The sequence below is a fragment of the Pinus tabuliformis genome, chromosome 7 (assembly GCF_031772625.1).
Source record: "Pinus tabuliformis cultivar Carrire ecotype Pingquan chromosome 7, CPIR1, whole genome shotgun sequence".
NCBI classification, from domain to species: Eukaryota; Viridiplantae; Streptophyta; class Pinopsida; order Pinales; family Pinaceae; genus Pinus; species Pinus tabuliformis.
In genome coordinates this window covers 838,874,047-839,018,225 of record NC_142293.1, presented here as the reverse complement: position 1 = coordinate 839,018,225, position 144,179 = coordinate 838,874,047, and the positions used below count along the sequence as shown (strand labels likewise).

Sequence of the window (144,179 nt, the reverse complement as noted above, 5' to 3'; positions counted from 1 at the left end):
GAGCCTCCCCTATGATAAGCACAGCTACAAATGGGCTCTCCACATCTCAATTGGCCACAACCCTTTTTAGGTGGGCTTGGGATTCCAGCCACTATGTCCCATTGATGTGGCCATGCCATTTGCAGTGACTCAGGTAGATTCGGCTCATGTCCAGTCTGAAGCCGACAAGGCAAATAGCTGCATTAAGCACATTCAACACATCTTCCAACGGGTATATGACATATTGGACAAATCCAATGCTAAGTACAAGCAGCAGCATGATCAGCATTGGGTGCCACACAAGTTCCAGGTGGGCGACAAAGTTTGGCTACATTTGCAGAAGGAGTGCCTCGTTGGGCCCCATAGAAAGATTTGCCCGCTTCGATATGGGTCATACACCATCACCAAGGTTGTGGGAGATAATGATTTTGAGCTCAGCATTCCCCCATTCCTTGGCCTACACCTAGTGTTCAATGTGGATCGCCTTTGGCCATACTTTCCACCATTACTAGACACATCCGACATTGTAGAACAACTCACACCAATAGAGTTAAATCCAGACTGCATGGAACAAGTTGCAACTGATCGGATCATGGACACACATATCAAGAACACTCACCAGTAGAAGATCCAACTGTATCGAGTTGTCAAATCCATCCAACTCCTGCACCAAGGAAAATGGCTCACTAGGGACCAAGTTCAACAGAAGTTTCCTCATCTCATGTAGGAACTCAACGCAATGGATACCATTGCTTCCTAAGGGGGAGGAATGATCCAAGTGGATATTGGTGGCCACCCACATATTCCACTTAGAACCCCACCATTCTTTTTTTCATTTTTTCAGTTTCCTTAATTGTAGCACAATTTACTATTTTTGGCAGTTTTTCGGGTCCTGAACTTCTGGAGCTATTTTGAGGCCCTAAACGATGTTTTTTTGGCAATATTCCTCTAGGAAATTTCATTGAAATCACATTTTTATTTGTATTCCTTGAAGATATATTTCCAATGAGGTATCATGCACGTCAAACGGAGATAATATGACCAAGTTATGACCCCAGGAAGTTGGTTGCCCACCTAACCCCAATGGAGCCCATAAATTCTTGGTGTTACATCTCCTCGGGTTAGGGTTTTGGTTTTTTAAGGCTTTCTTTTATTGTTCAATAATAAAAAGTCCCTTGACCCTCATTTTAACACAGTTGAGAGGCATGTAGCTGCCACATCTCTTCTCATAGATAAGCTACCATCGCCCGAGCTAGTCTCATTTCCATTATGTTTTTAAGCTCATTTCATTATTTGATATTAATGAAAGTGTTGGGAGCGGGATCCCCCAAGGGAAGTTTCAGGGCTAAAAGCCCAGGTTTAAGTCAATTTTTGTAATATTATTATAAAGACTCCGCAATTTGTGGTCGCAGAGCGCAAAGGTGTTATGTGTCATAAAGGGTAGTCCACCCTTAGTTTTGTAAAGTAAAATCGGCTATAAGAGAACTATCGATGGTCCGTGGACCATGGGATTGTATTAAAAGAGCTAAGCTCTAAGTAATTGGAAGAGATAGACAATGATGGATGATGTAATAGAATCATAGCTTTAGAGAAAGAAGTCTAAGTCTTGCATTGTAGTGTAGGTAAAGGCTCTGTAGCTGAGTGCACGGAGGCCTAGGGTAGAAGTCCGTAGCTGAGTGCGCGAACGCCTGTAGCTGTGTGCTCAGGGCAGATAGAGTTTGTAACCACTTGGAAGATATTAATAAAGAGAGATATTCTACAATTTCTGTGTCTTTGTTATGTTGATGCATCTTGATATGTTATGTATGAATTTTCTTTATTATGCTTATATGGTGCGCAAATGAATGCAATTACATTGAATAACTGAATGCATATATGAATATCTATTTACGTGGGGATAACTATAATTGTTTGATAAGATAAGAAAGGAACTTATATTAATTGGGGAATTTGTACGACACGCTACCATAGCAGCACGAAAGTACCTGAGCAGCAAGCTCGAGCTGTGCGAAGAACGATCGTATCCTTTCACGGAGGTATTGAAGAACAGAACACAGAGTTTGTCTTACAAGCCCTAGAGTGAAGTAACCTATGCGAAGGAAGAGATATAAGAAATCAAATGACACACAACCATATCAAGGTGTAGAAACTTGGTTCCAGCATCCCCCCATACTACTTTGGGTGAGACTTCGGTCCGCGCTTCGTGGGTTGGTGCCGAAAGGGCCAGTAGTGCAAGGATTCGTTTGGCTAATTAATGTTGAACCTGGGTCATGCCCCGTCAAGCCAACAAATGGTTCCATTGCTGGGACTGGAATCTGCATAAGAGATGTGTGATGTCGTATCATTGGAATCCAACTATGAAGGAGATTGGAGACGGGTTGGATAGAAAGATCCACGAATTCGCGGCACAAGAGAATAGAAATCCATGACTGACAAAGGATTAGTGATTGGACAAATACCTATATATAGAGATCCACGAGATCTTTTTCTGCTCCTTCCCTATCGAGCTATACAAGTGGATCACGAAGCTAGCAGATAGCCAAGGAAGGTGGAAACTTGACGGTCCTATTGTGTGGACCTCGGAGCTTGTGCGAAGGTTGGAAGCATCGAAGGATAAGATCGCTTGCACTGTTGATCATTGGCTCGATCGCATCATAGGAGGATTTTTTACTAAATTCGCGATCGACACCTCAGTTAGCTATAGCAAGGCGGAGTGACACATTCTCAAAGGACCGCGAGGTAAGTACGTAAAATATTTGAATACTTGGATTTAAATGTGTTGTGCAAAAAACGGGTTATGCAGCTACCTTGATGTTTGGAACTATGCGAAGTGGAAAAACTTACAAGAATTAAGGGAAAAAGGGTCTGGAGTATAGCCCTTTGATTTCACCTCCACAAAGTAATGAATAAGGAATAGCGAAGATTTCTCCATGAAGTGCTATTTAGTTAATAAGACAAGGATTCCCGCGAATACCACCTCCACCCACACTACCTCCAACTTCACCACCCTCACCTCCAACTTCACCCGTACCACCTCCACCTCCACCGTGGTTCAGTATGGCGAATATAGTGAAGTTTCCTTTGTTCAAAGGCTTGGGAAATGAGGACCCAGACAATTTTTGGTTTGTTTTTAGGGTTGTATGGGAATCTCAAGGTGTTATAGATAATCATATAAAGAAGGCGACACTAGTTAGTGCTCTGCAAGATTGTGTGCTAACATAGTATATTAAGTGCTCTAACGATAACCCGAATGTTGGAGTAGCAGACATCCAGGCAGCACTACATAGGGAATTTAGTAGACCTAAATCTGAGGCACAGTCGATTGTGGGATTCAAAGAGATCGCGATGCAACCAGGCGAGACACCTTGGGATCTAGATCAGAGACTGAAATTCACAATCCGTGAAGCCAACATGAATTTGACCGATGGACAGCATCACGAGTGGTTTGTGGCTTCACTACTACCACACTTAAGGAGTGCGTTGTCGCAGTAGAAGATAACAACTCAGGCAAAGACCTTGGATGTGGCCATGAGACTACATGAAACTCCGATGCAAGATCCTAATCTAGGAGTTCAGCAGATCCATGCACAGCTAAGGAATCTATGCCTTGAGATGCGAAGTCTGAAGCAGGACAGGACGATTCGACCAGAGGTACACAAGGAGGTATGGTGCTTGAAATGCAAGAATCAGGGTCATGACAAAGACCATTGCCCATTCCTTGCAAACTACATTACAGGAGGAGGACCGATGCCTTTATGGCTAGAATCTCAAGCAGGACCTAGCGTGGGACCTGTATTATGGTGCGCTATCTGTCAGGTAGCTGGAAAACATGCTACAGATAACTATCACTTGCTACAGAAGTATGTACAAGCACCACAACAGCTGTTCTAAAACTTTTGTAGGTCGGTAATACATGATGAGAGTACCTACAGGAGCTATGAATTGATGATTGATAGAACTCCTGCCTATAGGGTTCGGGCCAAAACATGGCCCCTTGAGCAGAATGTAGGGATGGCACGGATAAGATTTCAAGGGCGCGAACGAGACCGAGGTGGAGGAGGACCTGGTAGAGGTCGAGGACAATTGATTTGCTACAATTACAGAGGACCGGGACACTATGCCCGCGATTGCACTAATTCAACACGTCCATCGTGCAAGAATTGCATGTTGTTTGATCATGAAATAGAAGATTGTCCTATGCTAATAGTGAGGATATGTGACAAAGGGGCGCTACCACCTCCGTCAACTCAGTTCCTGTAGATGATCAGGTCTATGCCATGCAAGGAAGATCCAAATGTAAATATAATGCTTAGAATTGGAATCGTGACAGGAGATGACAAGGGGAAACAGCCAGAAGACAGTACATGGGTTCACAAAGCCCTGGCAAAAGAGGTTAAGTTCGATTTGGAGCGCGCTTGTGAAGCCTTCATGGAAGCTAAGAATAACTTTGTTGAGGCCTCCACCTCAGGAAGCAAGGATAAACCTGAGCCAGAGATGGACCCCTCTATGCTCACAACTTTCCTCGATACTTGTATGATGTTATTGTGCAAGAGTAAGGCTCTGAAAGGGTTACAAGAACTCATCAATAGATGCACTGGAACTGCACCAGGTGATCCGTGCATAGTACAAAAGATTGGCAAGCATAAAACAAGGACGGGACGGGAGATGAGACTAACCACATAGATAGGAGAGTATGAAATGGATCAGGTCATTTTGGACCTGGGGTTAGATGCGAATGTCCTACCAAAATAGACTTGGGATTGAATGGGGAGACCTGCACTGCAATGGTCTCCGATTCAGCTAAGGATGGTGAATCAGCAGAAAATCATCCCCATGGGGCAGCTGCAAGGAGTGACCGTGGATATTGAGGGAGCGAGTGCATTGGCTGACTTTGAAGTAATAGAGATAGTGGATGATAGCAATCCCTATCCTGCGCTCCTGGAAATTGACTGGGCTACTGATATGAATGGGGTAATCAATCTGAAGAAGCGAAAGATGATCTTTGAGAAGAAATCGCTACGCATAATAATACCCCTCGATCCTACTGAAGGATTGCGTTATACTGAACCTGTCCATGATTATGAGAGTGATGACAACCTGGACTCTATATATAAGATAACAGTGCAAGACCAATATTGGGTGAATCCCACTGCGGATGGACGGATTACATGGGATCACAATAGTTCTTGCAATTTGGACTCTGACGAAGAAATAGAACACTCGCAGATTCGGTTACAAGAAGTAACTACGCTGAATTGAAACATGATGACCCAGTCGCTGCACTGTGTGTCGTTAGAGGTAATAAATCTGCCTATTTATGATGGTCTAAATGAGGTGGATATCTTTTTGGATGCATTTTAAAGGGAGGTACCAGAAAAACAGCGCTTCCAGGCCTTGGACTAGGCACTGAGCGCTACGTCCGCAAGATGGTGGGGTACACACAAGGGAATCTTTGATGATTGGTGTGAATGTAGGAGGATGATGAGAACATAATTTGGGAAGCCTAAGATGCGACTGACATACAAGTATGATGGGCAGAATGATCCAAGTGCACTTGTTCTGTCATACACTGGATGTTATCCCAATGAATGTGTATATAGAAACAAAGCTCCGTCATGGGACAGGCGAATGGGATATCCTATGTGAAGGATTCATGATGACATTCAGTTTTGAGGACGGGTTTGACAGTATTGATGAAGCACTACAAGAGATGAAAGCAGCTATCTTTAGGATACCACGGGATCCTTTAGACCCGATTCAGCCTAAATGGGCTACTCAGCTGAGTTGTGTGCTCAAATGTTATAATGTAATTGTTGAAGAAGAGGACGAGGATCCGGGGAAGATTAACATTCCAGAAACAGAAGGCCACTGCGAGGTTCAAGGACCACAGATTGAGAACCCTTATATAACTGCATTGTTGAGAATGAAACAAGTGAACATTGGTATGGAGGTAGAACCCAAATTTACGAAGATTGGAGACTACTGGGATGACACGACGGTGGATAAGGTCATTGAATTACCCCGCAAATACCAGGACTTATTCCCTACCAAGTTTACAGATCTGAAAGGAATAATCGGGGACCTAGGAATGATGAAGATCACATTAAAGCTTGATGCGAAGCCAGTTAAGCAAATACCTTACCGTCTCAATTTGAAATATAAGGAGAAGGTCTACTTAAAGCTAGACAAGATGCTCATGGCAGGCATCATTAAGCCTATGGAAGAATCCAATTAGGTAAGCCCAATGGTGGTGCAAGAGAATAAGCAGAAGGATGAGATAAGGATATGTGTGGATCCTAGAAAACTGAATGACACTTGTGTGCATGATCCTTTCCCAACTCCATTCAGGGATGAAGTGTTGGACAATGTAGGTGGCCAGGAAGAATATTCCTTCACTGATGGATTCTCTGGGTACCACCAAATCAAAATCACGCTGGAGGATAGGACCAAGACAACATTCGCAACTGAGTGGGGTTGTTTTCAGTACACTGTAATGCCGTTTGGATTGAAAAATGTGCCTATAATATTTTCGCGTGTGGTTTTTTCGGCATTCAAGGAATTTATTCATAGGTTCTTGGAGGTATATTTTGATGACTAGGTTGTATTTGGGCTGGTTAAGTGCCATGTAGAAAGCTTTCACTTCATGTTGGATACCTATCAAAGATACCAGATCATGCTCAATATCAAAAATTTTATGTTTTGCGTTCCTTTTGGAAACTTATTGGGGCACGTGGTTTGCAGACAAGGACTGATGGTCGACCCCGCAAAGATCGCAGTGATACTGAACTTGGAAGAACCAAGGAGTGTGAAACAGTTGTGCGGTACTCTGGCACATGCGGGATATTATACCAAGTTTATCAAAAGCTATGCCCAGATCACTGCGCCTATGGAGAAATTGTTGAAGAACGATGTCACATTTTTCTGGAACGATGACTGTAAGAAGAGCTTGGACATATTGAAAGAAAAGATGGTTACCGCACCGATTCTAGTCTTCCCGGAATGGAAGAAAGAGTTTCATGTACATGTCGACGTGTCATGTATAGCACTGGGAGTAGTACTAACATAGGCTGGTGGAGAAGGCTTGGACCATCCTATCGCGTTCACAAGCTGCAGGTTATCCAAAGCGAGAAGGACTATTCCACCACTAAGCGCAAAGGGCTAGATATGGTGTATGTGCTCTAAAAGTATCGGCACTACTTGCTAGGAGGACATTTTAAGATATATACGGATCACTCTGCGTTGAAGTACCTGGTCAATAAGCCTATGTTGGGGGGCGAACCTGTAGATGGCTCTTATTATTCGAGGAGTATGATTTTGAAGTTGTTGTGAAGCTTGGACGATTGAACGCGGGACCAGACCATTTGTCATGCATCGAGATAGGGGAGGAACCTACTAACTTGGAAGAAGGATTTCCTAACGAGTAGCTATTTACAGTGCGTGTTGCGGATGGTCACTTTGAGCATATAATACACTTCCTAACAATAGGAACTGCACCGGAAGGATACACTATCCAGCAAAAGAAGGAATTAGTGGTGCGGGCGGCAGATTTCTCTGTCATTGTTGGGAATTTGTAAAAAATGGGGACTGATGAGATATTGCAATGATATGTACCTAAGTTCGAAAGAAGAAACATCCTCATGGACACTCATGGGGTGTCGGGGGAGGACATTATGCAAGGAGAGCAACCGCACAAAAGATTCTATGCTCAAGGTTGTGGTGGCCAACCCTTCATCGGGATTCTAAAGCATATTTCAAGGCGTGTGATGTATGTCAAAGAATGGTCAAGCCATCGCGGAGGGATGAAATGCCTTTGAATAAACAAATAACATTGCAACCCTTCTGAGAAGTGGGCAATTGATTTTGTAGGACCCATTCAGCCACAAGGAAAGACATAAGCAAGATACATTATCACTACGACGGAGTATTTGACTCGTTAGGTAGAAGGGCAGCCGGTGAAGGATTGAATATGCGCGACTGCTGTGAAGTTCCTATTTGAGCATGTACTAATGTGATTTGGATGCCTGAAGATCTTGATGAGTGATCACGGTATGCACTTCCTGAATGTGACGATCAGTGCACTGACAGATGAATTTAAGGTATATCACCAGAAGAGCACACCTTATCACCCACGGGTTAACAGAACAGTGGAGGCGTTCAAAAAAGTGCTTGAAAATGCATTGACCAAGGTTTACAATGCTCAGCGAAGTGATTGGGATCTACGCATACCTGTAGTATTGTGGGCTTATCGAACAACATGCAAGAAATTAAAGGGACAAAACCCTTTTAGGCTTGTCTATTGTGTGGAAGTCGTAACGCCTATGGAATACATCATACCTAGTCTGCACATAGCAACGCTCACAGGTATGATGGATCGTGGAGCCCTGGAGGATAGGTTCGTGCAGTTGGATGAGCTCGAAGAAGAAAGATGTTTGGCTGGATTTCACCAGCATGTCCAAAAGCAGCGCGAAAATGCATGGCATGATCAACACATCAAGTTGCGTATATTTAAGGTAAATGACCTGGTTTTGTTATATGATAGTAAGTTTGATAAATTTCTAGGGAAATTTAAGATACACTGGTTAGTTCCTTATGTTATTAGGGAGATTATTGATGGAGGAGCGATACAGCTAGTCAAGTTAAATGGAGAACCCTTCCCAGGAAAGGTGAATAGCAGCCGCTTGAAGCCATACACCGGCAATCCAGCCATGTGACTAAATTAAAGTAGCACAATCTTAGCACTCCAGGTAGCTGAAAGGAGGCGCGGGACTATAAAATACACTGCCCCAAGTTAGGGAGCTGCGAGATTGGACGATGGCGCGAAGCAAGGATGTGCCACTGGGTCTGTGGCAACGTAGAGGGAACTGTGCTACCCAGGGAGAAATTGCGCAAGTCAGCGAGAAAGTGACCATTAAAGTCACTGTTCATGAAAAGAAGGCAGAAGTGAGGCTAAATGGAGCGGGGCAGCCGACATTTAAGATGAAATTTATGGCTTAGATCCTTTAAAATCTACTGCCAATCCAGCATTAGTGAACCGATTTTGAGGGGAACGGTCAGATTTGAATTCAAAATGCCCTATAAATTACAAGTGGTTGTCTAGCGAAAAACACTTAGCATTTTGAGAATTAAGTTGTTGCGCTCTCAGGTGCACATGAACTGTGAATTCTTTCAAGACCTAGTAGCAACTTCGGCGTTTGAACAATTGTCAAAGGAGACGCAAGCACTAGTGAATAGCATCATGTCGACCCGCGCAGGAGCTATGGACTCCGAAGGAGTGGCTGCTGAGGAGAATGTGCAAGAGATATATATGGGGGCCGGAGTAGATGCCCCAGAAGTGGCCGCAGTACTGGCGAAGGTCTCTAAATCTCTGAGAACACCGAGACCGAAGCCAACCCCAACCAAGGAGACCATGAAAGACAAAAAGGGCAAGCAGCCTGCCATACTGGTGCACGCGTCGCCAAGACGAAACCCACCAAAGCCCACTGCCTAGGAGAAAGGAAAGGCTATAAACCTAGAAGAAGAATAAGAGGATATTGAGGACATCACTATGGATGATAAGGATGTGGGAGTGGAAATAGAGGAGGTTGAAGACTAGGGTGTGTGGTGAAGTAAGTGCGGACACAAACGAATTCCTCTAGCCCGATAATGGGTCTAACCACAACAGATACATTCTATGGAAGATTTCCTTAGATTAGAATCAATCAAGAGGGCCTACCTCTTGGTCGCTTATCCTACTTGATGATGTCCTCGCTTGATCGCTCCAACAATCTCTCGCTTCCTTCTTCAAGCTCCTAAAACAAGTAAACATTAACAGCACACAAACATAATAATAGACAAATTGCAATTCAACCTACTTAATGAGTCAAGAAGCATTAAGACACAAATATGTAATATTACAAAACATGTAGGAAATCAATCGATAGTTGCATGTATTAATATCAAAGAGAGATTACAACCATTCGTCTTGACGTCACAGTCTTCCTCTGACAAGATCGGGTTCCCACACACTTCTGCTAGCACTCCATGATACCTTCAAACAACAATATTTTAAGGCTCTTCCCTTTATAATTCACTCCAACCCCAAACACACTTCTCCCTCACACAACTAGGTGGCTACAACTAGTACTAGGTTGCTTGTCTAATCAAAATAGTATACTCACACTCATCCAACACTCTCACTAGCTTGTGCTTGGGAAGAAGGGAGGTTTATATAGGAAATATGGATGGGAGATGGATCCTCTTCTCATGGGAGAAGGACTTATCCCTTGAGGTAGTTCCATCATTATAGGGGAAAGGAGCCCAAACTGTCGTCCTCAACCCCATATGGCCAAACCATTTACGAGACTTCTGTTACAAAGCTTCTAGAGCTGGAAGCTTCACCTCCAAATTTAAAAAAAATTCCATAACAGGACCAGCGCGACTAGAACACAGCTCAGTCACACCGATCAGCACGGGGAATAATGCTAATCTCTGCACATCGGCACGAGAGAGACAAAGGTTATTAGCATCGGCCTTGTAAACTGGGAAAAACAGAAGTTTCATGGGAAATGGTGCAAAAGGGAAATGCTCTGCTCATGAGGAGGGACATAATGTGAGTTTCTTCATGAGGGCACAGCATGCAGGGTTCACTGTAGAGGTCCTCCAAGATCAAGGAACGTGGAGTACAGGGATAGTAACAAAATGTTGTTTAACAGGGTGCAGACCCTATTACACAGTTGCTGGAGTATGTCCCTCTGCGTAAGCCTAAGTCCAAGGTCCCAAAGGACATTGATGAAAGTAAGACTCCCCTACAAACCCCTCTACTACCGAATGAAATCACTTTTGACAGTTTGTGTTTGGCACGGGTGCCCATATTGAAGCTCGAAGACTGGAACTTGGCGGACCACGATAATTTCCTGCACCTGGTGACCGAATAGTTGATGTGCTGCATCATAGACACAAATACGGGGATGACTTCACTGGAGCCACAGAAGTGGCTCAGAGGAGTAGAGAAGGTAGGATTACTCAACTTGCTCTGGGCGTCGCACTATAACCGCACCCCCATGACAGTTTTAGTCATCAAGCAACTGTTGTGCTTGGTGCATGATGGGGGTTTGTGGCTAGAGGAGCTGATACCCATCACCTATATGTTGATTCACCGCATAACGCACCTACCATATACAAGGGAAAATCCAGCTATGATCTTTGGGGGCAAGGGTGGCGAGCTGGCGCATGCAGAATCAATGAAATAAAAGTTCAAGCTGATGAAGAAGTTACGCAGGTACGCTATCTCTAGCATCTGCAAACCCGCTGTGAAGGTGGCAACACATATCCTTGCAGGGAAGTTGATACGGAAGTGTCACGCTGATGAGGTGTTGGCGACTATCGTCGCGCTTGGCGCAGAAGGATTCCAGCTTAACTGGTCAAACTACCTTCACGGAGAGTTCCTGGCGAATTGTCGTGAAGCGCAAGAGCAAAGAAATATGTTCCACTATGCATGGCTCTTGCTTTCGATTGTGCTCATAGTGTGGGAGCTACCATAGGAGAGCCAATTCCCCTCATTCACGCCATACTTTCCTGAAGTAGCGAAGTACGCTTCGCTGTGGGCAACCAAGGATGCGAAGCGCGTTTGAGACAGCAAGATCTTACGGATCTTAATGGAAATGAATATTAGGATGGCTATCAATTGCAAGCCACGATTGTCACTCACGGTGTATGCTAACCTACACAGTTATGTCGCGTTTAAGGTTGATTTCCATCGGATTTCGATGAGGGCGCGGAATGGCCTTGCATAGAAGTGGCATGATTTTTCGTACCTAGCCATAGATGATGCCATTGATGCAGTGTTGGATAAATGACTAGCGGAGTGGCACACCACAATGAACTTGGCAGTGGGTTGAAGCAAGTCTGCCGCACAAAAGAAGAAGGAAGAGGCCAAGTTGAAGATGGCGCAGCTGGTCGAAAAGAGGAAAAAGGAGGACGCTAAGAAGGCCCAAGCGGAACAGCCAAGAAAGGAGGTAGGAAAACAAACAGGTGGCGCAGAGCAGGGCTCTGTCATTGGCATGCAGTCGCCTTCACCTAAAACTGAAGAGGAGGACACAGAGCAGCATGGCGCGGACCCTCAAGAGATGTCCGGATACATTAAGCGCCCGAGAGAGTTGGAGAAGGGATGGTCAAGAAAGAAATCCAAGGCAACCAAGACCTGGTTGGACACTATCACACTAACAAAGGATGACTTATATGGCATCGGTGACACAGTCTAAGTTATCACCGCAGGGGCCCTGCAGCAATTCGAAAAACACTCCACCTCTTGCAGGATGGAGTCATTGCAAAGCTGAGGGGCCATGAGAAACACACCCTCCAGGTGATCAGTGAACAGAAAATAAGAAATGAGTAGATGGCCTTACAAAGGAATTCTACCATCGCCACTGAGTCCAAGGCGACCAGCTAGAGAAAGAAGATCATACAGGTTATAGAGGAGGCCTGCAGAATGGCCCCAGAATTGGCCATTCCGAAGGAGGATCCAGTCGAGGTCCGCATCCATAAATTGGGCACAGGGGTGCGCAACACTCAGACAAAGATGGCGCGGGTTTAGTTGGAGCTGAACTTGCAGATTATAGAGCTCCAATTGAGGGTTCAGCCTTCAACACCACTAGAGGTGTGCATTCTGCTACTGCACTCTCTAGTTGTGGCAGTGGAGAGTGTAGTAGAAGACTGCACATAGTTGTTCGAACAATTGTTTGAGGTCCTAACCAGCTCGCAGGAGGACCCAAACATCTAGAGGCTAGAGAAGTAAGCGCGTGAACTACAACAGTGCTATGATGAAGTTAAGGGCACAGCGTGAACCGTTGCACTAACACAAAGGTTAGCCAAGCTACAGGAAGCCAAGAAACTGAAGGAATAGGTGGACACGGCATTGCACAAGGAAACAGTGTTAAAGGCATGACTAAATCCCTGGCTAGAGGAAGATTACACAGTCACAGGAAACATTGAAGGTGATCTTATGACTCTGCAAGCGATGCAAAAACAAATTCAGGCTCACAGTGCAGGGGCAGTAACCAAGAAAACAATCGAAGATGCGAAGCAGGTAGCAGTTCAATGCACAGCCGAAGTTGCGCTCATCAGGGTCGAGCTGGACGGGCTTCATGCAAAGATCTTTGCACCTACTGAGTGACTCGAGGACGAGTCACGATGTTTTTGTTAGGGGCCTGTTGGGAGCGGGATCCCCCAAGGGTAGTTTTTGGGCTAAAAGCCCATGTTTAAGCCAATTTTTGTAATATTATTGTAAAGACTCCGCAATTTGTAGTCGCGGAGCACGAAGGAGATATGTGTCATAAAGGGTAGTCTGCCCTTAGTTTTGTAAAAGTAAATTCGGCTATAAGAGAACTACCCATGGTTTGCAGACCATGGGATTGTATAAAAAGAGCTAAGCTCTAAGTAGTTGGAAGAGATAGACAATGATGGATTGTAGCATAGGTAAAGGCCCTGCAGTTGAGTGCGCAGAGGCCTAGGGTAGAAGTCCACAGCTGAGTGCACAGATCCTTGCATCTGTGTGCACAAGACGGACAAAGTTTGTGTTGGGTTGTGTTATATTCTTTCCACGACTAGCCACATAGTTAACCAAGGGGTTAGAAGGGGGGCGGAGCTCCCCCTTCGTTGCGCCAATTGTGTAGCGGGGGGTCACAAGGGGTTAGAGGGGGGGCGGAGCTCCCCCTTCGTTGCGCCAATTGCGTAGCGGGGGGTCACAGGGGGTTTGAGGGGTGTAGGTAACCCTCTATGGGGTCCAGGGCAGCGCCCCGGAAAATTTTGGTTTTGGACCCTATATTAGGTTGGGTGGACCTACCTATGGTTTTTTGCATGTTTTTCACACATGGTTTTGGACGCGATGGTTTTCGGTCCATGGTATTGGATGCTTCGGCATGTATAAATATGTATTGTAACAATGAAAGGAATATAATGAAAAATCAAGCTGGTAGTCCCAGTTTTGAGATCTAGGGGAAAATCTCTGTGCATGTGTTTTATGTGTTATGCTCTCGCATTGTTTATTTTCTGTGTTTTAGAATTCGTATGCAGGTAATTTCTATATAGGGTTAAAACCTATAGTTTGTAACCACTTGGAAGATATTAATAAAGAGAGATATTCTGCAATTTTTATGTCTTTGTTCTGTTGATGCATCTTGATATGTTATGTATGAATTTTCTTTATTATGTTTATATGGTGCGTGAATGAATGGAATTACATTGAATAATTGAATACATATATGAATATTTGTTTATGCAGGGATAACTATAATTGTTTGATAAGATAAGCACGGCACTTAGATTAATTGGGGAATTTGTATGGCACGTTGCCATAGGAGTGCGAAAATACCTGAGCAATAGGCTTGGGTTGCACGAAGGACGATTGTAACCTTTCGCGGAGGTATTGAAGAATGGAAGGCAGGGTTTGTCTTGCAAGCCCTAGAGCGAAGCAACATGCGCGAAGGAAGGGATAGAAGAAATCAAACGACATCACAACCATCTCAGGGTGCGGAAACTTGGTTCCAAAATCCCCCCATACTGCTTCGAGTGAGACTTCAGTCCGTGCTCTGCAGGCTGATGTTGAAAGGGCCAGCAGTGTTATTTCTGCTGCAACTTTGTATTTATGGTTATATCTGTAATTTGTTACGTTCCTGTTTAAATTCGGATCCTTGGCATATAGTTGCATTAGGGTATTACTAACAAGAGTCTATTCACACCACTCAAGTTCCATGCCATTTCCCTTGTGAGTATATAACAACCACTTAAAATTAACGCATTAATAAAATTCACTAGACTCATATTTTATTTTTGTTGGTAGTACACCAACATTAGCTTAGGCTAGGGTTTTGGAGCTAGGTGTGTGAGTAAACTGCTCCAAGACTATAAAACAAACTTATGATCTTGTGATAGGGAGATTAAAACTCCTCCAATATTCCATGATTAAAACAAAAGTGCGTTAGAAACCTGTGTAAGAGGGGGTTAGGCTTAGGTCACAGTGCGAGCATTTCTCCTTGTGGATACCCAACACATGGTAGGGAATACATGCCGATGGCTGACTACCTAGAAGCCCAAGATTTGTGTGCCCACATGGGGCAAAGGTACCTTAGTGACTATTCCTAGGAATACACCCTATAGGTGGCGTTTGTGGGAAACAACCATCCCTTTACCCTACCTTCCCCTCAACCATTCTACTTGCGTAGTTGAGATCCCGCAAGTAATAATTTGTTTGGAATGTCATCTAAAACATAGTGCTAGGATTGGTTTGTCTGTGACTACCTTTAATGGATATTCTAGCGGTGATGTTTGGTCTAAGTCTTAGTTTGGACATAGGGATGACTTACTAACTTGGTTAATAAATCTATATTCATTGTGGCTAAACGAAGCAACCTTCATTCTCATAGACTAGTAGGCCTTTCTACTGAAGAGGAAGGTCCACCAACATGCTCTAGTTTTAACCTTTCTCGTGCACTCTTGTCTTAACCGTGGGATTGTAGAGGATTTTTAATCTCCCTATCATAGAATGCTAAGTTTTTTTTATAGTCTTGGAGTAGTTTACTCACACACTTAGCTCCAAAACCCTAGCCTAAGCTAATATTTGTGTACAACCATAAAATTAAAAGACGAGTCTAGTGAATTTTATTAAAGTGGTTAAAACCTTGGTCCTAATCCTCTAGCCTTTCATTACGAGATGGGAGGTCCTTATGGTCTTCCTGGGGGTTATGACTCTTATGATCCATATGGTCAACTACAAATTCCTTTTTCTCACTCATCTTGATTTACCTGATCTAGATAAATTGACCGATGATCCCATCCGTCATGATCGTAGGTGCCCAACTATGTCTTCCAAGCTACCATCTAATATTACTAAGTTTGAATGGAAACCTAAGGAAAATACTTTGACACATATCACCACTTTTCATATATTGTGTTAATTCAATTCTTTGGTGGATTATTTTGTGTTGAGACTTTTCCAACATACCCTGATAGGGGATGCTTCAAAATGGTACATTGAACTCGATCGCGCATCGTATAGTAACTTTGCTTCCTTGGTTAAGGCTTTCTTGAATCATTTTATCCCTATATGACAGGATCTCGAAACTGACCTTTTGCCCAACTTTAGACAAGATCATTCCACCCACATTTTTTATCATATTCATGAGTGGTGAAGGTGCAAGAGGTTAGTAAGAACCAAACTCCCTAATGAAGCTCTTAGAGATTGGTTCACTTGATCCCTTCAACCCCAGATTTCCTAGGATGTCGCTATGATTAAGGTAGTTATAAATGAGCAAGCCATTTTACATGATCAGCACCTTGATTTGAATTATTCTCAAGGAGACATATTATATAAAATTCTTCCCAATGATCCTTTAGCTTCAATGGACCTACAACAACCCAAACCTAGACCACACTCTCATGGAGTGATTGGTTTTCTTTCTTTTGATACCTGAGCTAGTTAGCTACTCATCTAGGGAAGATGATGGTAATTTCTAAGGCCCCAACAATTTTTTTTGGCTCTCAAAAAACACTCACTTATTTTGAGCTATCCACCAATGATATGACAAGATGCATAATGAACATCTCATTTACTATTATTATCTTAGAAAAGGCCTTCTTGGTCCTAAGCTTCATTATTCCCATGCTGAGAAGTTAGCTTTGGAAGCCATTATCATTGTCTAATGATTGATACACCACATAATATTGAGAATTACAATGGTAATAGTTGATTCCAAACCAATATTGAGAATTACAATGGTAATAGTTGATTCCAAACCAATGAAACACATCCTTAGTCATAAAATCATTCGGAGAAAATATTCTAAATGGATTTCTATACTTCAATAGTTTGATTTGGAATTTCTAGTTACTAAGTCCAAGAAATCCATGGCATTCATAGAGTTACTTGTTGAGTCACCCCGAACTGATGAAGAAATTTTGTTTGAGGGACCACTTCCTAATGAGTCCTTATTTCTCATTATTTCTTACGATCCTTGGTAGGGGGATGTCTTGTTATATCTCCAAACTCAATGTTTTCAGCCCAAGTTGTCCCGTAATGATCATCGACGTGTCCACCACCAATCTTGACATTATGTTATCATTGCCAATACCCTTTATTGATTTTGTGTAGATTCTATTTTACGTCAATGTCTCACTCATGGTGAAGTTGAATGAGTTCTTAATGATTGTCATGCTGGGGCATACGGTGGTCATTTATCTAGGTTTGCCACCACTCATAAAATCGTGTGCATTGGGTACTTTTTGTCCCTTGATATTTAGAGATTGTATCATTGTTTTCCAAAAATGTCATCCTTGTCAGATATTTTCTTCGAAGATGCACGTACACCTTGCTCCTTTACACCCTGTGGTAGTTGTTGGTCATTTTTCACACTGGGGCATTGCTTTTATGCAATGCAACCCACGCTATGCCCTTGTACATCATTTAGACATCATTGTTGTTATTAACTACTTAAATAATTGGGTTGAGGCTTTACCTGCATATTCTAATGATGGTCAAACAACTTCCTTATTCTTATTCAACCATGTCATTTCCAATGTTGGTGCACCCAAAATAATTGTCACTGATCACGGTGGCCATTTTCAGAACCTTATTATGCAGGAATTGCCTACCAATTTGGGTTTTCACCATGATTATTCCACCCCCTATTATCCCCAAGATAATAGATAAGTAGAGGACATCAAACATGCCTTAAAATATATGTTACAACAAATGGTAGGGAAACAAAATCCAAACTGGAACCTTATGCTCCTTTTTTCTCTTTGGGAATATCATACCTTGGTCAAGTCTACTACGGGTTTCACTCCTTTCCAACTCGTTTATGGAGTGGAGGTTGTTCTTCCTATTGAGTGTGAAATTCCCTCTTTACAACTAGCTGACACACTACTCCTTGACACTTCTACTAAGGAATAATGTTTTTTTTCACCTTTCCCATCGTAATGAACAATTCCTTTACACTTTGATTTCTAGTGAAACTCATAAGAAATGGGTAAAGGCCCATTGTGATAATTTTGTTTAGCCTTGTGTCTTTTCAGAAGGTGATTTGGTTTTGGTTTATGATAAATACAATGACAAGTTAGGAGCAGATAAACTCGAACTTGTTTGCACTCTGTGAATCCCTTAAGGTTGAGGAAAGGGATCCCAAACATAACCATAAACCACTTGTAGATTAAGACATAGTCCTCCTAACCTTGGAGAGGGATCTCTCGTTGGATCAACTATCAATCCAAGAAAACTGATAGGGTTTTCATTTTAGACTGGTTATTAACCTCAAACGTAGATGATATAGGATTTGATGGAAATGTTGGAAGTGAGGGCCACTAAAGTATAGAATTATAGCACATCAAGGCATGCATGATCCATCTAGATAGCAGAGGCAAGGTAGGCACATATCTCAATTCATTTGTCGGTTTTAGTATAGCAAAGAATAGGGGAAACACATAAATATTTAGTTAAATGTAACAGAGCATATGATTATGAATTTTGCTACACAACTTCTAACAAAATATTTAGAAGAAACATGACAGAGCAATAAAGAATTCTATCATGTATTAGATCCACAATAATCATGAGCATACAAAGATGAATTCAAGACAACAGTTTCAGAAATGGATATTAATTAAACACAAGGAAAACATAGAATTAAGACCACACACCATAGGAATCTCTGAAACTAATAGCAAAGTCTGCTTTGAGATTTATTAAAAATATTTACATATAGTTCCTCTTCCTCTCAACAATTCTCTCCCCTTGTTACATTGAATATTTAGCCTTTAAATACTATTTCGGCCAAAGGCTAGATACATTTCATTTCATCTAGCTAAGTGGATCAAAGGTGTGTTTGATCATTTCTAATAGAAACAGTAAGATTTTGGTTAATTGCAGAGACATAATTAACTTAGAAAAATCATCTTCATTCTCATCCGCCCGTAGTCCTCTGGAAAATCCCGCACTACCTATTGTGATGCCAAAAATTCTACTAAAAATCCTCCAAATTCCTTGGTTCATTCCCCTTTTTCTTATTGGGGCACTTCCAATTAGTTAAAACCATAAAACATGGCGGAACATGGAATCTATGGAAAAGATCTTAATTTGTAAAACCAATGAGCAGTAACTATAAGCTTATGTCTTTCGGGGTTAAGCCCTTTAGCTTGGGACAGGGAGCCGATTCTTTGTAGTATTATGATATAACAATGATTCCACCACATATGACATGGGACCACATGTATATACACATGGGCCCTTTATACTATTGGAGCATCACACTCAGTGATTTCACAATGACGCACTTGGTTGTGCCTTTTAAAAATTATGATTGACGAATACCAATCACCCTTTATTTTTGGCCCTTGGTCCCTTTGAACTCTTTGTGACCATGGTTAGCCTCTTTATTGAAGACCCTTTCCTGGTGATTTCAATCAGTGGTTTCATTCGGTGCACACATTACATTTCATCGATTGCGATCATCGATCACCTTTTACGTGTGACCATTGGTCCTGTGACTCTTCATGTGCCCACATTCAACCCTCTTAAAGAGCCCCTCTCCCATCATTTTCAATCACAGGTTTCACTTTGATAGACAACACACATTCATCGATCAACGAATGTCAATATGTCACAAACCTACATCCCACAACTCTTAATATGTAGCCACCTTGTCATCCCTTGTAAACACCGATTATCAATCTCTGATATGCCTACCCCTCCGAACCTCTGACTTGCAGGATCCAGGATCACCACTTAAGAATTTTTCCTTTGTTTAATGGTTTTGAAAGGGGAACGTCAAACTACTATAACTTTTGATTCCAAGGTCCTTTTTGGGAGTTATATATACCATTGAAAAGTTAATGCTTCAGAGAACTTTCCAATGGAAAGGGTCTGATGAAGCTCTAAGTCCTTCTGATATTTGAAAAATGACCTCAAACTTCCCTGTCTAGACCACAAGACCTCAAGGACTAAATGATCCCTTGAACAAGAAAACCTTTAGGCTATGACACCTAGTGATTCATAGGCTAAATTGACCACAATGAATAGTGAGAGGCTAACACCATTAATTCCTATTATAGGACTCTAACATCGTCTCCAATGGGGATGGAATCCTCCCCGTGAGGTGCCAAGAACAAAAATCATACTAGTAGCCTAACCATTGGGCAATGGAGTCAAAACTACAAACTGACTAACTACAAATTGACAGAGAAAATTACATAACTGTAAAATTTAAAAGAAATAAGAAAATTTGATAGCACATTACTGAAGTCTTAGGTCCTTCTCCTTGGGCTTCAAACCTCAATGAGAGTTGTCTGCTGCTATTGAGAATATATACAATAGGTGATCTCCTCCTCCCAATGTAACCAGTCAAGAAAATGGCTACTTGACTGAGTTCTACTCACAGTTCCCATGAGCAGGCAGAAGAAGGAAAAGAGTGGCAACCCAAAATTCAACTGATCTTGAAAACCAACATTATTAAAGAGTGAAAGATTCTATAACTTCTGCAACATACTATCCATGGGAAAATAAAACCCTTCTTTTGTAGGCTTTAAGAGACCAGCAAAAGAATCCTTAAAAACATAAATAGTTACCTCAACTTGAGCACATTGTTCTTTAATTGAGGCAACTAGATCCACATCAGTAATATGCACATCTATAGGATCCAGGACAACTTGATCTTCTTCAGTAGATTCTTCAATTTTTGAACCTGGAGGTAGATCTTCAAGTGCAAGAGGCTCTAAAAAAACCCCTTCTCTTTCATTGTTCTCCTCTTCTTGATCTAGCTCAGTCTATTGAATTTCTTCATTAATCTTTGTCTGATCAGTTTCATCTTCAACTGCAAAAATTGTTACCTGTTGGGAATCTTCAAGAATATCTGGGTAACAGACCTCTTATATTTCTTCCTGAGGAAAAGACAACTCAAGCAAGGCTTCTTCAATTTCATCTATCATTACATCTTGATCATATATGTCAATTCCCATGAATTGAAATAGATCATCTAATTTTCCACAAAATATTTCTATCAACACTATAGAAGGATAAGTCTATTTAAAATTTGTACAAAATGTTGAATATAAATCCATCAGAGAACATATACTTGCAATTGGCAAACTTTCATACCATGATTTGAATTTATCCTCTAAGGTTGTTTTCATCAATGAATCCTCATCAAAATGAACTTCAAGTCTATGTACATGCATGTGGAATTTAGTTAAATGCAGAGAAGCATCTTCCCCCTTTCCATATATGAATATTGGGAGATAGGCTGACCAATTAATAAGAAGAATAGGATTTGGAAAAACAGGAATACAAGATCTATCCATAGGAGAATACCTATTATTCGTTCTTGCAGAACCCATTTTGAAAACAATCACCAGTAATTCTACAAATTACTAACCTTTAACCAATGAATAAATTGTGAACATTTGATCTTCTGGATCCTTTGAAAACGGAGTCGCTAGGTGAATGGTTCATCCTTTCTGTGTCTAACTATTGTCCACCATAAATAATCAAATCTGCAACTTTGATAATATTTACTGGGGAAGATTAAAAATTTCGTTCAATCCCTGGAAATGGCGCTAGAATGTTAGCACTCTATAAATCCCTATGGCTGATGAAAGGGATCCCATAGGTAACCACAAACCACTTGTATTTTAAGGTCCAGTCCCCCTAACCTTGGAGTGGATTCTCTTACTGGATCAACTATCAATCTAAGAATACTGATAGGATTTTCATTTTAGACTGGTTACAAAGCTCAAAGGTAGATGATATAGGATTTGATGGAAATTTTGGAAGTGAGGGCCACTGAGGTATAGGATTATAGCACATCAAGGCATGCATGATCCATCTAGATAACAAAGGCAAGGTAGGCACATATCTCAAGTCATTTGTTGGTTGTAGTATAGAAAAGAATAGGGGAAACACATAAATATTTAGTTAAATGTAACATAGCATATGATTATGAATTCTGCTACACAACTTCTAACCAAATATTCAGAAGAAACATGATAGAGAAATAAAGAATTCTATCATGTATTAGATCCATAGTTATCCTGAGCATACAAATATGAATTCAAGACAACAGTTTCAGAAATGGATATTAATTAAACACAAGGAAAACACAAACTTAAGACCACACACCACAGGAATCTTTGAAACTAATAGCAAAGTCTTCTCTGAGATTTATTAAAAATATTTACATACAATGCCTCTTCCTCTCAACAATTCTCCCTCCTTGTTACATTGAATATTTAGCCTTTAAATACTATTTCGGCCAAAGGCCAGATACATTGCATTTCATCCAGCTAAGTGGATCAAAGGTGTGTTTGATCATTTCTAATAGAAACAACAAGATTCGGGTTAATTACAGAGACAAAATTAACTTAGAAAAATCATCTTCATTCTCATATGCCCGTAGTCCTCTGGAAAATCCCGCACTGTCTGCTGTGATGCCAAAAATCATACTATAAATACTTCTGATGCCCTAGTTCATTCCCCTACTGCTTATTGGGGCACTTCCTGTTATTTAAAACCATAAAACATGGCGGAACATAGAATCAAGACTATGGAAAGGATCTTAAGTTTTAAAACCAGTGAGTAGTAACCATAGGCTTATGTCTTTCGAGGTTAAGCCCTTTAGCTTGGGAGAGGGGGGCGATTATTTGTAGTATTATGATATAACAATGGTTCCACCACACATGACATGGGACCACATCTATATATGCATGGGCCCTTTATACTATTGGAGCATCACAATCAAAAATTTCAGAGTGACGCACTTGGTTGTACCTTTTAAAACTTGCGATCATTGAAAGTCGATCACCCTTTTTTTTGGCCCTTGGTCCCTTTGAACTCTTTGTGACTGTGGTTAGCCCCCTTATCGGAGCCTCTTTCTCATTGATTTCAATTGGTGGTTTAATTTGGTGCACACATTACCTTTCGCCGATTTTGATCACCGATCACCTTTTGTGTGTGACCCTTGGTCCTGTGACTCTTCATGTGCCCACGTTCATCCCTCTTATCGGAGCCCCTATCCCGGCATTTTCAATCAGAGGTTTCACTTTGATAAACAACACACATCCACCGATCGCTGAATGTTGATACATCGCAATCCTGCATCCTGCAACTCTTAATATGCATCCACCTTGTCATCCCTTGTAAACGTCGATTGTTGATCTCCAATATCCCTGCCCCTCTGAACCTTCGACTTGTGGGATCCAGGATCACCACTTAAGAATTTTTCCTTTGTTTTCTAGTTTTGAAAGGGGAACTTCAAACTACTATAACTTTTGATTCTTGGGGCCTTTTGGGGAGTTCTATATATCGTTTGAAACTTACTGCTTCATAGCACTTTCCAATGGAAAGGGTCAAATGAAGCTCTAATTCCTTCCAATATTTGAAAAATGACCTCAAACTTCCCTGTCTATACCACAAGACCTCAAGGACTAAATGACCCCTTGGATAAGCAAACCTTTAGGCTATGAGACCTAGTGATTCATAAGCTAAATTAACCACAATGAATAGTCAGAGGCTATCACCACTGAGTCCTATTGTAGGACTCTAACAAATCAAATAAAATCAATCAAAGCAATCAATCCTATACACAGATATCATCATTTTGCATATGCAATCCATGTCGATGACCATTCACCACTCAACTTTCCAATGGAATGTTATACATTTAATCTATAATTCATGGAAGCACCATTGTGGCAACTCAGTTTACAATACTTCTCTCTAGATCACTGTCAGAATTTCATACAATGTATCTTTATTCTTGGGACTCATCAATCAAGATTTCCAATGGAGCATTATAAATCTAAACCATCATTAATGGAAGCACCATTTCTTCAACTCAGTTTACAATATTGCTCTATAGGTCACTGCAAACATTTCTCTCACCACGAATCTTTAGTTAGGGATCAACACTATTTCATAAACTCTCTCCTTTTAAAGTTTTGTTTCTTGTCACCTATGTTTACCTTAAAGTTTTTCGTTTCCTTGTTGCTATGCACTACATCAACCTCTATTATTCTACAATATTTGTTTGTTTAATGTTTTTCTGTCATGCACGAGGAAATAGTGTTGCTCTTGTGAGGGTAAGAATGCAAGTGACAAGGGTTGATCATCTACAAAACTCTTCCTCAAATGAGGAGTTAAATCCGGTAGGTTTTGAAGAGCATAATGATATAAAAGTTGAAGAGCATATGATGTAGATGTTGAAGGTGGTGCTTCTGCATGAATTATAGTGCAAGGTGCAAGTTTAACCAAGAATATTAGTGTTAACAGAGGTCGAACTAAAGAGGATATGTTGAAGGAAATTGATGATGTTGACTTCAATGGATGCTTAATAAGAGTTGCAGTGAGAAAATATGGAACTCACCAGCATCAATACATTATTGGCTAAATACCTCATGCAAGGAAGAAGAAGAAAGGGGTTATTACAGTGTTAATTGAACAAAAGGAGGAAATAGTTTATTGGTGTAAGGAGATACTTGAAATTGGCAATGACCTAGAGTTGATACAACTTAAGGCTAATGTTGTTCCACTTTGAGTCAATTCAGAGATGGATTTTTGGGAAATCAGGGTGCACAGGAGTTAAGAAAATATATCAAGAGCTGGCATTATGAACAATTGAAATCCTAAATAGAGACAAAGCTATGGATTTACACCCTACAATTCTGACCAAGTTCTATTACACTCTATCCAAGGCATACAAAGATCATTCATATAGTTTACAAAATATATATGCAATTGTGACAAGTTTCCTTTCCAAGTTGGAAGGAATTGTGGCATGTGGATAAATGCCAAGAGAATGAGTGAAAATGTGCCAAAGTGTTTCCTAACAACAACGTGGATAACTATATTTTGTTGTGCAATTACAATTGGTTTATCAAGTCTAGGCTATATTTGTTTTAGGGAAATAAAAATATGAAGAACCATGTCAAGAATTGTGAGCAAGGAATATCCGTGGTTGCACATCCTAATGCATGGATGACTAAATAATTGTTTATGATTTGGCTATACCATTTTGTCACTTTTTACCTAGAGGCGTCTATCTTACAAACATATACTTGTTAATTTTTTATGGCCATCACAACAACATAGTTTTACAAACCACATAGGCAAACACGATAGACATACATAGTGTTGGAACTGCTTAGACATTACTCATAAGTTGCAACCCCTATAAGTGTGTTTGAGCCTTTTAAGAATTATTTAAGGTTTGAGAGAAAAAATTGGATGGCAAAGAAGCCACGGAGAGAGGTAAAAAGGTTTGAAACGAATGAAATTGCTAGCATATCTATTGAAGGGACCTTGACACCCTCTAATATTAATGTGGAATGTAGGTGCAATGGAATTTGGCTAGTCAATTATGATGCTCTTACCAATGATGAGGCTTGTAGCCAAGTTTTTGAAATACCTGGTGATAAAGATGCAAAAGTTGTTATAAACATGTTGAGTCTACCTCAAGGATGTTATCATCTATTAGGTGATGATGATGAACATGGCAATGCTACTTAAGAATATGATGGATCAATTCAAGAAAAAATAGTAGTTGTTGATGACAAAAGCCACATAAAAATTTTACAAATGCTAATCAAAATGAAATTGTTGTAATGAATATGATTGAAGGTGTTTGAGTGATGGGAAGAATTATTGAGGAATTTCCATTGCCAAGCCAAGTTACCCTACATGAGTTGTTAGTGGAAGCCATGATGAATATGAATTGAAATGATCTTTATGAAAACTAATGAAGAAACCATTAACATGCCTTCATTTGTGCTGGGCCATAAGTTGTTCAGGTGGTGGGGACCAAAGTTACATAAATCTTTTATTTTTGGTATATTAAACTCCATCATTCAAGGTAGGAACCATTTGTTGGTTGGGTAAGATATAACCATTCAGGTAAGAGAAAGGAAAGTCGATAAGTAAGGGGGACCTGTTTCATTTTCCTACTTGCATAAAGCCTGCTTGAAGGAGAGGGACTTTAACACAATGACTCAAAGCAGAAGATTGCATCGTAAGACCACAGGTAAGGTTCATGGGTATGGGATTCCCTTGATTCAACACTTCATGAAATGGTATAATTACTTTCATAACTTATATATTTCTTGAAGAACGGAGTGTAATGACCAAATATCATATGGAAGGATGAACTACCTGAAGGTCGATGGCTTAAAAACTACCCAGAGAGCGAATGAAAGTGTTTAGAAATTTCCCTTGCAAATATAAGAACTTCTCCATACAATGAGGCTGCAAATTTGTAGAAGCAAGAAAGTCCTTTGTCACAGTTAGGTTGGAATTTTAGAAATTGGTTTGATATGGAATCAACAAGGTAGTGATAGAAACACTCAAGGAAACAAAATTTGGGAGAAAAGTAAAACAAAATTTGTAAAAACATTAATCTCTCATAGATTGACAAAAGTGGTAGAGAAAAGATTAATCTCTCCTACCTTGACAGAACTGGTGGTCAAAATCAACACATACAAGAACTTTGTTGTGGAATATTATCAAAACCAATAGAAGGATATGAAAGAGTGTACAGTAAGAACCTTAACAAACACAGCCACTGAAACTTTCAACATTGTTTGTAGGAAGAGAAAATTATCTTTCTTTTTTCCAAAAATGTATGTTAGTATATTATAGTTTAATGAATATGTTTTCCTATTATCATATATGGTTTCATACTTTACCAAAACATTCGCCAAGACTTCACAATGTTTTATTATTCAGTGAAAGATTTGCCAAGATCTTAAAATATTTTATAATTCGGTGAAAGATTCGCCATGACTTTACAAGATAATATAATCTGGTGAGAGATTCACCAAATATATATATATATATATATATATATATATATATATATATATATATATATATATTATTGATAAAATCACCTCCCATTTTTCATTTGTATCATGGGGATTCGCCCATTTATTATGCATATAAATTTATGGTGGTTCTCAAAATTTTCCTTGTTTACATATATCCCTTCTAGAGCATTGTTCTCCCATTCAATGAGAAACTCATGGAAGTCATGGCCTTCCACAAGTCATGATCAAGGTCCGGAGTAGAGTCCCTTTTCTTGTGTAAAGCTCGTTAAAAAATGAAACAAGGTCTTCGGAGCATATTTATTTTTCTTTTGTCAATCTCTGTAAAAAATGAAACAAGGTCCCTCAAGCATAGTTCTTTTCTTATGTCAAGCTCATTAAAAAATGAAACAAATCCCCTTCCAATTAGATTCTTTGACTAGATCTTGTAAATTACCAGTCGAGTCTTTCACTTGATCTCGTAATTGAACCTTGATTCCATCCACTTGTGTTAATAACCAGTATTCTACTTAGGTAAACGAAATGAAGGTTGGGAGGCATGTACCTCGAATTGAGTCATTATGTTGGGGGCATGCAAACTTATTTCAAGCATAGTTTTTCTCTGTTTCAAGCTTGTTTAAAAATGAAACCAATTTCAATCATAGTTTCCTATGTTTCAAGCTTGTGTAAAAATGAAACCATTCTCATTTTTATCCTATTCTTGTGATTGTCATTTTTTTCAGCCTATTTTTGTCAAATGAGCCTTTGTTTTCTCATTCCATCATCACCATTTGTTTGGAAATCACAAGAATAGGATATAAATGAGAATGGTTTCTATTTGTTTGATCATATGCTTTCACTTGGTTGTTTTACCATTTCATAAGGAAACGTTGCGATGAGTGGTCTTATTAGCCAACCTCTTGACCTTTATGTGTTTTGAATAGTTCCATCATGACCGAAACCAGTTTCTATTCTTTATACCACTCGTTCCTCTAAGAGGAGTCCTCTTTCAGCTCTTTTTAGACTCCCTAAACATGAAAAGATTGTCAATCACTTATCTTTTTGAAGTCGTTAAAGTAAATGAAAATACATCTATTGAGTACAAGTTTAACCCTTTTCCAGACTAAGATAGACTAGATATGAAAAAGGAATACCATAGTCGAACATGGCCAAGAGGTTTTCATGAATATTGTTTTTTGCCTTTTTGGACTTGAGAGACTGTCTAAGAAAAAGAACCTTTTGAGCTTTCTTTGTCGCCTCTTTTTCAAACTCTCTAAACATGAAAAATATGTTGATCTACACCTTCGTTGGACTCGTTAAAACATCAAATGGTGATGGACTCATCGATCATGACGGGACCGAACCATTGCTTCTCAGGTTTTGTTAAATATACTCGGAGGGATTTATCTGAAGAATGAACTTAAAAATCAAGCATATGTTATCCTCCTCAAGCTTGTTAAAAAATAAAGAGGTATTGACCAACAATGGTTGGGGAAATTGGGAAAATAGGGTACTCCACTTATTAATGGTAGTGAGTCACTCTTGAACATGACACTCTTCCACTTCATCTTCGTGGTTGTTGGGTTGGGAAATTTGCTTGTCTTTTGGTTCAGCATACCTTTTCAAAGCCTCCATTTTTAGATTTGGGTGAATGTTTCCAACTCCATTTAGTGTCGTTGATGCATTCAAGAGAAGTCATTCAATTAATATATGCTACAATACTCTTAAGCCTTCATTCCATGTTTTTCATTCCTAAACCAGTTCCATATCAAAGTTAATATGTCTTGAATCATGATTCTCATTTCGTTTTGTTGATGGGGGATACATCAAGGCCCTCCTGCAATGAGTCGCTTCCTATCAACATCAAATCATTATCAAGGAAGTTGACTTAGGAACAACCCTTCAGTACCTTGGTGCTTGCATACATCAATGGAAAGTCTCCTTGCTCTCGGGGATAGGTTTACATCATTGACCTTCGACCGACATATTTTATGTGGCGTTCAACTTCAACTCATTCATTCACACTATATGGATTGTACTGCAGTACCTTGAGAGCCATTAACATCATAAATGGTTTCTCTCCCCTCTGTTAATGGCTTACATCATTGGTTAGTAATCAGGTGATTTCTACCATGTTCGACTCCATCTCATTGATTCACATGGTTAGACTCAAACATTGGATGATCATGTGAACGAGATAGAAGACACTGAATCTAGTTCCATTCATCCGAGCTACGATTTCAGGATTAATACAAGATCATAGTATATGATGGCTATGATCATATAGACATTCATTCAATCATGGGTCCACCTTTTGATATCATTGTACATTTAATGCTAGCTTATGTGTTGAGCATGGGTATGCCTCCCTCAGCAAATATGTCATGATGTAAATGTATTGTAATGGATAATGATCTCACCGGTTGTTATTGATCCCAACTTGTCACAAGGAAAAGCACTTCAGTCATCAAATGCCATTTCTAACTTTGCGCTTTAGGGGGAAATCTAATATCAGCCATTTTGTCACATATGGTCAATAGGATTGCTAACTGGATCAAACAACATATGTTTACCCCTTTTTATCACCTTTGCACAAATCCCTAACCATGAGTGTCCCTAATCCCATAGTTTTTTTCCTTTAACTTCTTCATTTAAATTATTTTAAGGCCCAATGCACCCTGGCCCTTTAGGAGACTACGTTCACTAGCAAGTTGACCTTCTATGGACCTGTGTTGATCACCAGCAAGTTTTCCTGTTATGGGGGTGAATTGATTCTAGAAATTTGGGAAAAATAAAAAGAATCTTGGAGCTTCCTCTTCCAGAAGCTTCCAGGAGTTGTTACAACCATTTACCTTGGATGAAAGTCTCAAATCCTATCATATCCTACCTTGACGATTTCACCTCTTATCCCTTGAGCTCATCCTCCCATCAAGAGTGGATCTCAAGCCTAGATTGGTAAATGGATAAGAATTCCTAACCTACCATCCTCTTCTATATATTTACTTCCATCCACAAGCTATGGGTTGGCTTTGGAGATAGATTCTACCATCATGTTGTTGTTGTGACAGTCATTATTCCATGCATTAGGGTGACATAAAGATACACTTTATTACAAGTACAAGTCAACTTGGAGGAGCTCTTATAAGATCAACTCTATATTTGGTTGTAACTCTCTCCATTTCTATTAATACAAAGATTTCATTGTTTTCCTATATGTGATGTTATGATCTCGTGTATTTCAATACCATGTTGATCTATTGAATAAAGTGATTGATGATACTATATAGATGTCATAGATCTTTAGCTTATTTTGTCTAAATGTGAAGGTTCTAATTATAGAGATCGAAGCTAGGATTGGAGGATACAAGCTAAGATAGGAATGAGGCTTATGACGGATTCTAAGTAGGCTTCATCCCGTCATCCATTTACTTTAAGGAAAACATTGGTTTCTTTGCTTTCTGTTGTTTTAGACTAGGCCACCCATTCTAAGGAAGATAGTTTTATCCGTAGTCGTAGATTTTGTATACCACACAACATTTCATTTCGCATTATTAATTAGTTCCCATCAAACTCAATCCTATGAGTTCTCATCTCCTTTTACATTACAGGTTGTTGGTTCAAGTTCCTGGAGTTTGAATGGGATTTTCTTCCTCACTAGCCTTATAAGGTTTCTTTTAGGCCTTGCTAGCATCGCATTCTTCTATATCGGCAACCCCCATAATCCATAGTCTACATTTTCCCAAGGCTTACCTACATGGGGTAGTTATTAGATTCTTATGGTTAGTACCCACTTGGCATGCTCTAATGACATGTTCATGGAGACTTATGGCCATTAAAAATATGCATGCTCCATTACACTATTCATGAACCCTTACAATCAAGGTCCCAGTTATGGCTTGCTCCCATGAGATAAATAAGGTGCCATATGTTGTAATTCCATCACACAATTCTTCATCTTGAGCTCCCAACTCCATTATTTCCCCTTTGTCACAACATTTAATTTATTCATCTGATATACTCAAAGTTTTCAAAATATAAATTTGAATTAACCAACTTTGCTTCATTCAGAAGCCTAATCTCATAGATATGATCTTAATTTGTCATTGTGGCTTTGATCTTCCACCCTGTTCGACACTCTACTTGCAATCTAATCTTTCAAATAGCCAACACTTGTCAACACTTATATGTACAATCTTTTCATTGCAAAAGAAATCCACAATAACCTAAAGTGGCCTTAGAATTATTATACTCGTAATAATTCTTTCACACCAACTAGATTCAAATAAATTTAAATGGCATTGTCATTGTATTGTACATATGCATCACATCTATTCAAAAGATTTATTAATTCAGTTAAACACTTGTTCCAATATACCATTGAGTCTAAAATTAGAAGTGTATATGTCTAATTACATTTGCAGTAAATGGCCCACTTGTTAACAAATAATTTTTTTTATAAAATTAATCTAAATATTATAAAAAATAAATTATCATGTTTCATTTATACACAACATTGTATAGCTAAATAAATATATTCCAATGACATCTTAACTACGGATCTACCAAGTGCTAAGAGGGATCAAATCTCATTTCACTCTAAAATAGGTTCACATCTCAAGGGATTTGATCCTTCTAGGTGTTTGGTAGATCTAGAGTTAAGATGGATCTAGACTGGTTTAATTATTAATCATAATTATAATTACTAATTTGTGTTTTTTTATTTATTTTATTTATTTTATTTTATATTGATTGAATCAATATGTTTAATAGGACATTGCATTAAAAAATATCTACCATACTGGGATAGAGAGAACCTCCCAATATAAATATTAAATAATATTAAATAATTATCATCCATGTACATTAGCAATGCTATCTAATATAATGATTATTATTTATACCAAAACTATTATTATCAAGCAAAGCCTTTCGGTAGAAATCACATAAGAGAATTTTTTGGCTGACGCGTTTCAAACCAACAAGCGTGGTTCATCATCACGGCAAGATGAAGAGGCAGAGCATGGCAAAGGCTTAAATAGAGAGCAACGTAGAGACATAATTTCAAGCAACAGCTATATTTGAGCAATAATATTTAAATTATAATATTAATTTATTAATATATTAAAAACAAATATTATTAAGTAACGGCTATATAAAAGAGCTAGTTTTTGAAAAAAAATATCTAAATAATGATACTATTTCATTAATTTATTAAAAATATTAATAGTTAACGGCTATATTAAACAATAATGATACTATTTCATTAATTTATTAAAAATATTATTAGATGATACTATTTCATTAATTTATTATTAAAAATATTAATAGATGATAAATTAATGAAATAGTATCATCTATTAATATTTTTAATAAATTAATGAAATAGTATCATCTAATAATATTTTTAATAAACTAATGAAATAGTATCATTATTGTTTAATATAGCCGTTACCTATTAATATTTTTAATAAATTAATGAAATAGTATCATTATTTAGATATTTTTTTTCAAAAACTAGTTGTTTTATATAGCTGTTACTTAATAATATTTGTTTTCAATATATTAATAAAATAATATTATAATTTAAATATTATTGCTCAAATATAGTCGTTGCTTGAAATTATGTCTTTGCGTTGCTCTCTATTTAAGCCTTTTCCATGGTGTGCCTCTTCATCTGGTCCTGATGATGAAACACACTTGTTGGTTCAAAACGCATCAGCCAATAAATTCTCTTATGTGATTTCTACCGAAAGACTTCGCTTAATTCATTATGGATCATAGAAGCTTGAATATAGAAACTATAATTATCAATAAAATATTAAATATATATTTTTTTTATATTTAAGAATGAACATAAATAATTTTGTTTTATTGATACATTAGCCTTAATAATGATGTAAACCACTTTAATTTTACTTATATTCAATGATATTGGAATTTTTGTGCACCTTCTCCATAAACATCCTCCTACGTGAGTTTTCAAGTTTCAACTCATGAATTATCCTATATTCATTGAATAATGTTAGCATTTAATTTTAAACTTATTATGATAAATAATATACATTATTGTATTAAAACTACTTTAGATTCATCTTAATTCCAAATCTACCAAGTGTAGAGAGGGATCAAATCTCTTTTTACTCTAAAATAGGTTTGTAGGTGAGAGTTGATAACTTTGGACACTTAGTAGATTCGAATTTAAGATGGATCCAAACTAGTTTAATCATTAATTATAATTATAATTGTAATTATTAATATTTTCTTTTTTAATTTTAATTTTATTTTTATGTAATTTGACTCAAAATGTTTTAATTAATAATTGTAGTTATTGATTTTACTATTTTATTTTATTTTATTTTTATTTTTTGGTGCAAACAAGTCGAGTTGCCCCAGCTGCCCATGACGTATGATACTTTAACATAAGCACCCATAACTTTATATTTAAACACATTCTTGATTTTCAGCAACTTATTTAAAATATGCAGTCAAATAGAGAATATGGAGATTTATTTTACCAAATTACATGAGAGATCTCTCTCAAGCCTTCCAACCCTTTTCCTAACCTTACCTAATTGACATGGGATTCACTTATCCAATGGTGCAATGGGTAGGCCAAAACATGATTTCAAAATTTCATATGCAACCCTGAAACTATTTGTTGTAGGCGCTGTAAAATATTTTTGTAGCGCCATCAAAATCTTGTAGGTACTGCCGAAAATTTTTTCGTGACACCCAAAAACTCTGTCTTTTCATATTCAGGGAAACTAAAACGACTTGGATTTTTCTAGAATTGATTCTCCATTGCCTTGAGTGGATCCTTGACACAATAAATGACTTCACTCGCCTTTCTTCACCGGGATTTAAAAGTTAACGCATATGCCAATCAAAACCAGACACAAAAAGGGGTTTGACAACATTCACACAACAAGGTACTTTGGTATTCCTCCATATGCAATAATTCTACAACTACAACGACTCGACAAACAACGTTGGCACAACTATAAGCTACAGGTGGTTTTTCTCCATTCCCAAGCATATTATTTCTAACCATAGGGGAATACATAACCATACAAACACATTGTATTCCAGTCAACAGGGCATGACTGCATCCAAAAAATGGTGCTTTATTTTTACTGATGAGTTTCACAACACAATACCCATGCACTTGCTAATCTCTAGAACACATAGACACTTTCTTTCTCATCTTTCAGCTGACACAACAAGAATCATCACACCAAGGGACACCACACCATGATGGAGGCTTCAACGAGCAGATTCTTAATACAACTCAATGGAGTAAGAACACACTTTCAAAGGTAAGAGATACACAAATATCAAACCAAAATGGAACATAGTCTATAAGCATATAGTGATGGTAATAATGCTTCCTCACATGACCTCTAACCCATACGCACAAGTAAATATATTCAGCCCCAAATTCCATTTAATCTTTAAGCATTGATTTGACATAAAGGCTTACAACAATGACACATTCAGATTCGTACTGTAATTTGACTCAACAAGTGCAACCCTAAACAAATCAAGTTAACATTATATAGACAGAGAAATAAAATAGGTATAAAGATATATCTGGGTTTCTTTGTTGTTATAACAGAGTTGTAGATCTATAAATCTAATCTGTTCATTTCCGCTGCAATCATATGTATTTGGCTCATTGACAGTGACAACAGTTCTCAACAGTATTTTTCACAGTGGCAGTAGTATACAGTAGTTGACATCAATTTGTAGTCGTATATTACAGCCATCAGTATGAGGGTTTTGATTCCTAACATGATAAGATATGTTTCATAGATATCATTATTGTTTTGATACATAGACAAAGTTATGGATCATTGTACTCTCTTTTGCTGCATCATTTGATGGTGATCTAAGAAGAAAAAGATTTGCAATGGTTTTCCCCATAGTGGGTTTTTCCCTGGTCTCGGACCAATCCCGGTGTCCCTATGTGTATGCATGCTTCCTTCTACTATTCCTTTTATATTCTTCTACATTGATGATGATGGTGATGTTGTTTCTTTTTATGTAATTGCATATGCTAATATATAATGGTGTAGATCTGAATAATGTAATGATGATATGGAATGAACTTAATGTATTTATGATGAAATGTAACTATCATAGAAAAGAACAATGTCGCCTTAAGAAAATTTAATATGGTATCGGAGTTGGGCTGAAGAAAATCCATGGAGATCACCCTGATGATGACACCATTGATGGAAGCAAGAAGAGGATGGTGGAGACCTAAAAGAATTCTAGGGTTTGAAGAAAACCCTAGGCATCTTGATGATTAGGGTTTGATGGATTCTATGAAGTTGGGGTTGGAGAGAAAACCCTGGTTTATGGAAACCATATGAGATATGGAACCTAGTTGGTCAATGTGAAGATGCTCAAGCCCTAGATGGGATAATCCCTAGTAGATCTGGTTGGATACTTGAAGACAACATTGGTATATGGACCATGGACATTGATGGCTCTTGAAGATTGGTTCAAGAGGGAGAGGATCACCTCCCATTGAAGATAAGTATTTCTTAACTTATGATGCTTCTTACCTAGTAGACTTATGGATATAATGATTATGCTTATTGCTTGTACTTCCTGCATATGTATTTGAGTATATGTGTGTTTCTAACCTCCTTGATGAAATGTGATGAGTAGATCCTTCTTGAGGATAATTTTGAGATGCAGATCTGGAAAGAGATAAAGAGGTACTTGATAAAAAGGTAATAAAGTGCTTCAAGTGGCCTATATCTAAGGAGTAGGTGCTCAGGTATTTGAGATATGCATGATATGTTTTGTTTCAGCTATTGGCTCGGTAAGCCCTAAGGTATAATGAGAATGCCTCTTTCTTTAATTGCTCATACATGCATATGAAAGTGACTTAGATCTATGTTTCCTATGATGAAAAGACACACCTGGTGTTGAAAATTTTTAATCTTATTGAATTTTATGAGGCTATCTAATATTGATACATTGATACACTTGATCTTTGCCTAAAATATATGATCTATCTATTGGATATATTCATCATATAAAGAAGGCTAGCACCTTGGCTCTAGAAAATGATACTCTTGATACTTGTCATGATGGATTTCATATAGAAGTATAGTTAATTGACTGCTATACATGACTCTGCTAGTAATGCTTGTGAAAAGCATGATGAAAGCATATGGAAAGAGTGATTGACATTCTTGTTGTTTTGATAAAGCTTTATTGAATGACCTAATATGATCTCATTGGTCATGAAGTGCATGGAAAACTTGATGTGGGAGGTATAAGTATAAGATTGATATTATAGATCTCTTACTGCCTATGGTATTGTCTTGATGGCATGTGGTTAAAAGGGATGCAGTAACTTGATGGAGTGACTTGACAGAAAATGCTATTGTGTTCATAATCTTTGAGATATGATGTTGCATCTATCTGCTGCTTTGAGTCTAACCTTTGATGAAAGATTGATGTCATGATGTTGATAGCCATATGTTTATGATCTAACAAGTATGTTGGTGCATGACTCAAGTCGAGATAGGTTGCTTACATGAATGAAGATGAATGATGTAGATCCTCAGTCAAAGAGAGAATCATTTCTCAAGATTCTTACCCTTATTACTATTTGTATTCTAGTTCGCTGAAGTATGATATATGTGCATCTGACAGTATTGGTCTGTAGCAGAGTCTTAGATCTAAATCCCATTCATAAGTTAGGGTTTCTGCTCTGGTCGTAGTCATAGATCTAGGAGATTTCATCCCTGGTCGCACACATGCTAAGGCATAGACAGTGTCCCAACAGCTAAAATCGCTCCCATGCTAACTTAAAGAGAGTGACCAGAGGTTTGACTATTGTTGACCATCATCTGAAGCCTTATGAAGTTCTTTGAATTCTAAATCAAGATATTTCTGACATATTCTTCCACTTTAATTTTATTTCTAAAGTTTTAGGGTTAAATTGTTGGTCACATAATGAAATATTATGCATGAAACGGGATAGTCACCTGGAAGATGTCAGCTCGATGGATGTGTTGCAAATTACTAGATCTACTAGTAGGAATGTTTTCCATAACATGAACATGCAGATTGAACATGTGTTTGAAGGTGACTGGGACATACATATAGATATGTCACTATGTTTGTGCTATAAGAGGTTGGCATGATTTGGCATTACTGGTATATATGAAAAATGTTTTTTCATGATGCTTGACAATAACTTTGAATTGATGATTCATATGTGCTTTGAATATAGATCCCTCTACGATAGAAATTTGGACTTGACCTGATGTCTAGTGATTTGATTTGACAATTGCTGATTTTCCCTGATATCGATACTATGTGGGCATGATGACTTATGTGGGTATTTGAATATTGACCTCCTTGTTCTTAGCACAATGGTTGAAATAATGATAGGTGTGATTCAGCATGAAAGTGGAACTTGCATGACTAATCCTTGGTGTATGCATTTGCACCCACTGAAAGAAATGATAGGTTTTATGATTATGAGAATAACTTAATCAAGTTTGGATTGATAATGCATGGTTGATGAAAACTTTTTTGAGTCATGATTTTATATGAGCTCCACCTGTCTCCTGGTTGAAAGAATTGATATTGTGATATTGATGACTTTGATAATGATCGTGATATGGCTTCTAAACTCTGATGAGTTTTTGTTGTTGATGGTACAACAATGAGTTATGTAAGGATGATTATGTTGGATTAGTAAGGCATCGTGCTTAGAGCATTGCGATCCAGATATGCCTATATTTGACAGTCATCTGATGAATTTGGGATGATGAGTACCAAGGTATGGCTTTGATATTTATTATGGTTTTGGTTTTATATCCTGATGATCTACTTGTGACAGGTGATGAGCCTATGATGATCTACATCAGAGGGAGATGGATTATGAAGCCCGAAATTATGTATCGTGGCATGATGAATCGATTTTGGAATTTGGGAAAGAAATTCCATATTACAAATCTATTGGAAAATGTTTTTGAATAATGAAAATGAAAATCCTTGGATACTCTGATTTGAAGTTCAAGATGTTGTTCAAATTGTCATGACATTTGACGGTTGAAGCATTGATTTTCCAGAACATCCATCTATATATGTATGATGTGCATAGAACCTTAATGAATTCATAAGTGATTTTATTCACTCACATAGTGTTACCACCGAGCATGCTTTGAAATATTTGCATGAGGTATTCTATTTTGAGAATGAGATATTTCTCCTATTATATGTATCTGCATAGATGTATATCTGATATTTGAGATTATTGTTGATAATAACATTTGGATGTTGTTTTATTATGCGATATGCCATGATATCTTGGATTAGAGGTCCATAGCATGACTAAGGTTGATCATGATGTTGCTAGCATGACTAGTTGTGAGGCAAGATACATAAGCTCCTTAGAGAGTTGTTTGAGCATGATATGAATATGACATGGATACATTGTGATGATCTGATTAGCATTATGTCCCATATTTATAGTTGGGACCAAGATACTCTCATAGATTGAGACAATGCAGTTGTTTAAAACAAGCTCAAGCTTGTGGTTGGCACCTCCTCCAGAGGGAGGATTATTATGGTATGCTTTTGTGAATTATGTGATTGCATATGATCTAAAATGATATTTGATTTAATGTTCTGTATGAATAGGAAACATTTGTTATTAAGACAAGCAGATGGAAGATATTCTCTCAAAGGCGTCTTGGTTTTCAGAGAGCATCCCCTCAAGATGAGGGGCAGCGCTAATCGAGGACATTGAGCCAACTCTTCCTACCCTGTTTGAGCTCCCAAGGTGAGGAATCGAGATGCATTGCTCATGGGATTGAGGGAAATATGGACAATAGGGTGTTATCCTATCTCTATAGGGAGTTACCCATATCTATTACCCATAGGGTTGGAGTTGTAGCTCACCCTATCTTGGTCTTAGCAGAGTATACTCCAGTTAGCATCATACCCACATGTCGGGCTTGTTGAGAATATTACTCCTTGTCTAGCCAACGAGTTGAGGGTATGCTTGGGGGTGTACAACCCAAGGTGATTACGATGAAGGTGTTCTACTACATTACTATTTTGGGTCATCGATGGGAAGATCAGTAGGCAATAGGATGGCTTGAGATGACCCGATATGATTTTGGGTTGAGGTTATAACTCCTCGATGAAGTTCCAGGGTCGGGCATTTACTCCCCTATGTGATGAGGTATCTTATTTCTCGGTATGGGTGGAAGCTATTGCTCCCCGATGTGATTCCAGGTTGATATTCTCTCCCTGATGATATGCTTTCCGATGAAAACATTTCAGATAGTAGCCTGTTAACAGAGATTCCATATAGCATCCTGATGGATAGATGGTGGTAGCTTGAGCTCCCCTCCGGTAATAATTCTTCTTCTTCTAGATCCGAGAATGTCCAGCATACGAGCAGGAACAATCAAGAGATAAGAAGGAATACGCAAAGGATAGATCAAGATGTACAATTATTATCTGTGATGATGAGACACTTAAGATGGACATGACAGGATGACTACATAACAGATATGATCTGTGATGATACGTGATTCTAAAATGGCATATTGATCGACAGACAAATATTGGCAGGTGGAATTCTCCCTAGTTGAGAGGGAGCGTTAATTTTTGTAACTGCAGTAAAATTCCACCTTGGATAGCTCAAATGACTGATAAAATAATTGCATTATATTCTTCTTTTCGAGAGGACCAAAATTGACCTAAATATCACCCAATTTGGTTAAGCAGAAGTTGAGTTATGAATTATTTTATTCACACATGTATTATGGAATGGGTTGGCCCTAACCACATGAGTAACTGCTTGGGTTAGTCTTAACCCCAAGTGACCCCTCAGGAAATCCTATAAATAGAAGAGACCTCAATATCATTTGGACACATCTTCTCTTCTCTTTTGTCTTGGTTCGCACAGGTTCAATGGAAGGAGTTCGCTCAAGGGTTTAAAATTACAGGCGAAAGGTTCACTCTAGGTTAGGGTCTTCTGGATCTCGGTCACTGGCATAGAACAGGGCATTTTGGTCCCTGGTGATTGGCAGACAAGCCTATAAGATCAACTATAGACCCTTGGACATTGGCATAGAGGCTTATGGAAGCGAATTTGGGTTTAGAGGAAGATTAGAAGGTTCTGGTCCCCAGTCGCTTGCACAGAGTATTCCTAAGAACGACTAGGACATCAGGGTCACTCGCACAGCTTGGCAAGAGAGTGACTTTGGGTCTTTGCAGTTCAGTGCCAAAGTCACATGCATAGATACCTCCTGGGAGTGAATCTTCAATCACAGTCGCTCACATCATTGAGAGAGACCCAGAATTTTCATTCGCTCGCAGTTAGTGTTGATAAATGTAGTGTTGAGAGAGACCCAGTTCAAATCTAGGGTTTTGACATCTTGGCTTCAGTCAAATTCAGTGATCTGGTAGATCTGGGTTTCTCTATTGTTATAACATATCTATAGATCTGTAGATCTGATTCGTTCATTTCCATTGCAATCATATGTATTTGACTCATTGATAGTGACAATAGTTCTCAATAGTATTCAGGACAGTGACAGCAGTATACAACAGTTGACATCAGTTTGTGACAATACATTATAGCCATCAATATTATGGTTTTGATTCCTAGCATGATTAGATTTGTTTCATAGATATCATTATTTTTTTGCTACATAGACAAAATTATGGATCATTATAGTCCCTTTTGCTACATCATTTGATGGTGATCTAAGAAGAAGAATATTTGCAAGGGTTTTCCCTGTAGTGGGTTTTTCCCTGGTCTCAGACCAATCCTGGTGTCCCTATGTGTGTGCATTCTTTCTCCTATTATTCCTTTTATATTCTGTTGCATTGATGATGATGGTGATGTTGTTTCTTTCTATGTAATTGCATATGCTTATACATAATGGTGTAGATCTTAATAATGTAATGATGATATGGTGTGAACTTAATATATTTATGATGAAATGCAACTACCATAGCAAAGAACAATGTCACCCTAAGAAAAATTAACACTTATGAGAACTTTGTTGTTTTTCCTCACTTTATATTACAAGGTTCCTTGCCATCATCCTCATAATAAATACTCAATCCACAATTAACTGAAAAAATTTCATTACCTCCCTATTCAATCTTCTCTTGATCACACAAATGTTGTTGCAAAATTCCTCTTAATGTTGTCATCTCTTTATTGTTTCAGACCTTCTTGTTCAACACCATTCTTCCTACTCATAACTCTGGTCATATTGACTTTCTTGTAGCAACTATTTCACATGATTGAGTTATGTCCTCAACCCAACCATCTCCTTCTCAAATCCTTCATCACTCACTGCTTTGGAACTTTTCTTCTTCTCCTTGTGACTTTCCTTTGAACCCTTATTATGAAGGATGATAGTCATCTTCATCTCTTCCTCTTGTGAACTCTCCTTGTTTACTAGTGATTTGAAACTATCCTTTCTTTTCTCTATTACAAGTCTGCTACTTGTCACACATACCAAGTCATCCTCCTGGTATCCTATCTTCTATATATTCTTTGCAGTAGAACCTCTTCTTGGGCACACTTGCTCCTCATCTTTCAAAGTTGTTGGATGTTTCATCTACAACCGCTCACTCTTCTTAGTTTTGTTGTTGGGTTCTATCACCAATTTTCATCTAAGATCCTTCTCTACTCCTTCTCCTTTGACATAGCTTAATTTCTATGTAAGATGCTACCAATTCAGTAATGAAAACACAATTATTTTAATGGCCAAAACATCATATTAAATTTTATAATATCTACAACAAGGTCTCATATTCCACTACTTCCTAAACCAATTCCTCTCCAACCAATTCACTTTTTATTTCTCAAGGGCATATCAACTCTTCACTCCTCTGCAATCACCTCACTTCCTACTACAAGGCTCCTTTTCTCGTCAACCTCTTTTCACTGTCAAGTTGTCCTCAAGCATGCAAGAATCTCCACCATCACTTCGTTTCACTTCCAACTATAATAGAAAACCTATAGGCGCTGCAAAATATTTTCGTAACGCCCCAAAACTTTGTCTTTTCGTATTCTAGGAAACTAAAACGACTCTTATTTTTCTAGAATCGATTATCCACGGCCTTGGGTGGATCTTTGACACAGTAAATGACTTCACTCACCTTTATTCACCAGGATTGCAAATTTAACACATATGCCAATCAAAACCAATCACAAAAAGGGGTTTGACAACATTCACATAACAGGGTGCTCTGGTTTTCCTCCATACGCGGGAACTCTACAACTACAACGACTTGACAAACAACATTCGCACAACTATAAGCTACAGTCGAGTTTTCTCCATTCCCAAGTGCATTATTTCTAACCTTAGAGTAATACATAACCAAGACTCCAAACAAACACATCGTATTCTGGTCAACATAGTTTGACTGCATCCGAACAATGGTTTTATGTTTTTACTGATGGATTTCACAACACAAAACCCATGTAGCCACTAATCTCCAAAACGCATAGGCACTTTCTTTCTCAGCTTTCAGTTGGCACAACAAGAATCAATACACCAAGGGACACCACACCACGATAGAGACTTCAACACACATATTCTTAATACAACTCAATGGAGTAAGAACACACTTTCAAAGATAAGCAATACACAAATAAAAAAGCAAAATGGAACATAGTCTATAAGCAGACAATGATGGAAACAGTGCTTCCTCTCACGACCTCTGACCCATATGCATAGATAAATATATTCAACCCCAAATTCCATTTAATCTCTAAGCATCGATTTAACAAAAAGGCTTACAACGATGACACATTCTAATTCTTATTGTAAATTGATTCAAAAAGTGCAACCCTCAACAAATCAAGTTAACATTATATAGACATGGAAATAAAATAGGTATAGAGGCATTTAAACAAGTTGTTCATTAATCTAATCCAAACATACATTAAACTGGCCAAATTTACAATGTGGGAATGTGCAACCCATGCCTCTCATCCTCTACCTCTTCTCCTAGTGTTGGAGCTTCTCCTCTCTTCTTCCACTGCACTTCTCCTTTGTTTCACACACTCTTCTTCTCAAGCGCTCATTTCTTTATAAATAAAGCTAACATGGGTAACCAAGAGTCATAAGTGATGATTCGTTTCCCTTTCTCACAAAATAGGGGAAACTGAAATTACATTTACAATAGGAAATATTTCCTCCAACTTATTCTAACAAAATTCACATCCTAATACAAACATCTACAAAACACTTCTCCCAACATCATCATGTGACCATCGCATCACATTAACAAGCTCTTGGTCCAGTCTTCATCGAAATTTGTGCCCCATCTATGCACCTGCATCATTTGACCAAGTCAAAATGTTTACATAACACCACAATATATAGGACAAGACAACATCTTTCCATACTGGGGAGAGATCCTAGAGAGATCAATCTCATTTTACTCTAAAATAGGTTTACTCACATTTTATGGTGCATTAATTATTAATTATAATTATAATTATTAATTATAATTATAATTATTAATTATTTTATTTTATTTTATTTTATTAGTTGTATTGTAATTTTTATCTTATATTTATGTATTTAAAGAGTAAGAATGTTTTAATTAATAATTATAATTAATAATTTTGTTGCTTTGTTTTATGTTTATGAGTAGTCTTTAAGTGAGACTTTTTGGACTTTTTTGCGGATTTCCAAGAAAAAAAATATGGTCAAATCTTGATTTGTGTTTTGTTTTTTTACTACCTATATGGATTCAAAAACATCAAAAACCACTACCTCTCAAACTTGTCATTTCAATGAATCTTTGCAAAATTCTAAACAAATTAAATAAACTCAAAAACTTAAAAACTACTCCTTGATTTTATTTTATGTTATTTGATGAAATCAAAATATTTACACAATAAACAACATCTCTTTCATATTTATTAAGTTGTAAAAAAAAAAAATATAAATAGGAAATGAATTTAGCCATATGTCATTATGAACGATGGTAAGCAATAAATAGATCTAATGATCACGAATCTAACTATATAGATTATAAGTATGGTCAACTAGAGCGATTAAATATTATATAACTTTTTTAATTATGAAATATAATAATATGATATAGTTTTCATAAAATGCTAAGTAATAGTAATTAAATATAATATAATTATTTTTAATTATAAAACATTTATAAATTTATTTATTGAAAAAAAAATTAGAATAATCATATAACAGTTATTTGGGGTCATGGTTTGGAACTCATTATTGGGGTTCATCCAGATAAATATGGAAGAACTGGTTTAACAAGGAAAATAAATAGTGTAGAGATGTTCCACAGAGTTTCAAAATAATAATAAGTTAAATGGTCAATTCAATAAAAAGGCAAAAAGAAAAAATATAACTCCTATAATGGTCAAAATTAATCTAAACATTAAAAAGAAAAAATAAAAAGAAAAAGAATAATGTTAGAAACTACTATTAAAATTTTATAATAAAAAGAATCAATGTAAAATTAACCTAAAGAACTATTATTAAAAAAACTAAACTAAAAATAGTCAAAAATAATAATAATAATAAAACATTAAATTTTTAATTCATAACAAAAGAATTACTAATAATAAAAAAATAGAAAACAAATAATAAATAAATAATTGATTATTCCACCAATTTACCAAAACATAAAATAAAATAAAATAATAAATAGAGTCAAAATAATAAATTTAAAAAAAAATTATGTATAAAAAAAAAAAAAAAACTAAAAATACCAAAAAATTATAATAATAAAACAAACAAAATCATGTTAATATAATATAATTTCCAAAAAATAGAAAAATAAAACCCAACAAACTATCTACTAGAAAATAAATTAACAAAAGATTAAAAATATCACAAGAATTAAATAAATAAATAAGAGAGGATAAGGAAGGAAGAAAAATGAATACAAGATAAAGAAGGAAGAACGCCAAGAAAAAGGAAAAGACACTAGGAAGGAAAGGCGGGAATCTAATTAATGTTTATTTCAACGTTAAAAAAAATGAAAGGACACTAGGAAGGAAGGGCGGGAATCTAACTCATGTTTATCTTCCACCCCTCATCCGTGTTCAGATTCCTAGCATGCTTCTCAATTTCTATAGCCTCCCTTAACTTCCTAAGGTGGAAGTGATCAATCTTTGCAATGACCTGGGATTCTTCAATACAAATGTGATGACAAGTCTTTTCCGCATGTTCCGCTAAGGTCGACGAGCGAGATCAATTATGCTTGATGTTTGTTGCGTGCTCTTGAATCATTTGCTTGATCGATCAGCCTGTTTATCCTATGTAGGGTGTTCCACAAGAGCAAGGGATTAAGTAAACACCCTTAGAATCCTTAGGGTCCACAAGGTCTTTGACTGACCTCAGGGAATTATGGATGGTGCTAAGAGTTGTAAAGGTGGTATGAACCTTATTTTTCTTAAGAATATGAGAAATCTTATCAGTGGAACCTGTTGAAGAATCAGGTGTAGTGTTATTCTTCTTGACTTGATAACAATTTGTGAAGTCTTTTTACAATTTGTCTTGTTAGCTTAATCTTCTTCTTATTATTATTAATGCATGTGTATGTACTTCATCAAACTGCTACCAAAAACATAAGAACAAGAACACAAGATGTTGGCTCTCAACCAGGGCCAAAACCTCTCTTCTCTTGAGAGGAAAACCCTTCACTAATTTCTTCTTATTGAAGCTTCTTATTGATCAATTCCAAACCCTAGACCCTTGACAAGAATATCCTCTAAGCACAAGTCAAGCCCTTTCAAGATTACTTCCTCTTGCAATACTTCGTCCTCCTCCTTCCAGCACTTTGTCTTTCTTCCTTCGGCACTTCTTCCAACAACTGTAGAGACCTTAGATTGTATGCTCTAGAATGATCCTTGACCTTTTCTTCCTTCGATTGAGATGGAGCCTTTCTAACTTAAGAATATGACCTTGTTACCTCCCAATCGGGCCTTCTTCTCTTTTGCAAAGATTACAGACTTAGAGTAGTAGTAATGCAGTCCTAGTTCTTTGCACGTATGAAGAAATACCCTCACAAGAGATATGTTAGAATTATCCTTCTTCCTTCACTTGTATAGCCTTCTTCCTCACTTGAATGAGAGGCCTTATAGGCCTATTTATTTAGCCCAACCAACAATATTATATGACTGTGATAGTAGTGTTGTAATGACCATAGGAAGAGGCTCCTTTCTTCGCTACCCTCAAAGAGTCTTCTTTCGTCCTTCAATTTCCTTTGTTGCCCTTTATCTTGCCGTCTACCTTTGCTGATTTCAAAGATGAGCAATACTTGACGTTGGAGGAGTGGACAGCCTCTATATATAGAGGTTTGTCCCTCCTTTAGGCTGACTTGAAGGCCAACTTGAATACTGCAGGCCAAATTTCTCTATTTATTTAAGATTTCTTCTTTTGATGGTGCCATTTCTTGGAGGAGACTTGACTTCGCTTGGAGGTATATTCTTTGACTCTAATACATAAGTATACTTAGTGTAACATGCCCTTAAGGTCTTCCATAATTTCTTTTGACTCACCTATAGCACTTTAACATGTGCTAGACCTATTTCAATGAGCAAGAAACTCATTAAAAAAAATAATAAAAATAATATTTTTTTTCTTTAATAAATACAAATATCAAAATTACATTTATGAAGGTCGATCCTAGTTACATTTCCTTCAATGCTCCCTCTTAACTAGGGAGGTATTCATACAACATTACAAAATGTTTGGCTATTTTTCAATCTTGAAGAATTCACATAAGAGAAACTGAATTGGCAATCCATATGTTATAGCATCATAGTAACCAACATTGTTTCCACAACAAGGCCTTGACTGAGAGCTCTATCTCTCAATAGATGAGAGCACAATGTTGGAGATACCAATGACTTATAGACACCTTAGTCATTGTCTCTCAAGGTACATACCCACCCGAGTGTTCACTGAATATGACCTTCTAGGAATGTTCTTATATTAGGTTCCTGGCCGTCAAAAAATATTGGTCCTCTTGCCTACTCTTGTCTTGGATGCCCTACACATCCTCAAAGAGTATTAGATGCCATATGATTACCCAATCCTCCCATTCTTTCTTCCCAAGTGAAGACAATAATGTTGTGTCTATCTCTTCCTCTCAATTGAGGAAGACATGCCCAAGTATCCTTTGACAAGATACTTGTCCAAGTTCCTTTTTAATGGGGAACTTGTTATAACTCCCTCTTAGCTAGGGACTTGTGCATTCATCAACAACTTCTTCTTTGTGGGTCCTCCAGCTGCTTGATCTCCTTCTTTCCTTTGAAGTCATTAAGTCATTGTTTGAACTTCTTCTTAGTATGGCACCATCCATCGATCACTTTACTTCTTGGTTTGTCATGTCATTGCTTCCTTTGTGGAAAGTGGCCTTATTTCATATATCGGGTTCTCTTGTCATCTAGCTACTCCTTTGTCATCTTTTCTATGCTTCGGAATACTTTTTCATATGGATTCTTCGTTGTACTTGCTTGTTTCCATACTTCGATCTAGTAGCCCTTCATGACTTCATCCTGATATTGCTTCAACATTAAATGGTACTTTTGTTGGATGGATTCTTCATCATGACATATTTGTAGAGTAGAATCAGTTATATGCACCTTTCATATCTCCAAGGCCTTCATAGGTTTCAAGGGTCTTTTTATTTTTTCCTTCCTTTGTCAGAGTTATCTTGCCTTCTTTCGGGAGTTGTCTTCAATGGATCTTTGTCATATAGTGATTCTTTGTAACTACAGTGTTCTTCTCATGCTTGATCTCTTTCTTCATTTTCTTATTCTTGGATAGATTGGTCAACCACCTATACTCCTTGTGGGAGCACTTCTTCATTACCTGCTTCTTAGACTAGTCAGTGTTTCTTCTTGCTTATTAGTTAGCGATATTATACTCCTTATGTGAGCATTTCCTTTTTTTGACCTTCATTGCATTGCAATACATGCCTTCGATCATGTCATTGGTGAAAGAGATTCTTTCATACTTGATCATGTCATAGAACTATTCCCATGACTCAATAATATACATATGATGACATGACTTAACTTTGATGCATACATACCTCATGTTGATTCTCCTTTGATCATCTTAGCTTCATTTGGTTTTCCTTGGTTTGGCCCTTCTTGCTTCATCTTAGATTGCCTGCATATCGTCCTTTTCTTGAATCCCATGAATGGGACTCCCAATGAGACATCTTATTTTGTTTATGAATCTTCTTTTGAAGATTCCATCAGTGGATCTTGAATACCCTTACCCTGCAAATGTTTCTTTCTTTTTGATGATGGAGGTCTTCTAATATTCTTAATCATGATCAATTTTCTTTCATTTTGGATGAGGTCTTATACTAGGTATGCTCCTTCTACATGAATATCTTGAGATATATCTACTATGCTCCTATATTTTAGAAGATATTTCTAACAATGCATTTTGTTCTACTAATAAATTTCCTTCTACATGAGTATTTTGAACTCTATTTACATCATCCTTCTAGATTCTAGAAGATGTTTCTAGCCATGCAATTTTATTCTATTCCTACATGCTCCTATACTACTCAAAACTTTGAAAGAATACTTTAAGTAAAAAAGTAAACTTAGTCATAGTAGATATCCGAAGGATCTTCCTCCTTTTGCTCCTTTTCTTCTTCTTTCACCTCTTGAGTCATGTGAGCTTCATCCCTTTTTCGTTTATTGTTGTTGTCCTTCTTAAGTGTTGGACAATTCCTTTTGTAGTGTCCATATTCTTGGCATCCAAAGCATTGGATTTTGGACATGTCTCTATTGTTTGTTCTTCGTGGACCAAACTTGCCAAATTTTCCCGTTTTCTTGGCCATGGTTGCAAATGCTTGCTCCTTTGATCCCACATCCTATTTTTCTTTGAGTCTAGTTTCCTCTATCTTGCATAGAGACCATAATTCACTTAGTGGGGTAGCTTCCTTCTTTTCATATATGCTTGATGTGAATTTGCTCCAATCCTCAGGTAGAGCATTGAGTACTAGGGTTGTCATTTCTCTGTCAGACATGACTTCTCCTAGCTCTTCAAGTTGATCCCTCATCTCAAAGATTTTCATGAAGTATGGAGCTATTCCTTCCTTTGATATCTTCATCTTATACAAATCATTTCGAAGAGATAGCACTTCTCCAACTGTGGTTACCGAGAATAGCTCTACTAGTTTATCGTAGATTTATTTTGATGTTTCAAGTTTGGAGACATAAGGAATGAGAGTATTTAATGGATTTTATTAGAATCCTTTGAGCTCTTGTCTCATCCTTATTGTACTTGGCTAAGGCTTGAGTTTTTTCCTTAGCAGGGATAGTGATATTCCCTTTTATGTGTTCTAGAAGTTCATTCTCCTTAAGAAGTAAATCAATCCTCTTCTTCCATGCAAAAAAGTTATTGGTACCTACCAATTTGTTGCTTTCCTTGCAAAAATACATTGATGTATATTCATAAGGGGACATATACTTACTTGATATATTTTGAAATGTAGTGGACTTGCTTTCTCCTTGAAGACTTGATGACTTGCCTTCCTTAGATCTTGATGTTCTTCAAGTGGACTTGCTTGATGGTGAGATTTGCTTGATGGCTTGTAGATGATGCAGGTCCTTCTTTGATTTTCTCTTCTTATAGTTGCCTTTATATAAGGCTTCTCCTTTTTCTTTGTAGTCTTCTTGTAGTCTTTTCTTGTCTTGATGAGATTGAGATTGCTTGGCTTTATGCTTCAACTTTTGGTAGAAGTCATTTCCTGATGAGTGTTCTTGAAATGCCATTTCCTTGATAAGTCACCTTAGCTCTGATACCATGTTGAAGAATCAAGGGAAATTTAGGTGTAGTGTGATTCTTCTTGACTTGATAACAATTTGTGAAGTATTTTTACAATTTGTCTTGTTAGATTAATCTTCTTCTTATTATTATTAATGCATGTGTGTGTACTTCATCAAAAAGGTACCAAAAACATAAGAACAAGAACATGAGATGTTGGCTCTCTTCCTGGGCAAAAACCTCTCTTCTCTTGAGAGGAAAACCCTTCAGTAATTTTCTCTTATTGAAGCTTCTTATTGATCAATGTCAAACCCTAGACCCTTGACAAGAATATCCTCCAAGCGCAAGTCAAGCCCTTTCAAGATTACTTCTTCTTGCAATACTTCATCCTCCTCCTTCCAGCACTTTGCCTTTCTTCCTTGACACTTCTTCCGGCAATTGTAGAGACCATAGATTGTATGCTCTAGAATGATCCTTGACATTTTCTTCCTTCACTTTAGATGGAGCCTTTCTAACTTAAGAAGATGACCTTGTTTCCTCCCAACAGATCCTTCTTCTCTTTCACAAATATTGCAGACTTAGAGTAGCAGTGATGTCACCCTAGTTATTCGCACGTGTGAGGGAATACCCTTACAAAAACTATGTTAAACTTCTCCTTCTTCCTTTACTTGTATAGTCATCTTCCTTGCTTGAGTGAGAGACCTTATATGCCTAATTATCTAGCCCAGTCAATGAGATTATATGACTGTGATAGTAGTGTTATAATGACCGCATGAAGAGGCTCCTTTTTTCGCATGTGTGACTGTAACAACCCTATTATGCTTCGGTCTTCTTCCTCCTTTCTTCGTTGCCCTTGGAGACTCTTATTTCGTCCTTCAATTACCTTTGTTTCCCTTTATCTTGCCTTCTAACTTCACTGATTTCAGATATGAGGAATACTTAACGTTGGAGGAGTGGACAACCTCTATATATAGAGGTTTGTCCCTCCTTTAGGACAACTTGAAGACTGTCGGTCGACTTGCTCTATTTATGTCGGATTGCTTCTTTTGATGGTGCCATTGCTTGGAGGATACTTGACTTTGCTTGGAGGTATATTCGTTGACTCTAATACATAAGTATACACAGTGTAACATGCCCTTAAGGTCTTCCATAATTTCTTTTGACTCACCTATAGCACTTTAACATGTGCTAGTCCTATTTCAATGAGCAAGAAACTCATTGACAAATATAATAAAAATACTATTTCTTTTCTTCAATTAATACAAATATCAAAATTACATTTATGAAGATTGAACCTAGTTACATTTCCTTCAACAGAACTGAGAATGAAAGGAAGATGCACACAGCTAACTAAATCCTCAAGATATTTATTATGCCTAGGTCCTAAGCTACCTTCTCGGAAAGTCTTGAGACCTAGGGGCCTGCAGTAGCCATTGTTTTTAAAAACTTTTAGATGGGATTTTTCTTCTTGAAAGTGACTTTCATCGTATATCCTTAAAGCTTAGTAGCTAGCGTGTTCAAGACGCCAAACTTTTGAGTCGGATGATGATGAGAACTCACATAAAGATATTGCTTAGTGTGAGTTCTTTTACGAAAACCATGATGAGCAAATGAACCATCTCCTTTCTTAAAGATAATAACATCAAGGAATGGAAGACTATCATTAACATAAGTCTCCATTGTGAACTTAATGGAATGGTTAATTATTTATTTATTATATGTTTTCTATTTTTCTTATTGGTGATGTTTTTTTATGAATTAAGAATTTAATGTTCTATTAACTTCTTGACTATTTTTAGTTTAGTATTTTTAATAATAGGTCTTTGTATTAATTCTAAATTTATTTTTTCCTAATTTTTTAATAGTAGTTTCTAACATTATTCTTTTTATTTTTATTTTTTGTTTCTAACGTTTAGATTAATTTTTTACCATTATAGTAGTTATATTTTTTTCTTTTTTCTTGAATTGACCATTTAATATATTATTATTTTAGAACTTTTTGGAGCATCTTTACACTATTTATTTTGCTTGTTAGATTAGTTCCTCCATATTTGCCCTGTTCTGATGATGAACCCCAATGGTGGGTTCCATTCCGAAAAAAGTTATCAATCAATATGAATCACAAAAGTTTGATTTCACAAAAAAAATATTTATTTATATGTAAAATATTTATTAAATTAATATAAAATTATCGTTATTATTTGTTAATGTATAATTTCAAATTTTTGAAATATTGTATTATTAAGATTATATTACAATTGGTTAAATAGTAATTAATTAATTCCTATTTATATTAGGGGTGATACCACACTAGTGAATTTCACATTTTGTATAATTTTTTCTTCCATAAATGTTATCTAGGTGTTATGCAATCATTATGGTTGAGATATTAAAGTATTATGTTGAGAGGTGCTCTCCAACCCATGATGGAAAAGATGTTGTAATGTTTTTAATGTCTTGTTCTGTTAAAAATATTGTCTTCTTCAAATTACATTAAAATAAAAGATAAAATCAAATTTAAAAACTATGCAATCTAGTATGGGAGGTGTAATTTTGAACATTTTGACTTAGTCAAATTACATTAAAAAAATAAAAAAAATTGATAATAGTTTTTTATGTGTTCTTTAACGTTTCTATTGGATATAATAATATTATTTTTTTCTTCTCTATTGTATTTATTTATTCACTTGGTCATCTGTCAACCAGAGTATGTAGTTTGAAAAGCGTTGACCTTAAACATCTATGTGATTTATCGGGAATAAAATTTGTATAAAATTAAATTAAATTAAAAATTTAGTATGGTAATTATTAATAAAATATTTTTATAATTAGATAAAAATAAATTAAGAATAAAAAAAACGAGAAATAATAATATAAAAATAAAATAGAATAAAAAATAAAGTTATTTAACTAAAATCAAATAGTCAATCTACCTCTATGAAGCATTTTGACTCATAATTTCACAACCCATGGTATTATTCAATAATCTAGCATACAAAAAAAAAAGTAAAATTATTTAATTAAAATAAAATAGTCAATTTACAGTTATTTAAACATTTTGGCTCGTGGTTTTCCCAACCCATGGTTTTAGCCCATGGTATTCTTTTGTAAAGTAGCATATTTAAAGGGAAAAAATTCTAATGAATTTTCATAAAATAACCATTTGTTGATTTGATGTGCCAAATTTGAATTCTTTTGTGTGAGAGATATATATAGACAGAAATTTACAAAGTGATTCAGGGATTAAGGCCTTGAGTTGTGAATCTCATAGGCAACTATTATTGGTAAAAGTCAGTTTATTTTTTGAATTATATTTTAAATATTTTATCAATGGTTTGTGTAAATAAAAGAAAATCCTTAGACCAAAAAGACCTCTATTTTTGTATCAGACCATACAATTTTCGTTATAATTTCTTAATTTAAAATTAAGATAAAAAGAAGAGCTATTTTCTCTTTATCTTATTTCAATGATTATGATTCATGTATCTATAGTCTTCAAGTCTAAAAAATTAGGCTTTATTTTTGCATCAAAGTATATTATAGGCAAAGCTTTATAAAAAATTAGGGAATCTTGTTTCAATGATTTTGATTTATGTATATATACTCCTTATGTCTGAAAATTTAAGTTTTACTTTTGTATACTTCTTGTTTTGTTCCAACATGTGAGTGTTTTATAGGTGACCAAGCATCAATTTGTTGTACCAAATTTGTGATTTGAATCCTTTTGTGTGATAGAAATATATAGACACATGAGATTCACTTTCAAGGATTAGGACCTTGAGTTATCAATCTCACGAGTGGCTATTATTAGTAAATGTAAGTCTTCCCTTATACAACATCAAATTGGGCTTTATTTTTGTATCAAAATGTCTTATAGGCAAAGCTCTAAAAAAAAAATTAGGGGAGAATTTGATAAAAAATTTCATTATAATTTCTTAAATTAAAAATAAAAATAAAAACAAGAGTTATTTTCTCTCTCTCTTTTTTTTTTTTCTTTTCTTCTTTTTAAGTTATATTTTAAATCTTTTGCGAATGGTTAGTCTAAATAAAAAATAAATCTCAAGCCAAAAGTATATTTATTGTTACACTGGCATGAGAGTGTTTTTATGAAAGTGTGTTAATTTCTTCCTTTAAAGCATTTGTGAATGTCTTTAGATTTGAAAAGTTAGACTTTATTTTTGTGTGTCTTATAGGCAAAGTTTCCAAAAAAAATAGAGAATATATTTTATGACTTTGATTCATGTATTTATGCTATATTTTGATCCATCATCTTAACTCTGCATCTATCCAGTGCCAAGAGGGATCAAATTTCTGAGGTGCAAACATTTTCTCAAGTTCAATATTTAAACTTTTTTTGAGTGCAAAGGTTTGCACCTTCAGAGATTTGGTCCCTCATGATGCTTGATAGATCCAACTTTAAGATAAATTTACACTAGTTAATATTTTGAGTGATTCAAAATAAAGCAAACAAAAAATAAAATACATAAAATTAAAATTGTGGGGGTAAGCATGTTTTTACATTTCCCAATTCCAACTTGTAATATTTCCCATGGTATTCTTAATCCATAGTTATATTCTTCTCTAATATAACTTAGAGAACAATAATTATCCCTTAACCATAAAAGATTAAACCCTAATGTGTCATGTTACTTGCTTATCGCATTTTAAAACTTAATGTACCATGTTAAACCCTAATGATACTTTAGGTGCAAAATAAAATTAATGTGTCATGTTAATTGCTTCTCGGATTGTAAAGCTCAATGTGCCACGTTAACCGCTAATGATACTTTAGGTGCAAAATAAAATTTAGATGCTAAATGGAGTAATTATTTTTTCTAGGAGCTTTAGCACAGATTTACATATCAATAACTTTGATGTATTCCAAGTTAATGGCTAGAGGCCATACACTTTGGGCGAATTAAGTAGGGATTCCTTATTTGTTGCTCCCTGTGTTATGTAGGTAGGCATCATTTGTTATTGCTTGTAGTTAATGATTAATGAAGCTATAGACAATAAAATGTTTCGTTTGATTAATCACAAAGTGTGGTATCTAACGATAGGGGTTGCAATACTTACACATTTATTTTAAGAAGTATTAGTCATTTTTCAACTTTCCCATGTGTTATTGTGGAATTTCTTTTCACTTTTATTTGAATATGCATTTTCAAACCTAGTTGATAATATATATTTTAAGGGAGGACATCTTAATTGTGTAATTAGAATTGTTATAGTTATTAGTAATTTTCAAATAACACTTATGAATTTGATTACAGGAAAGAAATGTTTTTTTCCAACTTTATGAATTTATGAATTTGATTAGAGGTAAGAAATGTTTCGGCCAAGAGGTAATTATTATTTTTTATATTAATATCATTAATACATTAAGAGTACAAGCTTTTTTCTCATGTTAAATATTGAAAAATTATTGACTACTAAGTATTAAGGTTAGAAGTAGCTCTTATCAATGCTTAATTGAAATAACATAGGAAACCTTATTTTAGAGTAGTGTTATGATGTGTTGGCATGCATGGTTAGATCTAACTTTATAATATGGACCACTTTGCTCTTTCATTTGTAGCTAAATAGAATTTAAGTTAATAAATTGTGTCATTTTATTTATAAATGTATTATATATCTTTTTAATAATAATTACATATTTTCTCTTTGCTAAACCAATAACAACAAAAAAAAAAGGAAAAGAAAAGATGTAATTCTTATTAAAAAGGAATATAATACACATGCCAACACATCATGACATTACTCTAAAATAAAATTTATTATATTACTTCAATTAAACATTGGTAAGTGCTACTTCTAACCTCATTACTTAGTATTCAATATTGTTCAATATTTAGCATGACAAGAAAACTTGTACTCTTAATGTATTAATGATACAAATGTAAAAAATAATAACTATATCTTGGCCTATGTCATTAAGTTTGAAGGAAACATTTCTTACCTCCATTAGGTCTTATTTGAAAATTACTAATAGTTATAACAATTCTAACTACATATCTACGATGCCCTCCCTTAAAATATATATTATCAACTATCTTTAATGACACATCTTCAAATAAAAGTAAAAAGGAATTCTGCAATAAGCCTAAGAAAGTTGAAAAATGACTAATAATAAATGTGTAAGTATTGTAACTTCTATAATTAGATACCACACTTTGTGAGTAATCAAACTAGACATTTTATTGTCCATAGCTACATGAATTATATTGTTGGGTGTGTGTTATATTCTTTCCATGACTAGCCCCAAGCATGAAATCAGGAGGTCAGAGGGGGGGTGGCTAGTAGGGGGGGGTCACCGGGGGGCGAAAGCCCCCCTATCGGGGGGTTTGCAAGGGAAAGTAACCCCCTTGCATGGGGTCCAAGGCAGCACCTCGAGAAAATAAAATGTTTGGACCCTATATTAGGTCAGCGGACCAACCTATGGCTTTGTGCATGGATTTTCCACATGATTTTGGGCATGATGGTTTTCTGCCCATGGTATTTTGTAGAACCGGTCGAGGGAACTACAGTTATGTTCTAATCCAGGGTTCATGGATTGGGGTTTATGGATGCTTCGGCATGTATATATATGTATTGTAACATTGAAAGTAATATAATGAAAAATCAATTTGGTATTCCCAGTGTTGGGATCCAGGGGGAAATCTCTGTGTATTTGTTTTGTGTTTCTCGTCATTATATATTTTCTGTTTTTAAAAATTTGTTTGCAGGTAATTTTTGTACAAGGTTAAAGCCTACATTTGGTATCATAGTTGTTTTGGCTTCAAGGGGACATATTTTTTGCTGAGGGGTTTTGATAGGGCCTATGGTAAACCCTGTTCAGTGAGAGATCTGCAGGATCAATTCTTGTGGTGAAAGAAGATGGCAAGCAGTGGGAAGATAGAGATCAAGAAATTTAATGGTCTGGTTTTTTAGTTGTGGAAACTCAAGATGGAGAATCTGTTGGTGGATAAAGATCAGTGGATTGCGGTAGATCCGGGTACTAAGCCAACAGCAATGTCCGATGAAGACTGGAAGAAGTTGGATCGAAAAGAAAAGAGCACAATATGATTGTGTATATCTGATTCAATATTGTTGAATGTATCAGGGAAGCTTCAGCGAAGGCTTTGTGGGATAAGTGGGGAATTTGTACCAATCTAAGTCTCAGGTGAACAAATTGTTCCTACGAAAAAAGTTGTATAACCTGAGGATGAAGGATGGAGACTCGGTGACAGAGCATTTGAACGCCTTTAATATTGTGGTAAGCTAGTTGTTATTTGTTGATATGAAAATTTCATATGAAGATAAGTGCATCAATTTGTTGTATTGTCTACCAGATTCATGGGATAGTCTGGTTGTTTCAATAGGTAGAAATACAACTACCTTGCAGTTTGATGAAATAGTCTCATCCTTGTTGTCGGAGGAGATGAGACGGAAAAATATGGGGGGCCATAATGGTGATGCCTTGTTTGTACAAGGACAGTCCCAGAACAGAAACAAAAATAAGTCCTCGAGTGGGAGATTTAAATCTAGAGGGAGATCAAAATATCCAGGAAAACCTATAAAGGTATGCTGGAAATGCGGAAAGGAAGGACACTTCAAAAAGGACTGTAGATCTAAATCTCCTAAGAAAGGAAAGGGATATGATGATGCTCCTTCTACAGAGGTGAAAACCACCACAGATGAAGGTGGGGATTTGTGCTTGGCTTCTTCTTCAAGTACACATGTAGATCATGAGGCATGGTTGATTAACTCAAGTGCATACTTTCACTTCACTCCCCATAGAGAGTGGTTCTGCGAGTATGAGAAATATGATGGTGGTGATGTCTTCTTAGGGGATGATAGGAAGGCTAAAATCGTTGAACGCGAAAAATTCAAACTAAAGTTTCAAGGTGGAAGGATTAGAACACTTTCGGGTGTTTTGTATATTCTTGTTGATCTGAATTGGATCATTATATTTTTTTTCATCCATCTCGATGCATTTGGAGTGGAAAAAGTGGAGGAATCAGCTCATAGGACCATTTTTACTGGCGGCACCCAGTTTCGCGAAACGGGGTCTGAAACCTTCCGGGAGCATTTTGAGGCATCAAATGAGGTTTTTTGGGGTAAAAATTTGTCGCTTAAGCGCAGAACTTTTTAATGTTATTCTACACACAGAAATATTTCCAACAGCACAAGAATCACGTCAATCGAAGTCCGTATGCAAAAGTTATGCCACTCAGAAGTTGACCTTCCTGTTTTCACACCTATAGTTTGGGAGGATGTCGCATCAGCCCCCATTATTCATGGAAAAGGGGTTATCCATGTGTTTGTGATGTAAAAGACTCTAGAAGAGTCTATTTTGTAACTCTAGTTAAGAGTTGATGTAGTCAAACTTAACCACTAGTAGGCTATCGGGTTGTGTTATAACCGGGCCACTAGGAGGAAGAGGCATTCCATTCTTTCGAGAGAATTTTGTTCCATAGTTGAGCAAAGATAACCAAGAGAGATAGGAGGTAGAGCACACACAGAGGATTTGTGCACTGTAGCATCCCACGAGCCACAGACATTACTTCTTTGTATCTATAGCCATATTTCTAGAGAGAGAAAGAGAGCGAAGCGGCCTCACCTTCCAACTAGATTTTTTCCCGAAAGGGTTTCCAAGAGAGCATATCTTGTGTATTATGTGTGTGTGGGATTATTTTTTCGTTCTCTACTTTTCTTCTTGATTTACTTTTACATACATGCACTAATTAAAGTTAATTTTACATCTAGAAATTAAATAAAATTGTAATAGTGTAGAATCTCATATTTTTAATATAATATTATCAGATCTATTGTGACGAACTGTCGAGTGGAATATCCACGGTTGTTTGTAAATCACCTGCATTGGACAAAACTCTGATTTTTGTAAGCAAGATGGATGTTGCAGGTGTGAAAACAATGTTTGAGAAAGAAACCAGCAAGATGGTTTGGGGAGCACTAATATTGATGTGGGGAGTTTGGATTAGAACTCTGTAAAAGCTTCTGGGTAGCACTATTATTGATGGGTGCAATAGTTTTCTGGTTTCTGAAATTCGGGCGGAAAATCTAGTCGTCTCTGGAGAAAATACATGTTATGGCATCAAAGGCTTGGACATATTGGAGAGAAGGACTTTCGAATACTTCATGGTAATGGTATGGTAGAAGGTATGTCTAATTTCTCTTTGGATTTCGATTTTTGTGAACATTGTGTATATGGGAAGCAAAATCGAGTGAGTTTCCCCTCTGGTGCTAAGAGGGCGAAAGGGATATTAGAGCTTGTGCATAGTGATGTTTTTGGACCTGTACTGGGTATGTTTGTGTACTATGTATCATTTATAGATTACTTCTCAAGGAATACATGGATATATTTCCTCAGGAAGAAATCTGAAGTCTTTGACAGGTTTAAAGAATTTAAGGCTCTAGTGGAAAACCAGACAGAGAAAAAGATAAAGGTGTTGAGGATATATAATGGTGGAGAGTTCTGCAAGAAGGAATTTGAAGAGTTTTGTAAGAAGTGTGGTATAATACAGCACAAGACTACTCCATACACACCTCAGCAAAATGGAGTTGCGGAAAGAATGAACAGGACGTTGATGGAAAAGTCAAGAAGGATGCTCAGTGGTGCCGGGTTAGGACATGAATTCTGGGCAGAGGTGGTGGAGACTGCATGTTACCTAGTTAATAGATCACCCTCATCAACGTTGGAGGATAAGTCTCCACATGAGGTATGGACGGGTAAGAAACCCTCTCTTACCCATCTAAGGGTATTTGGATGTCATGCATTTGTACATGTTCCAAAGGAGAAAAGAACCAAGTTGGATAGTAAATCTGAAAGGTGCATCTTTATTAGGTATAAGGATGGTTATAAGGTTATAAGATTTAGAACCCAGAAACAAGGAAGGTTGTGTACAGCATAGATGTGGTGTTTAGAGAGGTGAAAGATGTTATTAAGTATGAAGTCCTACCAAAGGAACCTGAGAAGGTAAAGTTTGAGCTAAAGGAGGAAGAATCAGACTCTACAGCAGAAGAGGAATTAGAAGATGAAGAACCACAAACTCCAGTTGTAAGAAGATCAATTCGAGAAAGAAGGCAGCTAGAAAGGTATAGTCCATCTACTTTCTGTTCAAATTTTTCTTTATTTATTACTGATGGTGATCCCAAAACTTTCAGGGAGGTAGTAGATTCAGAGGATGGCAAACTCTGGAAAGAGGCCATGGTTGATGAAACGACATCTTTGGAAAAAAATGAGGCTTGGGATTTAGTGGAGTTTTCAACTAGAAAGAAACCCATTGGAAGCAAATGGGTGTTTAAGAAGAAGATGAATGCATAAGGCAAGGTTGAGAAATACAAAGCGTGGTTGGTAGCAAAAGATTATTCCCAGGTTTCAGGAATTGATTTTGGTGATAATTTTTCTCTTATTTCCAACGTAGCTTCTATTAGATTACTTTTATCTGTTGTTGCTGCTTTTGATTTTGAGGTAGAAGAGATGGATGTGAAGACAACATTTCTTCACAGGGATCTGGAAGAAGAGATCTACATGAAGCAACCTGAAGGCTTTACAGTGAAGGGTAAGAAAGAACTGGTATGCAGGTTAAAAAAGTCTCTGTATGGGTTAAAACAGTCACCAAGGATGTGGTATCATAAATTTGATACATTTATATGGGGACTTGGCTTCGCTAGAAGAAAATAAGATCATTGTGTGTATTTTAAATTAATTGGTGACCATGTTATTTATTTGGTCTTGTATGTGGATGATATGTTGCTGATTGGAAATAACAAAGAAATTATCCAGGATTTGAAGACCCAATTGTCCTCCAAATTCGACATGAAAGATCTCGGTGCTGCAAACTATATTTTGGGCATGGAAATTAAACGTTAGTGGGAAAAGAGGAAGCTCTGGTTAAACCAAAGGAAGTAAGTTGAAACAATATTGTAGAGGTTTAATATGTAGGATAGTAAACCAGTGAAGGTTCCTATTCTTGTAGGTGTAAATTTATCTGTTGAACAGTGTCCCAAGACACAAGAAGAGGAAGAGGACAGGTCTCGTGTTCCATATGCAAGTGCAGTCGGTAGCCTAATGTATGCAATGGTCTGTACTAGACCAGAAATTACAAATGTAGAGGGAGTATTGAGCAGGTTTAAGTCAAAATCAAGGAAGGAGCATTGGACATTAATGAAGCGGGTTTTCAGGTATCTGTGTGGCACTAGTGATTATGGTTTGTGCTACCAAGGAAGACCATGATTAGACAGAGTTTTGGACATCAGTGGCTTGTCGATGCAAACTAGGCTGGAGATCTGGATCAGAGAAGATCTATAGGTGGGTATGTGTTTAACCTATTTGGAGTCTCAGTCAGTTGGATGAGTAAGAGACAGTATGTAGTGGCACTTTCAACTACATAGGTAGAATACATGGCAGTCACTCATGCAAGAAAAGACGCAGTTTGGTTGCAGAGATTGTGTTCAAGTATGGGGTTAGTGCATCGAGCTATAAGGATAGACTGTGACAGCCAAAGTGCAATTGTCTTGGCAAAGAACCATGCTTATCATTCAAAGACAAAACACATTGATGTTTAGTATCACTTTGTAAGGGATATGGTTGAGGACAAAAAGGTGTTGTTGGTAAAGGTGGACACTTCGAAGAATATTGCAGATGCATTGACAAACTTTGTGAGTACTAAGAGGTTCTATTGGTGTAGAGAAACAATGGGCGTTGTAGGGTTGGACTAATGGCTAAGCTCTCCTGTGACCCCATGTGTGAAAAAGAAAACAACAAGTGGGAGAATGTTGGGTGTGTGTTATATTCTTTCCACAACTAGCCCTATGTCGGGCGCAGCGGGGGGTCACAAGGAAGGCGGAAGCTCCCCCTGTTGGTGGGTTTGCAAGAGCCCGGTAGCCCCCTACATGGGGTCCAGGGTAGCGCCTCGAGAAAAAAAAAATGGACCCTATATTAGGTGGGTGAACCTACCTATGGTTTTGTGCATGGATTTCGCACATGGTTTTGGGCATGATGGTTTTTTTCTCATGGTATTTTGTAGATCCGGTCAACAGAACTACGGTTATGTTCTAATCCAGAGTTAATGGATTGGGGTTTATGGACGCTTCGGCATGTATATATATGTATTGTAACATTGAAAGGAATATAATGAAAAATCTATCTGGTAGTCCCGGTTTTGGGATCTAGGAGAAAATCTTTGTGTATTTGTCTTGTGTTTCTCGCCATTGTATATTTTCTGTTTTTAGGAATTCATTTGCAGGTAATTTATGTACAGGGTTAAAACCTACATCATTAATCATTGACAACTAGTAATAACAAATAATTCCTACCTCATAACACATAGGGACCAAAAACTAAAGATTCTAACTTCAAACGCCCAAAGTGTGTGGCCTCAAGCCATTAACTTGGAAGACACCAAAGTTATTGATATGTAAATCCATGATAAGGATTCTAGAAAAAACATTACTCCATTGGGCAGGCCAATTCTATTTTACATGTAAAATATCATTAGGGTTTAACATGGCACATTAGTGTTTAATTTTTCACGGTTTCAATAGGTTATGTTAGAGAAGAATACTGTGGAAAAAACCATGGGTTATGAATACCATGGGAAACACCATGGGTTGGAATTGGAAAATGTCAAAGTCATATTCACCTCCACAATTTTAATTTTATGCATTTTATTTTATTCCATTTTTATTTTATTTTATTTTGAACCATTTAAAATATTTACTAGCCTAGATCCATAACTCCCAATCTATCAAGTGCCAAGAGGGATGAAATCTCTAGAGGAGAAAACCTTTACTCAAGTTTTGCACTCAAAAAAGATGTTTAAAGATTGAACTTGAGGAAATATTTGCACCTTAAGAGATTTGATCCGAGGTTAAGATGGATCTATGCTAGTTTACATAATAGATAATTATATAAAAAATAAAACATACAAAAATGAAGCCTAATTTCAGACATATGGACATAGTTTTGCACTCAAAAAAGATGTTTAAAGATTGAACTTGAGGAAAAGTTTGCACCTTGAGAGATTTGATCCGGGGTTAAGATGGATCTATGCTAGTTTACATAATAGATAATTATATAAAAATTAAGACATACAAAAATGAAGCCTAATTTCAAACATACGGACATTCACAAGCACTTTAAAAGAAGAAGTTAATACACTTTCATAAAAACACTCTCATGCCAGAGTACAACAATAAATATAGGTATTTTTGGTTGAACAAATTTCTTTTATTTTGACTAACCATTCACAAAAAATTTAAAATAAAAATAAAAATAAAGAAAATAAGTCTTGCTTTTATTTTCATTTTTAATTTAAGAAATTATAACAAAAGAAGCTATCAATTTTTTCCCTAATTTATTTTCTTAAGTAAAGTGGTGTTGTAAAGTGAAGGCTTACCTTTACGAATAATAGTCACCTGTGAGATTGACAACTCAAGGTCCTAAGCCTTGAAAGTGAATCTTTCATGCCTATAAATTGGTCTCACATAAAAGGATTCAAATCTCAAATTTGGCACAACAAATTGATGCTTGGTTTCCTATAAAACACTCATGTTGGAGCAAAACATAATTGCTCTCGCATAAAAGGATTCAAATCTCAAATTTTGCAAAACAAATTGATGCTTGGTTTCCTATAAAACACTCTCATGTTGGAGCAAAACATCAGGTACACAGAAGTAAAAACTAAATTTTCAAACGTAAAGACTATAAACATATGAATCATAATCAGTGAAAGAGAATAAACAAAATCATTGAAATAGGATTCCCTATCTATTTATTTTTAAAACTTTGCCTATAAGAGGCTTTGATACAAAGATAAATGTGTTTTTGGTTTAATGATTTTAGTTTATTTACACAAATTAAAAAATAATATAAGCAAAGAGAAAATAATTCTTATTTTTTATTTTTCTTTTTAAATTAAAAAATCATAATGAAAATGTTTTATCAAAATTTTCCCTTGTTTATTTTTTTAATTTGTATGGTGTTCTACAAGAACCTTTACCAATAATAGCCACATGTGAGATTGACAACTCTAGGTCCTAATCACGAATCACTTTAAAAAAATTATGCCTATAGATAGCTCTCACACAAAATTATTCAAATTTGGCACAATGAATTGACAATTGATTATTTTTATGTGTGGAAAATTCATTACAATTTTATGCTTTTAAATCTGCTACATTACAAAAGAATACCACTAGAGAAAACTAATGTTTTTGAAAACCGTGAGTCAAAATGTTTACATAAGAGTAAATTGAATTTTTTATTTTAATTAAATAATTTTGTTTTTTCTATTTTATAGGATAGATTAGAAAAAAATATCATGGGAAAAAACCATGGTTTGTGAAAACCGTGAGTCGAAATGTTTCACAGGGGTAAATTGGATTTTTTTTTTTTGTGACTGGCAAAATCGATAATGCATCGGCTCTTCTATTCGCGTGACACAGGTCGATCCCTGACGACCGCCATTATAAACTCTAGGTGCAACCACACCGCTCCCAAGCATGGCACACAACTAAGTTGAGGTTTGAACATGTGAACTGCACAGCAAAACGAAGACCTTAGCAATACATGAGTCAAAATGTTTCATAGGGGTAAATTGGATTATTTTGCGACTAGTGGAATCGATAATGCATCGGCTCTTCTATTCGCGTGACACAGGGTTGATCCCCGACGACCACCACTATAACCTCTAGGTGCAACCGCACCGCTCCCAAGCATGGCACACAACTAAGTTGAGGTTTGAACATGTGACCTGCACAGCAAAACGAAGACCTTAGCAATACGTTCGTTGGCCAGCAAGCCGCACCCTGGAGCAAGTAAATTGGCTAATTTATTTTATTAAAATAATTTTATTATTTTATTCTATTTTATTTTTATATTATTATTTCTTGTTCATTTCTTGTTTTATTATTTTATTTTTATATAATTATACGGAGTCAACATGTTTTATTAATAATTATTATATTAATTTTTTTAATTTTATTTTATTGTGTTTATTAAATTTTAATATTATTTTGTTTTTATATAATTTAAAGAGCCTCTCGGCACAATAAAGTTGTTTCAAACTCGACCATATTAAATCTTATATATATTTAAAACATTGTGATATTTCTCTTTACCCTTAAGCCTTTAAACTTTATATATATATATATATATATATATATATATATATATATATATATATATATATATTCTATTGCGCATATGAAACATATTTAGAAATGGAAGAGAAATGGCTATGTTGTTGTCCTCGACCTATGGAAGATATAAACAAAAGTAAAATGAATTGGGCTTTCTTGCAATCAATGTATCAGTCAATGTGAGTGATGTGATGGTGAATGGAGGGGGCACCGCTAGCGATGGTGAACAATGAATGGGAGGGAGATCAGAGCAATTAAGATTCCAATGTTTTGTTGTTGCGATGCAGAGTAGAGTAGAGTAGAGTAGAGTAGAGTAGAGGAGAAAGAGTGATGGGTTCTCTGGTTTCTGTTAATGCCATGGATTATATGCCAATGGCCATTTACAAATCCGAATTGTGAATTGTAGAGGGATGAATACATGACTGAAACAGTGGTGCACAATGATATTGGTCGTCATTGATTACCTGATGTACCGATGTCTCTGATGATATGCCACAAGAGGGGCTTCTATGCTTCTATGCTTTGGTCTTTGTTTTTTAAAGCTTTAAAATTTTATAAACTTAAATGAAGGATTCATGGTTGCTTTTCTACCAATTTTATACTATGATATCACGGGTTGGCTACTATATTTTTCTTTTTACATGAAACTTTGGGTCATTGATTACCAGATGAGCAGATGTCTCAAATGATATGCCACAAGAGGGGCTTCTATGCTTTGGTCTTGGTTTTTTTAAGCTTTCAAAATTTATAAACTTAAATGAAGGATTCATGGTTGCTTTTCTACCAATTTTATACTATGATATCACAGGCTGGCTACTATATTTTTCTTTTTACATGAAACTTTGGGTCAAGAAAACTTATTTATACAAGTTGTGAGGGTTGTAATAAAATTATAATAGATGTATTTAAATTTATCATTACTTAATAGGAGATTTAACTCATTTTTTTAAAACTTTACAATAGGATTAATTTTACTTTTGTTAAAAAGTGTTTTGTTATTAGAATTTTCTTTTATAGGATTATCATGCATGACAATGTTTAAAGTTAGTATTAAGGATCTATGATCTTAGTCAAGTTAATGGTCATTTAAGATGTCAAAATTAACTATTTAGTTGTATATTAAAGATATTAGATATACAATACAAGTCATCTAGTTTGATTCTAACCTTAAAGGGTTGGGATTAGAATTCACTTAAGATTATAGTTTGGTTAGTTGTTATGGCACTAAAATCCCTTAGTAAATGGACATTATTGTTATTTCTTAGACTACAAATCTCATGTTTCAAGACATTATTATAGGGACAATTTTTATCTAAATTGTATTGCTTGTAAAAAGTAAAGTTATAGGTGCAAAATAAAAAATTGCTAAATAATATATTAATGTTTGATATTTCTGTCCATATGTATTTATTGAAAGGGTATTTATTGTGAATTATAATACGAGGAAAAATGTTTTTCCTTATGTAACAAGCTATTCCTCCAAAGACTTTGTAAGAGAAGTTCCATACTTATCACAAGACCGATCCTTCTATGTTAGGGACCCTGAATTCTTAATGTTTTGAAGTTTCAATAAGTAACATAATATCAATTTCAATCAATATCCAACTTAACTAGGAACCTTTGCTCCATGGAAATTCGAAACAATACAAAGAGAGGATCCCAAGTGTCTCAAATGCCTATTTATTATTATATGTTTTAAATCTCTAGTAATTACATTAATTACTTTTCTATTTCTAAGTATTGCCCAATTTTCCTTTCTTCCTCACTTTTACCTTTTCACTTCTTTTCTTAATCTAGGGTCATCTTTTGGAATGATGTATCATTTATAAGTATTCTTAAACCTTGTAGACTCCATGTTTTACTTAGCATTCCATATTTATGGTCAATAGAGCTTAGAGCTTACATTAACATGTATTAACCTATCTTTATGTTCAATAATTTTTCCTAGCCTCTTTGCTTCTATGTGACAAGTTGTTCTATTTTGTAACTCATTATGTAGCTCTTCCTTGATTAGCACTAGTATATTCTCTTCTATCTCCTCTTTCAAACCAAAACCATGCGGCTTAAGGTTATTTTATTATGCTTATGGTATAATCCTCAATGATTATTTATGTTAATGGGTTTGATATCCAAATTACCTTTTAGACTATTTAGGGCCAAACTACTACTTCTCTTTCTTCTATCTCTTCAATCATGTTCTCCATTTAAAGATTTTCTAGATTATCAACCTCTCTTTCCTAGATAAGTACTTTTGTTCGTCCATTTTCTTTTCTAATTCTTGTAACCTAATCTCCATTATTTGCAACTTATTCTAAAACAATATTATCACTTTATAATTTATCTATTTATGGGTCTTGTCGTCAAAAGATGCAAATTTGTTATCCAACATTACGTCTAACTTTATTTAAATTTTAGGTTATATTTTTTTCTCTTCACTTTTCCAATGATTATAACATTTGTAAAGAGTGTTCAAGGTTAATTTGCCAAGCACTTCCTTTAGAGTCTTTGGTATATGTGACATATTACTCATCATAATAATAAATAAAAAGAAAATGGCTTATAACAATATTAGGAGTATTAACTTGTGCACTTGATTAAGTCAAACCCTATGCCTTTTTGGATGAACACAAATCCACTTCAGAGATTTAGAAAGCTTTGATCAATACATGACCAGATATATTTTACAAATATATCTAAAATCATAAAAGCTTTAATATTTTAGTCAAAGATGTTTCACATACTCAAGACATCCACATACATTTAAATGAATGCTTTAATATGTCATCGCTCAATGTATTTCTTAGTTTGATCTCTCTGATTCACTTCTCATAATCCTTTGCATGCATTTGAATATACTATTGACTATGGATCCACTTGATCATGCCTTAAATCAATGTATTTCAGTGCAATCACATAGACCGGATTTTAAGAACCTTCCACCTACAATTTGATTTGTTGGGATACTTAGGTCTCTGATGAATGTGCATGGATCTACTTGAGCATGTCCTATCTCATTGTATGTGTTCAATGTAAATCCAGATGTAATGTAATCATTATTTTTCAACACAAATCAATATATATATGATGGATCTACTCAATTATGCTTGAATATACCCTAGCTCAATGTATCCCTACATTCATGAATATGCCCTAGCTCAATGGTATAATGCTCAATTAAATATGTAAAGAAGTCCTTTAAATACAATACAAAAAATCAACTCATACTAAGCAATTTATTTGCAGCCTACTTCAAATTCATAGGATAGATCAATATTGTGCATAGAATAGATTGAAATTTATGTGATACTACAAATTCATGGAATCCACTTCTCAAAAACCTCCCTTTATTTTCAAGCTACTTCAAATTCATGGGATTTGCATCTCATAAACCCTTTATGTACAATTTGCCTCAAATTCACTAGGTATATCAATATAGTCATGGTCAATTCACATTTAAATTCACTAGATACGTTGCTTTAAGTCACTAGATCTCCTACCTCTATTTTCAAAGCCATAGATCACCATCCCAATGAATATTGCTTGGAGGAATCAAAACATTGATGAAGCATATTGCTTGTCAAAATCATCTTAGAATGATAAAGCAAAATTTTGAGGCATTTTAACAATGCATCTAAAGGATGTACATGGAGAGATGAAGATGCAAGAACAAAGACAATTTTGAAAGTAACTAGTGATTTACTTGGGAATGATTTAAAGAAGGTATACTATATCGAAATAGTTTTTTTAATTAAATTAGCCATGGAAAAGAGGAACCAAAATAGTTTCTTAACTTCACATCCATGGAGAAGTGGGACTAGAGCCCATAAAGTCATTGGCATAGTAAATATTTGATAATGTGAATGATGTAATGATAATGACAAATTCATCATATCCGATCCCTAAGAGATAACAATATTAATATATTAGAGTTTACATAATAATTATTATATCTTCAATAAGTGCATATATTAATATATTAGAGTTTACTTAATAATTATTATATCTTCAATAAGTGCATTGCATGCTTCTATCTAAAGTCTTATCCTCAAAGCACCTCATGAGATAAAATAAAATGGTTGGTGAAGATTCAAACAACATTGATGCATTGAAAAGGGATTAATCAAAGTCATTTGTGGACAAGGTTCTCAAATGGAACTTCTCTTGCTATGGTCTTAACATGTTGACATTTATAAGACTTCAAATTCATATTGCATCACTAGGTTGTAATCAATTGACATTTATATGAATTTTGATAGTGTGTTGAAAAGGGATTAATCAAAGTCATTTGTCGACAAGATTCTCAAATGTAACTCCTCTTCTTATGGTCTTAACATGTTGACATTTATAAGACTTCAAAATCATATTGCATCACTAAGTTGTAACCAATTGACATTTGTATGAATTTTGATAGTGTAATACAGCAACTACTATCATTAACATTAAACCAAGGAACATTTCAATCACTCTTCTTTTATCTCAGAGTCAAGGTTGGTTGGGTTATTTAACTTACGTCCCCATTTGCTCATTGATGTCTTCAATGGACATCATAATGGATGTCTCAGCGAATAAAAGTTCTTAGATGACATAATAATCATTTAATACAATTATATATGCACAAAAAATTATTCATAATTTGTGTTCCACTTTTTTTATACAAGTTTTAATCTTTTACCCAAAAATTCTATTTTTTTTACCTATCAAAATTCATCAACTTTTCTTTATGATCTCATTTTGTATTTTGAGATAAACTATCAAAATTTTGCAACTTCTCTTTACGATCTCATTCTCTCATTCTCTATTTTGATATGTTTGATCATTTTGATAAGAACATATCACATTCCATCTAAAAACTTTCAAATGAAATGACTTCTATGAAAAACTTTATTGTGTAGTTATGTAACATTACTTTTCATTTATTACAAGAACATTATATATTTCTTCTTCTAGTTTAAAATATCCAACGTCTTTAAAATATCCAATGTATTAAAATATGCAATGTATTAAAAAGGCTTTATTGTGTAGTTATGTAACCTTACTTTTCATTTATTGGGAGAACATTATATATTTCTTCTGGTTTAAAGTATCCAATGTTTTCCATCCATGTTAAACATAAAATTATGCCAAACTTTTCATGCATAAACCTGAATACATAATGGACAATTGTGGATAATTTAATTCATATAATTTCGTTTCTATTAATAATCAGTTTTCAATTATTTATTACTGCATAATTTGTAAATGGATAATATATTATTTCAATACTCTGTTTAGCTTAAGAACATCTTTTCTAAAATCATAAGAAAATCATCCTCCTTTCTCATCGTCAGAATAAACTACTTCATTAATGCGTTTCCATTCTGAATTATGGCTATTAATTACTCTGTAAATCAAGACTTCTAAAGTACTCTCTTTATAAATAAGGGTGAGGACCTCAATTGCCACACAGGTCTCTTAATCGCAATCACCTTTTAGGTTACCTGCATCAACACAATTGCGCCCCAACATGGACTTAACAATAAACAATTGCAAAATATCATATCACTGAGGTCCTACCTATCGTATCCATGGGTGCAATACCCCAATGCAATGATGCCAACTTACACATGTATTTTTGTACAACTCAAATTGCAATTGTTTACAAGGGCAATGGTGTTTAGATGCCAGGACACAATGCATATAGAGATGACGATGTTTGTAGGCCAGGTTGATAAACCTATCTTACGTAACACCTAAGACAAACATAAACAAAACTAAAACAATAAACACAGCCCAATTAAGTATATTGCAGTGTTTAGGATAACATCTAGAAACTAAAGGACTTGCTCCAGGAACTAAGATATACAAGGTATAATGGCCTCTTTTTATAAAATGTAATGACTAAGATTATACCATCCCTAACGAACTTTTGCCATCATAGTGTTAGATATATTATAAGATATTTTCTAAAAGACGAGAACCGAATTTTTTTATATCACATCCCCTGCAGTTACAATGGCAGCATTTGTCTTTTCTGTAAATATAAATCGCTGGTAGCCCATTAGAAGCATTTAAATCCTCTTTACTAAAACCACCAAACCTATCTTACATATAATCAAATTCCAAAATCTACTATGAATCATTCACAGTGATGTCAAAGTTTTTACTTTGAGCTAACGTATATAGCTATGGCAAGCTTGGATCCAGGAATCCGACTTTAAAGTCAGTTATTAAATTTACGGTAACTAAAGACCAAAACATTTTTTTTAAGTAAAGAACCTTTGGCTCTTGCATGCAAGCATACCAAAAATCATGTGTATAAACACTCCACGACATCCCTGTCAAGCGTTCAGTTAGTAATTGTATGCCTTCAAAAAAACGAAACGTAAGGCACAAGCAAATCTTATGGAACCTGTACGAAATATCGGGTCCAAAAGCCAGGAAAACCAGAAGGCTTGGAGACGGACACCCTCTACAGTAAATTCAACATTCACAATAGCATACTGATTCTTAGCCACGTATTTCTACCAGTCAGTTTTACATCAAAACACCTGCAAAAACATGAAATAGAATCCGCAGCCAACTGTCAATTATCCAAAGGTACGCTATCTTTCTGCCTCATTTATGTAAAAAGGCAAATAGTCAGAAAAAAACAGCTTGCTCTTTAACGGCACAACCGCAGTAGAACGGAATAGGAAGCACCTGGAGGAAATCAAGACTTTAACTCACAATCCAACATGAAACCACATTCTTCCACAAATGGCTCGTAAGGCCTAAACATGAGAAAGGTACCAGCCATACTTTTAAAACTAAGCCGGTCTGACTCGAAAATGGCCTGGTTGACCGAGTCATACCCTTGCCCGGACTGACTAGGTCAATTATCCGGTTTGGGAGCCGGTCGGTTACCGAGCGGGCCGAGTTGGTCACCGATTCAGCCAGTTCAGTGATGGACTGGCCAGACCAACCGAGCCGGACTTAAACTGATCAGTCTCAGCAGCAGGGAAAAAGGTGGGCTGGGCCTACTTGAAATCAATTTTTTTTTTTTACTATTTCCTAGCCCCTCTACCCTTCTCCCAAGGCTATAAAGGTGACCCAACCCCCTCATATTTCCTCACAACTATCTCATTGCATTTATGTGAGCATTTGTGAAGTGTTTGTGAGCAATTGGAGTTGGTTTTTAGAGCAACATTGAGGAGGTTCTTGGGTGATCTTTGGAGCAGCATTGATTATGTGTTTTTGCTCTGATCTCTATATATTACATGTATTGGACAGTGCACCCGATGCGATTTTGATAAAATAGATATATTCACGAGCATGCTTTGATCAAGTATTGTCTTCTCTCTATTATTCTAATGCAGAGTTTAGAAACATGAATGAAAATTTTTAAATATATGATTTTTCATTAAAATTAAATATTTAATGTACTTTTTACAAAGATCAAGTCATTGGAATCAACTAGTCCAAGTCGATATTAGGTCGGAGTCCGAGTCGGAGTTGACCCTTGGCTGGTTCCAAGTCCGAGCATTAGTCCGAGTTTTAAAACTATGGTACCAGCAGAACGTAACAAACTACCAGAGATTAGACATAAGATCAAACAATTGAACAAACGACAGATTATGAAGATATGACAAATGATAGATTCATTAACAATCCAACAAAACAGACAATTATAACAAAGAAACAGAGAACAGAATGCAGAGGCATAGTCAACCCCCAAAACAATGTTGCGGGAGCCTGGGCAATCCTCGAAAGCATCAAACACAAACATGGGGTCTACAAAGATACAACATAGACAACATTTGGGTTTTGAATATACCATGTGCATGCAAATTCAACTGCAATTTCATACAACCAAATCAAACTCCTAGTGAAAGAGGATATTTATAACTCCTTTAGACTAGGAAATTCACAATATAACTGAGAGGATAAACACATCCATAACCTCTGAGACAAATACATGTAACTAGAGATAGATTGACATTTACATAACCTATGATAAAGGGAAAAGAAAGAGCTAAAGGGAACTCTTCGATATTTACACTATAAGCGAAAATGGCGTTCTATTTCTGCACACAAAGCATGGGTATAAGCAAGAAATGAGAGAGATTAAAGCAACCTAAGCACAAAACAGGAAATAAAAGCATAAAACTATTGTTAGTTTTGATCGATACTTCTAAAACTGGAGTTTTGAGTAAAGATTTAATGTTCACCTAGATAAAAGCACACCAATCCAGAATTGCTTTCTAGCATTATACTGCCTGGAGTTTCACAGCTGTTAAGTGTTACTACTTTTTGAGAGAAAACAAATTATCGTCCCCAAGGTCAATGTTAAAAAAAATGACGTGTGTCAACTCTATTCAATGGAACTATTTGTATGACCTATATATTTTTGACATTACCCTAACTGCCACGCTCATTCAATCCCTAGAAATAATGCAAAGCAGTTGCAATAGGAATTAATATGAACCAAATATGAACAGGACACTTAACAACCAGCTGTTGTAAAACAGTCTTAGCATGCCATTATCCAATCAAGCCAATGTAATAACATGCTGTAAAGCTCTTCGTGATACTGCATTGGATCAGACAATCAATAATTACGGTGATATCCAGTAGTTTCTCAAGATGCTGCCCTATGTATCAAATAGACAATAACAACCCATAAACCAAAATGAGCTTCTTATTCCACATATGTAACCGCCATTTCGTGAGAGATTTATAGACATCTGGCCATATATATATATAACAGAATTGATAAACACAGATATAACACATCGGGCAGTACGCATGTTAAGCATAATAATCATACATGGACATGCCCGCCACAAAGAAGGCATGTAGTATGGCATGAATACAAAACATCCTATGCACTTGGAGATGCCAGCATCTATACACATACATAATGCTGATGACAAATACTCCAATTGAGCACTTCAGATGTGACATGCCTTTTGTTTTACCAGAACAAGAAACTCTCTTCGGAAACATATATTTAGGTTATTGTGTAACAGCATAACTTCCATGGAAAGTCCATACTGAAGAGGCTAAATATGTCTCTCATCAGAATGACATGATATCAACAGGATAAATGATCAAATAAATTCATAATTTGATATACAGTCCCAAAATCCTCCAATATACTTGGTTCCGGTTATTAATTGCAACATCAAGTATATAAAAGGCTTTACACAGTGGAAGCCTTAGATACATCTCCCTAGGCCTGAACTCCGCATCATTAGAGCAGAAACATTTAGTCCAAACTTCAAAAGACATATACTAGACTCTAGTCCACAGGCTTTCTGAAAGCCTCCTATGACCTATTATTTTTAAAACTACTCATCATATCAGAGGATTATGAAAGCTTCTCTAAGCAATACCCCTGCATCTCTGTCTAAGCAAAAGACGTGTTCAGTTAAATACAAAAGATTCTCATGACTTGACTGGTCTTATACATCATCAACCCGTGTTATACCAGCAGTTAATTGCAGTGCTGATCCTCTGCTACAATTTTAATTTCTATGTTACCAATCTTGTGCATGTTAGACATAGTGAGAACAAGAATAAACAAGTAAATATAATGCAATAGGATTATTATAAAACAAACCAGTATGCACTACTAAGCATTTGAGACCCTTTAATAATTTCTAGGCATATTGGTCACCACATACGCTCAACCCTCAGCATCATAGTCCATCTATTCACAAGCCAACTTAGTGTCGAAACTGCTAAGACAGATGGCAAATGCCTGAAAAGCTGACAGGGGATATCGGTAATCCATAGTGAAAAAATCCTTTCCAACCTTTCCAAACTGGAGTATAACCTTAACCTGATCACTCTGAGAGACAGATTGTGCAGGCTCAGTAGCTAGCAAGTTGAAATTTCTTTACAGATGCAACTGTCACTCGTCCTTGAAAATTCAAACTCCAGCATTGAAGCTGCTCATGCCACCTTGGGGCTTTGTTCTTCAAGATCAATGTATCATCTTTCAAGTTCCCACTATTGAGAGGCCCAGAAAAAGCACTACTTTCACTAAAGACTGACTTGGAGTGAAAGGAACGTAAAGATGTTAGAGGCTCCACTAGAGTACTTGATGGATTTTCAACAGTTGAAGTGTTCATTCCTACTTCTATGGCTGACGCTGGGATAGAATGCATGGTACATTGCATTCGTCTTGGACCTCTTGTACCCAAAACATTCAATTCATAGGCAATGTGAGCAACATTATAACTACTAGCTGGAACTCGTGGAGAAACTTGCTTTGAACCAACCCGTCGCCCTGCATGACTTGTAGCTACACCACCACTATGAGAAGGTTGACTATCATATATTGTGAACTTGGTTCCAAGAAAATTTGATCTGCAATGACATGAAAAAGTGACATACAACTTGACTTTCTTAAAAGTCATCCCTTTCTTAAAAGTCATCTCCCAAAATGTTAATTCAAGAGTTTAGAACATTCATAAATTAATGCCAAGCAATAATGCTTAAACACTCACATTTTGAAGATGCAATTGCGCTAAGCCTCATGTTTGTGAACATACAATAAGATGCATACAAAACACTGGCACAAAACTAAATATGACTGATCAAGCATTAGGCACTAAGAAAAAGATCCACACCTCAGCTTTCCTACGTAGGTATTGCTTCCCCTTGACATATCCTCTCCATCAAACGAGATGATATAATCAGTGCTTGTAGCCTTTCTGAATTTTCGAGCAGCAAGAAGAAATTTCCCATTTTCACAAATCGCTGCACAGATAGATCTCAAAGCTCAGGACCCCATGTTTGCACCTTAGCTCCACCATTTACATTACAGATCACTACTTTCAAGTTCTAACATGACAAAAAGCAATAAAAGACTTACCTTGCCTTTTGTCTTGAACAAATTAACAATCATTAACATTTTTAATTTTTGTCAATAAAGCAATTTTGAAAGCCATATGGCAAAAGCAAATCATTTCTCTTTTATTTTAACTCGGAAGCATGCACAAGAAAATAGCACGTGATACGTAGAAAAATGACCAGAGAAAGAAAAGGACAAAAAACTGATATAAATATGCATGCCCCAAATAATTTTTACAAAGACAGATAAACAATGGGTTAATGTTCTCAACAGACATAGCATGTAACATCACAAAGGTCCTAAGCGATCCCTTCAACTACTATTAAACAAGAAGAATATAAGAATTTGATTTTCAGCATGCAATCATTTTCAGCATCATCACAAATTTATTCATTTATGAGCCCAAATTATACTTGCACTGAATCTCAAAAAAGATAGGATCAGAACCATTTTGCACTGTTCCTATGCCACTGCCTCGTGATCCTATGGATTTACAGAAGCCTTTATATTTTCTGTCCAGTGTTAACGTGTCAAATCAGCCATCCAGCCAATACACGCCTATTAATTTCAAGTAATAGCTCATAATGTGGGGGCTTGTCATATGCAATATAGTAGTTATCTTCAGAATGAAAATTATGCCACAGAAAAGAGGCAAAGAATAATCAGTGTAATGTCATTATCACATAGACAAGAAAGTTTATCAAAACATATAATTACTATATTTTAGTGATGATAATTAAATGATACGACAATGGAATAGATCCCTTGTCCACAGCCAGCTTCTCCTGCAATTTGACACATCCCAAGGTACTTTGCTTACCAATATAAGCTCAAGAGTTGGCACATGACCCCTAAATATGGTATCACCCGTACATTGATCCATTCCGAGGGTGATCAAAAAGACCCATGTGCAAACCTCTAACCACTTTAGAGATCCAGGCTTAAAATCAATTTATGCTAGTTTTATTTTTATTTTTTTACATTTGGTCTTCTTTTTCTTTTGCATTAAAAGCCAGACATCAAATTTTTACTCCCTTTTATTTTCCTAGTTTTACCCCTGTATGTACATGAAGATCTCTCTCATCCCAGGCTGTAATAGCAGAGCTACGCACATGGAGATCTCTCCCACCACAGGCTGTAAGAGCAACTCACTTCTCTCACTGCAACAAGCTAATCCACATTAATTGCGAACAATACAAAACACGGTACATCTCAAAATCTAGAAATGTTATTGTAAAGTATTCCTCTCAGTTGATACATTCCAAAATCAAATAATACATGACACAGGACGTCACATTTAATGTTTAAACTTTACATTGTCTCCTTGTGCATTCACAAAGACAAGGTACACCCAAGATTAAGGTAGTGCGAAAACATATAATGGTATAACAGTCTATAGATAACCTGCATAATGAAAGCACACATACCAAAATGCTTTTAAAATACTAGTGTCAAATTCCTAGTTTTGGGATCCATCTCATTTTCCATGGGACCTATTTCAAGGGCTCAGGATCCATCTCCTCCTCCAGCAGATGCACTTACATGAAGAATGTTAGGCAAATCCAGAACAGATCCGTGAATCCAATACGCAGGGTCGGTGGATCTGGTAACACAGCTCTAAAGTAACACATACATCTCCACATGGACATCTCCAAAGTAACGCATACATTTAATGTTTACATTGTCTCCTTGTGCATTCACAAAGATAAGGTACACCCAAGATAAGGTAGTGCGAAAACATATAATGGTATAACAGTCTATAGATAACCTGCATAATGAAAGTACACCTACCAAAATGCTTTTAAAATACTAGTGTCAAATTCCTAGTTTTGGGATCCATCTCATTTTCCATGGGACCTATTTCAAGGGCTCAGGATCCATCTCCTCCTCCAGCAAGATGCAATTCCATGAAGGATCTTAGGCAAATCCAGAACAGATCAATGAATCCAATATGCAGGGTCAGTGGCTCTGGTAACACAGCTCCACATAACACAGTTATACAAGATAATCCAAAATAACTGTGAAGATACAAAATAAGGTACTTCATCTCGAATTTGGGAATGTCTGTTAGCAAAAGCATCTCACTTAACAGGATCCAATTTCAAAATCATGTATGATGTCATTGTGGATCTAAATAGATTTCATAAGGTAAAACTACCATTTATGTCATAAGATAAACGACAGGCAAAACCACCTCTTTCCTTGTACAAGATGTGACCTTGCACATTCAATGTAAATGGATTGTCTCATTTTTTGCACTCATATAGGGCATCATAAGAGGTACACATCCAAAATATGTCAACAATGTCCGGACTCACTTATCCACAAGACTAAGGTATTACAAAAACATGTAAACAATAGATGATGACCTGCACAATGATAACAAATATTTTCAGGTCACTCAAAGGCCTTCCAAAATGCTTTCCATATACTAGTGGACGAACATTGTTGACATTTATAGGACATAATGTATGCTGACCTTCCAGGAATATCAAGATCGACTGCGTACTGTAAAGAACTAACAATTGTAATTTATCGAGGACACTCCCAATATCTAGATGACTTCTATCATAGATGAGATTCTATTCATAATTTCCTTGAATATGTTAATATAACCCGTAAAACAGTATTTGTAAACCTCTCATATCACATTGCTCAAACAACTTAAAAAAAGGCTAAGAGCCAACTTGACCCGCTACTGCAGACCAACTTTAACCTTTACCCCATGAAGCCAGTCCAGCAATAGGCAATCATACAAAATTCATCCCTAGAAGAATGCTTACTATCCACAATTAAACTGTCAACAATCATGACTTATGTTCATAACAATTCACTCTCTGTTTGCTTTAAACAGTTAAATTAAACCAATTATAACTTACATATCTGGTTGACTGTTTCTAGTTCCATATAGAACATATTTCTCACACGTTCCTCCATTTCTCGCAGTTGTCACTAATGTGCTCAACTGATTTGGCATGTGCCTATTTATGAGATTTTCTTCTTGGATTGGTCCACAATAGTCCAACTCTACCCAAATGCTTCTCCCTTGAAGCATTGTTGTCTGGCAAGCTACACAAATCTTATCGCTACTCCTTTTCTGCCAATCCATCACACTTTTTCTTCGATTCCTATTTTATGGATAATACCACAAGAATACATCTACTAGAATGAAAGGAATGCCAAATTTCAATGCATCAGTATCTACCAACCTCGATAATCAGAAGTTCACATGCAGCTGCAAGTTAGAGGAACATTCTGTGTTAGTAAATGCTTCTAGAACTATTTTGGCTTCATTGCATTTACTTTCTTTCCTTCATTAAAAAAGTCTGACGTTTGAAGTGCTGGTTATTTTGTAGGAAGGTTTTCACAAAAAAAATTAAGATTTACTTATCATTATGTCCAAGGATGTTATGGTCGCATGTAAGCAATTTTTAGAATTCACAGATGTGTCACACAAACATATAACACAAAACACGTGAAAAAAAAATATACAGAATGGCAATTTCAAATAACAAACTCCATTCCCAAGTTAAGAAGTAATATTGTCATATTTTGAAATTTTGCAATACATATTACAAATTATATGCCAAAATTCATAAATTAAAAGACATTACATGAGAGCGGACCTAGACTAGCAAATCCACTCCCCTTTATTGATTCAATGGCAATGCCATAAAGGTGGCATCCCCATCATCTATATTCTCAATAAAGATGCTCACCAAAAATCCATCAGTCTCAACATTCAAGCTCCAGCTCATCAAGGAGTGCAAGTAGAGGCAACTTAACAAGGCCATCTAGTTCAACCTTCACATGTACTAATATAGCATTAATACTGATTTGGTCTCTTTCCATGTACCCTGTCTTTGATAGACAAAATTCAACAGGAATTTGAACATAAACCTAGTTTATCGATTCCTTTGACCTGGATTGGTTCCTTTTCAATTAATGAATAAAATCAAAATTCTCAAATCCTCCTATGGATAATGGCAGACACTTCCTCTAACTCAGAATCTCATGGACTTTAAAGTTTATATTCTTAATGGGATTTCTTGCTTTCCAGACTTCAGTAAATATATTAGTTCCCTCATAGTAGTGGTGCAAGGGGAGCCAACTATGTCATGGTTGACCAAGACATCATCCCTAGCATTCAGAATCCTTTCGCCCCCTCTTGTCAATCATTTCTTCATTACCTTCACCCTCATGAAAACCTCTCCCTCCTGCCCCCTCCACTCCCTAACCTTATTGAAAATCTACATACCATCATCAACTTTGACATCAAGCATGTTGAGGTTTTCTACCTCTCGCCTTTCACAGCTGCTTCTACACATCTCTCAATTCTCATCTCTTAACATCATCACTGATAAATATGACTTTTTAGCTAAGGTCTTCTAGAAACTTTCCTTACATTCCTATCCCTACACCATTCATGACAATACCTCCACTTCCCCTCCTAGCACAACTATCGAATAAATTCCTTGGTGTGGCAATGTTATCCAAAAACATCTTGGTTTTTTCCTTGCACATCAGCCACCCTCGACCTGATTGGACTGCCATCACCTCCTTCAGCATAAGAAATGAGAAATATTGCCACCAAGAGAGACACAAACTACTGCTAATTCTTCATTATTCCCCAAAGGCTTTCTGGCATACCCTCTCCCATAAGAAAGCCACCTTTCCACATAACTTTGACCACAACTCTTGGTTCTCCCATAGCACCAACATTGATCACCACCCTTGTTTATCAAACTAGATCCCCAGCCATGTGGCTTTTCCTCCCACCTCCTACCACCTTTCCTTTCCCAAATTAGATAACATATGATAATTTATTAATGTCCGACAAATGACCACAAATAGGTCAATGGAACTGCAACATACAAAGTGCGAGTGCAAAGGCCACTCCTAGAAAAACATGATATAGTCAAATATGGCCAATATTGTGCAAATCTGAAGTCTAAAACATAAGATTATGGAGCTAGAAAACATAGCAATACTTCAAAGTGAGAGCATCCCAAATCATGAGCACTTGTAAAGGACCAAAAAAGGAGGAATTGTCTCATCTTATTGTATTTTGCTTTATGCTTTGGGGTGGTCAAGCCCTTAGGTTGACATAAATTATTGTAGCTTATCAACAGGTTGATTTGTCTTTTCGTCATTTGTTGGACATTAATACATCTACCTTATATTATGTTATCTTCAATGCAAAGAAAATTGTTGCTTATGAGAACAATCACACAGTAAATATCTAATAATTAAGTGCATGTCTTCAAAGCTTCCATGAAGTTTCCACCAACTTACTGGGTCCCTCCAAACCTCCTCCTTGTCTCTTCCATATAACCCCAATTTGGATTCAAGGCATAAGAAGCCATGATACAAGCACCTAGATAGGCATGTGTGACAACCAAAAACACTCAAGAATCGTGGTTATTAGATGTATGTTTGTAAAAGAGACAATGCAAGGACAAATATAATCAAGAGATCAACATTAAAACATTCCATAATTTACATAATATATATTGTCTATCAATCTCAAGCTCCCACTCATCTGCAAAGGTGTAATTAGAGAATGTTCAACAAGGTAGTATTTCTAAAAAGGAGCTTCTATGTATCTTTTGTCTTTGCTAGACAAATTCCAAAAAACTTTGACAAAACCAAGTCTTTTGTTTTCATGGGCCCAATTGATTTTTTTCAATATCGTAGTACTAACACAACTCAAAGGCAAAGGAACTCACTATGAGTGAGAACAATCACAAAGTAAATCTCTCTAACTCCAATGCATCATTACTAAGTGCCCACCAATACCTTGGGTACCTAGAGGCCTCTTCCTTTCCCCTTCCATATCACCCCAATTCATATTCAAATTTTCAAGGCCTAAGAAACCACTGATCAAAGTGCCTAGGGAGGCTTGAGAATTAATCATGAACCCTTGAAAGAATCCCTAACCATATGTGAGTTTGCAAAGGAGTTAGCACAATGGAAAACAAAATCAAGAGATCAACAATAGAATGCCAAAGGCATAAATTACTCTAACTAGATTGCACAGTTGTATGCTAGTGATATGTTACAATGTACATGTTAGATGGCAGTGGGCACTCTAGGAGTTGAGGTACCATGTTGTCTTAAGAAGAATTGTAAGACAAAGTTTCATACAATAAGCTACGAAGCTATTGAATGTATGTTTTCCAAGAGTAAAATGTGTTGAGGCCAGAGAGCTAAAAGAGTTATTGATTCAAAATGGAATATTGTAATATTTGTTCTCTTTCTTGGTGTTGTATGTAGTAAAATTCTTTTCAAGACTCATCTTGAATGCTGATAATCAAGGTCAAAAACTTAAAATTGTTTGTTTATGGCATTTGACAATGTGTTTTGGGGGGGAAATCTCACCAAATGGGCATGGCACATTTCCTCATTGTCAAGTTTGTTGAGAGCTTTCTACCAAGCTAAAAAATCTAAAACTAGAATTCATATAAGAATGTCATGTCTTATGCAAAATTGATTGCTACCTTGACCACCAAACTACAACATGGCAACCACGACCCGCATCAACTCATATTACTCTCACATGGAGCTACCCACATCTAGCTATCCAGGTAGATTATAGAAAGATAAAAACCCTAGCACTAATAAAAAAGGAATCATAACTCATAATGGGCCACAGTGTCTACTTTATCCATAGAGAGTAAAATTTTCTCTCTTTTTTTCATTTTAAATCTAAGAATAACAAGAACAATATTAAAAAACCAAACACACAAAGAAACCAAGAATACAAGAGCAAATTTATAAGAGAGAAACACTTCTTGGTATTACTTCAATGTAGTACACATGAAAGGGAACCACTATCTCTTTATAGCAAAGGAATACATAAAGACTAGGTTCATAAACCCTAAATGCATAAAACCTAGATATTATGTGTACTCTAACTAACCATTATAACTATTATATTTTTTGCTTTTGTAGAAGTGAAATGACATGTGGTTACTTGTTGACCCAAGGAACTTATAACTATTATATTTTTTGCTTTTGTAGAAGAAAGTGAAATGACATGTTGTTACTTGTTGATCCAAGGAACTACACATGTGCCAAGACTGAACCCATATTGTGTTGTAGACTTTGTATCACCAATGGACCCTTCCAATCCAACTATGAACCACATATTTGAATATCCTTACTTTTTACATTTAGGATATCAAAGCCCAATCTCCCTTTACATATTGTAGCACCCTCTTTGTTGTTGTCCAATGTTCTATTTTTGGAGCTTGCATAAATTCAAAAATATAGTTTGGCTACAAAGCTCAAGTTCAAGTCTAGGGTAATAAGATAGATCAAGTCAACCAATAGTTGCCTATTATTAATTCATTGGTTGCATTTGAAATTGATCTCGACTGAAAGCTTTAGCCCTTTCTCCATAGGTGCTAATGAGATTCACAACTTGCCATCCTAAACTTGTCTGACAAACTTTTGCCATATTTTGTTTGTGAAACAAAAATATGATTATTTGTTTGCCAAGCTTCTATACCTAAGCAATAACGTAGAATACCTAAATTTGTCATGTCAAAAGCTAAACATAAATCTAACTTTACCTTTGCAATTGCTCTTACCTCATAACCTATAATGATGATGTCATCTACATATATCACTAGAATCACCACATCATTCTCACTTTTGATGTAGAGATTGGATTCAAACAAACATCTTTTAAGTCCCTATTTTCCTAAATACTTGTCAATTTTGATGTACCATGCCCTAGGAGTTCAATGCATAAAGAGTTTTCGTCAATCTGCACACCAAATGTTCCTTCCCTTAAACTTGGAAGCCCTACCATCAGTACATGTATACATCTTCCTCTATCCCACCTTCGAGGAAGGCACTCTTCACTTCCATCTAGTGTAGTTTCTAGTCAAATTGCGCTACCATGGGTAGAACCAATTACATTGTTTTGATTTTTGCAAGAATAGCAAATTTCTCCTCGTAGATAATCTCTTCCTTATGACAGAAGGCACTCTTCACATCCATTTCACATAGTTTCCAACCAAACTCTACACCCATGGCTAGAACCAATCGAATTGTTCACATTTTCACAAGAGTAAATGTTTCCTCATAGTCAATGTCTTCCTTTTAAGAAAATACATTTACAACCAACCTTGATTTGTGTTTGTCATGGACCCATTTGCAACCAATGCATTTCTTTCATGGAGGTAGCTCTATGACAACACATGTATGGTTCTTCATTAAAGTTTCATGTTAGTTAATTTTATCATTTTCCCATTCTAGTCTCCCTTTGGCAGCTTCATATGGCACAAAAGGTTTCAAAAGGTTAATCAACCTCTTTTTGATCAACCTTTCTTGCTCTTATCATGTAGCTCATCCTAGTGAGCATTATTATAAGTGGTGTACCACCATTTTGGCCTTTTCTTTCCCCCTTGATGTTGCAAAACAACATTGGCTAGCAAGGCATATTGTCTCACCTCCCACACATCAACCAAGCTAAAAATCCCATGTTCTTCAATATCGAGTGTCTTCATACTGGCCTTATAAACCATATAGCATCTTTAATCACTTAAAATTACATGTAAGTGGAGAATGTGCTTGATAATATTAATAGAAAGTAGATTTTTATCCAATCTTGGAAGATAGTGAACATAAAGGAAGACCATCTTTTACCTAACATGGTGATCTACACAGTTCCTTTTCCTTCTACTATGTATGGCACCCCACCACCAAAAAATCAAAGACTTGATAAAAGATACATTAGCAACAAAAGTAATAAAACAATCCTTCGTGTTATTAAAATGATGAAATGCACACAAAAGAAGCAGGTGCGGGGCAATTTTTCACCCCAAAGGAACATTCGAAGCAAAGTTTGCATGGACGCTGAGGGTACTAACAAATAACCTCGCTGAGGCATGCTCTTCTATAAGGTATTATGATATCTCATCTCCTTCACCTCAGTTATCTTACAATTATTAGAGACAAAGTGTGCCCACAAATCTCAGGTAATTTCTCTCCCAACCAAGCAGCTCCATGACAACCAAAAATCTCGCTCCATTGGCCCGAAATTTTCGTTGGGTTGTTCCAAAAATCTCAGAACTCGTGAAGCTAAGTGGTTGAGGTAATACGTTGGCCCTCACTGATATTTGGCTCAGAAATGACCCATTACTTGAGTGTTGAAGCTAACAAAGGTTGCCTCCAATACCTTTCCAGACTTGAACTCAGCCCTGGTATTAAATTCAAACTGTTGTAGATGAACTCTTGGTCTCTACTGTAAAGTTTCTTCCTACAAAAATGTTGCATACTTTCTCAAGTTGCTCTCCTCTTCTCCTCTCAATAATCTCATGAGTGTGTAATGAAGAATGAACTCTCCCTTTTCCCTTTTGTCTCTCAGAAAAGATTAAATCCCTAAACCTAGGATTCAATGGATGAGATTTGATCTCCAAATCTCAAGATGTGTGGTTGAGATTAACTCTCACAATTGACCCCCTCACACATTGGCCCCATTACTTAAAAGCCTCTTAGTACCTTTTTCAAGTTGTGTACCTTTTTCTATTTTTCTCATAAAGTGATTTTTCAACTCACTTTAATATTAGAAAAGTAAACTTAGTACTTTACACATGAAGTCACTTTATAAAGTACAAGTGACTTTAATATTTAAAAAAGTACATGGTACAACACTTTTAACTATCTCTTCCACCCATGACATTAATATAACTCATAAATGTCGCCAAGACAAAAGCCATTAATGTGTTTACTAGGCTAAAAGGGATAAAGGCCTAGTAACACCTCCCCTTGGTACTATTTCCAACACACAATAGGAGAAGGAAGGAGGCGTTAGAGTCTACCCCCCCCCCCTAATGGCAACTTCTTGTACTACTAACATAGATCGAAGTTTAGAAAACTTCACTTTTGTAAGAGACTTTGTGAAAATGTCTGCAACTTGATCATTTGTAGGGCAAAAGTGCACTTCAATAACTCGATCATGAATGAGCTTTTTGATGAAGTGCATTTGTAGCTCAATGTGTTTGTTGCATTGTTGTTGAATTGGATATTTGGCACATTAATGGCACTCTAATTGTCACACTAGAGGGTGATTGAATGTTGCTACTGGAATCCAAACTCTGAAAGGATCTATCGAAGCCACAAGGCTTCTTAACTTGCATTAAGCACTGCTCAATACTCTGCTTCTATTGAATAAAGAGCAATAGCTTGCTACTTTTTACAAGCCCAAGTGACAAGTTTGAAACCAAGACTGAAAACATAACCTGCAAAAGACTTCCGATCATCAAGGTCGCCATCCCAATCTAAATCAATGAAACCAACCAACAAAGGAGTCCCCCTAAATTGTATTGTATCCCAAACTAAATTGTACCCCAAATATATCGAAGTATCATTTTTGTTACTTTTTAATGACTTTCATGTGCTGTTTGCATATGCTAGGCAACAAGACCAACAACACAGTAACTATCAAGATGGATGCAAAGTGGCATCAACTTCAACTGTAGGTGGCAATAAGTTTGACTCCAAACTGAAAGGGAGAAGGGGTTGGTTTACAATCTTCCATGTGAAAATGGTGAATAAGGTCACATGCATACTTAGATTGGGAAAGAGAAATTCCTTCCTTGGTTTGCAATACTTGGAGGCCAAGGAAATAATGCAAATATCCTAAGTTTGTCATTTCAAACTTCTTCTTAAGGCTTGACTTCACATGGGTTAAAATTTTAGGGTCACTACTAGTGAGGATAAGGTCATCAAAATAAAGAACAAGGATTATGAGATGGCTTCCTACTTTCTTGGTGTAGACAATGAGGTTAGAATGACATCTAGAGAAATTGATGTTAAGAAGAAAGCTATCCATTTTTGCATACCAAGCTCGAGGAGCTTGTTTAAGACCATACAGATAATTCCTAAGGCAACAATGTTGGAATCACTCTAAACATAGCCAGTAGGTTGTTCCATGTAGATTTCATCTTGTAGATTCCCATGCAAAAAGTCAAATTCAACATCGATCTAATGGACCTCACATCCATGTGAAGCAACAAGGCTTAGAACAAGATGAATGGAATTCCTTTTTGCGATAGGGGCAAAGGTCCCATTGTAGTCAATTCCTTCAACTTGAGAGAATCCTTTAGCAACTAATCAAGCCTTATGTCTTTCAAGGTCTCCATCTGATGCATGCTTAGTTCTGTATATCCATTTACATCTAACAATTTTTCTTCCTTTTGGAAGAGGTACAAGTTCCCAAGTATCTTTCACCATCAAAGAACGTTGTTCTTCATTCATTGTACTTTCCTAATCTAGATGGCCTAAAGCTTTTGCAAATGTGTCTCTAAACTTGAACCAAAGGAGAGGAGGCTTGCTATAACTATTAACGAATACGACGTTGATCTGTATGATCATCGACAAGATCACTAGCGACTTCACATGTTGAACAGACCCATTTAAGTTGTGGTGCCAGTGCAGGTTTTTGTTCAATAAACTCTTTTGGGGGAATGTGAGAAAGTGAAGGTGGATTTTCATCCTCAATGTCATCATTTGAAGAATAAATCATATTTGGAAGAGGAAGTGACAGATGCCAAAGATGACACACATGCCAAAGAAGGCACAATCATCATATTAGGCTCGCAAGCAAAGAGATTTTCACCAAATTTAACATCTCTTCTACTCATTATTTCATTAGACCGAGATAGAAGAGTCTATAAGCTTTTTCATATTCAAAATATCCAACAAAAATACATTTCTCGCCTTCAGGCTATAAAGCTTTCCTTTTTTTATCAAGAATGTGAGCCCATACTACACTACCAAAGATAGGGAAGTGGCTTACATTTGGCTTAATTTTTGTCCATGCTTCTTCCAATATCATGTTGTTAGAAGCCTTTGTGGGAGTATGATTTACTATGTCATTTGCTCAGTTGATTGCTTCCACCCAATAATGAAGACTTAATCCCTTACATTGAATCATATAATTAGCCATTTCCTTTAATGTATGATTCCTTCTTTCAGTAACAACATTTTGTTGTGGTGTATTTGGAACTGGACGTTGCATTTGAATGCCTTGTGCAGTGCAATAAGTTGTGAATTTATTGTTGACGTATTCACCTCCATTATATGTTCTTAATCTTTGTAGTTGATGTCCAGATTGCTTTTCTGCAAGGGCCTTGTAGGCCAAGAACAAGTCAAAAACATCACTCTTAAGTTTTAAGAAATAAACCCAAGTGCATATGGAGAAATCATTAATGAAAGTTAAGAAGTACTTGAACCTAGAGAAAGAAGAAAAAGAAAGTGGACCACATATATCACTATGAACAAGCTACAAAGGGGTTGAGAGGCACGTTTGTCAAAATTGTCACGATGATGTTTGTCGAGAACACAACCAACACAAACACCAACTTTGCAAGAAATGAGAGGAAGGCAAGTCACCATATCTTGATTACATAGTTGTTATAGTGAGCAATAGTTTAGACGACCAAATCACTCATGCCAAAGTTTGATCAAGTCATCACTATGAGCAATAAAAACTAAGAAAAACTGATGACCCAAAGAAAGAAGAAAAAGAAAGTGGACCACATATATCACTATGAACAAGCTACAATGTCGCCGAGTCATGCCAAGAGGCATGTTTGTCAAAATTGTCCCAATGATGTTTGTTGAGATCACAACCAACACAAACACCATCGCTATAAGAAATGTGAGGATGACTAGTCACCATATTTTGATTACATAGTTGCTGTAGTGAGTAATAGTTTAGATGATCAAATCACTCATGCCAAAGTTTGCTCAAGTTATCACTATGAGCAATAAAAATTGATAGAAAAGATGATGACCCAAAGTTGTCAAACTTGTAAAATGGGTAATATCATCAACTATTCTAGAGGCAAGGACATGCTTAGGATCTCTTAAATATGTAATTACAACTTGGTGAGGTGAAAACTCTATTGTTTTACCTTCACTTGAATGAGTGATCTAATATACTAATAGTGTTGAGAAATCGAGAGGCTTGAAATTTAAATTAGGTTTCTCTTTCTTTAATAATTGCTTGTGAAATTTGTTGGCTTCTTATTAATTTAATTATGTTCTGCTTCATCAAACAATTATCAAATGTAAAACATGAAGATCACAATGCACAAGAAACACAAGATATAGGCTCCAAGCCAGGGCAAAACCCCTCCAAAGGTAAAACCTAGAAAAATTCTCTCCTTATAGAATCATTAATCATACAATTAGCCATTTCCTTTAATGTACGATTCTTTCTTTTAGCAACAACATTTTGTTGTGGTGTATATGGAACAGGACGTTGCATTTGAATGCCCTGTGCAGTGCAATAAGTTGTGAATTTATTGTTGACATATTCACCTCCATTATATGTTCTTAACCTTTGTAGTCGATGTCCAGATTGCTTTTCTACAAGGGCCTTGTAGGCCAAGAACAAGTCAAAAACATCACTCTTAAGTTTTAAGAAATAAACCCAAGTGCATATGGAGACATCATTAATGAGAGTTAAGAAGTACCTAAACCTAGAGAAAGAAGAAAAAGAAAGTGGACCACATATATCACTATGAACAAGCTACAAAGGGGTTGAGGTATGCCAAGAGGCACGTTTGTATTGCTATGTTTGTTGAGAACACATGCCAAAATCACTCATGCCAAAATTTGCTCAAGTTATCACTATGAGCAATAAAAATTGAGAGAAAAGATGATGACCCAAAGGTGTCAAACTTGTAAACTGGGTAATATCATCAACTATTCTAGAGGCAAGGACATGCTTAGGATCTCTTAAATACTTAATTACAACTTGGTGAGGTGAAAACTCTATTGTTTTACCTTCACCTGAATGAGTGATCTAATAAACTGATAGTGTTGAGAAATCGGGAGGCTTGTAGTTTAAATTAGGTTTCTCTTTCTTTGATAATTGCGTGTGAAATTTGTTGGCTTCTTATTAATTTAATTTTGTTCTTCTTCATCAAACAATTATCAAATGTAAAACATGAAGATCACAAAGCACAAGAAACACAAGATATAGGCTCCAAGCCAGGGCAAAACCCCTCCAAGGGGAAAACCAAAACAATTCTCTCCTTATAGAATCATATCAAAGTGAGATATATAAGACCCATAATCAACCTTCTAGATGCAAAGTCAAACCTTCCTTTTGCACAGCGAATCCATCAACAGCAAGAGACTAGCAACAAATCTTCAACAAGGGATAAGATAAGGCAGAACTTCCACAAATCCTTTATCCACTTCAGACTTCGGCCCTCCTTCTGTGAAATTTCAGAACCAATTGAGCGAATTGTGTGCGTCCAAATGAGCTCCAACCTCCCTCTATTTATGCTATCCAAAGGGGTTCAAATAAGCATGTCCTTTGGGGCAAGGCCAACTTGACAGGTAAGCCGACTTGGCATCTAGAGGGGTTTTTGACACAAATTACATATTTAAAAATTATTTTTCCTTTTTCTTTACAATAAGCCCAAATAGGACTCTCTTTGACTTAACAAATCCGAGAAGCATGAAGAACTTGCTTCTCTAATAAAATAATAATAATTATTATTATTATTATTTTTCTTCTTTTTCTTTTACATAAAATATTCAATGATACAAGTACAAAGACCATTACGAAGATCAAACCTAGTTACATTTTCTAACACTCCCTCCTAATTATTGGGGTATTCATAATTCCACAATCGATACAAGGATACTTCTCAATTTGAAATATTCTCATAAGAAGAGTCGGATTGATAAGTCATCTTTAAGCATCGACATCGTAACCAACTTTGTCAAATAGCAACATAGTAAGGCCTTTTGACTAACAAGCTCTAACTCTCCACAAGATTAGAGCCCAATGTTGGGAGGCATACGTATGGACACCTCAGCCTCTAAAGGCACATACACCATATGAATGTTCACTAGGTATGTCTTCCAAGCCTACTCTTATCTTGGATTTCCAATCCTCAAAGAATATCGATCGACTTCGACCACTCTTATCTTGGATACCTTGTTAGATCCTTAAAGAGTGTCGGTCCACGAGACTACTACCCATCATGGATTCCCAATCCTAAAGGAGTATGAGTCCCAAATGCTTATCAATCCTCCATTTTCCCTCCCAGTGTGATACACTAGACGTATGACAGTTAGCCCTCGCCTAGTGCATGACACATATGGAGAATATGGTGTCCACCATCACTCCATCTCAGTCAGGGAGGAGGTCCTTACTCCTCAAACATGGAGGAGGTTTCTTACTCCCTCTCTATCATCACAATCCTTAGTTGGTCTCATACTTCATCAATGCATCAACTACTTGTTCTTCTGTAGAGATCTTACTGGTAGCTACATGGGCTCTTATCTCGTAATACATCATATCTGAGCTTTGACCTTCTTTCACATTTCATCTTCATGACAGGGTTTCTCGGCTCCTATTAGCATCATGTCATATCAAACTTCGAGCTTCCTGGATCTTGTCAATCATCAAACAATATTGTCATCAACTGGTTCATTTGTCTTCTACAAAGAGTCGAGCTTCCTCACAGCTGCTAGCACATATTTATAACATAGTTCTACCTAATAAGTCATACCAGCTTTACAATATCAATTCTACTCTCATGATTATCCAAACCATCAATAGTGTTATTCACGCAATCCATGTGTTCCATGACCAAATCACACAGTTGTAGGTACATCAATATCATCCAGCAAAGTAAGTCAACTATTATCCTTTCATCCTATGCATATATTTCTACAATATATCTTTCCAAGGATCATACAAATCATCAGTATCGAACTTTGCCAAATCATAATGGCCTTAAATCAAGGTGCCAAATTCTACTACATGCTCCTTATGAAGTTAATCATTCCTTTGCATGTTATATCTTCATATTGCAACAAGGTTTTGCTTCATCTTTCAATTATCAATATATTAGAATATGCTCATCAGTTGGAAGCTTCAATATCATCAAGGGTCCTACAACTCCCTCTTTCAATCATGTTCATCATTATCAAGAAGTTATCATCAAGCACGAGTCTTGCTTTACTTTTTTATTCCATCCTTCTCATCTTGCTTCCACAATTTCGACAGTGTTCATTATGTTCCTGCAATTATCAGCAAGTATGTTAAAATTGACAACTAGGGCCAAACTCCATGTGGGTCATCTTATTTATGGCAGCTGATATTTTTCTTGGATCTCTCCAATCGAGAGGTGTAGGATTGATCTAAAGATCATCCAATTCCATTCATGGAGTTATGAATTTATTTGCATTATAAGACAATTCGTCAAGGTCAGCCAACAACCAAATAAACCCCACATGTGCTCAACGTTTTAGTATAAATAGAGGTGGCCTTCAAGTCATTTCAACACACTTGGGATCTCTTCCTCTCTCTACTTGTCTTTGGGTTTTAGTAGGAGGAGAGATCCTAAGGAATAACATTGTCCTGATCCAAAGGGCAGAAAGCCAGAACTACCGGAAAAGTCGGAAAAACCGGAACTGCCAAAAAATCCAAAACTGTTGGAAATGCCAGAAAAGCCGGAAAAGCAGGAAAAGTAGGAACTGCCAGAAAAGCCGGAACTGCCAGAAAAGTCGAAACTGCCAAAAAAGACGGAACTACCGGAAAAGCCAGAAATGCCGGAAAATCCAAAGAAATCGGAAAAGCTGGAACTGCCAGAAAAGCTGGAACTGCCGAAAAAGTCGGAACTGCCGAGAGCAGCTGGAACTACCAAAACTATTGGGAACTGCCGAAACAGCCAGAGCATCTGTCTCCGAAGGAAAGCAGCATGCAAGGGACAACTAACTAACATTGGGACAGTTGTATGGTACTTAGCAGCAAATACACCAAGCATGCAATGTTACAGCTAGCATGCAAGGGACAACTAGCATGCAACAACAAGCATGCTAGGGACAACAAGCAAGCAAGGTGCAGCCAACACATAGGTCAAGATGGCAACATGGTGCAACAATGGCACACAATGCAGTACAGTCATGATTAATGAAGCGTGATGAGATGCAACATAGTGATGATGGGTGCAGCATGGTGCAGCGCGGTGAGGTGCATCATGATGACGAAATGTAACACAACGATAGGTGAAGGAGTCACCTTGGAGAATTAGTTGAAGCAGCATGTCTTCAACTGATCTCATGTATCATCTTCTTAGAGATGATCTATGCTCTTATCTAGATAAGTCAAAGTGTTGACTTCTGTTGTAAACGTACTATCTCTCTCTCTATCTGCTGAACTACTGAAGAACATATAAGAAGAATTGATCAAGGGTTCCCCACATTGGGGTTTGTCCCTAGCTAGCGCCACATCTTGTGTCCTCTTGTCTTGGCTTGTCTTCAGCGATTTATGTTTATGTTCTATCTACAGTTTACTTTAATGCTGATGTGATTGCTAATCTAAAAAAGAAATGGAGCTAACTATGAAAATTGAAATAAATTTCTCTAAGCATAGAACATACCTAAAATTAGCATGGTATCAGAGCTGAGGTGCAGGCAATGCCCAAGCAAGAGTGAAAGAGCAATCACCGAAGACAGTTGGGAAAGGACAAAAGGATCAGTGGATTCCTCATCCCTCTTCAAATTCACCATGGGTGAAGTCGAAGCAGAGAATATTATCAGAATGGCACAGCAGAATATGGCCTACCTAAAGATCACTTCATTGGAAGACCAAATCTCAGGGTGGAAGGAAGGGCAAATAACTAGTTAGGCCATTATGGGAAGGAGTGTCCGAATGGCAGAGACACATCACTTGATGATGATAACAATCATTCCAGGGACATCTTCAATTATCAAATGAATGACAGGTAATGCAGGTCATCAAAGAAATGGTCGACTCTTCATAGAAAGAAAGGAACCCCAGGTATGAAGAATCAAATGTTGTTTCTGATAAGATAAAGAAGCGTTATCTTGTATTGGCCCTCTCCTTCAGATTCTTTGGGAATCTGGCTTATAAATTGTAGTGCTTCAAGGCAATTCATCGGATAGATGGGTGCACTCTCTCATTTGGTAGAGATGGAAACAATCATGGGATTATACTTGGAGTCGATGCCACCTATCTCGAAAAGGGTGTAGGGAATGTTAACTCTCAATTGAATAAGGGTAACTCGACTTAAAGAATCTCTTTTATGTACCTGATCGCAAGAAGAACCTGGTGTCCATCTCGGAAATGGAAGTCAAAGGTTTCAGGGTGGCAATCATCGATGGAAAGGTACGTGTTAAAAAATATAATTTTCAAAGATGCTTTTTCTCATGGGTTCAGGGTTGACAATTTGTATCAAGTTGCAGGATGGTCCATTAGGGATCATGTCAATTGACATATCGCATTTATAACACCAGAGGTCTACATATGGGGCAAATGGTGATAGGGATGTCTGAATTCAAGTAGAGCATGAAGGTACATGTCTGAGATGTACTGAAGGAAAATCTTATAAGGGGACCATTCCCCTCATGCAGCAAGTCCACAGGTTTGGAACAACCCGAGGAGTTTGAGATTCATGATCGGGAATCTCATGTATACAAGTGGAAGAAATCCCTCTATGGCTTGAAGCAAAACACCTGGAGCGTAGTATGAGAGGATTGATAGTTGTCTGATGAAGTTGAGATTCACTAGGAGTGAAACCGATCCAAACCATTACCCGAAGGTTGTGGATGATAGACCTCTCATACCGACACCTTATGAGGATGACCTATTTTTGACAAGTGTAGACCCTCTCATTTGCAAAAGTAAGAGGGAGTTGGATTCCGAATGTGGAATGATAAATTGCAAGCCTGTGACTACCTCAAGGATCTTAACTTTCAAAAGTTATATGGTAGTGATGTCGAACCAAATTTGGGAAATGCCTCTGAGTTTCATAAACTCATTCGCGTTGATGTTCTTGGTGAACTTTTGTCCGGACATATGTTTTGCAGTTAGCATGGTGAGCTCATATTTGGTTGAGCCTCACTGGATTGGTGCCAAGAATCTTCTAAGATATCTTCGAGGCACAATCTCTCATGGATTGAGATACACTGTCGGAAATATGAAACTGCATGATTATTCGAATGCTGACTGGGCAGGCAGTGTGGAGGATCATTAGAGCACTTCTCAGTGCTGGTTCTCTTTGGATTCTACTTCGATATCATGGATGAGCAAGAAGCAGAAGTCGGTTGCCATAAGCACCGCCGAGACCGAATACATAGCTACGAGTATGATCTCGTGTGAAGCTGCATGGTTGAAGAAGCTCTTAAGTGATTTGTTTGTACACATGATGAATACCACTGTGATTCTCTGTGACAACCAGAGGGGGGATTCGATTATTGAGGAATCCCATATTCGATGATTGCTCCGACAGATAGACATCAGATACTGCCTTATCTGCGATATGGTAAGTCGATGGATGAGGAGGCTACATCGCATTGAGACTGATGTACAAGTCACAGACATTTTGTCAAAGCCCCAGGGAAAGATCAAATCTGTGACTTTCGCGAACGACTTGGAGTCGTTGAGAGACCTTCTTATAAGGGTCCTGCATGTTGCATGCATTGAGCTCTGGGGGGCTTGGGGTACTTACTGGAGCAACATACGACCACAGGGCGACTCAACCTCCCCTGGGGGTGCGTTATGAACAGGATGATTAGTTCTTCTGTGGGTCGGGATGATTAGTTCTCCCATGGCAACTGTGGAACAAGATGATTAGTTCTCTTGTGGGTTGGGATGATTAGTTCTCCTGTGGCGACTGTGGAACAGGATGATTAGTTCTCCTGTGGGCCAGGATGATTTGTTCTCCGTGGCGACCGTGGAACAGGATGATTAGTTCTCCTGTGGACCAAGATGATTTGTTCTCCGTGGCCACTGTGGAACAAGATGATTAGTTCTCCTGTGGGCCAGGATGATTAGTTCTCCGTGGCATCCACTAACAGGATGATTCATTCTCCTGTGGATAGGATGATTAGTTCTCTTGTCGAGGCATCCTACCCATGCAGTCTGGGACTCATGGGAAGTACCTCTCATCTGATCAATGAGCAGGGAAATAAGGATAGGGACCATAGTAGTACTATCGATAGACGCATCGCTGCATCTATCGTACTCCCTATGCTAGGATGACCTCCATTGATCTGGGATCAATGAAACTAATCTGGGATCAATACGAGTGGTTTGAGACACTCTCTTGTGACATTGATCTAGGATCAATGAAACTGATCTAGGATCAGTATGAGTGGTTTGTGACACTCTCTTGTGACATTGATTTGGGATCAATGAAACTGATTTGGGATCAGTATGAGTGGTTTGAGACACTCTCTTGTGACATTGATGATTTGCTCTCCGTGGCCACTATGGAACAAGATGATTAGTTCTCCTGTGGGCCAGGATGATTAGTTCTCTGTGGCATCCACTAACAGGATGATTCGTTCTCCTGTGGATAGGATGATTAGTTCTCCTGTCGAGGCATCCTACCCATGCAGTCTGGGACTCATGGGAAGTACCTCTCATCTGATCAATGAGCAGGGAAATAAGGATAGGGACCATAGTAGTACTATCGATAGACGCATCGCTGCATCTACCGTACTCCCTATGCTAGGATGACCTCCATTGATCTGGGATGAATGAAACTAATCTGGGATCAATACGAGTGGTTTGAGACACTCTCTTGTGACATTGATCTAGGATCAATGAAACTGATCTAGGATCAGTATGAGTGGTTTGAGACACTCTCTTGTGACATTGATTTGGGATCAATGAAACTGATTTGGGATCAGTATGAGTGGTTTGAGACACTCTCTTGTGACATTGATCTGGGATCAATGAAACTGATCTAGGATCAGTATGAGTGGTTTGAGACACTCTCTTGTGATATTGATCTAGGATCAATAAAACTAACTTCGAGTCAGTAAGAGTGATGTGACACACTCTCTTAAGATGAAACTGACTTAAGGTCAGTAGAGAGTGGTATGAGACATTCTCGATCAATTCTTCTTCTTCATGGTTCAAAAGAGCAGAGCAGTGCAGGGCACTAATGGCAGAGATAGTATAATCGGACATATGGATCAACGGATGGAGTTCTCCCTAGTTGAGAGGGAATGTTAAAATTGGCAACTAGGGCCAAACTCCATGTGGGTCATCTTATTTATGGCAACTGATATTTTTCTTGGATCCCTCTCATCGAGAGATGCAGGATTGATTTAAAGATCATCCGATTCCGATAAGTATTCATGGAGTTATGAATTTATTTGTGTTATAAGACAATTCATCAAGGTCGGCCAACAACCAAATAAACCCCCCATGTGCTCAACGTTTTAGTATAAATAGAGGTGGCCTTCAAGTCATTTCAACACACTTGGGATCTCTTCCTCTCTTTACTTGTCTTTGGGTTTTAGTAAAAGGAGCGATCCTAAGGAATAACGTTGCCCTGATCCAGAGGGCAGAAAGTCGGAACTGACAAAAAAGCCGGAACTGCCAGAAAAGCCGGAAAAGCTGGAATTGCCAGAAAAGTCGAAACTACCGAAAAAGCCGGAAAAGCCAGAACTGCCGGAAAAGTCGAAACTCCCGGAACTGTCGGAAAGTCGGAACTGTCGGAAAAGCCGGAACTGCCGGAAATGATGAAAAAGCTGGAATTCCTGGAAAAGCCGAAACTGCCAGAAATGCCAAAACTGTCGAAACTGCCAGAACTCCCGGGATTGTCGAAACTGTCCGGAACAAACGGAACTGTCGGGAACAGCCGGAACTGCCGAGAACAGCCGGAACTACCAAAACTGCCAGGAACTACCGAAACAGCCGGAGCATAAGCATCTATCTCCGAAGGAGAGCAACATGCAAGGGACAGCTAACTAACATTGGGACAGTTGTATGGTACTTAGCAACAAATACACCAAGCATGCAATGTTACAGCTAGCATGCAAGGGACAACTAGCATGCAACAATTAGCATGCAACAACAAGCATGCTAAGGACAACAAGCATGCTAGGGGCAACAAGCAAGCAAGGGACAACAAGCAAGCAAGGTGCAGCCAACACATAGGTCAGGATGGCAACATGGTGCAACAATGGCACATAATGCAATACAGTCATGGGTACAGTCATGATTAATGAAGCATGATGAGATGCAACATACTGATGATGGGTGCAGCATGGTGCAGCATGGTGAGGTGCAGCATGATGACGAAATGCAACACAACAATAGGTGAAGGAGTCACCTTGGAGAATTAGTTGAAGCAGCATGTCTTCAACTGATCTCATGTATCATCTTCTTAGAGATGATCTATGCTCTTATCTAGATAAGTCAAAGTGTTGACTTCTGCTGTAACATACTATCTCTCTCTATCTCTCTCTGCTGAACTATTGAAGAACATATAAGAAGAATTGATCAAGGGTTTCCCCACACTGGGGTTTGTCCCTAGCTAGCGCCACATCTTTTGTCCTCTTGTCTTGGCTTGTCTTCTGCGATTTATGTTTACGTTCTATCTACAGTTTACTTTAATGTTGATGTGATTGCTAATCTAAAAAAGATATGGAGCTAACTATGAAAATTGAAATAAATTTCTCTAAGCATAGAACATACCTAAAATTAACAAAGTACAACCAAACAAAAATATACAGACAAGAGCATGATGTTAATCCTGTCAATCTAGGATTTCCATGATTTCTCATAAGTGTACTTCTAGGGTTCTAGTTACAAACCCTAGATATTCCTTGACCTAACCCTTATAAAGGTTTTTACTTTTAAGCAAAAACATCCAATCCTAGGGTTTTGTCTTCAAGTCCTAGTTTTATCTCAATTAAATTCTTGCTAGGGTTAAACATTTGCCCTAGATTATCCTTTCAAAACTAGAGTTTAGGGATTATTTACTCCTACAAAAACCCTAGATGACATTTTACAAGGGCTATGGTTTCCTTAAAGGGAATAATTAGATAGGGTTAGGGTTTTTCTAGCTTAATCCTTTGCTTCAAGGGTTAATTCAATATAAGTTAGGGCTCAAAAACCCTAAATACCAAGAGTCAAGACCCTAGCAACTTCATAGTAGCAAAGAAATTGCAAAACTCTACAAGCATACTGCTAATTGCAAAACCCTAACCATACTATTGGCATACCTCATATGTAAAGACTACGTGCCTTTGATTTCCATGATTACAAGGTGTTGCTTCAAAGAGACATTCATACTTCATTTAGTTCCCAAAGCATTATGTCCTGCACTTTGTAGAGATCTGGTCTCACATGTATCAACTTCATTTGAAAGGACAGCTTCTTAGCATGGCGAACCAATCCATTCAGAGATCTTTAAAGCTTTTGTATTATGTCGATCATCTTCTTTTAAAGCTAAAAGTTTGCTTCATGGTGAAGTTCATCTTCTTTATATAAAAGTTGTGTAATTGTGATTGTCATACTATTATGTGGGTCACTGCCTTAATTTGACTGTCTCACGATAAATATGTGTCATTGTTAGGACCACTGTCAAGTCTCCAAATCATATAGTACTAGTGTGATATCCCATTGTGTTATGAAGATGTCACTATATTGTATTCCAATTATTGTATTCGAGCTACACATCAGCACAAAGAGAGGAGCCTTGAGCCATTTTATAGAGCATGCCAGTCAAAAGAACGAGCCGCACAAAGTGTGATTTTTAAAGAAAGGCAATGTCACTGTTATATGATGCGATGCACAAGTCCGAATCATAGGGTATATACTTGCTACGATGTCAAACAATGATGCCAAACAATGCCACTGTAATGCGAGCATTGAGCCATAAGGAGGATTCTGGAAACAGTCCACGAAAATATGTGAATGTCATAGAAGCATACGATCAAGGGAATCAAAAATATGTGCAATGCCACTCAAATGTGAGTGTGAGCCATTGATTTTTTATGTGAGTCACTGGTGCGAATATAATAGTGAATCCCAGAATCTTCGAGCCATAGAATAATGTGTCATTATAACTTTATGCAAGCCTTAAATAACATTTGTGAACCATTGTTACCCATAGTGTATGTGCTCTACGAGCCACTGGACTATAAGAGAGCACAATCAAGCCAACGACGCCAAAGCCACCTATAGATAATATGGTTATTGTAAATCACTGTTGTTGCCACAAGGAGTATACGAACCATAACAATTTGATGAGTCACAAGCCTTTGAGACATATTAGCCACACAACGCGTGTTGTGATCCGTAAACAGCCCAATCACTTGTAATGTGAAATGATGCCCTGAGTGATGTCATAGAGTTTATTTATGAGCCAATCAAGGAGTGTGATCACTATAGTTAGTCATGACGAGTCAACAAATGCGAACAGAGAAAGCAAGCCATCTAAAATATAATACGAAACTCTAAAATCGAACCTCAAAAAAGTGATTTTATAGAGCGAACCCAAAACTTATTTATCATGCCACACAGAGTGTGTGCAAACCACAGGTGAATCGAGCCACAAAGGTAACGTGTAAACCAAAACATATAATTCGAATCACAACAGAATAACCAATGCGAGTTTGAGATCAAAGCAAGTTACTGAATTTTCAATGTGATGCCATAGTAGGGATCCCACTGTACAAAAATTGTGAACCCCACCTATGAACCTATGCGAGCCATAAAGATCCACAAATATATTCATTTCACAGAGTGTGAGTTTATGTAGATGAGTAGCGAGCCATAATACAATCCACAGAAACATAGTGCAAATAATGCAATCCTTTAATTGAGTACAAGCCATTACACATAACAGATCTGAGTCAAACCACAAATATTTTCCATGCCATGAATCACATCCATATGAACCACAGTGGTATTAGAAGTTACAGGAATATGCCTAGAATTTTGTCCAATCCATCGAAAAGAAGTTGTAGTAACCACAAGTCATAGAAAAAGCCACAGAGAAAGAGATCCTTCAATCCAAATGCCAAAAGAGTGTGATCTTCAAGCCTCCTACTTCAAACCTTTGCTTTGAAACCAATGTTGAGAAATCGGGAGGCTTGTAGTTTAAATTAGATTTCTCTTTCTTTGATACTTACTTGTGAAATTTGTTGGCTTCTTATTATTCTAACTATGTTTTTCTTCATCAAACAATTATCAAATGTAAAACTTAAAGATCACAGTACACATGAAGCAAAAGATATAAGCTTCAAGCCAAGGCAAAACCCCTCTAAGGGGCAAACCCAGAAAAATTCTCTTCTTGTAGAATCATATCTAAGTGAGATATCCAAGACCCATTATCAACCTTCTAGACACCAAGTCAAACCTTCCTTTTGCACAACAAATCCATCAACAGCAAGAGACCAGCAACAAATCTTCAACAAGGGATAAGATAAGGGTAATCTTCCACAAACCCTTCATTCATTTCAGACTTCGACTCTCCTCCTGCGAAATTTCAAAACCAATTCAGTGAATTGTGTGTGTCCAAATGAGCTCCAACTTCCTTCTATTTATATTGTCCATATATTAAGATCCTCCAAAATCAATAAGCCATTCATCAAAAGAAGTAGAGATTGCATTGAAAGATAAACCAAAAGCAAAAAGTGTATATCCATGAGAAGTGTTACGAGAAGAACCAACACTAATGTTGTCCTTCTTCATTACTACTTCCAAGGCATCCATCTTTTTAAAGCATTTGGACTCTAGATAATCGTCTTTCCCATTATAGTTGCAAAGTCTATCAATCTTTTAACTCTTTGATTTTGGTCCTTTGACACCATTAGAAATAGACGTTGGTTGAGAGAGTTTAAGACCCTTATTTTGGTTGTAGTCGCAAGATTGTTGCTTCTTTGAAAGATTGGTTTTATCTTTCTATTGGGCCACTAAGGCCTTGTCAGATGTACCTGCAAGAGCTTGTATTGTTCTCTAATCAGAGAGACAAGGATTCAAGAAAAGGTTTTTGATAGGCAACTCCCAAAGCTTATCTAGTGGCATCAAATGTAGGTACAAAAATAGAATATGTAGAATCAAAGCTTTGAAAGAATAATATATATCCAATGTCCATCGTCTAGATTAACCTAATAGTTTTAAGCAAATGCCTATGTGTTTTAAACTTAGACAGGTAATCTTCAATGAAGAGAAAACATTAGACGGGTAATCTTCAAAAGTCATGATTTGGTTTAAGCTGATAAGATCAAATAATGTTGGGTTTGTCGAATATCTTTTTAACTTTTCCCAAGCTTCATGAGGAGTATTGATTCCTTGAATATGAAATTCCAAATCGGGAGAAATGGACATTCCTATTAACCCATGTGCTTCGTCATTCCTATTATCCCATTTGGATTTCTTATCAACATTAGCAAGGGACTTCTTGTTCCAAGGTAATCTGATACAATATTTTACTTCTTAGTACATCCTCCATGTGAAATTCCATGAGTAGTTGGTACTAGCAAGCAAAAGTTCACTTGGAGTGGCCATTTAAAATATATAGACATTATGGTTTCAAAAGATGAAATTGACTGTCTAGATGGAAAGCTCTTGAAAAATAGGTTGTTTCAAAAAAATGAAATTGAAAATGAACTATGAACGTGAAAGTTATGCCCTTTTTTAAAAAGGCATTAACAATTGCAAAGAGCCACGTGGCACTTAGAAGTTGGCTCACATGATGATGGATGTTGATTGAAAATAGTATTAGGTATATACATGAGCAAACTTTGAAAATTTTATCCACAATGGTTTGGAATCTTTAAGATATATTTTTTTCATTAAAATTTTATTATTTTATGCATTTTTTTTGTAAATCAAGTCATAAAATTCAAATTGGACTAATTCCAATGCAAATCCAAGTTGAGTCCGAGCACCCTCAACCAATTTCAAGGTTCAGTCAAAGTTTTAAAATATTGATCATAAGCTATGAAACCGGATTCGTTGATTTTTGCCCAAGTGTCCAAATCCTACGAATCGGATTCAATTCGACTAATTCAAATGCGATTTTCGGGACACGATCGAATCCGGATCATGTCCCAAAACCGAATTCGAATCCAGCGAAAAGGAACCCGCGGGCCATTAAAAAGGGCACATTCCTATTTTTATTTACCATTTTCTCTCATTCCTTTTGCAAATAGTGAGCTGTGGGTTTGTTGTTAGAAGTTTGGAGCAATGAGCCAAGGATTTGGAGCGCTTTCAAGGAGATTCAAGCACAAGGTAAGTGCATTTCATCTCTATTTTTTTGCATTTGTATTACAGCAGTTTGTATATGCATTTCTTTTACAAATTTGTGCATGTTTTTTTTTTTTTTACAGTATTCCTGGCTCAATCAAAGACAGAAGGTATGGGGCAAAGGAAGGGGAAGAATGTCCCCATTGGAGATGCCCCTCCTCCCCTAATATCATCAAAGTCTGCTGCAAGTAATGTTGAGGGAAGTCTTCCTCCTAAAGGTAACATTGAGAAATACCCCTTGTGGAAATATGTCACAAGAAAGGATGGGCCAAGCAACAAGGGGAAGGGAAAAGGCAATGTGCATTGGAAATGCAACTTTTGCCACAATACTTTCACAAGCACATATTTTCGTGTGAAAGACCCTTTGTTGGCTTTACCAGGTTGTGCACTTAGAGCTTGTACACAAGTTCCTTTACAAAAGAGGAAAGAAATGGAAGAAGAGTTCATTGTTGGTATGACAAATGTGGCTGCAAAATCAAGAAAAACCAAGAATGATGACCCCCTTCCATTTTTTAGAAAAGACACCACCAAATTTCCATTTGAGAGTTCTATTGGGGGACAAGCAGCAAAAAGAAAGGCAATTTCACTTGGTCCAATGGACAAGATTTTTCGAAAAGAGAAACGGGAAGAGCTTGATCTCACCATTGCCTTTTCTCTATCAAAACTTCATATCCTTTAATGTTGCACACTCACCTATATTTATTGAGATGTGTCGTGCTCTAACTCATGGGTCTCCATCATGGTATGTGCCTCATGGTTCAGAGAAGCTTAGAACCACATTGTTGACGAAAGCAAAAAAAGAGGTGCAAAAAATGCTTGAGCCTATTAAAGCACCATGGCCAACATCTGGGGTTAGCATTGTTTCTGATGGATGGACAGATCCAGCACGACACCCACTCATCAACTTCATGGTGTCTTCCTTGAATGGTCCAATTTTCTTGATAGCAGTGGATACACTTGGAGAATACAAGGATGCGCAATTTATGTGTGAGTTGTTTATTAAAGTTATTGAAGATGCAGGTATTGATTCTTGTGAGTAAATTATTACAGATAATGCACCTATTTGCAAGGTTTCTAGCATGATTGTGGAAGCTAAATATCCACAAGTGTTTTGGACACCTTGCATTGTCCATTCATTGAACTTAGCACTGAAATCCATTGCTTTTGATATGCTTTGGATTGGTAACATTATTGAGGATGCACGACATATCCGTAACTTTGTGCAAAATAATACAAATGCCCTCACTATCTACAAGGAGTACAACAATCTATCATTTTTGAAGATTGTTGATACATGGTTTGCCTTTTCATTCATCATGTTGAAGAGGTTGAGATATGTCAAGACCGCTCTTGAGGCCATGGTTATTTATGAGTTATGGTCTTTTAGGAGAAAGACGGATCAACTAGCCTCTAAAAGAGTGAAGGACACAGTGCTAGATGATGCTTGGTGGGAGAGGGTAGATCTAATTATTCAGATCATGGACCCTATCATTTATTTGCTTTAATTTGTAGATATAGACAAACCCATCCTAGGAGAGGTTTATGAGGGATGGGATTCCATGATTAAGTCTGTGAGGAGCATTATTCTACAAAGTGAGTGCCCTCAATATGAGACATCACCAAAGGCCTTCTATGGTACTATACAGGATATTCTTGTGAGCAGATGGGACAAGAATTGCACACCTTTATATTGTTTGGCTCACTCATTGAACCCAAATACTACAGCCATGAGTGGCTAAATGGTGGACCTTCCCACATATTCCCTCCTCACATGGATGGTGAAATCTCACAAGGGAGGAAAGATGCATTCAGGCGAGTTTTTCATGATAAAGCATTGCTTGATGAGGTGGAGGATGCCTTTGCTGAGTTTTCCACTGGCACTGGTCGATTTGCAGGATATGATGTGATTAGAAACAGGGGGGCTAAGAAGCCCTATTCTTGGTGGGCAATTCATGGGGCAACAAGCCTCCTCTTTAGCAGTTAGCCATGAAGCTCCTCTCTCAGGTGACTTCATCCTCTTGTTGCGAGAGGAATTGGAGCACATATGGGAATTTGTATAGTGTGAAAAAAAGCAGGCTTGAGCAATCCAGGGCAGAGACAATGGTGTATGTGCACACCAACCTTCGTCTTATTTACAAGCAGAGGGAAGAGTGGTTGAAGGGAAGACAAAGATGTGGGATGTCTTTCCTGATGATATGGGTCTGGACATCAGTGTTGAGTTGGCATGGGCCAACATGGATCTCAATGATCCAGTGCTAGAACCTGTTATATTCGATGACGGTGATATTGTAGAGGGGTCATCCTCCACACTAGCGGATGCTGATGTGACTATGCATACAGGGGAGGAGGAGGATGCAAAGGAGAGCAGTGGTGACCATGATGATGAGGACAGTGATGCTGATTCTAATGATGACTATGAGGATTGATGACTCATGAGTCATGGGCTACCCACTGCCTACTGCCTTGTATACCTGTAGTTGTTTTGTATTTTCTATTTCTAGTTGCCATTGGCATTGCACTACCTATGTAACACATTTTGATTTGATGACTTAATGAGAAAACTACAGTTGTCATTGTCTTTACCTTACTATCTTGTCTTTCTCCTATTGGATCATTGATGAATTAAATATGTATTATGATTTATCATTTATGATTCTATGAATTTAGAATTTATGATTCATTGATTTATCATTTATGATTTATGTGACTTGTAATTGAATTTTGTATGTACTATGCATGCGATAATGTTACTGACGTACTTTGTAAACAGTAAAACTTACATCTAGATGAAGATCTATGTTTGAAATCAATGAATTTGTATCATTAATGAGAATTTGTGTAAGAAATATCTAATTTTTAATATATATACATAATGAATCCTACGTGTCTTGTTCCGGGGGGGTCAACGTGTCCGAATCCGACACTCAAATCCATGTATCCTACAATTCCCGAATCCTCGTGTCAGGTTGCTTAGATCATAAGTAGTCAAAATGCAATAAAGCGCTACTAGATCAGCACTGGACATTATCTTGGCTACCAAGGATGTTAAGATCATCAAAGTCAAGGGGTAGAAGGAGGGGGAGCTCACCCATTCACACAAGTGTGAAAATAAGAAAATATTGCATAGCATCTAGAATGAAAATTCTACATGACATTAGACAGATCATGTACAATCCTACGTATGAGATAGATGAAAAGAATGGGAACCCTCTTTCTATAGGTTCAAATCTCTACATTGTCTACAAGCCTACGTACATCAAAGATGAAAAACTTGGGAGCCAACTTGCGAAAAGTTCGAAACTTTAACATTGTTGCCATGGTCATGAATTCTCCATTATGATAGTGTTTGGTATCTAAGTTAAGTTTCTACTTAAAGTCTATCTTCTGTATGTAAACAGTGAAATTCAGCCCAAGGATTGGGCTGTTTTGTTGGCAGAGCTATAGGAAACTTCTAAATAAGAGCAGAACGATCTCATCTGTTGAGTTACAAAAGAAATATGTATGTATCTAACAAGAGTGTAGATTTGTAATATTAACAATGACCAGTACTACTACCATAATGACCAAAAAAAATTGAAGAGGTACATAACAAGCACTCACTTGAAGCCAAACCCAAGTACAAATAATATGCAGATGCAGTCCTATCTTGCTTGATAAAACATTGCACAGCAGAATCTTTCGGTCCAGGCTGCAACCAAACAAAAGGGAAAACAATGTCAATCGAGTTGAGCAATAATGACATTGAAAGGTAAGTGCCTAATTTCAGATTAAAATAATACTATGGCAGAAACAATAAATAAAGTGCACTTGTATGTGGAGAAAAGTTAAAAACTACAATAAACTGTAGAATTTAGACTTGTCTAAAAAGACACCGAGTGCGCCAGAACATAAAATATCTATTAATAAGATTCATCTCAAATACCATAAAGGAAAATCTTTGGACCAGTTCATTGTTTTCCAAGTTTTCCTCTTTCTATAATATCAATATACAGTATCCTGACTTTTCCTCCCATGACTGTCACTAAACTAGAGATGCAGATCATCAGTCAATAGCAATGGAGGTAAAAGCTAAAATCACAAACCATTATATTTTTACCTTAATTGATCCAGGAGCTACTAAAAATAACAACAGTGAAATATTGATTGAAACCAAAAAGGGATGAGGAATTTTGGATGGTTGTGAAACAGAATCAAAGTGCACACTGGTTTTGTGAATGTGGTTATAAAATTTTGAAGTAAATTTTGAAATTTTTAATGGTTTGAACAATTGTATCAACCTTCATGTCACCCAGTAGGGCTCTTATGGTCATTGGAATGGACAGGCTAAGATCTTACCTTGCAAAAGCATATAAATACCTTAAAATATTTGGTTGCATACATGATGCAGGTAACCCAATAGTTTTTTCAAGGTATCTCAACGTTGCAGGTGAAGCAAAAGCATATAGTTATATGTTTCTCATAGCATCAATCCTGCAGCTATTAAAGGGCCAAAGGCTAGAAGAATACCCACCATGTTGGCAAATGTGTTCCCATAAGAACTGCAAAAGGATACCACCTAAGACAAATGTTGATTTTCCAACCATTTAGTTCCAGAACCAAAACATGTCCCTTTCCCAAAGTTCTATTGAAAAAGAACCATAAATGCAAAACAAACAATTGTACGAGATTAAGAGCTAAGCAGAGATTTACTCCCCCTCCCAATATATGCAAGCGGAGCTAGCATCTCTGATTGGATCCCTAGATCCATAGATGTAATATTTCTTCTAGGAAGATGAAGCTTGGCACGTAGCTCTTTCTGGAGTATAAAGCCAAATTTCAACAACTGAACTTTTGGAGCTTCAGTTACAGAAATCTCTTCAATAAAGGGTTCATTTACCCGAGTGGAGTATAAAGCCAAATTTCAACAACTGAACTTTTGGAGCTTTAGTTACAGAAATCTCTTCAATAAGGGGATCAGTGACCCAAGAGTATCACCTATGATCACATCAGTGCTCGTTTTTAAAAACAAGGAGGTAAAATGTAGTTATGAATTTATAGTAGATAGTTGAACAAATCTACCTTTATTTTGTATCTACATAGATCATTGGATGAATATTCACCTTATTAGCCAACACAACAAAAATATCATTCAAAAAAACAATGCTACCAATAATAACTCTTAACCTCTCCAAAGTATTGATGACTTGTATGACCTTTAACAAGCTAAGTTATTCCCAGAGATCACCTTGACATCCAAATATCATTAAATTAGATTGGAGGATATATATAAAACAACAATCAGGACTAGGTATACAAAATATGAACCATTGTTCAACATTTTAAAGTAAAAAATGACTATTCTGCTTTTATGTTCGTTATAAATTTTACTCTTAGTGAATAACATAAATAAAATTTAAGTGAAGGTTATGATAAACATTTGAGGAAAGGGCATGAATAGTAAAGCTGAGGCGACGGCTCTTGCAGGCCTTTTATCCTTTTGCCTTTTCTTTAACATTCAGTTTGTGCCAATCTTTGGAGATTCAAAAGTCATGGTTGATTTTGTAGCAGGAAAGAGCCATATCAGCAACCCTCTCCTTGCAGGTTGGATGGACAGAATCAGGTTCCTTTGGAGGAAGTCGGAAGGGTGCTCCATCCAGCACATTTACAGATCACAGAACCAGCAAGCAGACATCTTATCAAAGGAGGGTCTCCTTTTGGAACCAGGTATATGGAACATGAAGGTAAAATCTGGCGAGGAAATCTTCTCTATCCAGGACTTTTCCTTACCAGGCTCTTAAATTCAAATCTTTTTGTTTTAGTTTTGCATCTGCCTTTAGTATTTCTGTCTTTTTCTTCCTTCCAGCTTTCTGCTTAAAGTTTCTGGCTGAAGCAAATTTGGAATCCTTTGAACAAGTTTCTGAATACTGTTTCTCTCTTTGAAGAGAACTTTATGCTCCTATTTCAGCGATGTATCTTTTATCTTGCAATTTTGTCAGCAACTCTTTGGCAGCTCAATGGGCTGGCTAAATTTTGGAAATCCTATCTCTAGGCTAAAAATAGCCCCTATGAAGATCTTTCTGTCAAATGTATCTGTTTCTTTATATATCTTATATAATATAATCATGCTTTTTCGCTCTGAAAAAAAACATTTGAGAGAACACCAGTATTTGGGGAATAAACATAAGACAATATTTGGGGAATATTGCAGTCAATCTACAAAAGAGAAAATCAATTGCTTGATGGCCAACTCCAATAAATGCCATTATTTGGGGTATATAGTTTTGAAAGTTCAAATTGCAATCGATCTAAAAATGAGATAATCGGTTATTAAATGGGCAACTACAATAATTGTCTATGAAGTTAGAAGCTTCATGGACGTGCCAGATTATTACAAAAAGTGAGTTTGTTGTGTGCAGAAACCATAATTTTGCATGTCAACGCTAACAGCAACCCAACCTCCACACTTTGCAAGCTGCGTTCATAACTATACAGGCCAACTTTATAATAAGAAATCCAATTTCATAAACACAAGCAGATTTGATAAATTGCAAGTCTACTGGATTATTTCAGGTCAAACTTGAATATTTGCAAGCTAACTTAGTTATCTGCAAGACAATTTTCACAATTTGCAAACTGACATGAACATTTACAAGTAGGTCCCCAAATTTTGCAAGCCTGTCTTAGATTTTCCTTAACAATCCCATAAACTGCAAGACAAGCCACCAGAATTGCAAGCTAATTTTTCCAGAACTGCGGGACAATATCATATTTGCAGGTCAATCTTCATATTTATGAAACTCATCTCATACTTTACCAACCAATCCCCCAGTACTGCAGGCTAAATCCATTAACTGCAAGTCAATCTTCAACTATTAGAGGCTAAACTCGGATATGAAGATTTGAATGTATCATGGTTGCATAAAGACAGGAAGCATCGGAAGATTGCTGTACACTAAAGACAAGTGCTATTAATTAAGAATTGGAAACAAAGGCCAATGGAAGAATTGTCAATCTGTGGGGCAAGGGAATTAAAATTCACATAAAAATTGTTGCCAAGTCAACTGGTTGGTGAACAGACTCAAGTCCCTCTCTCATGACTGTGAAATGATAGAGCGCAAGGTGGATTGACCAAACTGCCCACCTGGAAGAAAGTGGCAGCCCTGGTACACCTAAAAAGTGGCCCAGGTGCCTTAGAGTGACTCACTCACTTGGGAAATCTATCTAATCATTGGTTGAATCGGGAACCTAATCCATTAGCCCAGGCCCCAAAGCAGTTCAATAGGATCTCCGTCAAATGATGTGATAAGGCAAGGCAAGCAAAGGCACGTGTCTTATGTGCCAATGCAACTTCAAAATGCAAATACAGAGATAAATCTTATTATGGTGAAAAATTGAACCATCAATCCACCAAAAATTCTAACAATCCATTGAACAATCCAAATGGCATTCATGGTACCACAAAATGAAAAATTACTGCTAGCCCGAGTAACTAAACCCTAAAATGACGAAAATTGAAACACATGACATCAAGCAGCTATCAAGAGAAACCAAGTATTAAAATTAGGTGCAAAGGTTATTCCCTCAAACAAATGGAGAGCTAGTTTGAGTGATTAAACTCTTTCAACAGAGAAAATGTTCTATTAATGTATTGAACAGTCCAAATGGCATTCGTGGTACTGCAAAATAAAAAAATATACCACTATACTGAACAATTAAGCCCTCAGATGACAAAAGATATTCAAGGACACGACATCAAGCAGCTACCAAAAGGAAACAAGCCTTGACTCTTAAGTAATGTGCAAACGTTACTCCTAGAAACATATGGGGCTAGTCTAAGAACTAAATGACTTTCACAATGCATTGAACAATTCAAATAGCAATCATGGTACTGCAAAATGCAAAGATACTGCTGGCCTGAACAATAAAGCACTCCGATGACAAAAAAATTCAAGGACATGACATCAAGGAGCTATAAAAGGAACCAAGTCTTAATTGCAAAAGTTCCTAAACCCAGAAACAAATGCGGAGCTAGTAGTATGAGGGATTAAATCTTCAATGGATCCTTAAAAGATAAGGAAAAAAATAAGTATATTAAAAAGAAGGGAAAAATCTAACAGCTGCACTTTGTAATAAATGAGGTGTACTAACTTTGTAATAATTGACCCATTTAATCCATGGCATTGTTCCATAGTCAGATAATTGTTAAGGATAAAAAGAAATGAATTTGAAAAATTAACAAAAAAAACATGTATCGTTAAGGTGTTCATATAGAGATATTTTTCAGATAAGTTCCATAAAAAGATTATTTTAGGAAGATATTTTACTGCCGGTACAATTTTCCATACGGTGGTGGGCAACCTGTGTCTTGGTATTGGCCATTTTCCGACCAATGATCAAAAACTTAAAAGCTAATGTCAATGGCAAAACAAAACATCCCAATAAAAAAGTAGAAAAGCCACTGCAAGCAACAGCCTGCACATTTTCAATTATCGCCGCATTTAAAATAAAATCAGAGAGGAAAGCCGTTTCAGACCAGTGCCCTAAGAAAAAAGGAAAAACGGGCATCGATCAGAAAGTGATTTACCGCATGAACACGGCATGATGTTAACAAAATAAAATATTTTAGAAACGAATTTTCATTTGCACACATAAAAGAGCAGAAGTGAAAAGGGAAAAAAATCAAGAAGGTAAAAATATCTCGCCTGCTTCAAGGACACAGGAAATGTGAGCACTCCGGACAGAAGCGGCGGTTTCACAATCTCCTTGATAATTTCCCTCCACGTTCTGCACACGCCAGCACAAACCACAACGTTCCTCCGTGCAGGCCAGGTGATCTCGCTGCTCTCAATTCTCTCAATAATATCTCTGAGCAGCTCATAGGGCAAATTCGCCCAGCAGCTCTCATGCAAAATATCGGCGGCTGTTTTGCAGTGATTCTCATCACCAGAGGTCACCGCGACGCCGTGCGAGTGTGACCGCGATCTGCGGTTGTAGGAGAGCTTCACATCGAAGCTCCTCTTGGAAATACTTCCGATGCCGCCCTTCATGTCCTGGATGATATTCTTGATCGGAGGCATCAAGAACAATCTGGACGCTTCAAAGCCTTCAAAATTAAGCTTCCGTTCCCCGTAATTTCAGAAACAGCATAATTTGCAAAAAGGGCCACGAGATTAAAGCTTCAATGTGCGAGATGGAATCTCCGCGCTGGCAGGTTGTTAATGTACCGATACAGCACGGAATCGACCGATTCGAGGGTAGGCAGGCTCAAAAGGACGGTAATTCCGCTGGTTTGGGGTTGCCGAAGGCCATTTTCGCCTGGATCTCAAGCATTTAAAGCTTCCAAGTGCCCTGTGTTTCGTCATCAAGACCGTAATCCATTGTGAATGAAAGAATGCATGCCTGCTCTCCAACCCTTGCGCAGCAGAACAGGTAGAAACACCTCTGGCGAAACCGCGTAACAGGTGGTTTTGTCAAAATCCGCCGAATGGTGGGGTGGAGGAACCACTCAAGGGATAAGAAGGAATAGGGCCACGATTATTAAGTGAAGATAGAAACGATTACCGTCCACTTCTAACGCCGTCTGTTGGGGGAGAGTTCAAAAGTGGTCCACCCTGGTGAGCATCCCCTAAAAAGCTCATTGCTATTCATCGCCTCTTCGGTTTATTTAGAAAAAAAAAAAAAAAAAATGGGTTAGTTTTACATCTTACTTTATTTTCTATATTAAAATTAAATTTTTAAGGAGTTGTCTTGTGTGATTTTTAGGATTTTTTAGTGCTGGAATTTTAGTGGAAAAATTTAAGGTGAAATCTTGATTTATGTTATTTAAATTGGTTTTTTTACTATATATATGGCTTCACAACCCTGAAAAACCTTTCAGGGCACTTGGATTATGCAGGGTTATCCATCAAACTTGTCATTTCAATAAATTCCTTTGAGGTGAAATCTTGATTTATGTCATTTAAATTGGTTTTTTTGGCTATATATATGGATTCAAAACCCTGAAAAAACTGCGGGCACTTGAATTGTGTAGGGTTACCCATCAAACTTGTCATTTCAATAAATTCCCACTAGATTTTAGAGAAATTAGACCAAAAAATTCTAGCGAAAAAACTTCCAAAAAATCTCACTAAAAACAATTTTATTTTTTTAATTTTAATATCCAGTTAAAATATCCAACTATTATTTTTTATTCATTTATTAAATTATAATATTAAATTAAAAATGTAAATATTATTTTTATATTTTTATTAATTTATTAAATTATATTATAATATTAAATTTTATTTTTCACATACAAAATTCATGATAATTCAATATTTTTTTCATTATATTATCCAAATCACGCAGTATATATATTATATTCCCAATATAATACATATTATATTATATTCCCAATATCATAACCCTAATAATCATGTAAATATGTATAATCACCAATAATACAATCTCCCAAACAAAAAAATCTACACAGCACAATGAAACCCTGAATCATGTGAACCTCACATTGGCCTTACACATGGAAACCCCAACATGAAACCTTGTCCACTACTACCTTAATAAAGTTCCTCTTCAATACAAGGGAAATAAACATGTAATAATATGATAGAAACATTAATATCATGTTAAAAATAAAAGTGTATTCTTCAAAAAATAATTTAAATTATTAATTCATTTAGTTATTCTTATTGAGTATCTAGTTAATTTTATACCAACAATGTCCAATTTGAAGGTTTCCTTTGAAGTTTTCCGAGGGAAGAAAAATATAAATAATATCAATGTAGAAAGATCACATTGACATAGTAGGAATCATCAAGGAAATATATTAATATAATTAAGGTTTCCTTTGAAGTTTTCCGAGGGAAGAAAAGTATAAATAATATCAATGTAGAAAGATCACATTGACATAGTAGGAATCATCAAGGAAATATATTAATATAATTATATAGGAAATGTGATGATAATTATTATTAATTTTCTGAGAAAGATAAAGAATGAGGAGTTGAGTTTTCATATTTGACTAGGGTTTCCATCTTAATTATCAAGCTTTTTTTAGTGTTCATAATCAAGAGATTATCTCCATGGTCATATTAAATGGTAATGTAAGTTTTGAAACAAAAGAAGTAGAGTTCCAAGTTGATGTCGTGTCCATTCACTTCCCACTAATTGCACGATGACTCAATTAATTTCCCCATCAATCAAGACTATGGATTGGTTTTTTAACAGTGTGAATAGCATTTTTCAAATTTTCCCATTTATATATAAATCGTATTTCATTTTTTTGTGAATCTCCAAACTTTTAAATCATGGCACAAGGGTTTAATATACACTGACACATAATTAGGTGTTATAACCTAGTGGTTAACTAAACTCTCATTTGTATCTAGATCTAGACAAATTCATGGTAAGTTCTTTGTTGGAAACCAAAATACATTTAGACCCATATGTGTTTTACTCTAGATATCTTGTTCTCGCTCGGATACATCTCCTCAACTTGGATATATTCACTTTTATCTTAATATAACTCCTTGATCCGAGAAATTTGGAACCCGGTTTACTCGTATGTGTTGTACTTTGGCAAGGCTCGGATTCAACTTGACTTTAATAGCTTTTATGGTGTGAATCCCAAGGTCTAGTTGTAGGGTCCACTTTAGCTACTCGTAGATTTAATCTAGATCTGGGTTTAAAAGACACTACCAACACTCGTAAAGCTCTGATGCTCCTCAATGCGAATATAACCTTGTTGGCACACTTCCTAAAGTTTGTGGGTACATACTCCAATGATCCAAATACATTCGCCTTCATCCAAATATGTTTTGCAAATGGATATGTCTTCACTCAATCTTGGGATCAGGGTGATATGCCCCTCACTTTACTTCGTTTATTCAAACTAATAGATGTTCCTCAAGCTAGATAAGTGCTTATTGTGGGGCCCATGCCTCCTTGACCTGGATTACCTCACTTTTATCTGGATAATTTCCACTCACAGCTTTCGGTCCAAATGTCTTTGGCTTGAATAACCTTTAAGCATAATTTCCAAAGTTCTTTCTCCCCAATATTTGAACTAAGTCTTATATCTGAGGATCTAGTTATAACTTCACCACTTGTATTAGTGTTTAACCATATATCTCCTAGGTCAGGTCTAACAAACTCTCTTAATATAACTATTCTTGTCTTTAAGGAATTTAGACTTCTGTGATCCATAACATTGTTTAGATAATCTTCGGCAAAATCACATCACCAATCTTATGTCGACGCGTTTCGAACCAACCAGTGTGGTTCATCGTCAGGACAAGTTGAAGAACCAATCTGGCTAAGCTGATTAAATAGAGTGTGCAGAGATTCCAACGGCTATATTTCAACGGCTAATTTTGACCCAAGGATCCTAGTCAAACCACTAATTCCTATAAATAGCTACAATGGGTAAATTTGTTAATTTATAACTAAAATTAAAATCGATTTGATAATTTTAGTATATAATATAATATCCTTATTTATTATGATGGTCAAATATTAATTAAATAATCTGTAATTATTATTATTTAAATATAAATAAATGGTATTAAATTGTGTTATTCTTAGAATTATTAAATATAACTCTATTATATATTTATATTTAATATATATTAAATAAATTAATATACGAATGAATTCATATTATGTATAACCAATAAATTTATATTATATCTATTAAATTTATATTATATATACCAAATATATTAAAATTTAATATAATCTAACAAGTATATTAAATTTAATATATATTAAATTTACAATATATATAACACATAAATTTATATTTAGATCAATGATTTTAATTCATTAATTAATCACTCTACATTCAAAAAATATATGTTATTCCTAATATTCTTGTCTTTGTCTATTAACAAATTTGATATGTAAATGGATCCATTCTGAATCTAATCTTTGTGAACTTATACTCCACACTGTATATTCGGATAACTTAGAACCTTTATCTTCTAACTGCAGACTCTAAGACCTATGGTTGAATTATTTTAACTATGAGATATGATCCCTTGAAAACAACACAAAATTCATCTTATATGATAAACAAAGCCCAATATAAATGTGTTAACTCAATGTGAAAAGATTACAAAATCGCATGAATTGTACAATCTCCCTCTTTGACACCAACAACTCAAAATTCTCTTGCACACACTCCATCCATGGCATATTTGCACATACATTTACACTCAAAATTGCTTCAGAAACTTGATAGATGCTTATTAATCGACAAAAAAAACCTAAAGTGGTTTCCATATAATACTAATTTTGTTTAATCTTTTTTAATGTATAAAGTTACATTAAAGTGATAAATAACTATTGTAGGGGTGGTACGTGGGGGAATGGTGGGGATGTGGTGTTCTCATTGGTCTTGAAGGATAAATAGAAATGGAATACTTATGGCGCCTATTCATAGCCTCTAATAACCAGGTTGAAATGTGTGCTCTTTTCCAAGGCATTATTTTGGTTCAATCTTTACTAATGAGATTTCTAAATATAATAAGTGGCTCTAATAACTCCATTTGTCATCTTGCTTTGGGAACCCTTCCTTTGAACTCCATGCTTTGTCATCGTCACACAAGAACTTTGAGATCAATCAGTTGGATTCGGTGCATTCAAGTCAAACATGCTTTAAGAGACCTTAAAAGGGTAGCAAACAAGTTAGCAAATCAATCCTTATAACTCACTTTTGGAACTTTGAGGGTCAACGAACCCTGCAAGAAGCAATACTACCTTAAAAATATTACGATGAACTCTTTTGCAAATTTAACCCATTCTGCCCTAACTGAATTGACTCATCCTAATTAGGAAACTATTAATGAAAATAATCATTATAAATGATTAAAAATTAGTCCTCATATTTTGATGTTAACTAAAAATTATTATATTAATAACAATTTTCTATAAATTATATTTACATGTTTTTTTTATTTACTTAGTATTACAATTTGAGGAGCATCAAACCATACAATATAATTTTAAAATCCTTTGCAATATTTTCCCTCATAAATTTGTGAATATATATATATATATATATATATATTTTTATATTTCAACGCATTTTTTATTAATATAATTTACAAAATATATATATATATATATATTTATATTTCAACGCATTTTTTATTAATATAATTTACAATATTATTACTTAAAAATAATATTAAAATATTATTATCATGAATTTATTATACTTCATGACTTCAAATGATATAAATGTTTACGTATAAATATATATATATATATATATTTATATTTCAACGCATTTTTTATTAATATAATTTACAATATTATTACTTAAAAATAATATTAAAATATTATTATCATGAATTTATTATACTTCATGACTTCAAATGATATAAATGTTTTCATACGTATCTGTCACGAATTTAATAAATAAATAATATATTTATATCAAACCAACAATTATGAAATATTGAGAAGATATTTTTTTAAGTTGTAAATTTTTTTAATTATTTATCATCATTTTATATAAATTCATTTAAACTAAAACCTTCACGATATTATGATAATCGTACCTATCGTGGAGGAAAATTTAATAATTATAAAATTGATATTGCGAAAATATTCAAATTTAATAATTATAAAATTGATATTGCGAAAATATTCAAACCCTTTCTAATAAACCAAAAGAAAAAAAGATGCCAAACTTAACTTATCCCGTCTAACGACTTTTGAATTCTTTTTGTAACATTTGGGGGCAAAAATTAGCGCCAAAGAAAAGGACATATTCATATATAAATTTTGTTTTAAATAAATAACATAAAAGTCTCTTGTCGTAATGTTATCATTTTTCATCTTTTTTAGATTAATAATTGTCTTTAAAAGTGTAAAGGTACACTAAAAGAATAGAAGATTTGGGAATATCATTTTGTTATTAACATCGTGAGTTGTTGAATGCGTATGCATAAGGTCTATCAAACTTTTTATTACAAGTGCCACGAGGCAAACCCATTCCTCACAAACTTTGCATGAGCGCAAAGCGTTGACACACTTTGCCCTAGGTGGAGTCTCAATAACCTCCCCATACATTAAATTGATCTATAATGCCAGTACAATTCCTCAGGCAATTAGAGTCCTAGCATTCCATGTAAAGCCTTGTATGTGCCACGACATCCCAACACATCCTCTCTGCTATGAAGAAAATTTAACCGGACCAAAACAAAATATTTACGGAGATTTACCCAGAGGAACGATAAAACCAGCAATAAATATTCACACAATATTTATTGGGAAAACCCCAACTCTGGGGGAAAATCCAATCCAATGAAATTTCATTAGCCTTGGCCAAAACCCTGGCCAACCTGGCCAAGTGAGCCTTCCCCGCTCACCTCCTTGGCCTACATTATAATGAAGTCTTCTCAGTGTTTTATAGGCTCCATTACATGAAATACCATGGGTACACAATACCATGTGCCCCAAAACCATCACTATTTAACATGGTCAACCTTGACTCTTGACCCGAGTCAATTCTACTTAAGATTCCCCCCCTTAAACTTGACTTGGGGTTCCTTGACTAAAATACAACCAACCTTGCCAAGTGAGTCAGCCCAACCCTACTCACTTTGGCCCTTACCCCCTTAAAGATTTTACTCGAGCTACCTATTAACCCGACATCCCCCCTATCACTTAGGTCTAACCCAGATTTTACCGATAGTTATCCAAGGGTACGCATGCCTTACCAGGTCTTACAACAATATGCCCATTTACATTTAAAGATTTGACTCCATTATACTTTTTTTGTTTATTGTTATTGTTATTATGATCCATCCTCTCCACTCTCTGATCCCTTTCATTCTGATACTCTCCTCTTTCATGTTCTCTCTTCGTGACCAATACACTATTGTTGCCTCGTTGCCTTCCACAATGAAGCCCTTTAAAAACATGATCCAATGTATGCCATAGAAATCCATTGAAAACACTATGATCTCAAGCATTATTGGCATCTTTAGTATTCACATTCCTCTAGATCTCATAGCAGTTCTCATTCTTTGCATGGCATGAACCCCATGCAACTTCAATTCCGCAATTTATGAACCATACACATCATTGTCCTTCGCACCTAAGACTTTGACATTGCCTAATTCTCCAACTACGAACTTGTTCAAACAACACATTTTCCATCAACCATTTGCCTCATTCATGGAGCCAACCCATGCACCCAACTTGTCTCACATTACATCCACAGGAGTGTGTCACTCACATCGAGTGTGCCACATATCCAACATCCCACACGCTATGAAACTTCATTTTCTCAGGGTTGGTTGTATCCATCACCCTGGCCCACATTTCATGAGAGCCACTTATTCACATCGAATTAATTTTCTTTGCATATTTGGTGCACAACCTCTCGTTATGGCGGGATGCAGCACCGGTCCACTCGTTTTCCTCTCTATACGTTGAGAAGAATTGTTGATCCAAATATGCATCTTTAGATCCAAATGGCTCAAGAACATTTCATTGCTTCATGCATAGGAGATGACTTGATGGGAGATTAGAAGTTTGGTAGTGGTGCTGTCTTAATTGGTTCATGCGAATGGGTCTTATCGTGATTGCAATGGGTCTTATCGTGATTGCAATTTCGTGTTGCATTTAATGGAAATTGGGGAGCCAGAATCTTGGTGTGCCAAGGGGACAACAAGACATCATTCCAATGAAAGTTGAAGTATGAATCCCTACATGTGGAGGGTATATTGGTAGCTTCATGATTTGAAGCCTCCATGGGAAAATAAAGATAACACTACCATGATTGCATCCCCTCCTTAAATGTCTTAGATTGTGGTGTCATCAAGTGAAAATAAAGGGATTTTATGGAGGTATTTGCATTGGGATTAGTATTTGGAAAGAGAGGGGGAAATCCATAGCAACACCAGGCTTAGCAAACAAATAGGAATGTTGAATAGTTGGTTGTGTCTCTTTCTTTTTTTTGCTAAAGCAAGAGCCGTACCTTCTATTTAATTAAATCAGAAAACAAATTACATAAAATACAACTGTCCCAAAGGAACTATGGGCCAATGAAACATCAAACCATTTAGAGCCTAGGTCACTGAGCTAAAGGCTTAAAATCTGATCCAAGGTCCCACAAAGAAAACTACAAAACCCACAAAAAACAAACACAAGCCGAGACCGACTGATCCCCCCTAAGAGATCTGACGGACGAGACTCAAATCGGGGCGAGAACATGCATCCAATTTAAAATTAGAATCGGACTCGATGAGGAAATAGGGACCATTCTAAAAGGATTTCGAGTCCAAATGGGGGGATAACCCCCGAGCATGTAGTCCGCCCGAAATCCCTCGATTCCCACCATGTAGTGCAACAAGCACATAAGATAACGCTCACCCGGACCTGCATACTTCTCCTCGAAGGTCGAATCTCCACATCAAATCCAATGGCAGAGAATAATATCGTGAGACCTAAAAGCACAGAGAATGATCGCGCGATAAATGCCCTGGACCCACCAACATGCACGCTTAATCTTGACCGTAGATTCGTCGTGCTTAATCCAACGGCTATGGAACATATCGCATGCACCAAAAGCACCGAGAATTACTACGCGAAGAGGGAAATATTCCTTTTCGTCTCTTGGCCACGTGTTGCTTTGTGAGTGGAATCGCTCCCAACTCCGAAAAACCACTTTCAGCTTGAAGGCCCTACGACAAACCCAAAACCACCCTGCAAGCAGTATTGCCTCCACAGAAAGAAAAACTGGGGCTTTGAGTCTGCCAAGAAAGCTAGGAATTCGGCCCCTCGTACCAACCCATATCCTTGGGTGACTGAACAAAAGGAAGCTGAAAATTCCTCCATCCAGCTGACTATCCAAGAAACAGCGTCTGCCGAGCAACATCCTCCAGAGACTACTATGTTTGTTCTTGCCAGGGTTGAGGAGGTCAACTGTGACCTGCATCCCAAAAATGACCTCACTTTGCAAATAACACTTCATAAATAAACCAAAACACTTCATAAATGAACCACATCAATTAGACCCCGTCTTTGTGGCTTTGTTGCGAAACACCATTCTGTCCTCATCCGCCTGATCTTGACATAGCACCTTTAATCTATTATGAGGCGTCTCTCGCAGCTCAGCTCAACCCTACTTTTGGTGCAGAGCACGCCTTGATTGGCCAAGATGTCCACCAATTTATTTGTCATCCTTAGCACATGGACAAAACTCATGGTACGTAAGCCCAGGAGGTGAAGCTGAATCCGTTGAAAGACCTGCAACAACCTCCAGTGTTTTGAGACTTTTTTTGGCTCCGTGCCATCACTGATTCTCTTGACTGAGTTAATGATTAACTCTGAATCTGCTTCAACTATTATATTCTAGAGATTATTCTCCTTCAGGAATTCTAAACAATGCTCAAGAGCCATTAGTTTCGCCATATTATTCGTGGCTCTTCCCAAATGGCAATGGAAAATAAAAAGGATGCAGCCATTTTCATCCCTTAACACCCCTCCAAAGTCAGCGATACTCGGGTTGCCTTTTGAGGCCCCATCAATGTTGTATTTCAAAAAACCCTGCGAGGGGGGGATACCAGTAATCCTGCTCAGTGTCCAGTTTCATTACCTTCCTATCCAAGCCCTGTGGTATAAGTCCCTGCATACCCAACTGAAGAAGTATCTACATTTCAGCTTCTGAAGGTGGATTCGTTGGGGAAGTTCTCACAATAGTACCTACCGTCTCCTTCAGCTGTCTTAAGATCTGCTCAAAAATGCGTTGGGAGGAACTTTTCTCATTTTTGAAGATTTTGTTGTTCCTTTCTTTCCAGACATTCCAAATTATAAAGCTTGGCGTTAAAGCCCAAGCTGAGCAAAGAAATTCATAATCAGAGAAGTTTCGTCTCCATTTATTTAGGGTGTTGATAATGCTTCCTTTGTCCTTGTCTGTCTGTCGGAAAATAGTGGCAAAAGTATCCCACAAGCTAGATGTGAAAATACAATTATTGAGAAGGTGCTCCATTGTTTCCTCCTGGGCCTCACAGAGCTGGCATCTGGAAGGACCCAGAACACCCCTCTTCCGAATGTTTTCCCAAGTCAGAATTTTCTTATGATGAACCAGCCACATGAAGAGTTTGATCTTCATCCATCCTTGATGCCTCCATAGGTTCTGCCAAACCTTGTCCGATACATTAGATTCCAGCTCAAGGAGTTTGCGTTTTGCCTCCTTAAGATTGAAGGTACCTTCATTATTGTTACCCCATCTAAGTTGGTCATGCTCCCCTGTCACTAAAATTTTCCTTTGGTCCAACATTTTCAGAAGTGCCTCAACTTTTGCTTTTAAGAGGCTATCATCCCTGTAATCTATATTCTTCCAGGTTCTCCATTTTCCTTCACTATTGGTTTGATCCCAAAAATCTTTTACCCTAAGTAACCCTTTGGTATCAGTTTCTTTTTTGAGGTCCAGAAAGTGCTCTCTTAATAGTGTAGGTTCTTGTTGCCATTTATCCTCCTAAAACAAAGCAAGATCTCCCTCTCTAATTTCCCAGAAGCTATTTTTTTGTACTAAGCCTCTATTCTCCCAGGCCTTATTCCATATGTGAGAGCCTTTTATGATGCCAGTCATCCTTATGTGATCATTATCTTGCCAAGTGCTGGCATATTTTTCTTTCCAGATACTAGCCCACTGAGCCTTTGGATCTTTTACCCATTGCCACCATAATTTGGCCCCTAAAACTTTGCTTAGTACTTCTGGATCATCCAATCCAAGACCCCCATGGTTTTTAGGTTTGTAAATCTTATCCCATGCTACCAAGGCCCATTTTTTTCTCTGCTCCCCCTTACCCCAAAGAAAGTCTCTTTGAATAGTTCTAAATTGTTGCAAAACTCCTTTTGGAGCTGGAAGGGCTGATAGCATGAAGACGGGGATAGATTGAAGAACAACTTTTGTAAGCACTAACCGACCAGCCAAGTTTAAATATCTAATAGTCCATTTCTTGATTTTATCCTGCGTCTTATTAATCACCAGCTCCCAGATGCTCTTGTGCAAAGGTTTATCAGTTAGAGTAACTCCCAAGTATTTAGAGGGAAGGACATCCCTTTGAAAGCCCAGAATTCTGGAGATATTTCTCTGAATAATAATATTGGTATTAAAGAAAAAAATCTTAGATTTGGAGAGATTAACTTCCATACCTGTAGCCATGGCAAAGTCACATGGGAGTTGTTTATAAGCTAGAGATTCTTTGACCGTGGGGATTCCCTGTAGCATGGTATCATCAACAAATTGTTGATGGGTCAAACCCTGTCCAGTCTTAGAAATTTGGAGCCCCTTGATGTTGCCAACTTCTTTCGCATGCTTGATTGACCGACCAAGTCCTTCCATCAAGAGAAAGGAAAAGAGCGGATCTCCCTGCCTGAGGCCTCTTGATGGAGTAAAAGTCTTGGAGGGAGAACCATTAACCAGAATTGAAAAGCTAGAAGACCCAATTATGATCAAACCCAAAAGATATAAGGACCTTCCTGATATAGGTCCAATTTAACTTATCGTAAGCTTTGGCTAGGTCCAATTGCATGATCATGCTAGCCTTCCTGTTGCTTAACAATGATTGCACCACCTCATGCACTTGAATGATGTTATTGAGAATTTGTCTGCCCTCCACATAACGAGATTGCTCCACAGAAACTAGAGTAGGAAGAAGTGGTTTGAGTCTATTGGCAACAACCTTGGATATTATCTTGTACACCACATTGCAAAAATCTATGGGTCTAAACCTGTCTGGAGTCTGAGCATTGTCCTGTTTGGGATCAAGGAGATGAAGGAAGTATTGAGCACCTTAAAAATGGTTCTATTCATTCTGGAATCCTCCACCACATTTAGAATGTCTTGTTTAACAATGTTCCAGCATGCTTTAAAGAAATCCACATTGAAACCATCAGGGCCTGGCGCTTTACCATTCTGCATTTCTTTGATGACCTCACTAACCTCCTCTTCAGTCACTGGCCTATTAAGATTGAAGTTATCCTCTCTTGTTACAAGCCTAGGTATATGCCTTGTTAAGTCCCTGATAGAATGATCTCTGTCTGAAATGGTTTCCTTTGTTATACCTCGAAAGTGCTGGACTAACACAATTTCTATATCTTCATGGGAATTAAGAAGATGACCTCCCTCGTCCTTGATCGAAGAGATCCTATTATGAGATCTGTTCGCCATGGTGGATTTGTGGAAAAATCTAGTGTTTCGCTCCCCTTCTTTTAGCCATTGAACTCTAGATTTTTGTCTCCAAAATATTTCCTCTTGTTTACATAAATTCTCCCAGTCTTGATGATGTCTGGTAACTTGATCATTTTTCACTTTGTCAAAGCCATCCATGATAAGGGCTTGATTGAGTTCCTGCATTTTGTCTTCAACAGCTTTTTTCGCTTCAAAAATATTGCCAAATTCATTCTTGTTCCAGTGTTTAAGTCTGAGCTTCATGTGCTTTAGTCTTTTATGTAGCAGAAACATTCTTGTACCTTGAAATCGCAGATCTTCTGTCCACCATTTTGCAATGTTGCTGATGAAATATGGGTGGGTGAGCCAGATTTTCTCAAATCTAAAACTTCTGTTCTTGGGTGTACCAATGCCTTGAACCTCAAGTTGTACAGGCCAATGGTCCGAGCCTCCAAAGGGGAGAATTCTCGCTATCATTTCCTTGTCGGTGAGCATAAGGTCCTCTGAGATTATGAATTTGTCTAACTTTGAGGCTACTTGAGACTCTCCTCCTCTTTTATTGTTCCAAGTAAAGAGGCCATTACTCATATCAGTGTCAACTAGCTTCATATTATCTATAAAAGTTTGAAATGCTATGGAGTCTTTGCTTAAAGTTCTGGTTCCTCCTTTTTTCTTCGAAAGTGATTTGATCATGTTGAAGTCCCCACCCATGATCCCTGGTGCTCCTACATGTCTATCTCTTAGATCCACAAGAGAATCTAGAAACCTGAGTTTATCATCCATTCTTTGAGGGTCGTAAACATTTGTGACCAGATAAGTCTCCCTGTCTCCCACAGGTTGAATAACTACTGATAAATAATTCCTCGATGCCTCAGCATCTATTATGCCAAGCTTTTGGGGGTTCCAAAGAGTGAGTATGCCTCCTGCTGTATTATAGGCTTTAACTTCTAGAAACTCAAATCTATTGAGCCATTTGCTGTGACTTTCTTTTATTTTTTGAATGGAACATTTAGTTTCATGGATAAAGATCATATCCAGAGCTTCTTGTTTCATTCTATTACTAAGTATTTTTTGTTTTCTTTTACTACCCAGACCTCTGATATTCCAAGATGTGAACTTCATTATTAAAGATTTGTAAAGGAGTAACTGGTTAGGTCTTTCATCTTACCTGAATCTATCATTAGCTTTCCACATTCCATCAATAACTCGTTCTGCTTTTTTCTGCCTCTTTTCTTTCCTGGGTTTCTAGGAGCTAATCCTGGTGTGGTTTTCATAGTTTTCACACCTTCGTTTCCCTGCCTTTCATTGTTTCTTTGCCTTTCCAACCCTTTAGCCTGAGTTTTCCATAGGAACAACTGTTGTACTCTGTTGAACTCTTCTTGAGGTAATGAGTCTACCCCTCCCATGGTTCCTTGTTTCAAGAACCCTTCCATATCTAGGTGTTCTCTATCAAGAATCTCTTGCAGTTCATGATCCTCCATTTCCATCTCACTCTGGGTCATTTCTTGGTCCATCTCAAGTTCTCCATCACTTAGCATAGTCTCTTTCTGTTTATTACTATCCTGTGTTTGTTCCCTATCTTCTTCTTTCTCCTTCTCCCCTGGGCTTACTTCCATTACCTGATCTACTTTTGTTATCTCTTCCTCTTCTTCGAGAACTTGGAACCTGTTCAGACTGGCCTGTTGCCCTTCTGTTTGCTGTTGCTTTTGCCCCCTTTTGCCCCCTTTTCCTCTATGTCCCACTTTGTGAAAGTTTTCAGTGTCTTTCATTGTGGTTGCTTTACTTTTGTTCTCTATTTTACTGAGAGGGCAGTCTCTAAATAGGTGCCCATGCTCATGGCACCTGCGACATCTGAAGGGAATATGTTCATAATCTACTGTTTGCACCCATTCTTCATCAAAAACTTCCAAGATAACCTCATCCAGTAGAGCTCCAGAGAGATCCATCTCCACACATATTCGTGCGAAGGAAGTGTATTTTCCCCTTCTGGTGGCCTCAGAGGCTTTGACAAAACGCCCTAGTTTATTTCCTATGGCAGATAATGATTCTATTTGCCAATAATCAAGAGGTAGGGAGTAGAGTCTTACCCAGACCGGGACCAATGTGAAAGTCTCTCGCTCCAGGACAAAATTCATCATCCACGGCTGCATGTAGAGGCCTGCTGCTGCGTAGAAGTAGGATCCTCCTTCAAACACCCTATCTTTGTTCTCAATATTTGTAAAGACCACAGTGAAGAAACCCTTTGACCCAAGATGTAGGTCTATGCTTCCTTTTGGTTTCCAGTGGTATTTAATCCACGCTTGTAAAGCCTTTTCAGTGGGCCATAATCCCATGAATTTACAAATGATAGCATAGGTCTGCATGTGGTCCCTGTGCACCTGCAGAGCAGGATCATTTAAAACTACTCTGGGAGTGACCTCAGCCTTGGGTTTACATGGCCCCTTTTGCGCCTTGTTTTCTGCTCCCTGTTTCTTGTCTTCTTCCTCATTTTGTTTTGTGCTGTTTTCCTCCCTTGGTTTGGTTGAATCCTGATCCTCTTCCATGTTCCTTTTCCCTTCTCCTGAAGGACCTCTGACAGATTCTATTGGTTTCTTACCTCGACTAGCCACTACCTGCCTGTAGGAGGGAGTGGAGCTCCCCCCTTTGCGCGCCTCCATGGAGCTCAGAACCTTGAAACCCTAGCTCTTCGTCTGCGTCCTCTGTCCACGTCCCCTCTCACAGCTCGTCTGTTGGTCGTGTCTCTTTCAACGGACTCTATTTGCATAATTCTTTGACTAGACTTATGATGTGGGATTGTTAAGCTTATGTTTTTTTGATAGTGGACAAAAACCAATTTTTGAAACACATGGATAAGTAGGGAAAAAAGAAAGTGATGAACATGGGCTAGCAAGCATAATTAATCGAGTTGCAAGAAGAATTATAACAATTAAAAATTCAACACAATCAGTTAGTTTCCATTCTTACAATAGCCATGGAGTTGTTGGTGAAGCATAGAGCGTAGATGTGTAGGGACAAGGATGAGCTTGCTACTCCTCTCCAACAGATCGAAGACTTGCAATCAACCATGATCCATTAACAAAAAGGAGCTACTTGTTCCAATGTCTCTATTAGTAATATTGTAAAAAAACCTTCCTAATTTAAATTGCCCTAAATCTGTGGAGTGGGGGAAGAAATTGTCAATGAGTCCCATCCTTTAACTCTTGAATGATATATAATGTACTTCAAAATGTCTTAAGTTTTTGGGTTTTTTGAATTTTTGTTTGTAAATTTACATGAGTGCTTAACAAGGTCTATTGTTGGGGTAGGGTCCCCTGGGGTCAATTTTGTAATAGTTTTTGTTATTTTGGTAAAGTCTCTGCATTTTGAGGAGCGAAGCGTGAAGGTCGTAGGAGTCAAAGGGGCTTTAGGAAGGTCAAAGCCCCTTAGTTGCTTAATAAGTTAAGTTGTTTTGTGACCCGCCCATGGTTCGCGAACCATGGTACTGTAATGAAATAAGCTATACAAAGGAGTCATAGCAAGTCATAGGAAGAAATCAATCATTGAAGATTTATGCATGGACAAGTGACCTAAGTCAGAAGAGTCTTTTTTTGTAGTTAGGCGAGGGGGAAGGCTCCTACAGTTGTGTGCGCAGAGACCTTGGTAAGTCCGCAAATGAGTGCACGCGGCCCTGCAACTATCTACGCAGGGAGGAAAGAGTCTGTAACAGAAGGATTGATCATAATAAAGACTATTTTGGAGCAATATCTGTCTATCTGTGTGTCTATGTTTACTTCTGCATTTACTGTGAATTCGCTATGTTTACTGTGATTATCATAAGGAACACTTAATAGATGCGCAAAAGTGGTAGATTTTTTAGTTTACTTGATGTTATGAATGCTTAAAGCAATCAACACAGCGTTAGAATCTGTTTTCTATAAGTTACAGTAATTTCCACATTTTAAGGATTAGGGTTTGTGAAGGTCTAAATAAAGCCCTAGAAGTAACAAAAGCCCATCACACAGACCTCTAGATGCAGAAACCTGGTTCTGTCATCCCCCAATACTACCTCGGGTGAGACTGCATTCTGTGCTACGTAGGTTGTTGCCAAAAGGGCCAATAGTAAAGGGTTTCGTTGGTTGGCGCAGCTAACTCGGAACCTGGGTCCAGACCCCCTCAAGCCAACACCTATAACATATTGGTTGTGGGTAGCTATAGTAACACAAAAACAATACTCAAAGCACATTAAAAGCCTAAGCTTACAAATTTTGTAGCTATTACAGTAAGGTTGCACCCCTAAGCACAAGCCTTTAATGAAAATATTTTCCTTAAAAAAAAACAAACTAACTAAAATCTTTCAAATTTATAATAATATTATTTTTCTTTGGTTATATGTAAAAGGTTTTCATTAAAAATAATTGTAGAACATAATATATTGCAAACTAAAAAGATAATCAATTTATTGTCTAACTTAAGAGGTAAACCATTTCCTTCACATGAGTGTTAAAGTACATTTCTAAATCCACTTTTAAAAATCAAGTGTTTTCCATATGATACTACTTTTGATTGGGTCCTTTTTAATATATAAAGTTATATTAAAGTAAGAAATATTTGCTTCATTATATTTAAAATAGTAAGATCTTTCTCAATGAGAAATGATATAGATATTATTATTATTAGTAGTAGTAGTAAATTGAAAAATTTCTAAATAAGATTACATGTTTATGTGTTTTTCTATGCTCATTTGCCACTAGGGAAATTAGACTAGTGATATAAAAGAGAGAGTTTTTGGAAAAAATTTAACAAAAAGAAAACTTTGGTTATACAATAGTTGGTTGAGCATAAACGTTAGTAGAAAACTAGCTAACATAAACTGATAACACAAAGATAACGAAAGCATAAGTTAGAGCTGTAAAATTATGAGCCACAAGGGTGACTAAAGAGGAGGTGGATACGTCTACCTATTTTGTAGAAGCCACCAATGAGGTTGGTGCCTTTCTCTTGTTCAGGAGGGCCTCAATTCCAACCAATTCGAGAGCATGTCTCTACGCTCAAGGACCAAGTTGTAGCACTTCAACTGTAATTCATTTAGTTGCACCATAATCTCTCTCTTGGCCTCGTTACATTCCAAGAGGACCTTGTTAAGCAACGATTCAATATTATAGTATAATTTAATAGTGCATAAATATTGATTTTGGTGCCCCCGGGTGTGACTGATCAGGCACCCAAGTAGCGACCAATTCTAGAACTTCAGCATTAGTTTATTCATCCCTATCTACATGGACCTCAACATTAGCCCGATCAAATTCTTATTGAATAAGCTTTGGAGTTTGGGATTGATATCATGTTGCAATGTTATGAGCCTGAAGGTAAGTGCGGGCACTCCTTTCCACCCTTCTTGAGGAGCCTTTATGGATCTAAGCCCTTTGGTGTGGGATGGAAAAAGGGGCAAGGGAGGAAGTGAAAGGTTGAGGGGAAAAGGGGTTGCTAGGGAGCATAAGGAAGGAACAATAATCAAGGGGAAACCCCATAGGATAATGAAAAATACTTGAATCAAGAGATGAATGAAAGGAAGCAGCGACAAGCCAAAAGCAAGTGGAGTGGCGAGGCCAATGGGGAATAATAAGGCTATGGGAGGGCCTTAAAGCATCCCAAAATTAGAAGCATGAATTCTAGGAGAAGTTTGCATTAAGGAGAGAGTCGAGGACCAAAGTGTTGGTTGACTAGACATTAGAAATAACCACCAAACTAAACTTCTTTACTAGCATAAAAAACCACCGACTATGGAGAATATAACATTCAAAGTTCACTACTAAAGTTTGATATACCTGATAATGGTCATGACCCCGAAAAATGTCGGCTTGGGAAGTGAGGACTAGGCACAAGATAATGCATCGAAGTCCACGAGTCTCAATTTTTTTATCACCAGGGTGATCTGTAAATAGGGCACTTAGGCTTCTTGTCTGACTTACAAGAACCTCTCCCACTTCCAAAGTTTTAAATTTTCCCAAGTCTTATCGAGTAACCAATGCGGAATTAAGAAATGCCTGAAAATATAGGTGTCTGCTTGTATTTGTTTTTAACTATTCATGTGTTGTAAATTAATGTGTTGAAACTGATGTATAAATACATGTAACAGAAAATAAAGCAGCAATAATCAATCACACAGAAAGAACAATTTAATTTTGAGTTCACCCAAAACTCTTGGGCTACGTCTCCTTGAGCTCTAGTCAACTCAACTAGGCTCTCTAGGATTATGGCAGCAGTTCTTTTACAAGTCTTTGACTCAACTCCATCGGTTTACACAGAACACGATGGGCTTACTTTACCATCTCATCCCTGGCTCTGAAGCTCTCGGCTTTCTGGCTCTAGCTCTGGCTCTGGCTTTGGCTTTGGCTCTCGGCTCTGACTCTAGCTCTGGCTCTTTGGCTCTGGCTCTGGTTTTGGCTCTCAACTCTCACTCTGGTTGTCACTCTGGCTCTTCGGCTCTGGCTGTGGCTCGTGGCTCTCTGCTCTGGCTTCTCTAAGCTCTTTCTCTTGGCCTCTGCATGCCTCTGTGAGTCACTCGACCTCCAAGCAACTCCAGCAACCTTCAGCAACAATACGCTGTAGTCAATTGAGCTCTCTGGATTTTCACTCGACCTCTGTGTGACTCAAAGACTCTCTGTGTGCTCAGCTCTTGCTCGTTGTTCACTTAGCTTGCTCTCTCTCAGTTTACAGCTCTTTGGGCTTTTCACTTGAACTGCAAGTGACTCCCTTGGCTGCGTTTTTGCTTCTGCATTGCCTCCTTCGCCTCATCCTCCTCCTTTGGCTTCACTTTCAGCAACAAAAACAATCAACAACAACAACCAACCAAAGAGAGCTCTCGTTCTATTGTTATGTGGCTTTTTAAGCCAAATCGGCGCTGCCTGTTCATTTTCCCTTTCGGGCTTCCTGTCTTCCAGCCTTTGTCCGCTCAAATCCCTTCTCTGAGCGTTAGCAATCATTGCTAAACACCCTCAGGGATGGTGCCCACCTGTGCTGTAATGGAAGGGGAAATCGGCGCTTGAAATCCTTCAAAAACAGTCATTCTCTGTTTACATAGAGAACACTGTAAAACACGGGAAAATCCGCAAAGAACATTGTTCACCGAACTTAATCCCTATGAATTCCACCCTAAACTCCTATCGGGTCCGCCCATAATCGCTATCACAAGTCTCTTTGGCCCGGTTCCAAGGTTTCCCTTTGTATTTCAAAAATACATTAAAACATGGAAAATATCACAAAATTGGCTTAGTGCGGACTTGAAATAATATTCATTTGCATTTCGGAATTCCCTCGGGTCCGGCTAATCACATCATGCATATATATGTCTATAGTCGCGCCTCTATGTAGCTCTGATTGTGATCCACCGATATCGGCGATTGTAATATCGCATCGCTCGGGGTCTCACCTTTGCCTTGTGGTATCGCCGATTTCGGTGATCGCACCATCGCATCAGCCCAGGCTCTTTGCTTTGGGTATACCCTGCCTGCCTCCGATCCGACTCGCTAATCTCATCATCGGAGGTCGCTGATCGAGGGTGCCTTCCCCCCGACTTTAAGCCTTGGCCTCATGCGATGCGATTTTCCCTTATAAGGATCTTTTGCCCATTTTTAAAGGATATTTCCGTCTTTTCCCAAAAAATGAGGGGAGCTTCTCTTTGTGATAACTTCTTCATCTGAAGTCCGTTTTTGCTCATTCAAGTTGCGTTGGATTCAGAATGAAGGGATCTTTGCAATGAGACTATTTCTGAGAGTAGTATGTGACTTTCATTTTCCTCTGATTTACAAAGTTTGTGTGCCATTTGGCACCTTTCACCTCTTATATGAAGTCTTTTAGACTTAGAGGTTTATCCAGGATCCATTTTTGGATCACGCCTTCCCACTAAGAGAACTTTTGGTCTCCAAAACACTGATATACTGATCTGAACAGTAAATGAGAGTGACTTACTCTCTTCTTTCAACCTCCCTACACTTGCCTTGCATAGTGCCTCTGAACCAAAGTTTTTGACCACTTCCCTTCTTGGATGGGCTGGTCTTCCTGGGAAGAACAGTCTTCCTCCTTGCCTTTCTGCATAACTCCTACTGAACTGGTCATAGAAGGTGGTTTGAACTTCTTTGCCTTGATCACTGATCCAAGGTGGCTCAAACAAATGTGAAGTACATCTGCTCCACAAACTTTTATTTGTATCTGTTGGACAAGCTGTCAACAACAACTGTTAACAACAACAGAAATACAAACAACAATTAGATGGCCTAAACTCCTGCTTCAACAAAGGAAACAGATTTCATATCTTGTGAACACCTCCAAGTCTTACATCTACATATAAATGATGGACTAGATAACAGGCCCACAAAACATGCCTTTAAACAAATGACCCTTCAAGTCAAGCATGTAGGAAACGACCATTAGGACTCTTTTTCAAAAGATGAAACAATTCATCATTATCTCCATTTGGAGACCAAGTTAACTTCTTCCAAGTCAACATGGCATCACATGCATGTCAAAGCAATCAACCTTGCAAGTTAATTACACATACATGTTCAAAAACAAGGAAATCATCAACATCCCTGTGTTCATGCACATCATTCTTATGCATGCATTTCATCCCTCAACTTTCGCTTAAGCACACTGTACTTTCGAAGCTGAAATGAAATATAAGGTTTCATCCTTCAACTTTCGCTTAAGTACACTGTACTTTCGAAGCTGAAATGAATATAATGTTGCAGCAATAAAGTGAGTCTGCCTACTCAACTTTCCCATTCTGCAACTTGCATTCCATTAGCAAAGAAATGCAATAAATCAAAAGACAAGCATCCTTTTGCAACAAACCTCTTGTGCTTCAATGATTGCCTTGAGGTCCTTCGGGATAAGGAGAATGCCTTTAGCGCTTCTTCCTTCTTGTCCTCTCTTGGACATAGCTATCCATAGCTTTTCCCTTCACCTTTACAAACTCAAACAACAGTTAATTTACAAACAAGCATAAATCAATGAGACAATCAATCGTTAACTGCCTAACACCCTTCAGACAAGCAATCTCTGCTTTGTCAATCAAGCATTATGATATAACCTTCTTAAAGGTGTGGTTAATCAATCTTAAGCTTCGATACCACCTGATCTGAAAAATGGGGCACTTAGGCTTCTTGTCTAACTTACAAGAACCTCTCCCACTTCCAAAGCTTTAAATTTTCCCAAGTCTTATTGATTAACCAATGTGGAATTAAGAAATACCTGAAAATAGAGGTGTACGCTTGTATTTGTTTTTAACTGTTCATGTGCTGTAAATTAATGTGCTGAAACTGATATATAAATACATGTAACATAAAATAAAGCAGCAATAAACAATCACACAGAAACTGCAATTTAATTTGGAGTTCACCCAAAACTCTTGGGCTACGTCTCCTTGAGCTCTAGTCAACTCAACTAGGCTCTCTAGGATTATGGCAGCAGTTCTTTTACAAGTCTTTGACTCAACTCCATCGGTTTACACAAAACACGATGGGCTTACTTTACCATCTCATCCCTGGCTCTGAAGCTCTCGGCTTTCTAGCTTTGGCTCTCGCTCTCGGCTCTGGCTTTGGCTCTCGCTCTGGCTCTTGGCTCTGACTCTGGCTCTGGCTCTTTGGCTTTGGCTCCGGTTTTGGCTCTCGGCTCTTGCTCTGGCTGTCACTCTGGCTCTAGCTGTGGCTCGTGACTCTCTGCTCTGGCTTCTTTGAGCTCTTTCTCTCGACCTCTGCGTGCCTCTGTGAGTCGCTCGACCTCCAAGCAACTCCAGCAACCTTCAGCAACAATACGCTGCTGTCAATTGAGGTCTTTGGCTTTTCACTTAACCTTCGAGTGACTCCAAAGACTCTTTGTGCGCTCAGCTCTTGCTCGTTGTTCGCTCAACCTGCTCTCTCTCAGTTTATAGCTCTCTGGGCTTTTCACTTGAACTCCAAGTGACTCCCTTGGCTGCGTTTTTGCTTCTGCGCTGCCTCCTTTGCCTCAGCCTCCTGCTTTGGGTTCGCTTTCAGCAACAAAAACAATCAACAACAGCAACCAACCAGAGAGAGCTCTCGTTCTGTTGTTCTATGGCTTTTTAAGCGAAATTGGCGCTGCCTGTTCATTTTCCCTTTTGGGCTTCCTGTCTTCCAGCCTTTGTCTGCTCAGATCCCTTCTCTAAGTGTTAGTAATCATTGCTAAATGCCCTCAGGGATGGCACCCATCTGTGTTGTAACAGAAGGGGCAATCGACGCTTGAAATCCTTCAAAAATAGTCGTTCTCTGTTTACATAGAGAACGCTGTAAACACGAGAAAATCCGCAGAGAACATTGTTCACCAGACTTAATCCCTATGAATTCTGCCCTAAACTCCTATCGAGTCCGCCCATAATCGCTATCGCAAGTTGCTTTGGCCCGGTTCCAAGGTTTCCCTTTGTATTTCAAAAATACATTAAAACATGGAAAATATCGCAAAATTGGCTTAGTGCGGACTTGAAATAATATTCATTTGCATTTCGGAACTCCCTCGGGTCTGACTAATTGAATCGTGCATATATATATTTCTATAGCCGCTCCTCTGTGTAGCTCCGATTGTGATCCGCCGATATCAGCAATCGCGATATCGCATCGCCTGGGGTCTCGCCTTTGCCTTGTGGTATCACCGATTGCGATCCGCCGATTTCATCGATCACACCATCACATCGGCCTCAGACATTTGCCTTAGGTATACCCTGCCTGCCTCTGATCCGACTCGCCTATCCGTTCATCGAAGGTCACTGATCGGGGGTGCCTTTCGCCCGACTTTAAGCCTTGCCCTCGTGCGATGCGATTTTTCCTTATAAGGGTCTTTTGTCCATTTTTAAAGGATTTTTGCCTCTTTTCCCAAACAACGAGGGGAGCTTCTCTTTGTGATAACTTCTTCATCTGAAGTGCGTTTTTGCCCATTCAAGTTGCGTTGGATTCAGAATGAAGGGGTCTCTGCAATGAGACTATTTCTGAGAGCAGCCTGCGACTTTCATTTTCCTCTGATTTATAAAGGATGTGTGCCATTTGGCACCTTTTACCTCTTATATGATGTCTTTTAGACTTAGAGGTTTATCCAAGATCCATTTTTGGATCATGGAGAGAAAACAACTAACCAAGGTAAATTGTGCCACCACTGGGAGTTATTTTATTCTAAGTTTTCGCACTATAACTGGGGTGGTTTGGTAAAAAAAAAAATAGAAATAGCTGTTGGAAATAATACTGAGGGGGGGGGGTGAATCAGTATTATCAAACCAAACACTTTTTCATTTCCATACTCAGATTCATATATGCTACTTCAGTGAAGGGAACCTGCATATACACGCAACTGTGTCTAATGCAACTAGCGTATATCCAGTAAACTTATGATTCAGTTAATCCATTAAATGTTGCTCTTTAGTTAGTGCATCAAAACTTTTATTAACCATATGAACAGTAATCAGGTGCAGTAAAACAGAACAGATCATCACACACAAGAAGCACACATGAACACCATGATGTAAGGTGGAAACCCAATGTGGGTGAAAACCACCTACTGCAAGTCGTCTCTATCTTCTTTTAATAAGAAACTTCTTTTTACAATATTTATGTACTGGTGCAGCCTTATACCAGTATGCATGGTTCTACCTATAGAAGGTTACAACCTTCTCTTGTTCTCCAGCCTCTCTTGGAAGGGAGCTACAACCCCCTCAGCTCTTGTACTAGCCGATCCTTTTACTAGTACGTAGGCGTCAGCCTACTGAAGCCTCCAACCTTCACTTGTTTTCCAGCTGCTACTGGAAGGGAGCTACAACCCCCTTAGCTCTTGTGCTAGCTGATGTACTAGTATGTAGGTGCTGACCTATAGAAGGCTTTAACCTTCTCTTTCTTCCTCCAGGTACCATGTTTCATAAATTTTCAGACTGGATACTCCTGAAGCACAACACCGTAATCTAAAGGCCACGTTTCATCCAATTTTCATACTGGACCCATCAATATCATTGAAGCACACAATTAATCAACATTGTCATCATCAATCTTTGAATCACCCAATACTGAATCACTGGAACCCTGTCATCAAACTGCAATCACCAGAACACAGAGCAGAACACAGAACTCTGCAACAATGTTAAGATCTAATTGTATCATAAAAAATCATGCATCAGAGTGCATACGCTACTTGGAAGAGCTGAACCAGCGTGTATACGCAACTTCACCAAAGTGAACCAGCGTATATGTCAACAATTACTTACTTATAACTTCGCTGCACTTCCTGACTTCAGACATACCCAGATCATTACATATACAAGGATAATACGTGTGTTAGCAACCATATCTAGTCCATCAGATCACATAAAGATAAGTCATTATGATCCAGATCCATTATTAGATCTCATCCATCAACACTGAAGGTAAACACAATCAATCAATCTGAATATGCAGAATACTTATGCCAGAACCACCTGTAACTTCAAACATCATAGTTCATATGGTATACACTACTTAGATGTATCTAACTTGCGTATGTACGTGCTTTTATCATAGTCAACCAGCGTATACATCTGTAAATATTCATTCATGAGTTGCAGCTATTTCAAACTTAAGTTATACCCAGATCAGAACATTACATGCGTCAGTATACAGATCTATAAAAAGCATAATCAAACCATATAGAGATGATTCATTTCAAACCATTTGATCCCGAGCTATCCTTAGATCTTGTTTTCCATCAGCTGGTGAGATTCCTCCTTAGCTCAGATCAAGCAAAGCATCATGAACCCATAACCTGCATACTGGATCTCATACTTCATCAGATATTCAAGACTTTCTCCGTCCTTTTGCCTAATGATCTTCTCCTCCTTTTATAGTCTTAGGCCTTACTCAATACCATGGTCCAAAACCATAGAGAATCAATACCATGGACCCAATACTTGGGTTCAACACATTGGATGAGATACCATGGTCCAAAACCATAGGTCCAAATACCAAGGACTAAGTACCATGGACCAAAACCCAATGTACGCGCCTTCCCTTGCATGAAAGTGTGTGTATACGTATACGCACCTTTTGGTCGGCTAACCCGCGTGTATACGCGGCTTTATCAAGGGGAACCTGCGTATATCTCTTTTTCTTCATTCTGTGAGCCTTAACTGTGATCTATCATCTTAGTAAGTTGCCATCAAGGACAACACCTGTATCATAATGCCAACAATCTCCCCCTTTGGACTTGATGGCAAAGCTAACTTGCCATACTAAGAACTGTCATTTTAATGAGTTGCCATTGTACATTACATCTGAACTTGATTCCTTTGAGCTGCCCTGCATCCCATGTATTCTGTCACATCTGATATCTCTTCTGTAGATTCATCTAGTTATATATAAGTGAGTTGTTTTGCTACAAGAGGGTTGCCATCAAGTACAACACATGCATCATAATGCCAACAATAGAAACATGAGAGGTCGTGTTAGGATGAATTGTACCTACCCCCATTAACGAAAAAAAACAACATAACAACGATAAAAACACACTCTATTGAGAACGAGAACCCTGGGAGAGACTTGCAATCTACAATTTGACGATATGAACAATGAAATGGGATGGAGCCCAACCATAGTCCCATACATGCACTTGTAGAGAGAATTTGGTGGAGCAACCACCAAGAACTATAAATGCCTCGTGACTACCATCATTTGAATTAATTGCGATTAAGCTTATCGAATAGGTGGAGGGTGGGATGACTACACCTCCCCCTTGTTTGAGTGGGGTGATGGTTGCTACTTTGCTCCCTCCACTCAATTTCTTGATTTATCACCCCAGATAAGATATATAAATGTTATTATATGCACATATAAATTATAATATTTAAAAAATAAATGTACCTCTTATCCATGGTGGAGAGAAATTTTATAATTATAAATTTGATACTGAGAAAATATTCATACCTTTTCAAATAAGGTGAATAGTTGCGATGCAACATAGTCTCTTCCTCTATCGCTAATTAATTGATCAAGGGCATGTTTGTTGTGCATTTGTTTCATTTTTGGATAGCTTTCTCCACACAACTAGTCATTTTCTCGTATATACGTTATTGAATCCTTATTCAAGAGTGTTTTTCACACTTGCATTTTCTCATTATTATCGCTCATGCACATTTTTTAATCACAATTAGTAACCGTTTTGTCTTTTTCTCATAATTATTATATGTTTTAGGTAAAATAAATTAAAATGAAACTATTTATTGCTAAAGGATAACATTGCGGAGCATATGCACTTGTCCGCAAAATGAGCATTGCAAAACAAGTTCATGAGCTAAGAAACTGGAAAATGAGAACTAGAAATCGACAAAGGTGAATCGTTAATGTGAGATTCACATTTCATTTTTATTATTCCGCATTTGCTATAAGTTGAGCCTTACAAAACAAGTTCATTATCTAAGAAACTTGATTGAAATTAAAAATTGAAGGTTTGTTGAAAAATTTTGCAAGCTATTTTATTTCTTGTGGGCAATGGATTGAAATTACAAAAGCACAAAACTTAGTAATTTTAGTTAAGTTTTGCAGATTTAACTAGAGAAAAATAGACAACATACAACATCACAAAACAACAATTTGGTGACTGAGTTCACCCCTCTTGGGCTACATCTCTAGGTCCATCTTCCAATATTGTCCCTTTAAATTATGTGCTCAAAATGTCAATTACATCAACATACAATGCTCAAATCACAAAAATAATGTTGCCATTATGTTGAGAACACCCAAAAACACTTGTAGGTTCTTCTTCAGCTCAAAATTGTTGAAAAATGGCCAAGTTAGGCCTCTATGTTCATTTCTTTACTATTTGTCATGCAAAATGACCAAAACTAGCAACGAATTTTCCTTTGGTGGAACCATCAGGCGACAATTTGGCGTGGGAACGATGAAAATTCCATTGCAAACGGTGCATTTTTTAGAACTGTTAACTTGACACTTGTGGCCAATTTTTTTCCGCCCCTTTTAACTATCATGTGGCGCTCAACGTGGCCAGGGGCGCGAGCCAAAGGCCACGCGCCCATCAACTACGCGCTCTTAGTCATATGACGGGCCATGTGGCTATGGGCTAGACGTAATGCGCCAACCCTCCTCTGTAGCCCCTGCCGGTGGTTGTACACAATAAATGGAATCGGGGGTTGGGCTAACTGCCTGCCCCCTCCTCTTTCACCACAGTGACAACGATAACCATATAACCAAGGGTTGGTGCCAGTTGGGCAAGCCCCCCTCCCCTAAATACGCCAATGGTTTGTGTGTAAATATAATAGGCCCATGTAGTTTAACAAGCGACTTCGATGGTTTAACGATTCGGCATCTGATTGGTTAATGCGAGGTCGTGGGTTCGATTCTAGTGGGGTTGATCGGTAACCATAACAAAATTTTGGCCCAACTTTGAGGGCCACGTGGTGCCTCCCAATTGGTCCAATCAATCTTCACCAACCTAGCCTGTATGATCCTACCATGTGTCAGCACGGGATTGGCCCATATGATCACCGTAGTCAGCTTACTGATGTTAGCGCCACGTCACTATACGACCTGCCCAATGAACCCCACAAGTTGACTTTTTAGTTGTTTGCTATAAACTCCAGCATACGATAACTTTCACATACGATGTCAGATTGAGGTGGTTCAAGTGTCGTTGGAATCATAATGACGAGATCTACGTTGTGCAACTAGTTTCAGAATATTTTGAGCACTTTTATTTTTAAGCATATTTTTGATCCCCTAGATCATCCTCCCCATTAGAAGCTTTTGGACCACCAAAAATCCGTTTTTACTCAACAAGTAAGTGAGGGTAAAACTCCCTCACTTTCCCGATCGCAATTTACCATGCTTTACTTGGATTGGTACCTCTGAGCCCCACTCAAAGATACTCCACATTGCCTCTACATGAAGTCTTGATTCGCCTATCAAGAATTGAGGCTTTTTGCAAATCATCTAAATATTTAGGAGAAAAATATTCAATATATGGATATGAACATTTTATTCATGATAATCAATCATTGGAGGCTCATACAATATCAAGTTTTCCACATTCACAATAGAATAAATTTGCATGTAAGGTGGTAAATCTAATCGGAAAACATTGTTACCAAATCTCTCCAATATTTTGAAAGGACCATATCTAATTGGCTTGAGCTTTTTACCTTCACCTTGAAGTCTTTCCTTACTGATATATAACCAAACTTGATCTCCAACTTGGAAATAATGATCAAATCGATGCTTGTCATGCCTTGCTTTGTACTTTGCGTTGTTTTTCTCAAGCTGCTTTTGTATTTTTTGATGCACTAGCTGAATTTGTTCAATGAAATGCTTGGCTTTGTCCACATCATTATTTCCATTTACTGCAATATCTTTACCAAAGATGAAATCCAAAGGATACTTTTGTAAATAACCCAACATGCTTCAAATGGAGATACTTGCCTAGATGAGTGTTTGGCAAGATTGTAGGCATGCTAGATGTAATGCAAATGCTCATCCCAAAGTTTAGGATGCTTACCATAATATTCTAGAAAGAGATGCATTGTTGTTCTGTTTACCCCTTCTATCTAGTCATTGGTTTGTGGATGAAATGCAGTGCTCTTCTTCAACTTGGTGTCCATGAGTTCCCACAAACTTGACCAAAACTTCCCAACAAAACGAGAATATTGATTACAAATAATAGAAGTGGGAAACCCAAAGTGAATCCATACATTTTTGAAGAACATCTTTACAGTCTGTTCAACTGTAGCTTGTTTCGTACATGGCATCAACACACACATATTGCTGAAACGATCCACAACAACATATAGATAATCATGACCTTTCTTAGACATTGGTAGACCCCCTACAAAATCCATAGAAATACTTTCCCAAGGATGAGAAGGAATAAGAAGTGGAGTGTACAAACCCAATTCCCTATTGTTAGGCTTGTTAGTAGCACACATGGAACATTGTTTTACATAACTTGAAACAATTGCATTCATGCGAGGCCAATAACAATACCTCTGAATTTGTGCAATTGTTTTGCCTACACCAAAGCGATCAACAACAAGAGAAGTGTGGGTTTCCATTATGACATTGACTCTTTCACCCCATGGAACACATAACTTGCCAAGATGATATAACAGCTTGTTATGAACACAATAATCCAACTCTTCAACATGACTATCTTGACTCAAAGTTGCATAAACATCTTTAAAACGTCATCTTGAGCAAATTGTTCAATATAACTTTCATGTATGATTGAGTTATGCTTAAGAATGATAGATGCATTGACAATAGGCCTTGATAACATATCAACAAATTTGTTGTATATACCATGCTTGTACCTTATTACCAAATGAATTTGTTGTAGGAATCCCATCCACCTGAAATGTCTACCTTGTTGTAGCTTGGTTTGTGATTTTAAATATTGCAAAGGTTGATGGTAAGTACAAATAATTGTTTCTTTACCCATTAAATATTGCTTTCATTTCTTCATGCTTTGTACCAAAGCATACAACTCTTTATCATAAGTTGGATAGTTAATTACTGCATTGGTAAAGGTTTTAGAATGATAACAAATAGGCTTACCATGCTGCATCAAAACTACTCCCATAGCATAATTGCTTGAATCGATTTGAATCTCAAAGCGCTGCTTAAGATATGGAAGTGTTAGAATTGGTGCTGTGCTAATTTTCTCTTTCAATGTGTCGAAGGATTTATGTTGCTTGCCTCCCCATTGAAAGACTTGTTTCACACTTGTCAAAGCATGTAGTGGTGCTACAATGAGTGAGAATTTAGCTATAAATTTTCTCTAATACTGGGTTGCTCCCAAAAAGCTCCTAACTTCTGCTACATTGTTGGGTTTATGCCAATTCACAATAACTTCAAATTTTGAGGGATCAATCTTCAATTCACCCCCTCCTACAATATGACCCAAATAAACCAAAGAGGTTTTTCCAAATTCACACTTAGATATCTTCAAATACAACTTCTCTTTTTTCAAGACATCTAAAAATTGTTTCGCATGCTTGAAATGCTCTTCAATATTCTTACCGAAAATCAGAATGTCATCTAAGTAGACTAAGACAAAATCATGAAGAAATGGTCTCAATACATCATTCATAAATCTCATGAATGTTGTAGGTTCATTGCGAAGCCCAAACGACATAACTAACCATCCAAACAAACCTTGTTTTGTCTTGAAAGCAGTTTTCAAATATCATCTTCAACAATCCTTATGTGATGATAACCGCTTCTCAAATCTACCTTAGTGAATTAAACAACATCCTTTAACTGATCTAACAAATCATCAATGCGAGGAAGAGGATAACGAATCTTTATCATGATCTTGTTCAATGCTCCAAAATCCACACACATGAGCCACGTGTCATCCTTCTTTGGAACCAAGACAATAGGAGACCCATAGGGAGATGTTCTAGGCCTGATGACCCCTTGTCAAGCAACTCTTGAATTTGCTTCTTGATTACTACATTCTCCAAAACTAACATTTTGTACATGCCAATATTTGGAAGAGGTGCATCCGATTGCAAGTGAATCTCGTGTCAGATTCCTCTTTTAGGATGCAACCCTTCAGGTTCCTGAAACTTCCAGTCATAAGTGTTAACAACTTCAACCAAATCATGCTTGAGTTTAGAATCACATCCTGTGAAAGCTTCAGATTCAACAATATCTTTAGCTTTAATCATCAACAACACAAAATCCTTACTAACATTTACAAGCCTTTTCATCTAACTAGCATTTACAAGAGATAAGTTCATCTTCTTGCAATGTGCTCTAACAAAATACTCAACTTCATCTTTAAAAAGATTATATTTGTTCTCGTGACGATAGAATATGGCTTTCCGATCATACAAGCACGGACTCCCTAAAAAAATTCCACATATGTCAAATGGTACAACATCCATCTCTACCTCATTTATAAAGTTTGCAATGATGGCAAATTTGAGTTTATATTTTCTTGTCACTTGTAATTTGGCATCTTCGCATACCCAACCCAAAGGGTAAGGCTTAATATGAGGTGTAATTTCTAGATTTAATTTCTTGACAATTGCTTCAGAAATAAGATTGACTTGGGATCCACTATCAAACAATGTATCAACTTTTGTATGTTTTGTAATGATCCTGATATGGAAAATCTCACTTCTTTCTTTATCATTTTGAGAATCAATAACCTTACTAGAAGAACTAGTACTTGCATTAGAAGCTTTACCTTTCATTCCCATGGTTGTGATTTTGGTTTCATCACCTGAATAAAATCCTAGATCTTGTTGAGTTGTTGCAACATTCTTTTGTTTCCCCTTGTTATTGAACTTTTTTGGTCTCATTTATGAATGTAATTTCACACAATGGTCTTCATCATGGCCTTATTTTGAGAAATGTTTACAAATAAGTTTCTCTCCCTCTTTCTTGACTGTAGCATTCTTTTTTCCTTTGCCTTTAAACTTCCCCTTTCCTTTGTCTCTAGATTTGGATGGTTTCTTGCTAGTCTCTTGAGGAACATTCTTGCCTCTTGATTCTAAATGAGTTGCCTAAAAACATACTTCATCTAGATTGGTGGGATTAAACATAAGTATAGTATGTCTCAAATAACTATGTAATCCACCTATGTATTTAAGGAGAGTGTCTTGTGAAGAAAAATCAACACCCAAGATTAAAGCTCTTCTTCTAAATTCTCGTGTGTAACTTTGAACACTCTGACCTTTAGCTTGTCTAAAAATTTTCCAATCCATAATTGCTTTTTGAATAAAATTTAATGGATAAAATTGCCTTCTTAATGCAGCTGTAAAAGCACTCCAAAAGAGATAATTTTACCACTTTTCTTCAAATCTTCTTGAGTTTTGGCCTCCCACCAGATGAGCATTGCACTTTCCAAACAAAGAGAAACAAGTTGGATCTCTGTAACATCATCCTTAATCTTTTGAATCTTGCAATAGACTTCAATTTGAAGAACCCAATTATCCAACTTTTCAACATTTACTTCCCCATTGTACATAGGCAATTCAAACTTGACATCAAGCTTAAGCAAATGAGACATAGCATGTCCTTTTGGAGATATAGGAGGATTATGTCTAGGTTTTGAAAGAGGTGAAGGAGAAGGTGAGGATGGAGGTGAATATGGAGGCGAAGGAGGAGGTGTAGGTGGAGGCTTGCTCCCATCACCACCATGAACTTTTTGTTGATTATAACTTTCTCCTTGCAACCTTGTTGTCCTTTCATTGTAAAACATTTTCACCATCTTAGACATATCATAGAAAGCCTTTCTAAAAGCTCTCTCATCCACAGACATTAGCTCTTGTCCTTCTTCATGTGCCATGACTAGTGGAGTTTTTGGAGTTTGTGACCTCCTTGAACCAATTTGAGGGTTTGGTTCTTCAAGTATTCCTCCTAT

The 144,179-nt window shown here is 37.1% G+C and overlaps 1 pseudogene across 1 annotated transcript; it reads right to left on the bottom strand.

Moving 5' to 3' along the window:
• Nucleotides 1–73,794: 73,794 nt before the first annotated feature.
• On the bottom strand, nucleotides 73,795–112,185 carry LOC149250237 (tubby-like F-box protein 3; annotated as a pseudogene). The gene is made up of 4 exons (XR_016266816.1): nucleotides 111,310–112,185; nucleotides 106,229–106,316; nucleotides 75,338–75,467; nucleotides 73,795–75,074 (listed from the first exon to the last, which is right to left on the bottom strand). The product of XR_016266816.1 is annotated as a tubby-like F-box protein 3 (transcript).
• Nucleotides 112,186–144,179: the final 31,994 nt, after the last annotated feature.